The sequence below is a fragment of the Cupressus sempervirens genome, chromosome 9 (assembly GCF_028749045.1).
Source record: "Cupressus sempervirens isolate cs-2001-9-10 chromosome 9, ASM2874904v1, whole genome shotgun sequence".
Classification (NCBI taxonomy): domain Eukaryota; kingdom Viridiplantae; phylum Streptophyta; class Pinopsida; order Cupressales; family Cupressaceae; genus Cupressus; species Cupressus sempervirens.
Window position 1 is genome coordinate 286,673,561 of NC_143126.1, and position 144,179 is coordinate 286,817,739.

Consider the following 144,179-nt stretch of genomic DNA (forward strand, 5'->3'; position numbering starts at 1 on the left):
TTTAGTAAAAGTTCTTACAATAGGATTTCTCCTCTATTGGAGAAAGTTTTATCAACCTTATTTAAACTATTCCCAAGTATTTCCAACCAACTAAAGTTTAATGAATGTTGGGACTCAAATCTTGCATTTTATGCAAAAGTTGCATTATGCAACATTGACAACTTTTTCAGAAAAAGTTGTCAAGTTTCAACAACCTTATAAAACTCTAAGCCCAGACTCCAATTAGGACCTTAGAGAGGTTAAGACAATACTTAAAATTTTATTATTCCTCCTAGACTATTTTACCCCACTCTAACTTAAAACTCGTCCAAAAATGGCTAAGGTGGACGACTACATTTATAACACACCTATTGTCACCTTGTCTTACAAATAGGACTTTATTTTTGACATTGGATTCAAGATTCAATCACTACCTTAAACCTTTGTCTTTGAGTCCACTAGTGTGCTTGTAATGGATGAATTTGAGGGTGCTCTTGCACCATTTTCCATGTAGGAAAGTTTTGTCTGTTCATCTTTGGCACCTCTCTTTTGTGAGTCATGATCTTTAGATTAAAGTACCTTCAAAATTTTCTTTGTAAGCACGTAGCTCTAATACAAATTGTTATAAATATTTACAATAACTAAGATGGGGGTTGAACTAGATACTCAAGGTCCACAAGTATCATTTGAACAATTAAACATCAAAACATTCACTTTTCTGGTTAACCTACTATTGCTTGATCTCTACTATATTAATAAAAAATTACTATCCTAAACATAACATATTTTGTTGAATGTAAACTTTATCAAATGTAAAACATATAAAACATTCAACATAAGTTTGAAACTATGATTTTACATGGAAACCCAATTTAGGAAAAACCACCAACAACATGTCACCACTTTTTCACTCTTTTGAAGTTAGCTCTATTAGGAGCCAACCCTAATAAAGGTTATAATACACACTATTAAATGTTGACCTAGTTAGAGGATTTAATCACCCTATTAGGAGTGGCCTTGTCAGAGGACTTTGATCATTTCATTCAGAATGTCACCTTGCTAAAGGATTTTCATAGACTATTAAGTCCTTCAAATGATTGTTAGGTCAACCTCTATTAAAAGGATTTCAATATAAACTATTTACAATGATTAAAATCAAAATAGTAGGGTTCGATCTATATGATTACAACTCAATTTTTTAGGTCTAGATCATTGTTTGGTTCATGTATTGATTCACTAATAAGTCCCCCCTTGCCATCTCTATCATCTTTGTTCTTTAACTTGCTTTGAAAATCTTCAAGTTGTCATCCCCCTTCACATCAAAACTTAAGCCTTTTGTTCATATTCACTTATCAATATTAGTAGCATATGCAAAAGTAATTCCTTTTACTTTGCTCTCACACTTTCACTTGTGTTCACCCTTATGTGTCTCTATTTCACCTTTCTCTATGTGTATACTCTTAAAGTTCAGCTCAATACCTCATTAAATAGGTAATTCTTTCTTTTCCATTTTCCATGATCATCATAGATCTTAGGGTTTATGATTTGGTTCATAATATTCATTATATCTATCTGCCTTCTTGATCATCCTCTAGAAACTTCTCATCCATCAAATTCAATCATAGGAGTTATACCTAATCCTCTCCAAAATTAATCATCTAATTCATCAATCCTATTGTCAACACCATTTGCATATCACAATAAACCAATTGATTCGGTTGAAAATCATGATTCCTTAAACACATTCAAGATATTGTCACTTAACAATCACTAAGTTTTGACACCTGTTCATCACTTAATCACTTGGTCACTATAGAAATTCTTGGCTCGGCATCAACAAACTTACTTAGTCAATACTGACACTTAGCCAACACTAGATTTTCTCAGCTTGCACTAAAATTCAATTAACACTAGCATTCCTCGACATTCCTTAATGTTGTACTCTATTGCTTGGCTTATCTTTACATTCTTGATATAAACAATCACTTTATCCTATCAAAGTCTAACTAATCAAATTCCCATTATAGCTTCTTTTACATAACTAAAACTTTCCTCTAGGTGGTATTGTTATGAAAAAATCTCTCAAATCCTCTTCATGAATCAAATAAATATGAAATTTTGATCAGATAAAGATATGTCTCACCAATAGATTTGACATCAATGACAAAACAACAATTTTTCCAATTGTAAGTATCCAGGTAGATTTGTGTGTGTCCTCTTTTTGTTTTGCCTTCCACTTCTTATTTTTGTTCTTTCTCTTGTTGGAACTTTTACCCTCTTGACTTTTTGAGCTCTTAGTAAATGCCATCAATACCTTAGACTTTGAAGACTTGAGAATTTCCATGTCTATCAACTTGGTTTTCTCCAACACTAATAAGTGTGCATGATTCTCAAATGTAGGTTTTGTGAAGGCACTTCCCATGGTAGTCATATGATTTTTGTAACTAGAGACAAAGGTTCCATACTCTGGTGATAGCTTATTCATTACATGATGGGTCAACTTATCATCCTTCACGGGATTTCCACATTCCTGTAGTTCTCAACTCATTGACTATGTTGACAAAGACTTGAATGGAGTCAAAGTTCTTATAATCCAAAGAAACAAGTTCATCCTTATTCACCTTCCCATACAAATATTCCAGTCTATCCCATGTTTCCTTAGAGGTGTTCAAGTTTAGAAATTGATAGAGTATCTTGTCATCTACATTGTTCCTAAGGATTCCTAAGGAATTTTTATCAACTTTAGTCTACTCATTTATATCTTTTTCAACTACTTTATCACCCTCAAGTTTCTTATGTGTTCCATCCACATATAGAGCTACTTCATGAAATATTAACACATTCCATATTTTAACCTTCCATGTAGAGTAATTATGTGGAGTTAACATAGGACATTTATAAGAACCCATAATGTGATGAAATGGAGGACGCAAAGGAAAGAGGCACAAAACACCAAGGCATGCCCTCCCTTTTTACTCAATTAAAGAACCCCCCTATAAAAATATGATTTGGAACTTTAAATATAGTGTGTGTACAATAGCCACTTGCTCAATTTGGCCAAAGTGGTCTTCTGAATATGATTATTACAACAGAAAATATGAAAGAAAAAAAGACTCAATATAATTAGGACAAAATATCTAAAGGATTCACAAGGTACAAGTACCTAATAGTTCAAAATGAGACCAATTTTTGAAAGTACTATGTCTATTAATATTTTTTTCCAAACTAATACCAAATCTAGAAAGTAGACAAAAGAAAATGCACTTTCAAAAATAAAGCACTTGAAAATGTGTCTATATGAGCTTGAATGAAACCTCTAAAGTTATAAAAATTAGAATTAGTAATTTTTAGAAAACTTTAGGAATAGAGATCATAACCAACCTACACCAATCTGTGGATTATGAAATTCTACCCGAACAAAAAAAAAAAAAAAAAATATAGCTCGAAAAAAGGAGTCTGGATGCATGAGATATAATTATTTGAAAACCACCTTTGTAATTATTTTCCCTGAATCATCATTGCCGCACCTTCAAAAATAAAATGACTCTAGATTTCACCTTAGATTTCTAGATTGGATGAAACAAGAGCCAATTTATGGGCTATTGGAGCTTATTAATGTGATGCCAACATCTGATTTGCACTAGCAAGATCCAATCATGACCTACAACAAGAAAATACTCTAATGGCTATGTAATGAAACTCCTATGGCTTTGATACCATGTAAGAATATTCCTCAAGCTCTTATACTATGTAATAATTTTCGTAAGGAAAGAATGAAATGCCAAGATCTAGAAGCACAAAAGATAGCACAAGAGAGACAAGAGATGATCAAATGAGAATGGATAATCAGATTCAAAAAATTGGATGAATACATCATAGATGTTCCTTGTAGATAAAGATAATCAAGATGACTATGAGTCAACCAAGAGATAAGTGCAACAACTTAGCACATGTACACCAAGAGTGAATTATCCTCCATTATGTATTAAAGTACATGAAACAATGAGTGGATAAGAATGCAAATGTGTATTTTGTAAAGAGATGTAGTAAACAACATGTGCTAAAATAAAATGAAAACTACTATGTTGTCAACATGACAACTCATATGAATATGAAAAATCTTAGGTGTCTACATGATAACTAATATAATTTGAATTAATGTAAGTAAACTTAAGTAAAGTGTAAATATTAAATACTTATTTACACCAATAGATTTATTATCGAAAAACAAGGATCTAATTCTGAGGGTGATAATTGGACAAACCTAACACAACTATAGATAAGCACAATGGTTACTACTAGTATTACAAAAAGTGGATTATATACATATGAAAAGGATATAGAAAACCACCATGTAATTGTATTGACAAGTAGTATACATCTTCCTTCTCTTGACCTAACTACTCAATCATTGATATCTACTTAGGAAGTATTGAGCACCATGAGTAGGCAAGAAAAGAAAATTATAACAACCATTGAAAAGAAGCACTTGACACTGAAACCAGAAGCATCAACAATAACTAAAGGTAGTACAAGTGAACAAAAAGATAGTGGTGATGCAAGGAGTCAATCAAAGAACTCTAAGAACTCAACAAACACAATGGAAGAGTGAAAGCACTTAAACCCAAGGACCCAGGGCATCCAATCTGATAGCTATCAAAGAAAGAAGACAGCTAAAAGGGAAAAGATGATGATGATGATAGAGATAAAGACAAATATGGAAAGAAAGATCATGGAAAAGGGATTGAGAAAACTAATGACTGAGATAGATCAAAGGAGAGAAAAGAGGATAAACCGATAAGTATTGAACAAGACTCTACAAATATTTGAAAGACTTATGCCAAATGTTAATGTGGATGAAGAGAAACTAGTCCAAAGATACTAATCTCGAAGAAAAACTAGCAAAGGAAGCCACAAGCAAACCAGAAGAGAAAACAAACAAAATTGTGTTGACCAAGCTTACAAATTTAAAAAGGAAATTTGAGAAAGACATTATTGCAATGAAAGAGATTGTAAATAAAAAATTAAGGAAATATACTACTTTGTGTAGTCATGACACATTTACCACTGAGTTAGACAATCAAATTATCAGAGTTCACAATGAGAGACTGAGTCATATCATAAGATTGGACTCATTGGTGACTATTGTATAGCATTCATTGAAACTCAAGGAATTAGTTGCAAAAGAAGGAGATATTATAATAGAATGAGATAAAGTGATTGAAAAAAAATTAGAACTATAAGTAATGCTAAGCTTTCATATTGATGCGATGAAGAAAAGTCTATTAAAAGCACAAAATAGTGTATAGGTACCAGAAGAAATTACAATAAGTTGAAGATGAGAAGATGAGGAATGGTAAACATATCTGAATAGGATAAAGCCATAGGAAATAAGAGTAAAATATGGAATAGAGGATATCAGTATATACAAGTATATACAACTGCAATTTGAGTAACATGAATGGGGGAGTTCATTTTATAAGTTTTTTTGGTTTTTGTCATCAATGCCATAGGGAGAGATTGTTGGGGTCAATTGGCATTCACATGGAGTTGCATGGAGATTGCTAATTAGATATTTTTCATTGATGCCAAAATGTCAAAGGTAAAGTATTACATTGATAAGCATACCTATTATCAATATCACCAAGGACAAGTTACTATCGGCATAGAAGAGTTACTATCAGAATGTATAAGGTATTATCATAGAAGTATATGAGTGATATTACAATAAACTTTCAAAAGAAGTTTTGACATTAGATTAACCCTTAGATCCATGGTCAAGATTATGTTTAGGGTTATCACACAAGAGATAATAAAAGGGACTTAGAGAGAGAGAGGGGGGATCTAATGAGGAGAACAATGAATAAGAGCATCACATTGAAAGGATAGAGGAACAAGTAGATCTGATAAGATTAAGGGAGAAGCAATAAATAGACCAAGGTATCTTGTACAAATACTTAATTAATTTTTACAAGATTTGTAAAGTCTTTCATAGGATAGTTAAGTTTGTGTATGAACTTTTATCAAATCCTCTAACAAGGTGAATTCCTAGATAGGCATGGTTAAATCTCTTAGTCTATTAGTTTTAATAGGCTAATAGTACAATTAACACTATATCAATCACTCCTCAAAGGGTGAGTTTCTAAGAAGGAAACACTATTGTATGGCCTATCGAAAAATCTTTTTGACTTTAGTAAAATAGTTAAGGGTTCCATCCCCATCATATTTTCTCCCTTTGACCAAGGTTTTTCTGCAATACCAAATCTATGTGTTATGTTTATGTTGATTTTTTTTCATGACTTATTATTGACTTTCATGCACATGAACTATTAATGGTTAATGATTATAATATTAGTTATATCAGTAAGTTATCAAATTGATGTTGGAATTGACTATCAATTAAAACAATGTGAAATGAAAAAGTTTCTTAATTACTAATTCAAACCCCTCAAGTACTTAACCTTTCCTACCTATAATTAGCATGAGTTGCACTAGTCATCTTATTATTCTTAAGACTCTTCATAATCTACCTATGTAACTAGCCACTTAGATTCAGCTTGGTTTTCTTTATCATTAGTTAGTGTGCTCCATAAACAACTCATATCAGTACATTGTATTCTTGAATAGACTGGTAAATTCTATGAAAAATCACCCTTGCATAAAGTTGCACCTTCCTATATCTATAATATCATTAAGGGTGAACATCCTACCATGTGAACAATATATAGTCACCTTAGTCACTTCTTCTATTGTGTGCATTTTGGTGGTCAGCTTTTCCATAGTACCATTGAAACCTATTACCCTCTTGATCACTTCTTTTGTGATCTTGTTGGCTTATCCAGCCACATGTACTCACTGTGCACTTGGATGAGCATGAACTTCACCTATTTCTTTTTGAAGAAGTTTGGAATGTCCATTGCAAGACCTAAGTTTTTGGTTTCCATCTCTTTGATATCATCTTTCCCTATTTCTTATGCATGAATATCCTCATACAAACTTCTAACCAATGCATCTCTCATTTTGACTACTTTAGTCATAATATATTAGCCAAAATCTTCTAGAAATGGCATGTTTCTTAGAAGTGAGGATAGTGATCCATTCATATTTTTCTTATCAGCACTCAACATGATCAGTTCATAGATAGGTGGGTCTAGATCCTTTCCATCAGCTAGTTCAACATTGAACAATTCATTGTATTGAGCCATTGCGAGTTGAAGTTGAAATTTTTTATCTTGGTCTATTGTCCTAAGTAAGTCTTAGGGTTTTGAAACAAATAATAGGTCCTTTCACAAATATGATAATAGAATAGCTCTTTGTGGTTAGGGTTTTGTAAGAAAAAACTCTATTGTTCTTAAGATTGCAAAAGTAACTTTTATTTAGTGAACAAGCTATTTATAGACTGAATATAAAAGATAATGTTGGGTTCAAAATGGTAACCTTATCTCTTACCTATCTCTACCTTTATGTAATAAATTCCTTCTACCTATTAGACTAATGGTCATATTTTGATACAACTTTTCTTCCACTTTTGGGTGTTATGCATCCTCCTTTTGAGTCACAGAACATGACTTACTAGTTTAACTAAGGGTACTAGTGCTAGACTTACCTTTCTTGCCTCACCTCTTTTTAAGCTTATCTTTTCTTAACTTTATTGGGATGACTCACCACTTACTGGTGAACATATTCCTTCTCCAATACTTATCTCAGTATTCATTGACCTCTTCTTGATCCATACTTTGCAAAAGTCCTTGTTGACTTGATTGATAACAATGGCCTTTCATTTTCCTTTGTTTCCATTGTTGTGCCTCATAGGTCTCTATCTTTCCAACAAGTTCTTGACTACATGACCTATCTTATGACATCTATAGCATGTCTTTAGCATATTTTTTCATGGTCTCTCTTGTCTCTCCTAATTCATCTACCATTTGTGTTGTGATGCAATGTCCCCATCATTTCCCTAGGAAAAGAAAACTTGTCTCCTTTTCCTAGGAGATGATTGGTGTGACCTAGTACTCAATCTATAATCTCTTTCATTGTGATCATAAATTTCATAGTAGTAGTTGTATTTCTCTTGTCTTTATTTACTCACAAGATTTCTACATTCTTGTGTACTATGTCCATATTGGTAACAACTATACCATAGTTCTCTATTTATGCCATGTCTAATGATTACATTTCACCTATGCCATCATTCATTCAACTTGTATCCTATCTTACCACATTAAAGATAGGTAGGGTTTTTTTATGATATACATTCTTTAGTTCTCCCTTTGATCTTTGCGGTTTTTGAGTCTTTTTCCTTTGAAGACTCTCCTCTTTCAGATGTATGGATTCCTTGGAATCTTGAATTAGTTGAGTATATTATTTCTCCCTGGATGTCCTATTTTCTCTCCATCACTTGAGTGTTCTCACTTGGCATTACAAGTATATCAAATTCTTTCTTGACCATCTTGAGCTCATCCATCAATTTATGAACTTTCTCTTTCATTTTTCTAGCTTCCCTAGTCAAAATGTTCAATTGTTATGTCTTCTCATGATCATACTCCTTTAGTATGTTATTTTCTTATGCTAAGTATTTGTGCTCCTCCTCCATAAGAAATATTTTATTCTCCTTTTCTCTCACCATATTCTCAACATGTTGCCATACTTCCTGATCCAATCTTAGTTCCTTATAGGCTTGATCTCTTATTAGGATGGCACCTCCTTTCTCATCCAAAGCTTCACTTAATCTTACTACATAATTCTCTTGTTCCTTCTTCATGACCTTGATTCTTTTTTATAACTTATTATTCTCAACCATGAGTTCTTCTATACCTTCTTCTAATTCTTCAAAAAAAATTATTCTTCAAGCTTCTCTATTAGCTCTTCGCTTTCTCTCAACTTTCTCATCAATTTTTTTTTCTTAGCTAAAGATTCCCTCAATTTATCTTGCAGATCTTTGATAGTGTATAGTGCTTCTTCTAACTATCTTCTAAGTGATGTCATTGGATATTCTCCTAAGTCATTAGACTCATCACTGTGAGGTTCTAATCTTAGATGCCAATTATTGGTTCCAAGTAGTACTGGGGGAGAGGGGTCAATTATTACACACACTTTTACAAGATCAACTAGTTAGTCTACTCATCCTTATCACACACTTTGTTACTACTTCTTTAATTTTCAAGGAAATGATGATTTCTATGGAATAAAACCATCTAATATTCCACACGAAAGAATACATTAATGACAGTTATTTTTACGTGGAAATGCCCACTGCGAGGGTGAAAACTATGGTAGGAGTAATGTACCCACTAGTATTTCCTTGCAAGAAAAAGGGTACAATGTTTGAGGCTTACATATAATCCTTCTGAGAATGTATCTTGTTAGGAATACCAGTAACATGTTAAGATTATAAAATCCTATTAACACTACCTCGCTAGAGGATTTATATCTCTTTCTAACAGATACCTTGTTAGAGGATTTCAAAGACTTCTTAAAAGTCTTCCCTATTTATGTCTTACAATAGATGCTATGGTTAGAAAGAAAAATAATGTATGTGATCTTACTATTTTGCACACCTTTCCTGATAGATCCTCTGTTGTGTCTTCTCAAAGATGCTCTGATCTTCCTCTACTACTATGACTTGGTTTAGATTCTTTCTATACTCTATCCTTCTTTATCTCATTCTCTTCACACTTATTTCTTTCTATTATCAAGTTCCCTCCTCCGATGTGCTCTCTTGCTTCCATAGTTGTAACAATATCCATGACCCTCCTTATTGAATAGTGATATTTTACACTTTCTCTTTTCCAAAAAAATGTCAAGTGATCCTTAAATCACTCTCTCGTGCTCTAGATCAAAACCCTAAATTTATCATGGTCAAACTACAATTTCAATTTTGAACTACACAATTATCATAGTCATAAGACCCCTATGACTACCTATCCATAGATGTCTCTACTTGTAGACTAGCATGTTCATCTCCAAGTCTATTGTTAGCCCTAGAAACTTGCATGCTTCTGCCATATTTCACTACTCTTATCTGTTGGATGTCACGTCATATGTAGACCTTCTCTCATTTTGTCACATCAATAGTTATTGGGCTGCATTCATTCTACATTTTTGACCTCTTCTTCAATCTACTCTCTTGCCCAATATACCATTCTACCAATAGTTGCATGTGAAACACTTTAAGACTTCTTGTTAACCAAATTCCAATAAATGTCAACACAGTCTTCTAACTTGATGTTTGAGTTCATTACTCATCACTTTCCCAATTGAAATACCTTAGTCTTCTAACAAAAAAGCTTCAACAAAATGTCAAGTGATCCTTAAATCAATCTTTCATGCTCTAGATCAAAACCCTAAAGTTATCGTGGTTAAACTACAATTTCAATTTTGAACTACATAAGTATCATAGTCATAAGACCCTTATGACTACCTATCCATAGATGTCTCTACTTATAGACTAGCATGTTCATCTCCAAGTCTATTGTTAGGCCTAGAACCTTGCATGCTCCTTCCATATTTCACTACTCTTATCTGTTGGATGTCTCATCATATGTAGACCTTCTCTCATTTTGTCACATCAATAGTTATTGGGCTGCATTCATTCTACATTTTTGACCTCTTCTTCAATCTACTCTCTTGCCCAATATACCATTCTACCAATAGTTGCATGTGAAACACTTTAAGACTTCCTGTTAACCAAATTCCAATAAATGTCAACACAGTCTTCTAACTTGATGTTTGAGTTCATTACTCATCACTTTCCCAATTGAAATACCTTAGTCCAACACCCTCTTCATTTTCAACAGACGACATTGTATCCTTGACTACATCCTTATTTAATTGTAGATTCTTATATGATCCCATATTCTCATCCTCTTGCCTTGTGTCTTCTTATTTATCTTCTTGTTGATCTTCTTGTTCATTTTTATCATTTTCCTCTTGCTCTTTTTTTTTATGATCGTCTTTATCTTCTTTATCCTCATCTTTCTTGGTTACTTCATCCTTGTTACTGTCATCAATGGCTTCTTCCATGCTTAGTGCCTCTGTTATAACATTATCAATATCTTCAAGATTTCCAACATCATTCACATTATCATTAAATAAACATTTGATTCCAATTAGGCTCCATATCACAACAATCTCGCACTTGGAGACTTATCAGACCCCACAACAATAACCACTTGGAGACTGATCATAGCACTACTAAACCTATAGCTCCCACTAGAATATCAAACCACCCTAGACTTTGTTGTTCTTTTTTTTTTTTTAGTCTAGAAGACCAACCAAAGTTAAAGAGGAGTTCAGCTTCTCCCTTGTTACTACCTTGGTAAACATATCTATTGGATTATCATCTATATGTATCTTGTCTAGCTTTAACTATCCATCATCCAAAATTGACCAAATAAAATGGTACCGCAATTGTATGTATTTTGTCTTTGAATGCAGAGCTGAATTCTTTACAAGATGAATGGCACTCTAACTATCTGTAAACAAGAAATTATCCTTCTAAGGGTGTCCCAATTCTTCCAAGAAGAATTGAAGCCATATCATCTCCTTGGTTACCTCTATAGTGGATAAAGCATTAACCTTCTGCAATTCAAAAACTCAGCTTGCTACTGCCCCACCAATAGTAAATACATAACTTGTAGTACTTTGTCCTGTATCAATATCCCCTACCAAATCTAAGTCAACATAGCCTTGTAAATCAATATTAGAGCCCCCAAAATGTAGACACTTACTAGATGTTCCTCTCAAATATTTGAGAATCCATTTAACTACATTCCAATGCTCAATTCTTGGATGACTCATATACCTGCTAACAACTCCCACTACATGTGCAATATCTAGCCTTGTACATACCATAGCATACATCAAGCTTCCTACAACTAAAGCATAGGGTACTTTGGACATCTTATCCTCCTCTTCTTGTGTCTTTGGACACATCTCCTTAGTCAACTTCAAATAACTAGGTAAAGGTGTGCTGACAGCTTTAGCATTCTCCATAGAGAAACGTTGCAACACCTTCGCAATATAATCAGCCTAAGATAATGTTAATTTCCTATTCTTCCTATCTCTACAAATCTTCATACTAAGGATTTGTTTTTTTTTTCCCTAATCCTTCATAGAAAATGCATGTGATAAATGTTCCTTCAACCCCTTAATGTGATCCATGTTAGACCCAACTACAAGCATATCATCAACATATAAACATAAAATAATGTAGCTATCATCATCTAACCTCTTAAAATAAACACAATGATCTAAATGACACCTATTATATCCATGCTCATCCATAAAACTATCAAATTTTAGATGCCATTGCTAAGGTGCTTGCTTTAAGCCATATAAACTTTTCTTCAATCTGCAAACTAAGTTCTCCTTACCTTTGACCGCAAATCCCTGTAGTTGTGCCATATATATCTCTTCATCCAAATCACCATGAAGAAAGGTTGTTTTAACATCAAGATGCTTTAAATGTAAATTTCCAATAGCCACAATACTTAAAATAGTGCAAATAGAAGTCATTTTAACAATAGGAGAGAATATCTCATCAAAATCAATGCCCTTGTTCTATGCAAATCCTTTGACCACTAAACTAGCTTTAAATTGTTTCTTACCTCCATCCTCTTCTTTCAACCTATAAACCCATTTATTCTATAAAGACCTTTTACCTATAAGCAACTTGCATAAATCTCAAGTCTTATTTTTTAGCAAAGAGTCCATTTCTTCTTTCATTGTAAACTCCCACTAAATCTTTGTATCCACATGCACAGCTTCATCATAACATGTAGGTTCACTAGCATCACTAAGTAAAATAGAACACAAAGAGGGAAAAAAAATCTTTCTGGAGGTCTACTTAGCCTTGTTAATCATCTAATAGTCATTGATGTGTGTGGTATTTGTTGTTGTGGTTGTTTCAAATCATGAAAAATTGTTGGAACATCATCTTTTGGAGTATCATCAAACACTACATAATCATATTTTTTCTTCTCATGTTGCTGCAATATATCTTTGTACAACACTTTCTCATTGAATATGACATCCTTGCTTCTTAAAATTTTACGATTTTCAAAATCCCAAATCTTATAACCAAATTCATCAATGTCATATCCAAAAAATACACATTTCTTTGACTTAGCTTCTAGCTTGGTTCTATTTTCAGAATCTATATGAGCAAATGCTTCATAGCTGAAGGTTTTGAGAAAAGAATAACTCACCTTCTTACCAGTCCATGCTTCCTCTAGAATACCACAACCCAAAGGAGTAAAGGGACCTCTATTAATAAAATATATAGCAGTATTGATAGCCTTCACCCACATGTTTAAGGGCAAACCAACATGTAACCTCATGCTCCTTGCACACACCATTATAGTCATGTTCATGCATTCAACCACTCCATTTTTCTGTGGAGTCCTTGGAACATTTTTCTATCTATGAATAACATTAGTGGAGTAATAATCTTCAAATTTATGACTAAAATACTCACCACCATTATCAAATCTAAAAAAATTTAATTTCTTACCAGTCTCATTTTCAACTAAGCATTTCCATTTCTTAAAAGTTTGAAATACATTTGATTTCTACCTTAGGAAATAAATCCATACTTTTCTAGTTACATTATCAATAAATGTAACACAATAATGAGAACAACCAAGGGAAGATACTTGAGCTGGTCCCCATACATCTGTATACACAAGCTCTAATCTCTCACTTTTTTTTCCCTTCCCAGTCTTCACAAAGCTCACTCTCTTTTGTTTTCCATACACACAACTTTCACAAAAATCCATTTTAAACCTGATAAAACTTATTTTGAATGAAGTACTTTCATACCTTTCTTACTCATGTGCTCAAGTTTTTTGTGCCATAGCATTTTATTAGAATCTACAGTAATTGTTTCTTCTCCCTACTCAACTATAGGAAATGTTCCTGAACATTCATTTTTCTTTGAAACAATCAAAGTAGAAGGAACAATATGACCTGTACAAAGATATAAGGTGCCTACTTTCACACCTTTCGCTACTATAAGGGAACCTTTTGAAACATTCCAATTTTTATCATTAAAAGTAACTACACAACCCTCATCACCGAGTTACCCTATTGAAATTAAATTCCTACTCTGCCTTGGAACATGTCTTAACTCATGTAGTAGTCAATGATTCCCATTCTGCAACTTAATCTTAAACTTTTCCTTTCCAACAATCTGATAAGGTTCATTATCCCCCAAAATAAACAAACCAAAAATCCCCTTGGACATAATCAATAAAATAACCTCTATGAGGTGTAGCATGAAATGAAGCACCAGAATCTAAAACCTATGAATCATCAACACTTTCTAAAGATAGAAGCAAAGCATCCTCTTTGGATTTGTTACTTACCACATTTTCCTCCTAGTTCCTTTTCGGTTTATCTCCTTCATGTCCAACAATCTTTCTTCTTATACCCTGGTTTACCATAGTACCAACAATCTCTTGGTCCTCTAGATTGAGACCTCTTCCCCTTTGACTTTCCTCTTCATTTCCCATGATTTCTAGAATTGTTTCCTCTCTCAATCGTTCTACCTCTACTTTGTGCATTCAAATCACTTCCTAATGTAGATCCACCTGAGGTTTTCCTATGAGTTTCCTCACTCAAAATAACACCGATCACATCATCAAATTTAGGGTATTAGATCCAAAAATAGAATTACTCATAGTCATTACCAAGCCATTCCAGTTTTTAGACAAAGAACACAAAATCAAGAGAGACCTAATTTCTTCATCAAAATTAATACCCATAAAAGATAACTAATTAATAATAGTATTAAACTCATTTAAATGATCCACAATAGATCCACCTTTTGTTGTCTTCGTATTAAATAAACACTTCATGAGAAATATCTTATTTGAAGCAGAGGGTTTTTCATACAATTTCACTAGGGTTTTCATCAACTCTTCCATTGTATTTTCTTTTGTAATATTAAATGTCACCAATGGTGCCTAGCATAATCAAATGCTTCCAAGAGCCTTTTTGTCTAAAATCTCTCATTCCACATCTGTCACAGTTCCCTATTTCTTGGATTTTCCTTCCAACAGCTTCCATAAATCTTTTTGATAAAGACAGTCATCCATTTGCATCTTCCATAACTAAAAGTTCTACCCATTAAACTTATCCACCTTTAACTTACCCTCATCTACCATTGCTCTCACTCAACCGTGAGACCTTCCTAAAAAGGATCGCTTTAAGAAAAATAGAGATGGTCTGGCTTTAAAAATGATGATAGTCTGAGCTAAAAAAAATTGATGATCGTCTGCCTCTAATGCCACTTGTTAGGATTAACCTCAGAAAAAAATAACAGTTACATGCAAACATAACCAATATCAAAAAATAATAGATTGCACATAAGAGAACACAAGACACCAAGATTTAACATGGTTCACCCAATCCCTGGGCTATTTCTACCAATAGCAAGTCCAATATTATTATTATATAGTGATTACAATCCGCAATCCCTTATAGCTCAATATCATCACAAGAAGCTACAATATCACCATTACATTATGAAATCCCTAACCCTAAGCCTTCTTATACAATCTTTTGATGCTTACACATTTAGAGCTAGAATAAGTTGTCCAATAGTAAAATTAACAATCAAAATATAAGGGCATTTTTGGCTTCGGGGGTGCTGCCCCTAAAAACCCCTATGGGGGCATTGCCTCTTGATCCCACCTTGTACTATGATAGGGAGAGCACTTGGGGTGCTGCCCCTTGACCCCATATTGGGGGTGCTACCCCCAAACCCCCGTAGAAATAATATGGGGAGAAAATAGCATCAAATAAACCTCTAAGTCTAATTAGGCTCCACATCACAACACTCATCTATGACTTCCATCCGTGAGGAGGTCTGAGATAAATGTAGCATTTGAACTTCAAGTGGATACTTTGTTAGTAGAACATGGGATGTTTTTGAACCCTTTTAAACCAATTTCTCAAGCCTTCAAACAGGACTATTGATCCCATGCTTTCTTATAGAAAAAGAGTTATCAATGAATATGGACTCAAGGTAAAGTACTTTAAGAGGAAAACATGAAGTTACAAACTAGGCTTAAGGCAATTATAAGGTATGGGAAACATAATTTCAATTTGTTATCATTTATTAATATGTTTATGATATTAGTATTATTTTAATGTGAGAGGTGGCCTCTATAGTAAAGTAAGGACAAATATATTAAACAATTATTATTGTGGTGAGTTTCTAATATTCTTATTATAAATATTGAATAAGAATGACATCTTAAATATAGTAATAATGTTATTCTAATGAAATAATATTACACTATAATTATTATTGCTAATATCTTCTTTTTCCTAAAAGTTATTTTTATTATTTTAGTATTATAGCAATCTATCTCTTATTTTTTCAATATATTCTATAAAAGAGCTACGTGCCTTGATCTTTTCCTCTCAGTGTTATGGTAGGAAAAGGGAGATTGATATCAAATTTAGAGGGAGTCTAGCATTTCATTAGAGATAATCTTGGAAAGAGAGAAGCAAATAGAGGATTGATTCATGAGTTTTATTTCATGACTATTTGAGCCTATCCTTGTATATATCATGAGCAAGTGACGACTTCTAATGATTTCCACTTGTATCTTTAGAAGTTATTGAAAGTTGAGGATCTTTCAATAACTTAACCTTCTATTGTGATAGACATTTTATGATGTCTGAGATAGATCATAATAGATTGTAAACTTGCATGGTGGATTAAGTTCATTAAATAAACCATGGTCATCTATTATGATGGACATCTTTTCATGTCTAAGCAGGTCATGATAGATGATATTATGCATGGTGAATTAAGTTCCTTAAATAGACCATGGACTTTTATTGTGATGGATATCTTATGATTTTTAGGTAGATCACAATAAAAGATTGCTTGCATGGTGGATTAAGTTCCTTAAAAAAACCATGGTTGTTCATATGAGAATGCATGTACACATACTTTATGAACATTTTTTCTAATGTTATATAAGTACATATTCTTATATTACATTGAGGTAATATATCGTCATGTGTTTATCCTCCTTGGCTAAGAGGGAATTTTGATGTTATAGCTTTGGTCAGATTGACTCTCTCTCTCTCTCTCTCTCTCTCTCTCTCTCTCTCTCTCTCTCTCTCTCTCTCTCTCTCTCTCTCTCTATATATATATATATATATATATATATATATATATTATTTTTATTTTATTTTAATTATTTATTTATTTATTTATTTATTTATTTATTTATTTATTTATTTATTTATTTTTGTTTTTTTGTTTTTTTTGTTTTTTTTTGTTAATAATTTATAATGATAATTAATTTATAATAACCAATATTGATTAATGATTTATAATTTATAATAACCAATTTGTTGTATCATTAATGATGCTACTAGCAATTGGGTAGTGAAGAAAGCTATGTCCATTCTGCCTACCTCTAATAATTTGGCCAAACTAGAAGCCTTGAAAAAAGGTCTGCAGATATGTCATGAGTTAGGATTGACTAGGGTTATCATAGAAGGTGACTCTTAGATCATCCTGAATGAGGTTAGGAAGCGTGTTACCCCCAATTGGGTCCTGAATTCTAAATTAGGCAAAGTTCTAGATCTTCTAGACTAGTTTGTTGATACTCAAATTTGTCATATTTTTAGAGAAGGTAATCAAAAGGCGAACTATTTAGCTAATAAAGGTGCTAACGAGGCTAATTTTTAGGTTTTTAACAATGTATAATGTATATTTTCTCATATTTATTTTATTCCTTTTGGTCCTTTTTTATTCCTTTGTATTTGGTTTATTTTATGTTGTTTTTATTTACTTTATAATCTATCATGATTTTGATCGGTCTTGGTTAGGGGTGATGTCTTTTGTCATTGTTTCTACATGCCTCCTTGTCAGTGTCATGTTTATTGGAATTACTCATTACTTTTATCATTTGATGTAGCGGTTTCATTTATTTCCTTTTATCTATGTGCCTTGGTGTCTTGGTTCACAACATTTAATTAGGGCACTTATATCCCATGATTAGGAATGCTTTTCCATCATTGCTTTAGGTTATGATATACTGGACTTCTCGAGGGTTCCATTGTCTGCCATTTTCATTGAAGTCATTTTCTCTGCCCTCTGTTTAGATTGTGGTCTTTGCTTATGGAGTCATTTTTTTATGTTCTCCATACTTCTAAATCCCACACCATGGCTTTTTGTGGTAACGTTAATCCTGAATGCTGGAGTCAAATTCTTAAACCTATGGACAACATGTCTAGGTTCACGGTTAGCAAAGCAATCGGGGAAGGAGTCTTCCATTACAATTTTACTTGGAGAACTAACAGTGATATAATTGGATCATTTATTGGATGTTTGGTGAAGGCAAGGGTGGATGCTAATGCCATAATTCATCTTTGTTGCAGTGTTTTTGACCCTACGTGGAGGAAGGGGCTTGAGCAAACAATCTATAGTATTGACAGGAAGATGAGAATTCCTCTTCCAGAGAAATACATGGAGCTCCCACCGGGGTTTCCAGAATTAGATATGTCTTTCTATTGCCCTTCCTTAGTGATTTGGGAAAATTTAGCCTTCTACAGAGAATGGCCTAAAATGGAGGCCAGTATCCATTTCCTTCTCCACTAGAGGGGGGCATTGTAATGGAGGAGAATAGAGAATGGCTTCTCAATTACCTAAATGCTTCCAATGCCTACATTCAGCCCGAGGTATCATTTGAGGATTTAGATGCCCTAAAGTTCCACACTCCAAGCGCGGAGAAGACAAGTAGGGCCAAATCTAATTTTAAATTTTTCCCTAATTTTTGAGTAGAGAATCCAAATGAAATATCGGATGTTATAATGGTCTATTGGAAATAGAGATTTTGTAGATTTAGTTGATAATCTATATATATTGGTAATCTCTCAAGGTAGATATGGTTTTAGGGTAGGCCTTTTTCACTAGTATCTAATAACACTGTTATGGTTTGGTATGGAATTGTATAAATTTCTAGATATTTGCAATAAATTTTGAGTTAGGGTTGTTTGGTACTTATATAGTTTTGTGGATAACTCACTAAATTCTCAATTTTGTTATGGGTTAATGTTGATAATAATAATAATCATTATTCGGTTCATATAGACACCTCTGGTATTATTATCTTCAGCTTGTGTGTCTCCAATTTTATGGTTGGTTTATTCATAGTCATTATCTTATATAAAGGATATTTTAGTAATCGAAGTTGGATAAATGATGGTTTTTACTATGGTTTATAGAGTCTTTTAGATACTTTGATATTTCTATTAGATTTTCAAGTAAAAAATATTTAATTTCATAATAATTACTACTTGTATGCTATGTTCCAATTTAGTTGGTAATGACGCCATTTGAATCAAGCTCTCAGTTATTTTCCCCTTAATTTCTCAAGGCTTTGCCTCTGACTTAACGTTTCTTGAGTAGTTATCTTTTGTATCAACATTATGTTGATGTTTTTTGTTTCTTATTGTCTTCGATCTTTTTGCCTATTTGTAGCTATATGTCAAATTTCACATTAGACTTCTATTTTAGGCATTACTTTTTTGGGTTTCTATTTACTATGGTTTGTTTTCGATTAGCATTTTCGGTGGCTATTTTCTTTGTCTATGTTTCTCTTTGATTCTCACCTTTTATTGTTTTAGATCATTTGTTTTGGGCATTATGATATGCTCTGGTTCATTTTTTGTTGTTGGGTTAGCTATTTTGTGTTGGTTTATGATTTTTAGCCTCACTGTAGGTCTAACTCAATTTCAATTCTAATTCTTTTATATTTCATTCAGAGGCTATGTCTATTGGCCTATGTTATTGGATTTAGTAGTGATGTTTAGTTGGTAAGCAACAATCAAACTTTTATCAATATATGGTGATTCAATTATAGAACTGCTATTAGAAATTCACGTCAAAGTGTGTCTCTTGGTCTGCTAGTATTATCTTTGTCTCCTGATTATTCATTTGATTTTCATAATTCTAGTGGTATATATATTTTGGTTAGATTACTTTCATGTTCTTTTGAAGTAGGTTCTGTATTATGAATTTCCAATCACAGTTTGGCTTTCATTAGCTAGTAGTACTATTTCAATGCTCATGATTATGATTGATCTAAAGATCAAGGTCTTTTAGTGACTTCGTATGGTTGTTTTTTATTAGTATCAATGTTAAGGATTTTACTAACCACGTTGATTGTTAAGATTAAAAAGAGGGATGTTTGATTTAACCTAATTGAGAAGAGGATCAATGCAAGGCTTTGCATCTATTTTAAGCAAGTATATCAGCTCCAGACAAGTACACGATTCATATGTAATTTAATATGATGTAATTTATATGGGGTATACCTCTTATTTGATGTAATTAAAATAAGTTTTAATTAAGTATGATAAGATTTGATTGGGGTATGCACCTTTTAAGCTATAATAATAAAGGACATTTGTCCCAAGCTAGACTGGAGGTTTTCTTCTCCATTCTTTCCTACCAGTGCTCACTTGAATAGAGAAAGCTATTATATTTAACTATATTAATTAATAAAATTATCAACGCCTTGGCCATTTACCGATCAAAAAAAAAAAAACATAGAGACATGTCTCTTCATGAGGCATGTCTCTCCTACTCCTATTTATACCTTGGATCTACATTTGAAAAACACATACCAAATAAAATGGTAGTGCTTAGTACATTTGCAGAGGCCTGAGATACTCAATAGGAAGAACTGATGCACATATCATGATGAACATAGAGTCAAGGATTGCACCAAGGAATATATAAATGAAATTTTAATGGGAATGGTAGAGAAAATTGGCACACAAATGAGCCAAACTAATACATAAAATGGAAAAAATACTAATAGATTCCTAAAAGGATTGAGAAGCTTAGATGGTAGGATCTCTACATGGTAATTAAATTTATCAAGAAAATTGTAGCTGCAAATGGGGAAAGTAGTGAGCATAGTGTTGCTTCGGTAAAAGTTTAAAAATAAATCAAAGGCTTCTAAATCATAGGGCACAAGATACTAAGAAGTATGGGCACAATAATTACACCTACTTAAAAAGATAAAAACTAAATTTCACCAAAGCCATACAATGGCTTACAAAACCATATCGCTTACCTCCAATTCTATTTCTTTAACCTAAAGGGGAGTTTTGCATTAGATTCTGTAAACGAATGAGAATGAATCATAGAAATAAACGACCTCAGTATTGTACATATTGTACCAATTTATTTTTCACATAGACAAATTCCTAAAATTCATTCTAATTATTGTTTAGGGAGAAATGGGAGATACTTTAAATAGGGTTGTAGATCTCCCAATTATGGGCCACTAAACCATTCAAATATATATTTGAGGGAAAGAGGGGAATTTCCAAATATGATTCCACTTATGATCCAAATTAAATTACCTAGGACCCAAAGGAAGAAGGGTAATAATACTAAATCCAAATTATAAAGAGGAATACAATACAGGGAAATGTATTTTATGGCCCTTAATAAGATAATGTGAATGTGAAATTGAACTATTTTCTTAGATAATGTAAATATAGATGCTATGTGAACAAAATTATCCCAATTAATATATAAATCTAGGGTAAAGATATGAAAGGAAATAAAATACAAATGACTCACATTGAAATATATAGAGGAATATATTTTTTCGATCTAAAATTCACATATATGAATTGTATCTAAATATTCACCCATAGATCTCAAAATAAAAAGACAAAAGGAAAAAAACCTAGAAATATCCTTAAAATAGAGACTAGAGGACTAGGTCGACTTGGGAAGGCATCCTACACCTAGGTTAACATAGTTTGGCGACCTAAAATTGACTTCTCCAAAAAGATCTTGAAAAGTAGGTTCCAAATCCACAATCCTTTTGCTAATAACTTGCAAATCAGCATAGAAAAGAAAGGATTTTGAGTTGGGGTTTGATGAGGGCTAGCCTTAGTCAAACCTTAGGTTAAGGAATTAACCATAATTGAGAAATGTAAATTTAAATAACATAAAGACAAGATAAATGTTAGAATTCACCTTGCTTGAAACCCTTGTTTGTAAGAATTTTTTATGTAAATGTATTCTAGATCTTAAACTAGGAGTGTAGGGTATCTCCACTCTTAGCAACAGATCTACCATAGTCTCATCATGGTGCCATGGATATAAAAGTGCATCAATGAATAAGATGATGAATGCCTCAATGTAGATCTCCTCCCTTGATGACCAACAATAAGCTAGATCATGAAGAGGAAATGCTCACAAAGGATCCTTCAATGCTAGATAGAAATATTGTTGCTTGAATGCTTGAAAATCTTGAATACTTGAGCTCCTTGGATGCAAAAGATAGAAATGTTGACTTGAGAGCAAGAGCAAGAGTAATTGCTTTAACGGAAGCATACATGCATACACTAAATAACGTTTCCACTATGGCAATGCCCCCAAGAAGAGAAACATGTCAAGGGAAATGAGCACATAAAAAAATGAGAGCACAGAGAGATCTACTAAATTTGGGGTCACTAAGATCATATGATAATATGTAATATTATATCAAGTATGAAAATATAATCATTCCCCAAAGGAGGTCGAACTAGAACACAATGGAGGAAAAGACATAGAAGAGCTAGGAAGAAGAGTCTTTTTGGGCCAATAACATGGAGACCAAAAAGAATCAATGCTACCATATCATAAGAAACCAAGAAGACTATACAAGATCACTAGTACAAGCAATAGCAAGTATTACATAACAGGTAACAACATATAGAAGAAAAGAGATACAAATACAAGAATGTGCATAACAAGATGATTAATTTATCCTCTTGAACTCAATGAAGCAATCAAAAGACAAAACATAAAACACAAACACAAGATGGACGAAAACAAGAACAAAAAGACTACTATAATGAATGAAGTCCACATCAAGAGTTTTGTGTGCCCCCCACCCTCCCCCCATCTCGATCCAAAATGCTAGGGGAAGGATGGTGGTCCAGGAGCACCTATTCATTGGATGTCTCATAGACAAATTCATATTTTACATTGTCTTTAATATGTTTTCAATTTTATGTAAGGATCTAAATACCATTTTGAGTTCATTCAAATAATTTTGTAAGACTTTATACACTATTAAAAGCATAGTGACTTACAGGGTCCTGAAAAAGTTAAGTATGGTAAAACCACTCAAATGTATGAAAATAGAGTAGAATTGGTATAATTTAAGTCTTAAATTCATTTTAACCATATTTTAAATGTTTAGGGAAAGTTTTGATTAAGTAAAAATGAGTTTTGAAAGGACTCGAAACCTTGTACAAAAAGAAAGGAAAGATATAGCAATGAAGGATCTTAATACAATTGTGGATGACCCAACAAACTAGAGGGATACACCATAGTACCCAATAAGAGGGCTAAAAACTAGCCCAGAAAAAACAAAAGATGATCAAGATTTACATTTTAGTCCAATCTTTTGAGAACGTAAAGACATATCAAATGAAGGTTTGGAGGATTTGACTTTTTTTCCTTTAACTAATGTCCATCCATTCTCCACCTTTCTAGTAGTCATCTACCAATCCAAACATAAACCTGAAGAACCATTGTAGACCACAAAATTATCCATAGGAGGGAAAGGGGTAGCACCACTACTAACCCCCAAAGCCCTCACAGAAGAAACATGGGCATCAATATCCATAGCACTAGGAGATATGACAGCTAAACTAGCTCAAGCAAGAATGTTTTGGATAGAGCCAGTGGCTAAAGAAGGGACAACCTAACATTTTGAACCAAAGCTGCCTTAGAGATTGCATCTATATCATCAAAGATAGCATCAGTATTGTCTACCAAAGAAAGATCATTATAAGGTAAGCATTCCACCCCATCTCCTTCCTTGGAAACTTTTTGAACCGAATAATGATTGTCTGAAACCCCCAACGACCAAGAAGGTAATTTCTTCAATCTAACCTTATCAGAGGAACATCGTGCAACAAGATTACCAGTCTTATGACATTTCCTACACCTAAAAGGAATACCCTCATAATCAAGATTCTGGGTCCAAGAACCATTTGGAGAAGCCAAAGTAATTTGTTCTATAAAACCCTTAGAAACATCAACCTCCACAAGAATACGAGCATATGTCATTATATACACATTAGAAGATTCTACATCAAGCATCTACAAATCCCCAATGGCCTCCCCCATGGCCTGCAAGACTAAATCTAGCCAAAAGTGAATGGAAAAATTCGGCAATCTTACCCATAAAGTTATCTTATTAAAGGATTCAGTAGTCAGATCAAATCTTCAATACCAAGGTTTGGCCATCAAGGGAAACTTCTCCTCCCAAGAGAAACAACTCTTACACAAAATGGATGTCCTATCTACAAAATCAGCAAATTTCACAATAAAAAAACCCCTTGCCACAGGGTAAATCTAAACTGTATCAGTTACGATTGGTTCCCAATGTTTGGAAATTCAAGCATGTAATTCTGGAAGAGAGGGCCAAGAACCCCTAAAATGAAAAATAGAAACAGTAGAAGTGTAATCCTTCACATATTTGGAAATCTCATCAAGGGTTTCTAAATCAAGATTAATCATAATGTGTCTACTTACAGAGACAGGCACAACCAATGGATGGGGTCCCCCTCTCCCAACAGAATGACCACCTAGACCTATCTCAAAAGCAACCACATTTGCATAAGAAATCACAAACCTCTCATCAACAACCCAAGATCCAGAGAGGTTCATCTAAGATAGATTAGAAAACCCACCAGGAGATGCAACAGCATGGTCCAAGGTCTTCTCCTAAGCATCACCCCTAGCTGTACCAGACACAACAACAGGTAGATGATGGGCGGGAACTTCAACATTTTGAAACATAGTAGGAGCAGTGGAGGCCTCATAGATGTTATGATTTTTTTAGGGAAAGTTTGAAGTCATTTGGATAATAATTGTAAAAGTTATTCAAAAGTTGCCAATATCATAATGACAACTTTTACAACTTGGTGACAACTTTTTAAAAGTTGGTTTAAAGATGTTAATGGGTAGTTGTAGGTTGGTTGGAGACTTTAATGTCCTTCCAAATTATATATATTTGGTCTTTGAAATACAAAATTGTAAGTTGGGGAAGTTGGAGGAAATATTTGTAATGGAAGAAAACTTATTTTGATGTTGTATATTTCAATTTTTTGGTTATTGTTTCCTACAATTTCTTTGATGTTTTGGTTGACACGAGCTCATTTCGAATGATAAAGATCTGAAATTTATATTTTTAGAAAGATATGAGTTATCTTTTATTTTGTTTTTTTTTTTATTATTTTCATTATGTTTGGAATAATTTATGGTTTTTTTTGTGAAGACTAGTTAGATTCTGTCACAATATGAGCAATTTTGAAGAAATTGCAATAACTTTTATTTATTTTTTTGGATTTGACTATAACTTGGAGAAAATGTTGGTAACTAACTTTTATTGAGTCTCACAAAAAGGATTGGTTTCATTCTTCCATTTATGGAAGTTATTAATGACTAGTTAAGGGTTTTACATTTTGCCCTCATTGAGAAATTGTTCTTAAAAGTTGCAACATTCTTACATTCATTTGAATGACTCGAAAGTATTATAAATGTGAATCCCTACCTAATCATTAAGTGGAATATATATTTTTTAATTTTTGGATTTATTCTAAGCACCCATTCCCCGGTACTTTCTTTGTAATCCAAGCCTAATTAGGCCTATTAGGTTTGTGAATATAGTAAGGGTTAAGGACTGTTGGAGTAGAGTTGGTTCTATAACTTTGAAATTTTGTGGAAGGCCCATAAAACACACTTATGTTGTGCTCCATGCATCAAATGGTGACTCGTGAGAGGAACAATATCCATTTTAATAGGAATCAAATCAATCTCTAAGAAAGCACTCTGAGAGTCACTATGCTCATTACAAGGAGTGATTGTATGCTGCGTAGAAAGCATGTTAGGGAAATCACTATCCATATGAATTAATTCTTCATTACTAATACGTAAATTATCTTCCATATCTAGATTAATAGAATCTAAAATACAAACATAAAAATCATGTTTATTCATATTTTAACTTGCTCCAAAGACTCACGCGTGCTTTGATCAAAGGAAGATAAAGTTTGAGATGAAGATGTAGGTTGAGAAACAAGACAATGAGTTGTAGCCTTAGCTTTAGCTTGACAATTCTTGCAATGTTGATGAGCATGTTGATTTCGAATAGTCTTACAAGATATAGTAGAAAGATTAGGATCAACTACCATAAGTTCTGAAGAATGAACATCAACGAGTTCAGTCGATGTAGAGGAAAGAACAAGTTTAGAAGTAGGAGTAGGCAAGACATGTGCAAGTGAACAACCCTTAGGAAGATTTAGTTCCATGATCTTAGCTACTTTATGTCTTTGATGGTTTCTATAGAGATGATTGTAACGAGTAGGTGGTTTTTCAATACAAGATGGTCAATAAAAATCAATCTCAGCAGAACCTCTAGGACACGATGGTTTATAAAGAGAATGATTAGTAGTAATAATGTTTCCATCATGAGGAAATTTAAGACATTTATGAATAGGAGAAGCTAAGGCTTGCATGGAAGAAAGTCATGGAATACCAAGATTAACTTGAAATTGACCAAAAGTAGGAACAATAAACAAAGTTAGTAAAAATAGCTTTCCTTGATAAAGTAACAGTTAAAGTGATAGAACCTTGAGGATGATAAAGAAAACCCTTACAACTTTGAATCCACACAAAAGTAGTATCATAAGTATCTCTATTCATCCTTTTGTTAAAAAGGTTTTATTCAGTGATAACATTCACAATAGAGGAAGGATCAACCAAAGTACCACGATAAGGAATATGAGCAACTCTAGCAGTGATGTAAAGAGGACCATTATGTGCCTTAAACATATCAAACTGACTAAAGCTAATAATAGGTGTCTATTCAAGTTCAAGTGGAGAATAAATTAGAGGTTGTGGTGCTAACTCAACATAATTAACCACATGATTCACTTCTTGTATCTTGTCATCATAATCAATATGGTGATCGGAAGAAAAAGGTTGATTATTAACATTCGTTGAGTGAGAAGGCAAAGGATTGGTGTAAATTTGCAAATTCTGATTAGGCGGTGCAACAAACTTATTCATGTTATTAACTCGAGCATCAACAGATATAGCCTTAGAACCAATAAGGTCATGAATAGAATTCTTCAAACGATAACACTTTTGAGTATCATGACCTCGTGGATGGTGATATTGACAGAAAGCATTTGAATGAAAAGAATTGGGAAATGGTTTACTAGGATCAATGGGACGAATAGGAGGAAGATCAAGAACATGAGCATGAATCAACTTCATCTTCACCTCGAAAAAAGGCTCAAATCATGGAGTATACTGATGATTAGGACAAAATACAGAGGAAAAAGTAGTTGTACCTCGAGCGGTAGTAGCCACTTGATCCTCAACTGTATTTGTAGACTTGATTTTGATGAAATTGTTAGGTTTAGAGAACGTGTTTGAATTTCTAACAGCATAACTCTTATCACTAGAAATAAGAGCCAATAGAGTAGAGCTCTCAAGTTGAGTCACTTGTACTTGGTTACTAGTGAAGCATTGCGCATAGATTTGAAAAGGAGGTATACTCAATAAGGAGAATCTCATCCCTAATGTCTTTTTGTAAATTAGAAATAAAGATACATCAAATATCATGATCAAGCACATGATTAGAAATCTGAGCATACAAATGTTTAAATCTACTAATAAATTCACTAACTTTCTCTTTAACATTTTTCTTACAATGCATTAAAGTAGTTAAAGAAATTTGAGGACCAATATTATTTTGAAATTGTTGAATGAAAGCATTAGCAAGAATTTGAAAAGAATCAATTGAATAAAGAGGTAGAGAGGAATACCATTGCAAGACTCTATCCCTAAAAGTATGTGGGAACAACTTAGTCATAAGCCTATAGTCGTGAGAAAAATCACAACATATAGTTTTGAAAGTTTTAACATGAATTACAGGATCTCCCTTACCATTATAAGTCTCAAGACAAGGTATCTCAAAATGTTGCTGGATAATAACATGAAGGATGTCTAAGGGGATTAGGAACATCACATGTAGGAATATTGTACTTAGATTGAGTTGATTGAGCAAGTTGTTGTAAAGCAGTGATGGTCTAAACCAATGTACTAATGGTATGCTAGCGGACATAGGCATACTAGATGGATTAGGAAAGTTCCAAGAAGTGGAAGGAATATTTAAAGATGTCAATAGAGGGTGAGAAGGAATGGGTAAAGGATTTGAATAAGTAAGTGGAACCACATTATATGAAGGTAATGAAGAAGGAATGGAAGTAGGAGGAACACTCACAAGAAGTGAAAGGCTAGGAAGACCAAAAATTAAGGAGTGGTCATTTGTCAAATTAGTTGTAAGAGGCGAAGCATATGTAGGTATGTTGGAAAGAGTGGTAGAAATCAGAATAGAAGGTTCAATAGTTGTGGGAGGATAGCCTATCTCTTGAGCACATTTCATCAAAGAATTAGCATGAGTATTAATAAGGTGAGATATAACACTCAAAATAGAAAGATTGTCATCATCATTATTAAAAAGCTTCTTTAAATCTTCAACAATAGCAATGCTATCAAGATTCTAATTTTCTTGGGTAAGCCAAAATTACAGTTTATCAAATTCACTAGTAACCTTATCAACTTGAAAAGGAAGAATTCTTAAAGCATCATTTTCATCATGGGATGTGTGAGAATAATTATGCTCCATTATAGGATTAAGATCATGAGTAAAGATGTGAGTGCCATCATGAGTCCTAGGAAGAAAAGAGGAATCATGATCAAAGGAGCCCATGAGTCTATGGCTTCGCCTAACAAGAATGCTATAGGTTGGACTTCGTGTAATTAAACTCATAAAAGAAGAGATCACAAAAGGAAACCCTAATGAGATCTAACCATGCAAATGTAATAAAGAGCATAAAAGAGAGGGGACTCGTTGAATTCACCAAAATGTTTAAGGGGGAATGGGAGACACCTTAAATAGGGTTGTAGATCTCCCAATTCTTGGCCACTAAGCCATTCAAATATATATGTGAGGGAAAGACGAAATTTTCCAAATATGATTCCACTTATTATCCAAATTAGATTAGCTAGGACCCAAAAGAAGAAGAGTGCTAATACTAAATTTGAATTATAAAGAGGAATATAGTTCAAGGAAATCTATTCTTTGGCCCTTAACAAGATAATTTGAATGTGAAATTGAACTAATTGCTTAGATAATGTAAATCTAGATGCTACGTGAACACAATTAGCCCAATTAAAATATAAATCTAGGGTAAAGATATGAAAGGAAATAAAATATAAATGACTCACCTTGAAATGCATGGAGCAAGATGTATTTTCGCTGCAAAACTCGCAAATCTAAACTATATCTAAATATCCGTCTGGGGATCTCAGAATAAAATGATGAAACAAACAAAAGGAACGAATGAGGCACTAAAAAATGAGATAAGCCCATAAATCTCCCCAAAAATGGAAATTGGAGGACTAGGTCAACTTGGGAAGATGTCCTACAACCAGGATGACATAGTTTAGCGACTTGAAACTGACTTCTCCTTAAAGATCTTGAAAAGTAGCTTCTAGATCCACAATCCTCTCACTGATAACTTGCAAATCAACACATAAAAGAAAGGTTTTGGGGTTGGGGTTTGATGAGGGCTTGCTTTGGTAAAGCCCTATGTTAAGGAATTAACTATAATTAAGAAATATAAATGTAAATGACAGAAAGACGATATAAATGTTAGGATTCACCTTGCTTGAAACCCTTGTTCGTAAGGATTTTGTATGTAAATGTATTGTAGATCTTGAACTAGGAATGTATGGTATCTCCACTCTTTGCAACAAATCTACCATAATCACATCATGGTGCCATGGATATAAAAGTGCATCAATGAAGAAGATGGTGAATGCTTCAATGTAGATCTCCTCCCTTGATGGCCAACAATAAGCTAGACCTTGAAGACAAAATGTTCACAAAGGATCTTTCAATGCTAGATAGAAATCTTCTTGCTTGAATACTTGAACTCTTTGGATGTAAAAGATAGAAATCTTCACTTGAGGGCAAGAGTTTGAGTGCATCAATGAATGAGATGCTTGAGATATGAAAATGAAGCCTCTAAGTCTCCATGTATATGAGTTTCGGGGCGGGAAAACAATACAAGATGACTGGATATTAGAAAAAACTAAGTAAACCCCCGAGGCATTTTGGGCCATGACCCCCAAAACCTCTAGGGACTAGGGTCAACCTACTCTAGAACAAGTCGACCTGAGTTACCTTGGTCCTTGAGATCAAGTTCGAAAAGCCACAAAGAAAAGGGGATGATACCACAAAAAATAAGGTGAAAAGAGGAAGAAGAGGAGGGAAAAGGAGATAGAGCACAAGCATATCCATGGTCTGAAGAGGGCATTATGAAGAGGGAGCCAAAAGGTCTTAAAAGGCAAGTGTGTCCATTTTAAGACAGTGCAATTATATGCAAAATGTGTGGTTATTTGTAGATTGTAACTAAGTTGTAATCCACTGTCGAGCTCTTGTTTGGGTGCTCATCCTATAATCCTTCTATAAATGTCATTTACTCAACTTAAAACTCATGCTCCTCGAGAATTTTGCACCTTCTTTTCTATAAGCAAGGTATCTTCTCTAAGCATGTCGAGGTGATAACTCTCTTTAAACCAATTATGATTGGTAGTTTTATAGCTTCAATGTTGTTCATCAACGAGTTGGAGAGGTGCTACAAGCATTCTCTAAGTAGAGGCCCATTGTCTCCAAGATTTTTTTTTTATAATGTTATGTGTGGAAGCTTCGTCGTAGTTGAATTCATGTTCGTTTCATATTCAAGGGTTGTTTGGCATGTCACATATCTCATGGTACTTATGGTACTAATTTTATTTGTTGGTTTGGAATGTTCTATTGTAAAAGAGTTTAAGTCCTTTCAAATCTTGCTTTTACCAATATCAAATAACATAAATATAATTCATCTTAGTTCAGATAGAAGAGAGGAATCTCCCTCAAACATATTCCCTCAATCATGGAGTATTCTTTTTCCATCAATATTTCTTTCTACCTCTCTATTGTACTATTTTCTCAAAAAATCACACTTATTTACAACCAATGAGTAAACTTCCTTAAAACACATTAACTTGAGCTCAAGTTTAATAGTTATACAATGCCAACAACTCCTTCGTCATGACAAATTTCCAAGATGTGTTCTAGTTAGAAATTAAACTTCATGAATTTAAGTCTATCAAAGCAAGATAAAGGAATGCACAAATTAGGTGGACTATGTTGGTGTTTTAAAACTACTAAGCAACAAAATGCTCAATACCAAAATGATATCACTCACACAATCTAAGGATTAGTCAATTCCTATTAACAATTATTTGTGCAAACCATTTGGACCCAACTTCAACAAAACCAAAGGTGGTTTTCTACTCTTTAGGCTCTGCAAAACTAGGGTGGGTATACCCAAGGATGATTCAAAACTGGGAAACACTGTATGAGAATTATTTTAGTTTCATTCTTATTCTCATCTCAAATCCTCAAATACATGCATAATTCTTAACAATTTGATAAACACATCCCATATAATAGATCTGGCCAAAATTCTTCTATAGCTCTGCACGTGTTCTCAACAATAGTGGCTAATTGAAGCTAAAACATTCCATGCAAACAAGTACTGGCCAACTTTGAAGATCTTTAGCAAATAAAAGTAAAATTGATTATAATTTTGCATTTGAAACCCATTTATGACATATTTCTCTTCCAGCTGAATCAATTTGACCAGTGCCTAATCCATTGGGCTTCAGAGTCTACTACAAATCCTTAGATCTAATTTGTTGCCTTACAACAAATATTATCAGCAATTCTTATCAAAATTCATCATTCAAAAAATCCTTCGTACTACTATAGCAACCTTATCAAATTCATCAAAGCTTTTACTAAATCCATTGAATTAATAGCAGTGGTGAACAGATATACAACCTAACTAGATTGCATTCAATTGCACAAGCCTTTAGTTATACAATATCGAGATGACCAAGTAACTAAAAGGAGACAAAATTCAGAAAGAACTGACATGGGGACAGCTCATAATTTGTATTCATTTTCTTTGAAAATTGTACACATTTGCAGTAAACTCAGAATGACCTTAGGAAAAACACAGAGATCATTCTATATTAATGTATTCTCAAGAACTAACAGAGATAATACATCATAAAACTTGCTCCAAACATTGGACCGAAAATAGACTAAGTATATTACTTAAGCATTAGAAAATTGGACCACCCTCTAGCCCTGGAATCTCACTTATATAATGTGAGATGCAACAAGCTTCAGGCTAAGAGAAAATGACAAGTGTACTTTACAAGAGATAATTACATACACCTATCATAAAATGACAAAAAATTGGGTAACAGAAGATGTCTAGATCAAACATTCCTTTTGGTGGGTCTGCTTCTGTCACATCCTTTATTGTTGTTGATTTGGCTACTATTCTAATCCCTCTTTGTGTGCAACTGCCAAGCTAGCAAACGACGAAGTTTGTCCTGATGATTGCAAGTTAGTCTCCACCTATGGGTTTTCACCATCTTTATCTTGTATGGTGGGAATAACTTCTACTTTTCCCTCTTCTTTGGTTGTATCAGTGTCCTGTGGGCCCGGGCCTGCAACTAAAAGTGACTGATCATTCTTGTCTTCTTCTCCCTGCTGGCCTTGTGTAGTGATGGTGTCAATGATTTGGATCTCATCACCCTGCACCTCATCAGTGTCAGTTTCTACTTCCTCAAACTGTTCATCAAGAGCTATTTCTGCCATCCACTTGTCAAATAGTGTGTCATCTGGCCAATTGAATTGTAAAATATCACTTAGCCTCATTATCAATAGCAACAAATTCTTGTTTTAAAGAATCAAAGAATATTTGAGCCTTCACCATTTCTTTCATTGTGGTAGCCCACCATGCATGCCCTATTTCATTTATAATTCTATTCATTCTTAAACAAAAAATATCATCAAGTTCCTTCGCCCATTCATCTTCGTTTTTCAAATTATTTCTTTTATCTAGGGCACGAGGAAATAGACTGAATTTTTGGCTTTTGTATTTGTTCAAGTAGCCTACTATTATTCTTTGTAAATGAATCATTTTATTGTCAAAATCAGCAAGATCAGAAACAATATCAAAGGTTGTTTCAATTTGATCATAAGAATTCTTTATGACAGAGAAACACAAAAATGTCACAAAAATGTCATTTCTTTCTCCCTTCTCACCCATTTATTCACGATAGGCTTTAAAGCCTCATCATTGGCTTTCAACTCCTCCCAAATACTGATCACCCTGGCCAACTGATCATGAATTAGTGATCATTCAACTTTGTCCCCCAAATATGTGAGAGCTTTTCTTAATTTATCTTCATATTTTGCCTCCAACTCTACATGTAGGGCCCACAGTTTACCCTTTTCTTCTTCAAAATCCTCAACAATGTAGTACTGTGGCCTTTGGGGTGTATCTAGTATTTCTATGAGGGGGGTGGATTTGAAGGGTTCAACTGGGGTGTGAGGGTATTTTATTCTTGGTGTTGCTGACCTACCCATTAGCTTGTTCTCAAGCTCAATTCTCTTCTTTACTTCTTTATTGTAGGCATCCACAACTACCTCATACTTGCTCTGCGGCTCAATCATTTCCTTTTCCTCCCTCTCTGTAGTAGCCAAGGCAAATTGAGAGTAATCTACATTCATGTGAGCTGCATGTACATGTGAGGTATCGCCAACTCTCCTCACAATGATACTCCCTATTAGTCCTGAATCATCAGGCTATGATGGAGCAGCCCTGGATCCTCTTCTCAATGACCACATGACCAGAGCAGCTTGGTCATTACTAAATGCAGTTCCCGAGAACTCTTTTTTATTTGGATCTTGCAATCCCAAATTATTTGACACTGAATTAAAAATCAAGGCATCAGCAATGTCCCAATTGGGCAATAATAAAATATTTGCGGCCTTTACCATCTATCTCCCTTCTTCAAGGGTTATATTCTAGAACTCTTGAATCATTTGTTCCTTTATTTGATTTTGAATGGAGGCTTCATCTATTTCTAGATGCTCTATTTTCATATTCTTACATCATTCCTCAAAAATGTGCATATTTTCCCTCCAAGCAAACTGATGGAAAGCCCTAGACTTTACAAAATTGTCATCAGACAAAAATTGCTAACTGGCTTGTTCCAAAATAGGATCCAATTCCCTTCCCTTGAAATCTACTACAGTCAACTCAAAACTTGGCACAAGAGGCTCCTAGGGGTTCCCTTCATCAATCTCTGCTTGGGTAGCAAAAATTCCCCCTTGTGATCCAATTTGTTCAATTTGCTCATCAGTTAGTTGCTTCTCCTCAATTCTCATGGGGGTCTGGGAAGGTGAGTAACTCTCATCATGTGGTTCCTCTTCCCTTATTATTTTTCTCCTCTTAGGAGAAGGTTCAAGAGTCCTTTCTTCAAAAATAGCACTAGTAGATTCAACTATCTATTTTCCTTTATCCACAATGGGCCTTTGATCTTGAATGATAGTTTATCTTGACCTCCTTTGAACAACTAGTGAGCCTGCCCCTATATTTGGAGTGAAACCCAATCTTCTCATTATTTCTCTTGCCTTATCTGGAAAAGAATCAATGAAATGTTGCTTCTTCTCATTCATCACCTCCATTATTTTAGGGAATGTACTCATAAGCTTATTTATTTTATCTGTAGTAGTTACAGCATTACTAAAAGGGTTGTAATCTTTGTCAAAACAATTAATAAATTTCAAAACTTTTGAATAGACTCTCCATTTTTCTTTCTTTGTTTCTTGCTCCTATAGAGAGTACTCATTCCTTATTACATCTTCAGGGAAATAAAATTCATGCTCAACTGGACGAAACTTGATCCTATGCCTAAGAGCCAAATTAAAGAAACCTTCTACATCACAAAAATGAGGGTGAGATACTTCCATCTTATACTGATCCAAAAATTTATAGAGGAAGACCCACCCTTCCTTAGTTATTTCAAACTGGTGGGCTACTGTGCAAGTGGGAAAATTTGATCTTGTTCCCCTTTCGTGCAAAAAGACTTCTTCTACTCCTCCCAACTGCCACAAGAATTCAGCTACTCCTACCTTTAAGGGCACCTAGTAAGGTAGTACATGGGGTGTTCCCTTGAATCCATAAATTCTTATAACAGTTGAAACTGAATATGGGATGATATCTCCCCAATTATGTGAAACCTTCAGAGTATGGGTTTTATCCATAGGACTAACAAGGTGCATTAGTGCCTTAGGAATCCTGGGATTGTCCCTTAATATGAGGCACCTCAAATTGGAGGCAAAGTGCCTGTCAAATCTAACAAAACTAGCATTTTCTGCTTCCCCAGTCATATTTGCACTCCATAATTGAACTGGCAGTGCTTCCCCCTCTTGTTCTCTGTTCAAAACCATTTCTTTACCAAAGTATGTAGCCCCCTTAAATAGAAACATGTGCATCAACAAGGAGTATTGGCCCCAAACCTTCTCCACCTTGCCCTTAGCAATCCCAACCAATCCACTGTGAATCTCATCGGCCAAGTAAGAAGCAAAATAAAAAATTATTTCCACACCAAAAGAGGAGATTTGAGTAATCATATACATGAAACTCACAGGGATAAAATCTTCTTCACCCTCTCCAAAAACTTTGCACAGGGTCCTGTATATCTCTACTGCCCTGGCATTAAAGCATGCTTTCTTGAAAGGTTCTTTAGAGGATGATGTTATTGCTGGTAGGGTTCCAATTCTGCCAATATGGGCCTTCAGTGCACCTTGTCTAACTATATCCTTCTTTGACATATATTCTTTTTCTAAATCTATCAAATTAATGGGCACATGATACCTAGTGAGAGGTCCTAAATGAAAAACTTCCCTAATCTCTTCTGGACTAATGGTGATTAGAATTTCACCATCTACTCTTCTCACTACCCTAGTGGCTTGATCATAACTCTTCACCACGACCTCAAGGAGATCATAATCCATAAACACACTGGGAACAACTAGCTTTCCCAGGTCGAAATTCCATATATTGGCATGTGGGGCAAACAATTTCCTTTCTGCAAACCATTTCTTGAACAAATTTAAACCATTTTGTAAGGTTTGAGCATCCTGGACCCAATTACGCTTATCATACAACCCATCTGCTATCCTCAACCTAGGGTTTAATGAAGTCAACTTTTTAACTTGCACTGTCTCTACAGTAGACTTAGGAAGCAACTCAAGCAAATCATCATGTACATTTCTATCCAAATAACTTACTTGACTTGAAAACTCCTTCTTCGGAGGCATCTTTGATTATGCTTTACAGAACTGAAATACTTACAGAGATTACAGTAGGATTACTTACTTGAATTCTGTCCTTGTTTTCCTCTATATTTCTGCAATTTTTTTGCAAACAAACTGCTTCACAATCTTGCCGAACTTCAGCACGATTTTCTTCAGTAATTGCTTTTGCTCAAGAAAAGCTCGAAATCTTTGTTCGCGTAAGGTGAAACTGATAAAATCTTATGTATTATACTCTGTTTTTCCTGACATGTGAAGCTTTCATGTCTAATTAATACACAGAGTGGCACCACCTTCTACGTTTAAAACTGCACCGTCGATCTTTAAAAATCCTACAATCATGGGATACGAAGAAAGACAACTTGGCATTCCACTTGACAAGTTGGCCAAGCAATCCAATGAAAACTACCCACATACACAGCTCCTTCCTTGATGGCACTTCCGTTTGGACCCACTGGCAACTGAGGACACATGTCAACAGGTCGCTACCTCGCTATGCATAAAGAACAAGCACCTTGCCAGAGCGAAGCGGCGACAGCCATTGATTCGATCTTTGATCTTGTGGATGATACATTACTGCATTGCTTAGAAGAATAGTGGTGGGCCCTCATTCGCTACCTCGCTATACATATCCTTCGAGCAACCCTTCATGGTGAGATAGTGATAGTCATTGATCTGAGATCAAATCAAAAGTAAAGAAATTGCACCAAGTACCTTGAAAAGTGGTGGGTCCCATACTCACTATGTCGCATAGATTAAACAACTTGCAACTTTCCATAGCAAGATAGCGAGGACTATTGATTCTAGTTTGATCTGACGATCGAGATCCCTTATATGCTTTATGAATGGGGCGTGGGTCTGGGGCACTAATGATGTAGAAAATTCTGCACTACTAGCACCCAACAAGACCTTACATTTAATCCTAGTCACCCTTCCACGTTGCTTGAGGTCCCACCGGTGATTCTTTTAATGGCACCTCGCTACTTCGCTAACGGCGAGATGTCAAATTTTTTCGATAGCGAGGTAGCGAGCTTCGATGACTTTAATAAAACTCAGCGCCGGAAGAATAAAAACCCATCAAATCACCATTGCTCCTACTAACTACTTCTGACAATAGCAGTTATTACTCGTCATGCCACTTGGACAAACTATAGTTATCGAGAAACTTGGAGGCCACCGTGTCTTTGATTTCATGACACCTCGCTACTTCGCTAATGGCAAGATGCTTAGTTTTTTCGATAGCGAGCTTGCGAGGCATCGGAAAGACCTTTATTCTGGTGCCGACTTTCGGCTACTTGTACTGGGTCCCATTTCCTGTTCTAATGGTACTTACAATGTGCACGTGACTGAAAAGTCGGCCAGAAAACAAATCCCTGATCGTTGTTCCTTAATTTTACGGTCTCGTTCTTTTAAAATTCGCGGTGCTTTATAGTGAGATAGCAATAATTGTAGATCTTTACAAATCGGACAGTGAGGAACATGAAGAAAAAGGCTACCTAGGAGCGCGAGAAAAATAAAAAGAAAACAGAATATTCACCCAAGTTCCTTTTTCAAATATTTCGCGCCTGAAATTTTTTAAACGGAATGAGACATAGGGTTTTAACAAAAAAATTCAAAAGCTAACAAATGGATGATTTAGCTAGAAACCCTATTCACCATTAATGGTTTCCAATCCGAATTTTTATACATGGACAAAGGAATTTTATCATATGAAAATTCAGACCAACAGACTATATTTGACTATAAACAAATACCTCTTTAGTATTTTCTTGTTTTCTTCTAATCTCAACTCTAGCTTCCCTCCTAGGCATTCATCTTTATTCTCACTACCATGTTCCTATACATGGTTTTATTGAAGTGTCTACATATACTTTTACTCTTGTTTGTTTCCAAAGTGCATCGTGTTGCTCTTTGTTTCTTGTGATTAATCTTCCTTATAGACTACTCTTAAGTTCCTTTCTAAAACATCCCTTGAATACACAATTTTAGTGTTAGGAATCCAAAATGCATACCTTTTATATTTTCACCATACCCAATAAAAATGTATTTATTAGGCAAATAATATCTAAGGTAAATTTTTCTTTGGTGCATGCACAAATCTGTTGCTACAATATATGCTAAGATGTAAAATGGTTGTTTTACTGATTCATATTTATATGGCATTTTATCCAAAATATGAGAAATATTTATTACTACAAGAAAATTAGCAATATGAGGATTAAAAAAAATTGTTCTAAATTTACGCTATGGCCATTTTTATAGTTTGGTTTCTATCCATTAATTTTTTGTTTCATTCTTTCAACTAGCCCACTCTATTGTTAATAGAAGTGTTTTTCCGTTATACAATTTCAATGCCTCTACACCCAAAACTGTAATTTTTACCCTTGTCGTATTCCTCTCATCATTTAGATGCAAATTGGGAGAACCTAGAATAGGCTTAGTTCAAAAAATTGTGCTCCATCTGATGTGTTGGATTCTTAGATGTGTCCTACTACCATGAAATCTCACATTTCGCATTCCAAATACTACTACTTATGAAAAGTTATTTGAAACAAGGTACCCACTTCTTATAAAAAGACATGAAATAAAGCATCTAAAGCCAATTAATCAAGAATTGTCACCAACCATAGTAAAAATAAAATAGCACTATTCATTTCGTCATTATATTAATGATTCATCAGAGAAATCAATCAATCTTTCTATTTTTTGAAAATCGCATTTTAATTGCTAGAATTGCCTATGGGCTGAGGGAACACTTGAAGGCGCTTGATTTGCTTATGTCACATGGTTGGGATGCAAGTGAACACTATCAAAACCAAAGTGATGATTTTCTCTTTGAAAAGAAATAAGAAGCAACAAAACACTTCTCTTTTTCAATGGGAGTCTTTTAAGGATTGTGGATGAGTAAAAATCTGTTGGAATCGACTTCCACAGCAAACTCAACTAAGCAACATGTAGAGGAAAAAGATTTCAGGGAGGTTGGAAAGCACTATATTCTTTAGAAAATAGATGCAAGAATGCGGAATTATGGAATTGGAAAATCAAAAAGATGCTCTTTGGCTTGTTTGTTACCCCTATGATCCTTTATGGATGTGAAATTTGGGGCATCAATGTGTCAGATCAGAAATGGAGACAAGTAAAAACTATCCAAAAGCATTTATTATATTAGCAGTCTCAAAATAAAAATAACAGTTCCCTATGAGATCTTATTGGCGGAAATAGGAATATTCCCTTTAGAGGTCTCAACAATGGTTCAGTTATTATGCTATTTTAAGAAAACTCGAAGCATGGAAAATCATCATTGGCCTAAATTGATCATAGAGGAAAAACTTGACGGAAGAAAGAACGTGTGGATGAAGCAAAATGTGAAATGGATGGAATGTCTAGTACGCATGAATGTCTAAATAACAATGATGGAATAAAAAAGTTTGTGAAGGAAAAAAATTAGAAGTCTTATATGGTCAAATCAAAATGGGTACAAAAAAGACTATCATATCAAAGGAATTTAACCAATTAGAGACCATGAGGAGAAAGCATACATAGAAGCAAATATCCAATGGAAAGCTAAAATGCTCATAGCGCAACTTTATGAGTTCTCATCACTTAAGATGTGAAACAAGTAGATGGATGATACCAAAGAAAGTGTGGGAAGAGAGAATGTGTTTATTTTGCAACACGAGTGGTGAGAAATAGCAACATGTTCTCAAGGAATGTCTAGCATACAATTCTCAAGGAATGCCTAGCATACAATGACATTCACTCCAGCTAAAGGGATATTCTAAAAGCAGGCAATTTAGGTACTCTTTTTCAGGAAACACAGTTAGACAGGGCAGCAAACTTAGTAATCAACATTCATTGTCAAAGAGAAGTCTCAAAGTAATTTAAAAGGCCTAAAGTTCTTACACCCTACTTCTGGGGGGTGTGTTTTTAACTAGGTGATCCCATAGGCTGCTTTGGCCTCGCAAACATTATTAAAATCTTTTGTGGTCCCATAGATTGCTTTGGCCTTGCAGACATTATTAAAACTTTCCACTCATTCATTCATCCATTTATATGGCCTTTGCCACAATTCCAACATTTTATTTTATATTTTCCCTAAGGCTTATCCTTGATCCTATTTTTTACCCATGTCTTTTGGCCAACACCTTACAAGATATCTTAATAGTAATCATCTGTTCTACCCTAATCTCCTTAAGAGCAGCTCTCATAATTCTCTCCAGCATAGAAGATGTATTTCTATTAGTTATTATAATCAAATTATTCCATGGATCAAGTGAACAAACTAGACTGATGCACTTTTCTGAGTCAACAAAAACTTCCATAGCAACCAGAAACACAACAAAAAGAAAAAAGACCCCACTTATTTCAATCAAGCCTCAACTACTGACTCTTATAACAGAGGAATCACTCAGAAAACCATCGAGTAATTTGAAAGAAAATCTTAAACACATCAGCAACCACGGTCCACAAAGATAACAGCACATAACTAGGAAAATCCTTTCAAGACAAAAGCTAGTAATAAAAGAGATCCAACGATGTATTAATCTATAAAATTTAGAACCCAAAGACAATCATCATCTTATTTCACCTTCCTCAATCTGCAAGCATTCAAGCATCCATCTTTTCTGTTTAGTGACAACTGAAAAGCAAGGCATCTCTGGAGGAATCATCTGTAAATATTCTTATAATCAAAGCCCATACATTCCTAGAGCTTAGGTTAGTGTTTCCACTAATTTGTTCTAATCAGCTCATGGATCAAGTAAAGAAAAACGTAGTGCAACACAGGGACTCGCACCCCCCTCCCAAACCTCAAAGTACACATCCCCAAGACATTCCGCACTGGGTACTTGAGTACCGAAGTACTCCCACCTCTGTTGTTCCGCAAACATGTCATTGCTGGGATGGGTACTTGGATTTCTATTTGGATTTTGATTTTTGAATGTTACTATTGGATATGTAATATGTTACTATGCTGAATGTTCAATAGTTCTCGTTCATGTTGCAATTTTTCTATGTTCAACTATTTTAACTTTGTATATTCTACTGAAACATCATTTCATAACTAGCATTTGAAGTTCTAAATGTATATTATACAACAGCCCTCCATGCCCCCTCCCCTTGCCGTCATCCCCTAGATGTCCCCCTGCCATCCCAAAAATGAGGCCTATTTTCCCCCTCGGAAACTTGTCTCGACGCCCCGCTGTCCCAATATACCCAGTACTGGTGTTACACTGGAAAAAGGTAAATGATGCACTTACTATCTTCTAATTTTACACCAATTGAAACTAAATACAATTATCTCCCTCTTTTGCCTTCCTCAATCTGTAGACATTCGAACTTTGACTTACTGTTGAAACTTGTTGACTCACAATTAGATCAAAATTATTACAGTTATCATTCAGACTCCCATTCCTTATTTTCAATAAATATATCTATCTTTTCAAAAACCTTAAAATTTATTCATATCTAAATACTGGTAAAATGTATCAATTCAGACTAACAGGAAATGGTATAACATGCAAGAAAATGCAAGGACTAGAGAAATATGCGAAAGGGCCACAAAGGGACCAGAAATCTGCTTCTAAACTCAGAAAAACAGAAATAGAACAGAAATTTTGCGGATACGTAAAAGGCTAAAAGCTAAACAGTTCAGAAATTTCTGTCTTTAAAAGAGTGAGACACATGAAACATCAAAATGCTATGGTTCGTTTAGGAAACAAAGGTTGGCCCAGTTATATGTAATAGTCAGGGCAGTGTGTAGCCTGGGCTATGCTTAAAATATATAGAAAGGAGAAATCAAGAAATAGATTCTACAAAGTTTCACTTCTTGGTGCAAACAGAAAACGCATCATTCAAGGCATTATTGAAAAACTAAAATGTCTTACCAATCATGCCATATCAAAAAAATAATTTGATTTCAATTAAGAATAGGTTTATAACACTATACATTTTCCCACAGGCTCCAGCTTGCACTTGCGTTCTCCCAATTCAAAGCTAAAGCCTAAGACCAAAGTTGAGTAATATTATACATGCAAGTAAGACATTATTAAGGCCACACTGATGTGGTAATATAATTTTGTGGCATGTAGATCATACAATTAAATGGCTCATTTACATTCTAATAGAGCACATGGCAGCAAAGGGAAAGCTCAAAGGATCTATCAAAGGTGGTTTAGTCAACACATGCCTCCATTTTCGTTTCTTTGGATTGTATACTTGAATAATTAAAGATGTCCGTGTCCTCCGTGGTTTTCTTACACCTCTTGAATCTAAAAGAGAAAATCCCCTTCTTGGGATTCTGACACCTCCCGAGTCTGATAGAGAAAAGCCAGGAATGACATAGAGTTCCCCATATAATGCAATTAACCCACAAGCTGGTTCTGCAATAACCTTCCGTGGCAGGCAACATTCCTTCTTCCATCTATTTGAAGCAATGTCATACCTGAAAGATGAAGAAGTGAATACAAGATTCAATTGTTATCTGTTTATGACAATAGCTTCCCAGAAAACGAAAAAGTTAGCAAAATTATAATAATTCAATTCAATATGCCTCTGTAAGGAAAAGGAAGACTGAAATGAAAGTTAATCTAAACTGACTTTGGGTTCCTCTACAGGAATCTTCATTGGAGCATAGTGGAAAAAAGTACATTCTAGAACTTGTTTTGGTCCTATATTCGAAATTTAGAACAAAATATTTTAGATACCATCCGTCTAGAGAATAGCATCAATTCAAAACAGCATCAATCACAGATCTCAAATACTTGGTACTGTTGGCCCAGTTTCCTCCATGATTCATGTTTTATGAAGATGTTAAGTTTTAACTTACAGGCCCTCAGTTTAAAAGAGCTTGCATTACACAGCTACCACACTCTTTTAAGTTTTCTAGGCTTGAGAGGCAGCAGATTGAAATTGTATACCATTCATTCATTTGGCATTGTATTTTGTAAACATAGATTAATGTGGGACACCTTCCCAAGTCAGATTGTGAAAGGATCTGTTTCTTCCCATGGTGTGTTGGTTAAGTGGTGGTTGTGGTGTTGTGGCCACCAAGGTTGAAACCCCCATTGGGCAATTGGGATCAAAGGATTGTGCTTCCGCTGCTCCACTGTGCTCATGGGCTTGAGCCTCAACTTTGATAATTGCAGATGAGGTCCACCGTTTGTGATCTGACTGGTTCATTGCACTGGGTCAAAAGTGTTTGACATTGGGCCAGCAGGTGTGCTGTGCCAGCATCACGTCACTGCTTATCTTATAAAGGTTACCAGGCACCCAAAAAAGGCTGTGAAAAGGATGCACATTACTAAGTACATTACTCAGAATTTCCATCAAACTTGTGCTATTAAAATTTTATGGTTCAAGTTATTAGGCACTGCCACAATATTAAGTATAAACTTGTGTCTAATCTAAAAAACATAACTTGGGAAAACATGTCACAGCTTGAGAATTTGTACTATCATAGTTGAGAGCACTCCTTCCACACATGACATGTTCTAATTCAGATTAAAAGGCAGACACATGAAAGGAAGTTGTAACTACTAATTTCCTGCTATGCTGCCACTCATGGATTCTTCAGAAACAAATTGAAAAGAAAAATATGGAAGATGTGGTTCTGCTATACCCTCAGTCTGTTAGGTGTATGGGGTTATCCAGTTCCACTAATGATTGACTTGATCATTCAGAAATTGTAGAATTTTGACCATTTGAGATTATGGTTGTCGCTCTTTACCTAATTATACTATAAATGGGAAGTGGTTGTCAATTTTATTCTCATTGTAAGGTCGTGGGAGGTGTTCATTAAAATATTCAACAAATTGTTACTCATTTCACTTATTTTGCATCTGTTCTAATCTGCTCTTATTTGTGAAGTCTAGTTGTCATTATGTTCATTCTTCACATTTATTTGAGAAGTATTATTGTTATTCTACTCATGTGAATTTAAGTAATTTGATTACAAGCTATGTTTTGCACCATTTCAGTGAATGGGACGGCAGCATACATTTCAGGAACAGCATTTCTAGGGGTGTTTTTTTGAAAGGATGGGAGAGCACACAGTATTACTGTTTCAAGCTTGGGTTATACATGACATATAAAATGAAGTTTGACATATTCATATAATGTATGATATTTTAGATAAAACATTGTTCCACAGGGACACATCCCCCTCCCATAACACCCCACCCCTCAAAAATCTCACACTTTAGGAAAAAGATAATATCCAGAACATGGCACCTTGGGAGGGAGGGTGCTATGTCTGCTTTTTGAAATAGGATTTAATCTTAGAAGACAAAGCAGGCATCCTGGACTTAGAGGCAGGTGCCTGGGACTTAGAGGCAGATACCTGTGGAGGCAGATTTCAAGGCAGATGCCTGTGGAAGCCACCCGGAAGCACCTCCCAGGTTCCACAGGCATATGCTTCTATTATTTGGTTAAAACTTAAGATTTATATCCAGTTTAGGCTTGCAGAGAAGAAAGAATTCAGAATTGCAAAATCTGAAGGTTGATGATTATTGGTTACTCTGCGTATGGAGAACATTGTCTTGTGTTACAGGCAGAATACGTGTCTGAGAGTTCGTGTGGTATCAGATTTAAATCCAGAGATCAATTTCTACTATGTTTGTTAATTTTTCCATACCTGGTGTCTTCCATTACAAATGTTAAGGAGATAATAGATATAAAGATGCCATCCTATCTGATGCTGTTTCCAGTTCAGGAGATCTCTGGTTCTTGACCAAGGATTTTGGCAATATCTATGAATCTGTGATCCTATAACAATGCATTTATTCAATATTCAAGGTTAATGAAAATGCATTTCTTTGCATGCACACACACAGACATATAATACACATCCCCCGAAAAAAATCTGCCCACCCACTTCTCACATCCACAACCGAATTGGTAACTTAGGGTGTAATAATAAACAGTAATAATAAATCTAAACTATAACATAATCAAAATTTAGTGAACTTTAATGAATGGTCAAAAGTGATGAAATGAAAAGTTGCGACTCCCTCAACCATGAGATATAAAGGTGGAAGAAAACTTCATTTGAAAGGGTGTTGAGAAAGGAAGAGAAAAGAGGTGTCTATCAAGAAAGAATTAATGAAAAAGAAATAATGGGTGAGGAAAGAAAAGAAAATAAAGTGACTCCCAAAAGCAAAAGTTGTGAAGGGTTGTGACTCTTTCAAAGAGTGACAACAATGAAAGGTTGAAACTCATTCAAAAGGCAAAAACGATTAAGGGTTTGAAGAGCACAAATATTCTAAGAGGAGAGGTGTGAACTAGTATATTGATGAATTTCAATATTTATTTATTTTTATCGAGGTCATCCATGAAATTTTTTTAGTTTTTGGCTGCCCGATACGGGAACGGGATCATGAGCCAATGGCTGAACCTCTTCGGCTAAGAGTCAAAGACTAAGGGGCATCCATTCTACCAAATTCGCCCGAGGCACAATCCCGACCTGATCCCTGTTCCGATGTTAGGGCCTTACACTCGGCAATACTTGATCCCTAGCGGCTCTTTAAAAACTTTTCAACTTCACCAGTAGACCAAGGGCCCATTGACAAATTTCAATATGATTAATTAATATAATGTCATTTTTAAACTTAATCAACACATGCAAATTTTATCAAATAGGAACACATAACACACGAATATACATGGAAACCTAATGCAAAAATATTAGAATATTTTTAGTATTCTAGGTTCTCACTATATTTAGCTCATCTCTCTATACTTTGCTTACTCTTGTAGAACCCTACTTAATGGTCATTAAGGTTTTTTTAACTTAGTCTATTTGTAGACTACACTGTGATTAGCATCTCTAAACTCTATTTAAGAGTTCATTGTTAATGCAATAATCAATACGTTTATTCCCTAAATTCAGCTTTTTACAATTTCATGGTATCAGAGCAGGTATAAGCTTAACTCCCTTATAGGAGGGCTCAAGATTTGGAAGCTTTTTGTATTTGAAAAAAATTATAATTCTAAAGAAATTTTAGTGAGTTTTTTCAAAAGTTTAAGGGCAGGATTTTTGGGGAAAAAATTTTCTACAGTTCAAGTTAAACATGTCCGAAAAATATATCTTTTTATTTTGCAGTCTGATGCAAAAGCTGTCAAAGGTTTTTCTGCAAAACCAGAAGTTAGCAGTGATTTTTTTAAATTTTTGGCAGAAAGTAGGGTTTTTCTTGTGATTCTAAGTTTGTTGGGCCCACGGTTTAGCGTTTTGTAGCAGCTCTTTTCTGCCAACACGTTTTTGGCAGTCAAAGAAATGAGTCTTCTTTGCCATGTCATCAAACCACGTCATCCAATATTCACTGTTGCATTTTTGGCAATTTTTGGCCTCAGATTTCCAACTATCATAGCACACGATTTCCATTTTCCTAGCCAGCAATTTTTTTTGAGACTTTTAGTGGTCCACTTTTTGGTTTCCAACGACTCTTTTTTTTCCCGGGCAGCCTCCATTTTTTCATTACAACCTTAAATCAAAATTCTTTTTCGGATTTACAACATTTGAGTTTTCTGATATCACACAACTTGGATGGGTTTATAAATTTTATCCCTTCAGAAATTTTGGGAAGGTTTTAATATTCTTCCCTCAAAATTTATCTGATGAGTTTTCATAACTTTTTTCCCTTTAAAAAATTTAGTTGGGTTTTCATAATTTTTTCCCTTAAAAATATTCAATTGGGTTTTATCATTTTTCCACAAAAATGGACTTTTGTATTCTTTGATTTGTATTCTTTACCATGTAACTCTACTTCCATTTGGTTTTTGATTGGTTTTCGCACCTCAAAATCATGTTTTGTTTTGGTTGATTTTTCTCCTCAAAAATCTGGCTTTTGTAATACACAAAGTTTGAATGGAATGTAATTTCAGGGTTTTACCATTTTTCTCCAAATAAATGATGAATTGTAATATTCAACCCATAGGATATTGCAGTTTGTTTTGGGGCATCATACCCATCTACAAAGTTTGGAGGGTTTGCCAATATTTCCTCAAAATTGCACCAGCTGCTCTCGGTGTATATCTGTTTCCAGGGAAGGCCAGTATTATTATCTAGCATTAGATTAGATGATACTCTGATGATATCTGGTCAGCGGTTTTGTCGATGTTGGGAGGGTCAGTGGAAGAGCCTGTCGCAAGCTCTACTCTCACACCAGCAAATCATTCTGAAGAAGGGGGCCACCTCTATTTTTTTTGGCTACAAATTGGTCAATTGACATTTTGCAGATCAAGGAAGGGTCTCAACAGTTGCAGAATGTTGTGTCATAATTGTAACAGCAAGAGATGTATTGTCATTTGTAGGGTAGTTGATAGAATGACCATTAAGAAAGCATATTAGAATATTTTGAGTATCCTAGGTTCTCACTATATTTAGCTTGTTCTTGTCAATGAAACCTAGAGACTCACAGAAGGCAGATTTTAAACACAAACAAGAAGATCATAAATAATATAACAATGACATTGCAAATGATAAACTTCTAACTTGAACAGTGATAAAGTTTACTACTATTAGTATTGTATCAAAGTTTCAAGCTGATTACATATTGAATAGATTGATACAAGAAGTTGATACACAAACGAAAACCAGAAATCTCAATCAAGATCCTTAGCTATGATGCTCTCCACTGGGTACTTGGGCATGTGGGTACGTGTCCTAGGGGTGTGGATACATGTATACATGCAACCTTTTTTTACACATTGTTTTCCCAAAATTATGGTTTTCTGAAGTAAAAGGGCTTCGCTTGATTTTTCCCAAAAATCATGGTTTTCTTTGTCATGGATTTACTACTTCTGAAAACCTTTTTTAAACCATGGACTTTACCTTTTTCCTCAAAATGGTGGTCTATGACAATTTTTTCACAAAATCATAGTTTTTTGTCTTTGACAAAATATTTCCACAATTTTTTTATAAAATCATGATTCTTGTTAAGTGTTTTGTATTGCATCTAGGGTTTCTGGGCGAACATTGTTTCTGCAAATGTACTAAAATTTGTAACGATTTTTTCACAAAATCTTGTGTTCTTAGCTATACATTGAGGGTTCAAGAATGTCCACAAAATCATGGTGCTACTTTGCAAGAGCTTCTTTGGACAACTTTTGGCAAAATCATGGGTTTCAAATCTAGTCATTTTGGTGAGAGTTATCCTATTTCATGAGATTTATAGGTTAACTGGTAAGGGAAAAGGGGCACTTAGAATCTTGACGACCACAAGTGCAGTCTTTCTTGGTTTCTATTTTTGACAAGGAACTTAATTGCCTACCAAGATCCTCATTGACGTGTCTCCATATCGAAGACATCAAAAAATGCCTCAACAAACAAGGTTCTTCTACTTGTCTCCAAAGTCCCTTGACCAAAAATCAATGTCTACCGCAAAAAACTTGTAAAGCATAAGGTGTTATGAAAAAACCTTTGATTCTTATCATCTATCATTACCCTTGCAAAATCATTATTACTTACTTGTGGGCAATGATAATGATAGCCACTATAGTTGTTTGATTGATTTGCTCAATTTCCTTTCTAGGAAGACTCATCAATGGTGTTAACTTATTTTATTGTAGTTTATGAGTTTCTAACAATTATTCTTTTAAAGAGGTCAGTTCAATGATAATAAGAGCTTTTGCATAGCATCAATCCAATTGTTGGCAATAATGAAAGCCACTAACTCTAGCCCTCTCAAATATCTTATATGGACAACCAAAAAAAACCTTGCACTCGCTAAAGAACAAAATTAAATTTCATATTATTATGGATCTCATATCATCCTTTAACATGTCTATTAGCATCAACCTATCAAAATTTTTGGATTTCAATCAGAGTAACATGAGCACTAGTGGCGTAGGGATGTCGAGATGGGGAAAAAGGCTTCAATTTGGGTAGGTGGGGAACGATGGCAAGGGGCAATTGGTGGGGCTTCTCTAAAATAAAGTATACATATAAATGCTAGTCATGAAATGATGTATAATGGTATAAGAACTAATAAATTGTAATACCAAATACTTGAACATAGCAAATTTGCAACATGAATATCAAATATATCATAAAGATGATTCCAATGAGTAGCATGATATCCAAATAAGTACAAAATCATATACATATGTTCATAAATATGCATGTGTGTGTGTGTGTTTGTGTAACTGTGACCTCAGTAGCCAATAAAGCCCCTTTCTATCACAAGTGTTGCAATTGCAACATTGGTTTGTAAAAACCCCGATGGCAAGATGGTGGCACAAAGGCAGTTGTGGGGATGAAACCATCTCAAGCTATCTAGTTTTAGGGGTGAAACCCCTCCCTAGCTAGATTGGTGTGATTTCATTCAGAAATCACTTTTGTTGCAATTCAAGGTTATAATTTTTAGATTTTTATGCATGAAAACATTCAATGTCTTCTAAGTTGTTGGTTTGATCAAGTTTGTGAAGGTTGTGTTACAATTTGGCAAGTTGACTAAGTTTATCTTGAGGGTGACTAAAAAGAATACTACTAGCCATACCATATTACTCATGCAGGGTCGTTCAAATCATCCATACTAGGTTGTTCAATCTTGAATGCAGGTATAAGTCTTTTAGTTATAATTTTCCTTTATATTTGACTGCCTTTATCACATCTTTGTAAGGAATAAATGTCAAGAGGGTTGTACAAGTGTTGAAGGTGTCTTTGAGATGGGACAATTAATGTCCCATATCTACACAATTTCATCAAAGATGGTGCTCAACACTCCCTTGCACATGGTTGCCTATGCATTGAACCCTAAGTTGTATGTGTTAAGTCTTGGTTTACACCCATACTAAATGTTGAGGTGAAGGCAAGTTTAATGAGTGTCATTCAAAAGGTTCATGAGGTTAATGAGATCAGCATTATTGATACTAAGTTGGCATTTTTGTACATGATTGTTGGAGTCAGCCTAAAACGAAAAATACCTTGAGAACCCCATATAAAGGTAGCATATCTAATTGATTTGATAATCATTTCATAAACTATCATTCCAATTCAAGAGCAAATATTCTTCCTCAATAGCATATCTAAGTACAAGAAGCATTGAGTTATAGCAATTTGTCTTTAAGTATGTTTTCAAGATGGATTCTGTTATGATTAATCATGTTATTGCATCACTATTTTGAGGACTTGTCCAAAGTGCATTGGATCACGAATCGAAGGTTCAATCATTTCAATTCAGCATTTCCTTCAAATTTAATCTCTACCCTACCAAGGGTAAGCTCTATTTTCTAATCATCATTGTTGTACTGGAGGATAATACCTACCCAAAGTTTGACTTTGGCAAGCTCCTATATAGCCCAACACATTTTCTCTCTTTTTTGTGTGTAGGATTCAAAACTGACATTTTTGGATTGTAGATTAGTGAAGAACAAATTATATAAAAAATGCAAGCTTTGAAGAAGTGAAACCCATCATTGTCAATTAGCTTCGATGACTAACAATTTTTAGTCAAAAATTTTTGAGGACGATTTGTAGGGCATCTTGATCCAAAATATGACAAACATCTTTAGGTCGGTGGTGCCTATTAACATTGACCAACACTTTCAGGCTCAAATCCTAGACATAGGTTCCCTACTAAATCAAAATACCAAATGTGTCTTTGAAATCCACATTAATTATCTCTAGCTTACTATTTATGCTGATTTTGGTAAATTTCCTAGCATTCTACCAAGTTCTGCATTTTCATACCTAAATCATTGTCCAATCATCAACATTAAAAAGAGACCAATTATTAAAATAATATCTGTTAAATTTCAAACCAGAAATATAGAAGAGATTGCTCAGAACAGATAACAGAAAACTCAAGAAAATTAGGGGCATAATTATCCTGGGAAAAACCTCCTCGAGGGAAAAACCCAACCACACCAAAAAATATCGCTTTATTGAATAATGGAGTCTACAATCTCTTGGGTGGATATTTTGCAACCGACAGTTTTTGGGTAAAATCTAGTTGCAAAATAGGATGACCAGCCACAGCGTGTGAGACAAAGTCTCTCCTACCTTAAAGGGAAGGCTCCCCCTTCTCACCGTTCCTTCGATCAACTCAAGGTAAACAAGAAGTTGAGAGATTTTGTAAAAGGGTGTTACCAATATTCTTTCCTCTTAACTTTCAGGAAAGAATCCACTTACCCGTGTAGCAAGTAATAGGCAGGGTGAAATCCCTAACTACACTTCTATATAAAAGTTGAAAACGGATATCAATAAACCAACACTAACTCACAGGCTAGCTTAAAGTGTACCAATTTGTCAATAAGTCTGGTCGTAATTCCATATGAAAAGCTTTACTAATAGGGCACAAAGACTTCCAAAAGTAAAGATATATTTAACTATTTTGTAAATCAAGATGAGATATAAGTTATAGACAAAGCTTCTAACTATATATCTCAACAATTGCTCCTAGTCAAAGCTTTGGCTCCAATTGCTTCTTAACTCGTTTTATACTCAATTATCAAGAACACAAGATTACATGAACCAAACATAAGATATGCAAATCACAGACAAAGCTTCTAATTCGCACAAGTAACAATCTCACTCAATCAAAGTTAAGTCTCAGTTGCTCCTTTGTATTCACTTTTCTATCAAAATAGTGCTACACAAATAAATTTCCGCTGGCATAATTTCTCCAGAGCTCTCTTGCATACAATAAAAAGATGATTTTTACAATGAGGGGGCACTCCTTTATATAGGCAAAGGAGTTGAGAAAAAGATGGAGGAAAAAGTGGGAGCAACTCAACCAACTTTGACCAAGTCTAACTAGAAGAGAAATTATTGAGTTACATGCACCTCGCATTACATATAATTACATATTTCCATGCAATGCATCCTCTTTGATCTACAAACAAAAATAAAAACAAAATAACAATCTTAAAGATTGTCCTTTAGTGCCTTGAACTTGATGATAACATCACGCACCATAGGAGGATCATAAATCCCCATTGTCTTCGATATTGCCTCTATCCTTATTTTATCTGCATATGCCGATTGCACAACCTTAGAATTTGTCGTCACAGAATCTAGCAAGTGTTTTGTCGAAGATTTATACAGGAAAAATTTGTTCATCGTGTGAGAACCAAAATCTTCAAAATCTAAATCAGCACTGATCTTAATTGTATATTTTGAACTTGCTCTTTCAACTGCAATGAGATTGCCATGTTTGTCAAGAATCTGACATCCCATTTGTTCTAAATCACATGTGATTCTTGTTTCTATCATCTAACAATCTCCAAGAGCTGTCTACAACTTTGTAACCAATTTTCTCAATGTTTCTTCTTTATAACCCATGAGCCCTTAATACCTGAAGAACATTTCACAAGATGGAAGAATGTCACATGAAACCATGGCATCTAAATCAAATTTAGCAATCTTATCCCAGTCATTGAGAATCTCTTTTAAATTATCCGCTTCTTGAGTCAAGGAAGAAATCAAGCCTTGCTCCATTTCATTCATATCTTTCCTACGCTTAAGAATTGTAAATGTTTCTATAATAGCTCGAACTCCTTCATAAATGACTTCTCCTATCGAAGACTTGGCGGCTTTAATCAGCTTTCTTTCCTTGGATGTCTAAGACACAATAACAACACTTTGAGAAGATTGTTGTTGAATGACTTCATTTAGGCGAGCAACCTCCTGTTTGAGTTGATTCTTCTTTTCCCATAATTCATGATTGTTTTTTGATACATTAGCTAATGCATCTTGAGCATCTTGCAAGAAACCCAAATGCTATTTTCTACCTTAGTGAACTTGAAATCAGAACGGATAAGTTCTTCAACAAATTTGTCCACCAGTGGCTCAACGACCTCTACAAATTTGGTTTTCTCCAGATCAAATAAGATCCTTGAAACAACCTTAACTTTCAAAGATTTGGACTTAGTTTTCTTTTCTAGGAAGGTTATCTAGGGTACAACCACTTTCCTTCTCTTCATTGTAATCCTGCTCAACCATGTAGGCAAGCTGAAACTTTCATCTGTGGAAGCAGGTACAGTGGAGACCACTGGCATTGATCCTAATTGTATCTCCATTGTGACTGAACAAGATTCGGTCTGCACAGCTGAATTCATAGCAGCATGATGAGAGGTTCCCGTCATGAATAGCTCAAAACCTGTCAGAGATATATCAAGTTGAGAAACTTGACCCTAAGTGAGAGTTGGAAAATCTTCAAACACACTTCACAAATGTTCATATTGTTCATTTGTTCAAACGGGAGGAGTTGTTGAAGATATAGGAGAAGAGCCAATCTATTGACTTCTGAAACCAAAATGGAAGGTGTGAAAACAGTGGAAAATGAATCGACATCATCATCTATCTCATCCAGAAAAGGTGCTTCATGCATGGATTGTGCATGAGTTTATGCAGGTCTTGGGGGAGATATGATCATAACTTCCCCTTCTGTCTTCCTCATCTTCTTCGTTTGATTCTGTCTCTAATTCCTCCTCTGATTCCTCCTTTGATTCTTGAACTGGTTCAGGGATCTAAGATGATTTAGATCCCTTTCCGCACTTCAACTTGAATTTAAGAGACTTCTTCACATCAGAAGAAGTTTCATCTGTACCTGTAACTTCCAGCTGAGACTTCTTTCCAGGAGGAGCAAAACTTCCACAATCCAAACCCAATTTCGGATTAACTCTTTTTACGCCTTTAATTTTCAGCCACTTGGTGTTTGCTAAAATGAATTGAAATCTATCTAGGATAGATGTAACCTTCCTTCTGCTAACATTGAATGGGAAAAGGGCACCTTTTATCAAAACCTACCTAATCATATTCGGGATCAAGAACATTGCCATCATCTTCGATTTGGAAATTTGATGGGATCTCAAGCATGTTAAGATCAATGATTTGTTGCAAAGTCAATCTGCAGTAATCCATCTTCATTATATCCAATTATGTTCACATGTCAATCCAAACATCCTCGATACGATGAACATGTGTGAAAGCCCTCTCGATTTCAAAGTTCATTTCTCAGTAATCAAAGTCAAATTTGACTTTGAATTTCTTCAAAGTGATCAGCTGCAATTCTACTTCCATATTTTTTGCTTTATGTACAGAATTGATCAAATAATTAGTGATTACCAAGGGTTTGGTGGAAGAAATACCAAAACTAGGCCTATGCAAAGTATGTTGATCAAACTGAACTTCCATGAGTTGTCTGGCTAATTCCATCAGAATAATCTTATCAATAGCATACCTAGGTAAGGTATATGGCTCACCTTTAAAGTATCCAACCCTCAAGTAAAAGTTGGAAATTGGATAAAGATAAAACCATACTGATTTACCTTCTCTCGAGCCTCATCAGATACACTATTGATGGATAAATGTCTATCAAACACACATCGGAAATACCCAAAGAAAGCATCTTGAACTCTTCTGTAATGGAACTTATTATTAGCCAGAGTGATCTGATCATAGTAATCCCAAACTGGAATCTGAAGACAACCTCCATTGGTTGAGAGTCCAAAGAAAGATCCCATGGCAACAGCAATGTAAACAAGGTAGGAATTCATGTAGAAAGGCACTAAAGTTCCTACATTGAGCAACTATTGACAGAGTGCAGTGCTAATCAATTCTCCCTAAAAGATATGCTCTTTATTCTCCATGATCAGGAAGATGAATTTATACATCCATGGTTCAAAATTGATGGAATCTTTAAGACCACAACCCGTGCTAAGAAGAATGATAAGATACACCTGCTTGAAATTAAACCTATGAACGGTCTTTGGCCATCTTGAGAAGTTTCTCTTGGTATCCAACCAATACTGATTTACATACTTCTGATAATGTCCCTTTTTCTCATTCCATGTTTCTGAAGATGACACTTTGGTCAGATCTACACATTTTGCATTATGCGGCACTTTGAAAATTTGCTCGATAACTTTTGGATCAAGACTAATAATAACTATGCCATCAGCATCTTTGATCATCTTTGACTTTGGGCTGAAGTGCTTTGCGCATCCAAGAACAAACTCAGGTTCTATGGCAGCCATGGGAAACGTAGATGCCAAGTGAATATAACTTCTCTTGATATGTTTCATCTCATGAACAACAGGAGCTTCTATTCTCCATAGAAAATTTGTCATGTCCACATGTCCAATCTTCGTGTCTAACACGTCAAGAATGGATGTGACTTGAGATGGAGTTGCATGAGCCAACTCTTTATGAAACTGGTATTTCATTTTGCCCTTAAATTTAAATGGTGAAGGCATCTCTTGCACTTGTGCTGTAACACAAAAATCCCAAAATATAAGCACATCATCAAAGGACCATAAAGGTTAATTCTTGGTCAGCAACAAAGGTTCAAGTATGGATTAGATACTTTGTAGATCCATTGAGATCATCTCAAAAAGAGACATCATGCATATGCAATGGATAAAAATGGAAGGTGGAGTGACATATTATGAAAGTGGAAATGGAAAAACATGAATGTGTGAAGATGGAATGCATGGGAATGCGTGTGAATGAAGCCTCTTGACTTTCAAAAAGTGACTAAGGTTTTCATGATGTTTTTGCATAAAAATGGATTACATGTAATGGTGGACGGAAAGTGGGATGACATGCGGATGCGGATGGAGAATGAACTGCGAAGTGTGGGTAATGAATGAGATGCGAAGTGTGTAATGACACAAGAAGTGGAATAACATGTATTTTCTCATGGAAGTGTAAGTGCATATGGAAAGATGGAAATGGAATGTAGCTTGAGGTGAAATGAACTTTATAGCCGTCTTTGTGGAAAGGTGAAGTCAAAGTACATGGAAAACATGCATATGACATTTTTGACCTTTCAAAAGGTGACTTTAGTCACAGACCGGGTCTTAGACATGCAATTACAAGTAAGACTTTTCATGTAATCATGTTGTGCGATTGGATGCGGAAAGTGAGATGAGTGGAATGGAAATGGAAAATGAAATTACATGTACGTGCAAACGATGAATGAGATGAAATACAAGTAATCGCATTTGACGAATGAGATGCAAGTGTTGTGGCATGAAAAGATGGAAATGGAACGTGATGATATTCTTGCGTGAAATGGAATATGGAGTGAAGTGAAACATGACCAAGTTCTTGGAAAAGAACTTGCAACTTCTCCAAAAAAATAAAGAAAAACCGAAAGCAAGCACAAAAAACACAAAAACAAACTTCAAAAGAAGAACGTACCTTTGACAAATGAGTCAAACATGTCAACAAGCAAAGCACTTCAATATGCAATTTCGAGTTTGGAGTTTGGGAAAAAACCAAAAATGTGAAAATGAACCATTTCATCATTTTTAAAGGAAAAATACACTTTCCATGGCAACAAAATCAACAAGTGTAAATCATCAAGCTAAAACATGCATAAAATCAGCAAGATAAGAGCAAATTAATTAGCAAGAAGGAAAATGTCCACTTACATCATGATTATGTGCCAAAAATGAAGGAGGGAAAAGCTCCAATATTGAAAAATTCTCCACCAAACTTAGATCTTTTCAAACTTTGCAAGAGAAATTCACAAGGGGCAGCAAATGAGGCATTTTTGATGCATAATGCCAAAACCGTGCCCTAGAAATGCTCCCAACTTCAACGTTTTTGGCAAATGCAAGCTTTTGGGCGACATTTTTGGGAAAAAACATGTTTCAAAGCTGTATATTACAAGTCATTTTTTTACCTTTGAGTAGAAAAACGTACCCTTTGGTGTAATGCAAGTGGATGTATATGCCAAAATGACCCCTCTCCAAGCAAAAACGTGATTAAAATCACTCTAAAATGGACATTTTTGGAGAAAAACATGGCTGCAAATCATCATAAAGGGAATATTTTTAGCATGAAATCAAACATCCATAGCATGGAAATGCCAAAAGATGCAAAAACACCTCTCCTTGAGATTTTGCAGTCATTCCATGATCAAATCCAAATATTTGAGTGAAAAACGGGTTCTTGGAGGGCAACCATAAAATGACCTGGTCTGAATATGATAAAAAGGATTGAATCTTGTTTCGAGGTATTTTGTCAAACAGTTGGCATGTAATCCAAGTCTTTAAATTTTGATACTGTTGTAAGAAGTCCAACTCAAGAAAATGCAATAATATGGCTATAGGAATTTGCTAACAAAGTGAAAGATCGGAAAATAACAGTACTGAATTTAATCTATTCTTTGATAACAGCAATTCACATACAATATATTATCTATCATAATTCATGGAGGAGTAATTTCTGAATGTATCCCAACGAACTCAATAATGTTTACATTACTATGCAAGTTTATAAACACAAACAAGTGGTCAATGGAACCTAGTATAAGCGTAGATAGCTGGGAGATTATACTGTTGTCTATGGCCTGCCCTTAATGACTTCAGTTCCGGTACTGCCAATGCCCAGTCACTTCCACGTTCACACTTTCTATTGAAATCAAACTCAGCGTGACATCCCTGGCCCATGACCTCTCTGCAACTGAAGATGTAGTTGTCATGACCAATCCACTGGCTGCTAACCCTGTCATCACCTATGCTTCCTGCAGGCTATGGGTATATGGCCGCTAACTGATAATGTGCCTTGCTGTGGGTGAACTGACTTCCAATACATCCGGTCTATAGAATTCTTGACCCACGTTAACCTCTCCTTCCTCGGCTATGGGATGACTGCCTATCTTGTCTGTCGTCCAAGCACAACACTGCCAAACAATGCCCTCTATGTGCCAAAAACTTTATATAGATTCAACCTCTTGCTCTCCTTCCTGTCATGGAACTCCAACCTAGCAATGCAGGATAAAAGACTATTTTGTCTTTTAGTCAAGTGATTTTGTCATAAAGTCACTTTAAATAATAAAGTACTTTATAAATCAACTTAATAAAGCAATTTGACTTTAACCTTAGAATTTCCCACTTGAATATCTCCTCTACTGAAACCAAAAAAACTTTGTGATTGGCTGACATCCTAAAACAAATGTCGTTAGCCTAACCGGATGGAAAGATAGACCAACTAGGCACCAATAGGTCTAGTGCAGAGAAGGGGACATTACAAACCATATGAAGTTTTTTCAAAAATGGGTTTTGAAGGTTCAAATGCATATGTTTCAATACAAAACGCACCTTTTGGAGGTGACAGCATGTTTTAAAAATCTCATATGAAGCAAAACACACCTTTTCTTCCAAGGCAAAAACACACCTTTTAGGTGCATACACATGTTTTAAAAACATGTTTTTTGCCCAAAAATAGGTTTGGGAAGTGCAATTACATGTCTTTGGTGCATAAGGCACCTTTTTTCTGTAAAGACATGTTTAAGTTACATGCATATACAACTCAAGGTAAAAGCTCACCTTTTTGGTACATATGCATATAACACATGTAGCTCATGTTTTTATGTCATTGCACATTTTAAGGGAGTTTAAATGCAATGGCATCAAAAAGGTCCACTTCTAAGTGATTTTACACTTTTAAGTTGAGTTTTACATGTAATGGCATGAAAAAGGTCCACTTCTAAGTGATTTTACATATTTAAGTGATTTTAACAAGCACGTGTCAATTTAATTTTGATAAAATATTACTTAAGTGGGACATAGATTATATTTATATTATCATATTAACAATATAATGTGTAAATATAATTAAATAAGTAAAATTTACTAGAGCATTTGATTAAATGTCAAAAATTAAATTAAACTATATAGTTAATATAGTCACTTAAGTGAAAAATCAAAAAACAACTCAACTTAAAAATATAACATGAAGTGCACTATAGCTACTTTAAGTGAAAATTTAATTGATAAAAGTATCTTAAAAACATAACATAAAGTGTATTTAAGTTATATTTTTCAAAAAGTGAATGTCAAATTAAAAATATAACATGATATTTTTAATTCGTGCAGTTGCACAAAAAAGGTCCACTTTTTGAGCACTAAATTGGTCATATCTTTTTACTAACAACTCCCACTAAGCCCCAAGTTAGATCAAATCGAAGGGGAAACTGAAAGCAATGATTTGAGCAAAACCAAAGGGCTAAAAACCAAGAAACACACTCAAAAAAAAAAGAAAAGGAAGATGAAGGCCTCAAAAATCAAGCACAGGCTCGACAAATAGAAAAAGAAAAAAAACTTGATGAAAGCCTTCAGTAAAAGAATTTGCTACGTGAATTGGAGTTGATTGATCGATCAACATTAACCAATTGAATAACAAATTCAACTTAGCGAAATGCGAAACTAGTTTGAAAAAGTTTCGTACTGTTACCTGCATTTTGTGGTGACAAAATGCAGGACAACACAATCCTTTCAAGCTAAAACTATACTAACCACTCTTCTGAATCGTGAGTACTTAATCTCAAATACGTAACATATACTAAACAATAATAAATCTAGAATCTGAATGCTTCACCCTGACGACTCCAATATCTATAAACTGATATTATTCACAACAATATTAAAACACCAAAAGCTGCAGCATTGACCCTTGCAATCTGCACACAAAATCCTAGCCAAATAATGCATATCATGAGATACAAAAACCCAAAAAAACAAGATGTCTCTCTAGTTCCAAAACTGGTGACGCTTCATAGATTTGACAGACTCAAATGCCACGTACACCAATAGTTACCGAAGACTTTGATTTCTAAAAGCCATGCAAGAATAAGGCTCTTCAATTCTAAGTGTCGACATACATTAATGGAAGATGCTTTGATACTTGACTACCTTGTCACACAAACTGACGGCTGTAACAAAGAGTGACCTTCCATATGCTGATGCTGAAGACTCTTCATATTCTTCAATGATTGTCACCAAGGGCATGACTCCACATAGATAAGAGTTCAACATTGAAGACTCTTCACAGTCTTAAGCACAAAATGACAGCAGTAACAAAGAGTGACCTTCCATATGCTGATGCTGAACACTCTTCATAGTCTTCAATGATTGTCACCAAGGGCATGACTCTCCACATAGATAAGAGTTCAACATTGAAGACTCTTTGCAGTCTTAATATCAACAATCACAAGGAAAGATTAGAGTTGACAGCAGCTGAGGATAGACATCTACTTTACATAGCAAATATCCCAAACAGGACAATGATGCAACCATCGCAGGTATAGAAGGTAGCTTGAGCAACTACCAATCTCCCAACAATATCTCCTAGGTTAGATTAGTTCTATCTTTAATGGTCAGTTCTAGATATTGTAAAAATCTTGTATAATGGATTCCTGCTATTATTTGTATGTTTCTTTTTACAACATCTCTTTTGTAAACTGAGAACTCTATAAGAACATTTTATTCTTAGGACATGATTGATTTAATTACTTTCCAATTACCTCTTGTAATATGGAATCAAATCATGGTTGTTATCTTTTCTGGAAAAATAGTAATTTCTGTTAGAAAATAGCCATTTTGAATTTTTTCAAATTGTCAGTTTTAAAAATTGTTTTGAAATTATCAGTTTTAAAAATTGTTTTGAAATTATCAGTTTTAAAAATTGAAGTTGATTTTTGTTGTTCGTGGCTGTTTTTAAACCATATTTTGATTGTCTTTGTGCACAAGCAGCGGTCATTTTTTCACATCCATTCCCATGGATTTTGTATTGCATGCTGTTAGAGCCTAGTTTAGGCAATGTCTGTTGTATCTGTAACTTAAAAGCTTGTTTTTTCAACAACCCGGATAAGGATTATTGTGACTTTCTTTGAAATTTTTCTCAGCCGCCATTGACCATTTTTTGTGGTCCATTTGCAACCGACAGCCCGTATGACAAAAAATGTCAAATTCTCTTTGTTTTTGGTAGGTGTCTATATTTCTTAGCATCACACAACCGTTCTAAAAGCATTTTTTGTTTTACTCTGACTGCTTTCTGCTTACCCATGCCCTCGCTTTCTCAGCTCAGTCGACCAATATAGAGGTTGTTTTTTCTTCAAAAAAGTGTCATTCTGCGACAGACCTTGTTTCAGCATGCAGGAGGCAATTTGTAAAACTATCAGCCAATTTTTTGCACGATTTCTTGCTCGCACAACTGGATTCCTTGACCATTTTTCTGTCTATGGTCACTTTAAACCCTTTATTTGAATCTTTGACCATCTCACACATTATTTCTGCTAAAAATAGCTGATTTTGCTCAACCATTGAAGATTCTGATCCGCTAGGGCTTCATTTCTAAAGCTATTTCAAATCTTCTTTCTGCCATTTTTTCAAATGTTTGCAGTCGCCTAGGGTTCCTTTCAAAACCTTTGTTTTCTTCATTTTCATTCACTTTTGGACTACAAATTCTTGATGGATTTATCGAGATCTCAACTGAGTTATCTTCGGATTTTTTTTGGTGCCTCATTTTTTGTGCCAAACAAAACCTTATTTTGTTTACAAATCTTGGTGGGCTTTTTGAAACCTCAACTAGGTTGTCTTCAAATCTTTCTGGGTGTCTCATTTTTTGTGGCTCAATTTAGTGACAGTGGATTCACATCTAAATTTGTGCTTATACTTGCTTAAGTTTGATCAGCATGACAGATTCACAATGCCTGGAAGCAGCATACGATGAATTTTTGAGTACAAATAAATTGTTTTGGGCAAGACTAATCATCCCAAGGAAGCAAGTAAAGGTTAGGATAAATTTGATGAGCAAATTTGAGAAGCTATCATGCTCATCAAACTTTTCATTACTAATGATCAACTCCCGCAAGTTCCTTTCAGTAAAATAGCTACAAAAGTTTGGGGCCATCTAAAAGGTTTGCATGAAACCTAGGATAAGAGTCGTGCATTCTTCCTAAAAAACATGTTCTTGATCATGATGGATGAACAGCTATCCCTGCAAGATCATCTCAATAAATTTATAAAATCAAAGACATTCGTGATCAGCTGGAAGCCATTTGGCGCGAAATGGAAGGAGAAGAAGACATAGTGGTGATCACCCTGAGGAGTCTTCCATCTTCCTACGAGCACTTAGTGGAAACTATCAACAATGCTTCTACTCATTCTAATGTTTCATTTTTTGATCTCTATTTAATGCTTATCCAACAAGATCATTGGAAAAAGTAGTGATACCAACTCATCTTCAAACACCCAAGCCTTCTCAACTAAATCCACAACTAACTATCAATTCTCTCAATCTTCTTAGCAAAATCCCTCTGCATAGTCATTAGAAGGCCCAAAGAAGAAAAATGTTCAGTGCAACTACTGTCATAAGTATGGTCATATAAAGTTGAAGTGTCAAAAATGCTTAGTTGCACAAGCCAAGCAATCTAGTTCACAAACTCAAGCGCATGTTGCGAAGCACACAAAGTAGGGTGAATTTGCCTTTTACACCTTCATGGCTAAAAGACCTACAGATCATGTAAAATCTTTTGTTTGGTATATTGATTCAGGTGCCTCCCACAACTTCAATCATCATCAAAATTGGTTCACAAATTTTTAGCCATTCTCAAATTCAATTATTTCTGGAGAAGAGTACATTGTCGTCAGAAGAGGCAATATATGGATTCAGTCTAGAGGAAGGAGACTAATTTTCCTTAATGCATACCATGTTCCAAGAATGTAACTCAATCTTCTCTCTATCAATCAAACTCTAAGACATTCCCCTCAACTTGATGTGACCTTCAATTCACACCAATGCAATATCATAGATCAGGAGACGCGGACTGTTGTTATTGAAGGTCTTGAGGATCATGATCTATTCAGACTTGTTGACTCTAGTGATTCTAAGAAACTTGTTATGGCAGCCCATCACTCCTCTATTAGTGCTTAAATGTATACTTTCTCAGCTTGTTTGAGAAGATCTTGTCATTAGATTGCCAGAGATTTAGACCCAAAACCTATACAAAGCATGTCAGGCTAGGAAATAGCATCACACACCTTGGAGTCTGTGAAGCATGTCAAATTGGGAAATAGCATCGCACACCATTCTCAAAGGCCGACTCTTGGAGAGCTTCTAAGATATTACAACTAGTACATGTTGATCTTTGAGGACCTATGGCTACTCCTTTTTGTTACTGAGTCTAGGTATTTTTTACTTTTTGTTGATGATTTTAGTCAAAAATGTAGGTATATACTATATTTCCTTTAGGGCCCGTTTGGTTGTAGGCATAGGAATTGGGAATTAGAAGAGAAAATTTGAATGGGAATGGAAATGGGGAATGAGAATAGGAAATTGCAATCCAATTCCATTTATTTCTTGTTTGGTTGCACAAACTTGAATTGAAGATTGAAGGTTCTAACCCCATCAAATTTTATGAATGAAAAGGAAAAAACATAATTTATAGAGGGTTTCGTCTTCTCACATGCTTATTTTTAACAAATTCATGGCATTTGCAAAAAGAATCTAAAGCAAAAAACAGTAAAGCGGGTGAATCCAAATCCCCACATCAAGCGATCAAATCGTGCTACTGCACAATTCGTTGGCCACTATGCGTTGGTCTTCCGTGAGTAGAATCCGAGGAATATATATTTTCATTATCATCAGTTTGAAAATGGCCATGATTTTTCATTGTGGGGAGCTCCAACAAGAAGTTATAATGAAGCGGATCTGAAAACATTTTCAAATAAAAAAAATTCAAAATGGGAATGGGAATAGCAATTCCAATTACAAGTATTTTAGAGAATGGACAAATGCTCATTCTAGGGCAAAATGAGAATATGTATTCCTATTCCCAATTCCAATTTGGCGCACCAAACAGAGAATTAAAAATGAATTCTAATTTTCTATTCCTATTCTAATTGTATTCCAGCAACCAAACGGGCCCTTATAAAAAAAAATCAAAGGTATTTGTTCTATTTCAAAAGTTCAAAGCATTTATAGAAAAAGAGTTTGGTCAACATATTGTTACTTTTAGAACTGACAATGGGGAAGAATTCTATTCCACTACCTCCTCCCATTTTTGTGAACAACATGGCATAAAGCGCCAAATAACATCCTACACCCCTCAACAAAATAGTGTTGTTGAGCATAGAAATCGCATGATTACCAAAATGCCTTGGTCTATGCCTAAACACGAGAGTGTTCCCAAAAAATTCTGGGTTGAAGTAGTCCACATTGTCATCTATCTTTTCAACTGCTCTCCTATAATGGTTGTCAAGAAGCTAACGTCAAGAGAGACTTGATCAAGCCATAAGCCTAGAATTAGCCACCTCAAATCTTTTGGATCCACTGCTTTTGTTTGGATTCTTGATGCTAACCATACAAAGTTAAATACCAAGAGCCAAAAACTAGTGCTCCCCGACTACAACGACAATCACAAAACCTATCGCTTGCTTGCCATCAAGATTGATCATCTCATCTTCAATCAAGATCTGGTCTTTGATAAGGAACAAGTGTCATTATAACTCTCCTCCAATTTTGAATTTAGAGGATCAGTCTCTCCAAGCTCAACAATTTAGTATTTATCTTCCATAAGGTCCATCTGATGGAAGGGTTTCATCTGAGAAGGCTCCAACTATTCTTACTCCTATTGGTTTCTAGGATCACTACAAATGTACTAATAATGCCATTGTATTGATTATGTTCCAATTGCAAATGAAGGCTTATAAATATGACAAGAGAAGACATGTCTCTACAATTAAACATCACTATTTAACATATTAATAAAATAGTAATATAAATAACCTATGTTCCCCGGGGACGCTTACCCGGCCTAAAACCCCCCGTTTCAAGGACGGAGACATCCCGGGGACGGGGGGACGGGTATGGGACATCCCCCAGCCATCCCCAAATTCCCTTTTTTTGCAGGGGATGTCCCCGAAACTTGGGGACGTGGGGGGGACAAAATGGCCGTCCCCAGTACGAAAAGGGGACGTCTAGCCCTCCCTCGATCGTACTGGGTACGGTCGGTCGTCCCCCTTTTTTGCAAGCTCAAAACATTAAAAAAAAAACTTAAAAAAACATTTGCTGTGTCTTTTTTGGTCGGCTAGTGGGCCCCGCTCCTCCAAAAACCCTAAAATGTATATAACTCAACACATTTAAATTGTTTTAAGTTTTCATTTTATGTTGCAGCCGGCTGAAGTTTTCATTTTGCAAGTAGAGGAGGTAATAGTTTTGCTTCCAAAAGCTTGACCAAGGGTTTGATCTTCTATTTTGTCCACCAAGTAAGTATAAAACTCTTTGGTGCTTTCATCTATCATTTTTTTAATAAATTTGTAGCTTGCAAAGTCTGATTTTTTTTTATTTTTTCATTGTTTCAGCTCATATATCTATTCAATTGCATATTTAAACACAATGAGCAGCAGTGAAAGTACAAGTAGTAGTAGCGAAGAAGAAAATGTAAAAGTTGATGTTGTTAATAGTGACACTAGGCAAAAACCCAATCCTAAAGCTGATTTGTTTAAATGCCCTTCCGACATTATGAAGAATTTTGCAAAGGGTCCTTTCAATAGGAAAAAACCTCTTCTCCAATATGTCACACCTAGGCCAAAAGATAAAAAGAATTCGGGAGGGACTAGGGTGTGGGATTGTCATGTTTGTCTTGATGATTTTAGGGGCAGCTATACAAGAGTGAAGTCACATTTTTTAGGTGTTACATGCCAAGGAGTCAAAGCTTGTCCTAACCTAACCGATGAACAAAAATTAGAATGTCAAAGATTGCACTTAGAGGCTGAAATGGAGAGGCAAAATTTGACAGTAACATCGCCATCCATTCCCTCACAATCATCTAGGCATATTTCATCCGCCATTGGTACTAGTGGCAGCCCTAGTGAGTCTAGAGGGAAGAGAAAGATAAGTAGTAGTGAGAAGGGCTCGGTGGAAAGTATGTTTAATGCACAGGCAAAGGAGAAGTGTGAGGCATCCATTGGTAGATTCTTTGTTGCTAATGGTATCCCATATAATGCAGCCCGTTCCACTTATTATAAACAAATGGTGAAAGATATTATGAGCATGAATTCCTCATTTGTGCCCCCCGGTGAGCATAAGCTACAAACCATTATCCTAGATGAAGAGTACTCAAAGGTTGCTTTATTATTTGAGGATATGAGACGCACTTGGGTTAGGACAGGCTGCTCTATTGTGATGGATGGGTGGACCGATGTTAGACATCGGCCACTCATCAATATCATTGTCACATCCCCTGTTGGCTCTTATTTTTTGAGAGCCATAGATTGCTCAGGAAAGAAGAAGGATGCAGATTTTCAATTCACCATTTTGCGAGTTGCCATAGAGGAGATTGGGCCCTCTAATGTTGTACAAGTTATCACAAATTCTGTACCTGTGTGCAAATCAGCAAGCTTGATGATAGAGGGTGCTTATAGGAACATATTTTGGACCCCTTGTTGTGTTCATTCCTTGAACAATGTATTGAAGGACATAGGGAAGATTGAATGGGTGAAGCAAGCAGTGCTAGAAGCTAGAGAAGTGCAAATGTTATTTGCAACCACCACACTTCACTTGCTCTATTCAGGTCCTTCTCTAAGAAGGAGTTCCTCAAACCAGCCGAGACAAGGTATGTCAATTATAATTATAATTTACTTTTAGTTTGTTTTAAGTTTAAGTTATTTAAAAAAATTATTTATAAGTTTACTTACATATGATGCTTTTTGTTTTAAATTTTAATCATTAATGTTTAAGTTTAATTTTTTAATTTTTAATTGTTGCTATAGGTATTGCACATATTTCATCTTGATGGAGAGGATGATTGAGGTGTATGAGGCCCTTCAATTGATGGTGGTGAATCTCATTCTAAGTCCACTGAAAGAAAAGCGGTGACGCAAAGGATCCTTGATGAGAGTTGGTGGTCCACAATGAAGTAAGTTGTTGGTTTTTAAATTTACTATTAGTCTTTTGCTTGCTGATTTTCCTACTAATAATCTTAAAATTCTTAAAATTATAATTCTAATTTTTTTTTTGTTGGCATTTTGATCTTGCAGATACATTTGCTCTGTCATAGCACCCATTGTTGATGTCATTAGATATGCTGATACTGATGCTCCTAGTTTAGGAGAGATCTATGAGACTATTGACAGCATGTTGGGTAAGATGAAGAGAATTGTTGCGGCAAAGGATCCTACATTGGGCTTTTATGAGGAGCATATTAGACCTATTGTGACGCGGAGGTGGAACATAATGAATACCCCGCTTCATATGGCAGCATTTGCTCTAAATCTCAAATGGTATGCACAGTTGGGTGGAAGGGGCCTCCCATGTGATGATCCTGAGGTTTTGGATGGCTTCACAAAAGCAATTGATAAGATGTATTCAGCTCAAGATGCCTCTACTCTTCGTGCACAGTTCCTTGACTTCACCAACCTTCGTGGCCCAAACTTGGGTAAGCCACAAGCAAGGTTGGATAGAGTTGTTTTGGCACAGAGGGATCCTATTGGATGGTGGACTTCGCATGGGAGAGATACACCTGAGTTAAAGATACTTGCCGATCGCCTCCTTTCACAGGTTGCTAGTTCTTCAGCTGCAGAGAGGAACTGGTCCACATATTCATATATCCACTCTATCAAGAGGAATAGACTTACCTCTAAAAGAGCGGAGAAGCTAGTGACAGTGCATCATGCTCTTCGACTTGCCGATCGCCAGACTCCAGAGTATAGGCAGACACCAGCTTTGCGATGGGATGTTGAGCCTGAGGATGTGGCCCAGATAGATGAGGACGACATAGCACCAGGTTTGATTGGGATTCCATTAGATGAGACTACGCTTCCTGTGGAGGATGACAATGAGCAGGATTCTGATTTTGATGCCATGGATTAGTAGAGGCAAAATAGGAGCAGCAGTCTGCTTCATTTTCTATGTTTTTCTTTTTATGTTGAACATGAACATGATTATGATACATTGATTATATGATACTTTTTACTTTATGGCAGCCTATAGCTTTGGGCATATTTTGATTTTGATTTTCAGATTTATGATTTATCATGCTTATCATTATGAGTCTTATGATATTGACAATGGTTAATAACTTAATGTTCATTGTTCAGTGTTCTCTGATATTGTATTGATATGCATTTTGAGAATTGGATTACTAAAATACTGAATAGTAAAATACTAAAATCGGATATTATTTCATAGATGGCATTCAAATGTTGTATGTTATGGTTCTATAATGTTTAAATGACATGCTTTGTGCTTAGTTTCATATGAATGACATATATATTTACAAATTTCAATGTATATACTATATTTTAAAATTTTTCTATATATATAGCCGTCCCTGCCCCCCCCCCCCATCTCCAAAATTGCCAAAAAAATTTGCCGTCCCGAAAACCCATCCCATCGTCCCCCGTCGTCCCCGTACCGGAAACTTGGGGGAACATAGTAAATAACAATATTATTATATTATTATATAACAATATATAATATATATTATATTATTATATAACAATATATAATATATATTATATTACATATATAATATATATAATATTGATAAGATATTTATCTTAAAGATGATTTAACATCAACAAGGTATCTCATGTTAAAATTAATCCGACAAAAGCTAAAACCTTAACAGCTCCTAAATCTCTCCCTACTCCCTTTGTTGCGGGATCACCTAGACATGTAAATACACCGCCCAGTTTTTCTCAAGATTCCTCTAATCTTTTGTTTGATGATGATCACATTGCAACTCCTGCTTCAAATGTTGGCACTTCTCTACGACATAAATGGTGGGCTAAGATGATTGACAATCGTCATGATGATGAGATCATTGAGGGTAAAACTACCTAGAAGAATAGCAAACCTTTTGACTCTATAAATTTTGCTCTCATGACCAACATTCACAATGTGTATGAACTGCAAACATACATAGAGGCAAAATGATACTTGATTGGGAAGACACTACGAACATTGTATTAAGACGTAAAATCCAAACACAATTGGGGGGGTGATGCATTACTTATGAACAAATATAATTAAATCCAAACTTCTAAAACTGAAAACCAACAATTATAGCAATAGTACGCAACAGTAAGAAACCATTGAGCATAGCACAATGATTTGATGACTAGGGAAACCCTTAATCAAAGGGGAAACCTCAGTGGGGATGGTACACAGATAATGTACTAATATATAAGTTCCTTGTGAAAGGAAGTGACGCCATTAGGAGTCAAATACAATTCGATTAGTACAACACTCCTTGCTAAAGGACATGTCCCTATAGGAGACCTTGAACCCTTATTAGAAGGTTCTAACCCTGTAAAAGGCTAAAAAGAACAAGTAGACCCATTGCCTAAATGCTCCAACAAGTGCAAAAGATAATACTTTCAAGATAACATATCCAATGAACATGATCTGGCTGATCTGCAACTTACTTTCCAAAACAGTTCCATTTAAGTCCATTTAATCATTCAAAATCAGCTTTGCTCTGATCTAATAATTCAGCATCATACACCTCACATACATACATCCAAACAAGGAAAACATCTTTCCTTTATACCCTTTCAATATTGAGGAAAACTCGAGGCAATTTATGAGGTAGTTTGGCTTCCTAGGATGCTTTCCGACATCCATATGTCTCAGGCAGGCCCTTCACGCCTCTTTTGTGACAATCAAGGGGTCCTCAAAATAGCCAAAAATCCATTTTCTATAAGCACACTAAGCATAGTGGCATTCGTTGTCATTTTATCCGTCGGTTGAAGATGGATCCGTGAGTTTGCAGTTTGTTCCTAAAACTGATCGAACTGTTGATATTATCACCAAGTCCCTACTTCCAAATAAGTTTGTTAAATTCAAGGAGCTGCTTGGTGTAGTTGATAAGTTGACCGTAAGGGAGGGTATTTAATTATATCTTCTAGGTTAGATTATTTCTATATTTAATGATCACTTCTAGATATTGTATATATCGTGTATAATAGATTCTTTCTATTATTTCTCTGTTTCTTTTTACAAATGTCTCCTTTGTAAACTCTATAAGAATGTTTGTTCTTAGTAAATGATTCATTTATTTATTTACCAATTACTTCTCATAAACTAATCAACCACATGCACCCAAGTCTCCTAAGTGACTGAAGTTGGGCCTAATTGTTTTGGTTGAACAAAAGTGTTTGAATTTGATTCCTAGTTTACATTCTCAATCTAAATACGATTTCCCTATATTTCAATTGGAAGGCTTTCAACTTCAGATTAAGAGAACTCAAGCAGCAAAGAGTCTAAATATGAAGTCTCCAAGTGTAAAGTTTTTCATGGCTTAAAATTTTGGATCTTTTAAAACTTGTGTCCAAAGAGTCCAAACTTTCTTCTCCAATTCTTCATCTTACAAATTTGCCCAAAAGATCCCTACTTTAATAAGGAATTCTTACAAGGGAGGACCCATGAGCAAGGGAATCCAAGGCAAGGAAAGAGTGAGCCTCCCTACTACCCAAAATTTACCTTCAACGATATTTGTTCAAAGGTTAATATCTAGCAGAAATCTCCAACCAGTGTCAGCTAGCAAAGCTTTGTTCACAATGTTGAGTTTTTGTAGCCCATACCCCATGATAATTGAGTAGGGTAAACTTGTCCAAGCCACTAGTTGGATTCTTTTCTTCTCTCAATACCTGTCATGTCCCCTTATGGCTATTGGCTTAATTTCCACTATTCCTTCTTAGTTATTTTGTCAAACATTTGTCATACATTCAATGCTGAAGATTTATCAATTTGCCAATACTTAAAAACTTAGTTATTGGTGGTTTGGTTACTTATTCTAGGCTTACAATGGTTGACAGCTTTCAATGCTTGGCATACATAAAATAATATCAAATAAACCATATGGTAACAAAGTTTCTATAATCATTATTTTCACATAATGTTTAGGAAATGATAAACAAATGTAAATAGCTAACTTTGAATCTATGTTTTGTCGTTTTTATCAATAATATCTAATTAAAAATATATTTTCCTGGCTTTTTGTACAGATTGAGACATAGATTCTCTAGTCACTTGATAGACATGCCAAGTCCATTGATATAAGTAGGTACTAAATAAATCTCAATCAGTGGACTGGTGGAGGAGACACTCCCTTATTCTTCCCTTGTGCGAGGTGAGAGCCATGTTGCACTAAGTTGAACTTTCACAGCTTGCAAAAGAATGTAACGCCAGGCTTAGTATGCTTATTTATCTATATTGCCTCCAATAGTAAGCAAACTCAGATAACTCCATACACTCAACTCCAGCCATGAAAGGGTTCTTCACAATTGAATGGTGCCACTAATATATGGTAAGGATCATAACAACCACAGCAAACCCAAGTCACAGTAACAACAATTGCATAAACAATGTTATGCATTCTAATAGCCAATCGCACTAAAATTTATAACGGTCTGACTATAGTTCTTGATAGAAATAGAAGCCACACGACCTTATGAGATCCTTCATAATTCACGTTTACTCGAGCCTAAACAATACTTTTAGGTTGGGGGTCCCATGGAGGGGGTCTTGCTTAAAAATAGAGCTGAGGGCATAGAGATTTTATGGGAATATTTAAGGCTTAGTGGTCCTATGAATTTTGAAATGCACTTTAACTTAAAAATTTAAGCCCCTGAAATTTAAGGGGGTTGAACTATGTTTTTGACCTCAATGTAGAGGCTCCTATTTTTGTGGAGAAGCTTCCAAAAAATCTTGTGGGAGTTTGCTTTCTTTTTCATGGGACCTCTTCTCCTTCAAAATAGAAGGTTAAACCCTCCCGCGGGGCCCCCACCCTTAGCTTGAGTACTTTTTTGCCCACAGAAGCAAATTAAACATCTATATTATACGACACCCCACAAGTAATAGATTTTTTAATCCTCCCCTGATCCATGTTGTTCATAGTCCATAGTTCCAAGAATCACGGCGATTCATGCGATTCATGCGATTCGGCGATTCGATTCAAGCCAAACGATTTTTTGTGAATCGGTGAATCGAATCAGCGATAAAGGGTTTATGAAATAAGTTACTCACTAAATTTCAAGGGGTTTTTAAATTTTCCGATTCATGGCCGATTCGATTCCGATTCATGGCCGATTCACGATTTGATTCGGCCTTGCCGATTTCGATCCGATTCCAATTCTTGTTACTTTGGTTCATACCCTCCTCTTATTATCTCACCAATGGAATGGTTGCGACTTTCAAATAGCAATATATTATTATATCAATAATACATTGTATTATTATATTAATAATATATATTATATCATTATATTAAGTATAAAGTATTTTATTATATTCATAATAATTGTATTATTATATTAATAATTCTGCGTATTATTATATTATTTTTCTGGTATTTATGTTATTAAATTATTTATTTTTTATATTTTATTATTAATACTTATAATTAAATCTTCCTTTTAAAGTGGGACACAATCAATAGGGTTTTAAACAAGGGACAAGACAATACCTGACCACAAGAACCTTTTTCTAATTTTATCCATCATTTCAAATACTCCACTAGGAATCTTAAGTGTGACATAAAGCTTTAGATTAAGCTTTTGATTAGCTGAAATTTGTTATCCTAGCAAAGGAAACAAAACTTCTAGGTAGTTCTCATTACTTGGAAATTGTCCAAGAGCTTACTCAAATTTCAAATAATTGAGAGTTGTTCCCAAATAAGAAAAGGGGAGAACTTGAATCTAACACTCCAAGTCCAAGATAGTCAAGATTCTACACAACCTAGACGTCGAGACATTGATGAGACAGATGACATTTTCACTGATATCAATGCTCTAACCTAAAACCTTGGCATAATCCACTAGGGGAATCTTGACGGCCTTGGCTTCAAAAATTGAGGCTTCTCTAAAGATATTGTCATCCACAAGTTGATGATGAATGAAGGGACCAATATTAAGAGCAATGCAAAGACCCCTCAAATGCCCACAATCTCTAGGTGCCCTAAGACTTCTTACTAGAGCAATAGCCATTATTATTGAGAGATTTAGAGACATGGTGTCACCTAGTCTTAAACCAATTTTTGTCAAGAAGAAATCAACAAGGGCATCATTGACAACCATTGTGAATCTAGGGGTGGATATACATAGCATTATCAAGTCTCTAAATTTACAGCAAAAACCCAACTTAGCGAGATATTTTTCCAATAGTCTCCAAGAGCCCCTATATTAGCACTTATTCTTATCAATTTTCAAAACAATTCCAACTATTGATAAGTAGGAGATAATTTCCACAGCAAGTCAAACTGTGATATTACTATTAGGATTTAACTGTGTGATTCTCGAGTCAAACTCATTGACCCATGTTTCATGAGTAGTGATTCAACATGAATCCATCTCTCATGAGAATAAATGGAACACTCAGCACTCATTGGATCTAGGTGATGCTCACAAGGGTGAAGCACTGGGACTTCCCAGGAGGTCACCCATCCCAGTATTACTCCAGCCTGAGCGCGCTTAGAGTTTGACTCGAGAATCACACAATTAAATCCTGATAGTAATATCACAATTCCAACTATGTTAGAATTATCTATAAGATGAATAGCTTGATGGATAGCAATTATCTTGTCTGTGATTTCCAAATTGTCTACATTTTTTACATGCTTCCAATTGTTTTCTAGATATTGGGGATGTCTAGGGGGTGTCCCAAACCCATACCATCTTATGACGTCTTAAAAATAGGGAAGTGTCAAAACATCTCGAGGACGTGCTCCTAGGTTGCTTTCAAATGCTGCCAAAAAATCATTTAATCAGCTCAAAATTCATTAAAATTGCCTATAAATGGATCAGATGTTGTCAAAATGTCTTAAGAATGAGAGTTGAAAGGTGAAATTATAAAAAAATGATGTAATTTTGTGTTTCAAACTGTGGGTCTCCACTAACAAGCAAGTTCTACCATATAACTCATGTTTTTGACAAGTTTTCAATTATTGACTTATTAATCTTCTAGAAAAACTTGTCCCGAAATTAACAAAACAAGTTGCTTGGGAAAAGATTTTCCTCATGGAAAATAGCTACTTTACCCTGCATTTTCGGGACAGGGGAATGGGTTTCTAGAACAGATTTGTTTTAGCCATTTTTGGGATGGCCATACAAAATATAGGAAAAATTTCAAATACATAGGGAAATATCAAATATTCATATGATAAGATTGACAAATCTAATATTATTCATCCATTATACATGCAATTTGAGTTGAATTGAGAATTTAAATTCGTTGAAATTCATATATATTATATAACTTAAAAGTCAATAGTTAATTGATTTTACATACAAGTTCTTTATTTCGAAACACAGTTAAATAAAGTTATGCACTTCTTGATCCCTAAGAGGCCCATGCCTAAATAAGGGCAGTTTGGAAGTTTCACACATACAATTGTGTCTCATGAATAAGCCTCTAGGATTTTAGAAGCCAGCTCTTCATTTTTATGGAATTGGAAAGGTGAAAAAAGGGTTCTCAAAATGGAAGCTAAACTATGGGGTGATGTGCCAATGCAAGGCTTTTAGAACACTTCAAAACCTTTCAAACCATCTTTTGCAGTATTTTAAAACTTTTCAAGCTATGGAGATATTAACTTTCTAAAGGAAGACACGATGTACCAAAAACCCTTCATTGTTAGAAAGAAGCTTAGAAGAACAAAACACATGATGTGGCAAGAACATAAAGTGTAATATTCAAATCCTAGTCGTGGATAGCGCCTGTAGGGGTCAGATGAAGGTACATTATTCCCTATATTTACAATAGTTGCCCAATTTGGAATTTGTGTTACAAATGGTACAATTCATCATCTATTTTGGAGAAAAATGAAATAGTCTTTATTTAGTTAATTTCCCAAATCATTTGATTATCTAGCATATCACTCTTAAAAGCAAATAAATTCAAATAGTTTATTAAGTTTTCCTACCTTGAATAAATAAAATTAATACTTTATTTCTTTTTTCTATGCATTTTATAGCATACCTTATCTTTACAACTCATTAATCCACGTGATTTATAGGCCTCACCCCTTCTCAAATTTTCTCAATCAGTGATTTTCCCATTAATTTTCACAATAGAACACCTTAAAACTCATTTTCCTCCTTGCACTTTTGAGCACCAACACTATAGTCAAATTATGCATTTTACATCTTACCTTATCTTTGCACCTCATTAATCAGTGTGAATTATAGGCCTCACCAAATCCTATCATTTAATTTCCACTATTGAACACCTTCACACTCATTTTTCTCCTCGCACTTTTGAGCACCTACACTATAGTCAAATTATTAAGCGTTTTCAATCAAGAGTTAGCAACTATCGAGCATCCATCCTTCATAATATTATGCAATCATAGTTATGTTAGTTTGAAGAACAATGCACATATCAATGCATTCAAGCAATTCTCAAATACGGGAGTCCCTTTAGGTCTTTGTGCTAAAGAGTGGTTTAGCAATTGATTTATGCGCAAATCTTGGGCATCATTTCCTAATTGTGTGAAGTGTAAGTTAAGATCATGCATTGTGTTTATTTCCTTCTTGTGATTCATATTTTCATACATTCAAACTACAAACAAAATCCAAGATGACTAAGGTAAAACTAAGGCCTCAATAAAGTTGAAGAAAGACTAAAGTTGAACAACTACAAATAGAAGCTTCGAACATTACTAGAGACAGTTCACAATGGGATATAGAAGGAAGTTGATTTCAACACGCTTTTAAAAAAATTCTCTTTATTGAATTTTATGTCCAATGAGTGCCTTTTTGGCCCTAGAGGTAGTGAACCAAATGTTTTTTACTCAACTCTTTTATAATCTAGACTTTTGAGATTCTTTGGAAAGCTAAGTTCTATCCTTTCTTTCCGAATGTATATATTTCTGTTTTGTTGGACATGGGAGAGGGGCACAATGGATCCTCTCAATAACAAAACAATGAAACAATAATTTAATTATTCTATTATATTCAATAAATTAATATTATTATCTATAACTAAATATTGTATCTAAATTATATATTTTATAGCATGTTTTTTAATTATAAATTTAAAATAGAATATGATCTAAAAGATATAATTTGAATGTTTACATATCATTTGTCCATAATTACTATATTCAAATATTAATTGTTATTTTGACATGTAGTCAAAATAAAAGAGATTTTTGTAACATGCACCATTACGACCTACAATCTTGTTCACTCTAAATAAGCAATTAATTTTCATAGAAGCATATATATTGTTGCATATTGTCAAGAGCAGTCCTAATTATAAACACAATTGTAACTTAAGAACCATGAAAAGAATGTTTTTTTTCGATCAATTAATGAGCTAATCAAGAATTAGATTACGCATCTAGCAGCATCCTCGAAAACCCCTCCAAATGGTTTCCTGAAATTGAATTTTGATGGTATGACAAGAAGGAATCCCTATTTGGTTCGTGTAGAAGTTCTAATTCAGTCCCTCTCTAGGTAAATTTTATTTTCAAGGGACTCCTCATTTCGGAGGATAGGGACTAACAACAAGCCAAGGTAGAGTTAGTGTGGGAGTGTCTTCAAATGGGGGCCTTGTTGGGCTGTATGAAGTTGATTGTAGAAGCTAATTCACGAGTGATAGTTACAAGCTTATTTAAAAAGTGAGCACAATAGATAAATAATTCTCATTCAAAATAATTTGCATAATTCCTGAAGAATTACTATATATGATTATCCAATTGTTTATTTGTATATATATATATATATATATCGATTGCTGATACAGATATAATATAATGTAGGAAACATATTAACAGATTATATGAATATTTGTACTATATGAGCATTGTGTTTGGCTATGATAAAGGGATTAAGGGAATTGCAAGTAGTAGAGCATGACAAGGTCACCTTCTAAGCACACCACCTCATGGTATATGGCAGGCAAATCCCATGAGGCCAAAGGGGCACTAGGGACTTCTTAAACCTAGAGCTTATGCATCTTCGCCAGTCTTTAGGTTAAATGGGTATTCTCATAAGAAAATCACCAAGGCTCTCAACCAAGCCAAGTCCTTTTATCTCTCGTGTCAGCCCTCAACCCTCCTTGAACCCACCTCCCTTGATTGCCACCCTTCCTTTTGTTGATGGCATCTCCCAAAAGATTGCCAAAAACTTATCTAGATAGATAGATAGCTTCTTTGTTCTATTAATCTTTAGTTATGTGTGTGCTTGTATGTTTTAGTCTCTTCTCAATCATTTGCTTTATTTTTTTGTAGTTTTTTCTTTTTTTTTCCTTTATGTCTTTTTTTGACAAATTTGTTTTTTGTGCCTCCCTTCTCACTCCCTTTTATTGCTTTTTAGTGAGGCTTAGTCTGTATAATTTTATTCTTGCATTCTCTCACCCTGATGATGAATCACAGAGTCTAATCCGAAACGTTAATGCTAATAAAACTTACACAATCGAATCCAGAAATCAAATTACACTTAAACTACATTACCAAGCTCAAAGATGATACTTCAATGTGTCATAAATCAACCCAACACAACTACCAAAAAAGTATAAGGCAATGTGGAATTAAGTTAAGACATTTTGTCAAACAATTACCCTGAATTTGGATGATTAAGATTTTACCACAAATAATAAGTTTCTGTTGTGAATTCAAGAATGGGTCCTTCGATAAAGATCTAATCTATATTCTCAATCTCCCTTAGAAGCGTCCCAAACTGTCAATCATGGTTTTTCTATCCATTCTACAAAACATTCCAAAAAGGAGAATCGTAAAATCACATTCAATGCAAATGACATAAAACATTCAACTTAGGATGGTTTTTTTCTAATCATGTTTTGAATCAGAATATCATAAATATATAACAAATATAGCAAGAACACAAGAACATCGGAGATACCCTAGGAAGACACTTATAATCAAGGGAAAAGCCCAAGCACACCAAAAGATCTATTTTATTTTAAGTTACTTAATTTGTTGGTATAGCTTGTCGGACCAACAGAAGTACGAACCAGTACCTGGTCCCAATCTAGTTAGTTTGCTGGTCAAAGTAAGGTTCAAAATCTTGGGCCCCAGTTCATACCGCCATCACAGACGAATGTACCTAGGCAGACCATGCTGCTACAAGACAAACTTCCGACGGTAAAGTAGGACTTGCAAACGTCACTTCAATGACTTTTTTTTGCAAAATTTATAAAATTTCACATCCTTAACCCTAAAAGGTGGATATGAAAGGCTTATGTTGGCTTCGCATTCTCATTTGTGGTTTCCACAAAGGTTATTTTGACTTAAGTAACAACAAATAAGTGGTTGAGCAAGAGTTTGGATGTGCAAGGAGGAGTGAAAAGATTGGTTTGTGAGCCTTTTTCAAAAGTTTGTCCCTCATTCCTAGGCCTTTGCAATCTTACAATGAACAAAAGAGGTAAGTTCTTGTTCCATTTTCTTTTCATTTTTTGTTAAGCTTTTTATTTTTTTCATTTCACTTTCATTGTCCACAAGATCAAGCCATTTTTTTTCCAAAAAAAAATCATTCTCTTGCTTTCAAGTTTTATATTGAATATGTATACAATTTCTTGCCATAAGAAAAGGAACTAGAATGGTATCTACCTCTTCCTCGGTCGGTAATACCGAACAAAGAATAGAACAATTCAATTCTCCTTTGTGTAAGTATGTGGACATTATAAGACCCCTTCCAAGAGGTGGTGCATTCCATTGGAAATGTCAAGGTTGTGATGTAGAAAGGAATAGTTCATGTTTTCATGTGGTAGGCCATTTGTGTGGATACCCTAGAAGACGAGTTAATACCAACTTCAATAGTATTAAAATATATTCAAGAACGTGAAGAAGCAGAAGAGAGAGAAGACCCTAGGCAAAATACAAGGGATGTCACTAGCAATAAAAGTAAAAAAAACAAAGGCAATGCAACCCCCACAGATGTTGTGATAGAAGACCACCCCTTTTATACTACCTTAGCTGCCCTTGAATTTGAAAATGACACACCCGTTACACACAAAAGAAAGGGACTACTGGAAATTGCAATTCAATATCAGAGTCAGTAAATTGTCAACATTGATGTGGCAAGATGATTGTATGTAAATGGGTTGTCTTTTAATGTTGTTCGCTCTCCATATTGGAAGAAGACATTGTAAAGTGCCAATGAAGCTCCAAGCAGGTACAAGAGCCCCAGTTTTGAGAGAGTACGAACCACCTTGTTAGATCAAGAGGTCAAGTTGATTGATGATCAATTAAAGCCCATTGAGGATTCATGGATCGAGACAAAGATATCAATAATTATAGATGGCTAGAAAGATGCTAGAAATTGTCCCTTGATCAATGTCTTGGCAATGTCCCCTAAAGGGGCAATGTTTTTGAAACTGGTGGATTGTGAGGGGAAAATAAAAGATGGGCTATTTATTGCTAATATTCTCATCTCTACCATTGAAGAAGTGGGTGCTAAAAACGTTGTCCAAGTCATAACAGACAATGCAAAGAATTGTAGAGTTGGTTTATTGGTTGATGAGAGATATCAGCATTTTTTTGGACATCTTATGTGCTCCATTCACTCACACTTATGCCACTAAAAAATGGGAACAAAATTGAGTGGATCGAGGAGGTAGGTATATGAAGAGGCTAAGTACATCCAAATGTTCATCACAAATGCCCACATGACTCAAGGGATATTCCAAATGTTCTCACATTTGGAGTTGCTAAAGGTAAGTGAACTTGAGCTTAAGTTAGTAATTTAATTTTTTTTTAAATAATATCTTCCAATTTCTGATTTTCATTTTTTTATTATATAATGTGTATTCTTTTCTAAAGTATGTAACTAATAGTTGTAATATTTTGCTCTAATTTATGTTACAAGTTGCTAAGACTTGTTTTGCATCAAATTTCATTGTCTTGAGACGACTGTGCAAGCAAAAGTGGCACTTGCCAATATGTTAATCAGCAACAATTGGGCTATATGGAGGCAACACAACAATGAGGGCATCCAAAATAAAGAAAAGGATATTGGATGACTTATGGTGTGAACGTGTGAAATATCTCATTAAGTTCACCAAGCCCATTATTAGCGTGCTTAGGTACACTAACATGGATAGGCCTTGCTTTGGAGAGATCTATGATGGCATAGACTCAATGCTTGAGAAGATCAAGCAAATTGTAAATGAAAAAGAGAAAAAGAGCAAGATCCCCAAGAGACCTTCTTCAAACAACTGCAAGCAATTGTTGTAAGATGAAGGAACAAAATGACCACTCCTCTACAATTGCTTGCCTATGCATTGATGCCCAAATACAATAGCACCCGATATACTAATCTACCAAGAAGCCTACTACCCCATAGAGATTTAGAAGTGCCTAATGTATACAAAACAGCATATGAAAGACTCTTTCCTGATTATGATATATGAGATTTGATTACGGATGAATTCATAGAGTTTGTGAATGCAAGAGGTCTAAGTAATGATACTCTTCGTCATCGGTTTAGGAAGGACGCTTATAGTTGGCCGTACCTCCATAGCCAAAGATTCCAAATATTGCAGCCACTTGCAATCAAAATTATATCACAAGTAAGTTTGATTTTTTAAAATTTAGCTTATGTTCTCTTCATGACTAGCAAATAACTTTTATTTTATAAGATTAATAATTTTATTTTAATTGTTTACCTTGTCTTGTCCTCATAGGTTGCTAGTTCATCTACATTAGAAAGAAATTGGAGCACATAATCTTTCATCCACTTAGTAAAGTGCAATAGGTTGCAATCAAAAAGAGCAGAGAACTTGGTTTTTGTACATTACAACTTGTGTCTCATCTGACACAAGTAATGAATACAAAGAAGGGGAGACGAAGAGGTGGGATGTAAGAATTGGAGGCTTCCACTTCTGACTTGCACTTGATGAATTTGAAGATTTTGACACCAATACTAGCATTGCTGCTACTGATCCCATTGGCCTTAGCTCTATTGCTGAGTCAACTAATACCAAAAAAGAAGAAGAAGATGAAGATGAAGATTAAAATATTAATAAATGTTTAATCCATTAGTTGAATTTGAAACATTGATACTTGAACTTGATGTTGTGATTTAATTTTAATGTTTTGAATCTTTGATGTTGAACTTGAAGTATATGATGGTAAGATCACAATTCGTGATGCTATGATTACAAGTTGGATACACGATACCAACATATATATGGTGCCAAGTCATTATTGGAATTACCAGGGAACAGTAGGTAAGGAAATGAACTGTCACAAAAAGTAATCACAAACTGAGAACTGAAGAAGGTTGAGCAAGGAAGACAGATGACTGCAGAGCTTTGACGGAAGCAACAGAGCAAGTCAAAGGAACTTAAAATGAAGCAAAATGCATGTACCAAGATTAAAGATGATATTTAAATGTTCTCCGAGCATACAGTTATAAATACAGTCAGAAATCGCCTCAAACAAGTTCCTCAAAGAAATTAGGAAAGGTAGAATTTTATTGAAGCATTGTGTCAAAGCCAAAAAGTTCACCTGAAATCAGCCAATTAAAATAGTACTACAAATAAATTGTTGTACTATATTCAAAGATACGTTCTGATCAAATGAAAAACCCAAATCAAGTCTATCTCTATTTTCCCTAAGGAAACTCCCAAAGCCCAAATTTGTAATACACCCTGTAAAATGTTTGTAAAGGATCAATGGGGTCCCCAACCTCTGTAAACCTATCACACAAAACACATTCAAAGATTGCAAGTGGCAGCAATTAGTCAGCACCACTAAAGCTCTGTCAAATGTAGCTCAACCACAGCCATGGCAAATTTTTCAATGTCTCAGTTTGTTGAACTTCTCTGATAGAAAGATGTGAGGAGATTCATGTGGCAGTCGTGCGTTTTTCAAGAGGTATATAGCATATCAGTCATGGCAAATCTTTGCAGCCCCTTCTACTGCTTGATCTTTGAGTTGGATTTCAGTTTGGCATAAATTAAGGGACTGCAAATGGGTGAATTAGAAACAGTTGACAGGACCAAGTTGATAATGATGTAATATGCTGAATTATTAAAATCAACAAGACTTTTTTTTTTACACAGATCTCTAGTTTTGCCTGGGTGCTTCTACACCAAACACTGGGGTAAATGAAACATAGTGAACTCCAGCTGATACAGTACACAATATGTCTTCAAAAGATTAGCCACATCTACCAACCTCAGATCCACACATCCAAGTTGAATCCTCCACCATTCTACATCTCCATGTTCCCAAGTAGTACTCACATTCATTTTCTTATGTCCTTTTGGTCACCCTTGAAGCAATCGCGACCAAACTTTTCTATTGTTCCTTCTCCAATAACTGCAGTTCCAATCTGATGCAGCTAAAATTGGATCAGCCCTCCACTCATATGGATGTCCCTCATAAAATAGACAAGGGTAGAAATATTTAGTTTCCAATCTGGTATAGCTGAAATTGGATCAGCCCGACCCTCATGTGGCTGTCCCTCCTAAAATGGATAGGGGTGGAAAGGTTTGAAGATTGGGAAGATGTTGACCCTGTCAAGCAACTCAATTTCATATGCATTAGCTCAAAACCTTGTGTAGAACATTTTGCAAAGTGCAATTTACTTACACTTCATCTCATTGTATGGTCCCTATGGGAATCTCTCTTTTCTTAAATAAGCCAAAACTAAATCACCCACTTGAAACTCTTGTTCCTTCTATTCATGATAAGCATTGTGCCTATAGATTGTACTCTTTTCTATATTCTCCTCTAGATGATGATGAGTTCCTTGCAGATATTCTTCATAATCATCTTGGTGACCAGTCTTGGATCACATAAACCTACTGTTTGGAAAAGGTTCTTCATGGTACTTCAGTTTACTCAGTTGTTGTACCAATGTAAGCAAACTCAGCCTGTGCAAGTGCTAATTCCCACTGTTTTAGTTTACACCAATCAAACATTTCAGCATGTTACCAGGGCTCCAATTCACAAATTTGACATTGCCTATCTTGTTTCTGGAGCTGGTTGAGTTGACTTAAATCTGTTTTAAGAGTTGATTTATGACTATTTTGATGAAAATTTGCTTGCAAAAAATTGAACTGTCATCTTTGATTATGGTGAATGTAGTTTGCTTCATTTTAAGTTCTGCCGCACTATTTTTTACATCATTCGCATTGAATGTGGTTTAGGCCTCCAATTATCTAGCTGTCATTGAATTGATCCCCAATTCTTGAATGTATCAACCTATCTCTTTCTTTGGAGTGTTAAATAGTGTAGGTTTGGGCAATAGGCTCTCTTGCATGGGATCAGTTCAAGCTTCCCTCATTAAGATTGCAGCATAGATCCTCCTCCTGTGACTTGCCTTAAAAATCAGCTTCTTAAGATTGACTTCTATGAAAAACTTTTGCCATCACCAGCATGGACCCCCCAACTTGGTTGAGCTAATTCCTGAGTTAGAGAAACATTGAAATTCTCTGGATTAGACCTTCCATTTTTGCCAATTTTAAGGCCAAATTAACAGAGGTAAAGGATTCACTTCTGAGCAGAAATTATACAGGTGCAAAGAATGTGATTTTCTGTGAAAGCTCAGATAAGGGATTTGTGGGGGCTAAAGAATATCCAATTCAAAGGTTCACTGACCAGCGCCGAGGTTGTGATACAATGCAGGGAGAGACGGGTGATGAACTCCCACATAGAGGAGCTTGCCTCTTGTTGCCATAATCTGGCCATGTACATAAACGGGCTTATAGTAATATTGAGGGACAACTGCTTGGAGGTGTCAAACTTGTTCACTTTGCCAGATTTAACCAAAAATAGTGTTACTAATGCTAAGAAGCAATTTTCTTAGAGTCCAACAGCCAAGTGGCATCTAGCACAGAGACTAAGAGATCTGGCAAGGAGGTTAGCAGCAGGGATGTCACAACAGGTCCTACAGATCCAGGTCAATATTGTTTTTGAAGATAGTTTGGTTATGGAAGCATTTTTTGGTTGTTTGAATGCATCCCAAGGCGACCTTTTTGAAGATAGTTTGGTTATGGAAGCATTTTTTGGTTGTTTGAATGCATCCCAAGGCGACCAAATGATGTGGAAAGTAGATTTTTGTCTTTAGTAGGGTTGGTTCCAGTTGGAACAACATTTTTTTATTGGTAGCTGGTAGCCTCCACAGCTTTTTCTTAGATTCCAGATAATCCAAAAAAAAAAATTGTTAACATTTATATATTTTAATTTTTAGAGGTAAGGGACCAAATAGAACCCTCAACTTACCGATCAAAAACTAAATGAAAATTTTTTTTAAAATTTTAATTATGAATGTTTTAGCATGTTTCTAATTGCTTATAACTGCACAATCAATAAACTTTTGTATGCACATGAGTCATAATTACTTTTAAAAACTAAGAGATGAAAAAGCAATAACTAACCTGCAAATCTGGAAGCTTTCAAGCATGAAAATACTTGGAGGCTCTCCATTTTTTGTCTCCATGACAGCAACTCTTCCAAGACGCCACCTCTCCCCTTCCTCCCACATTGGCCTCAATTCCCTCCATTTCCTACTGCTGGCACCAAGAATCTCCCCACCTCTGTAATACTCATCAATCGGTAAAACCCCACTGACAGTCTTTGAAGCGCCATACCCTCCCATGACCCAAAAATCATCATCCACAACAAACCCTACACAGCCTGATCGAGCACTGGGCATCTCTTCCTCGAAAAACCACCTGTCCTTCTCAATATCATACCTGATAAAGAGACCACTTAAAAATTTCACATGACTAAGAGCATGATCAAACACAATAATATAATTCAACAAGACGATTTACAGTTTTATAGGACTCTAATCATTAAAAAATATCTCAAAGAACAGATTTCATTTGTATTTTCTTGACATGATACTCAAGGTATACCCAGAGTAATGTCTACCAAACAATTAATTTTTCTATCTTTTGAGTTCAATAAAAGACGTTCCTTTCCTATGGGTAGGAACTACAAATAGGTGTTACCACAACTATTATTTTGCTGAGGTTAGTCCCACGTCAATATGCACAGAATTTAAAAGCAAATGATAGAATCTTTCCTTTTAACACAATTTTCCAGGAAGGCAAATGCAAGTGACAGATAGCGATGGGAAGTTACAATATGGCAGTGCCACTTTCTTTCAGGAAAGTTTTGTGCAAAATGGCAGGTATAAGGAGATAATATATATATATGTATGTGTGTGTGTGTATTTTAATCATCTCCAAGAAATTAACCTACATCTGTTTATCCAAATTCAAAGGCAAACAATGGGGAAGGAAAATGTGCGCAATGTGTAGAGATTGGAGGTTAGAGCATGGCAGTGCCACTTCATTTCAAGAAAATCTTAATTAGGAGTTGAGATATATTTATATATAGTAATCTTCTCTCAAATATAAACTTTTGTACATCCAAACTCTAGAAAGATATGTCAGAGTAGAATGTAAAATATTCTGTTGAGTCATTTTACAGAAGAATGCCACCAGACTTTGTCAACTGCATCGACTGAGTAAATACCAGAACGTCCCTTCCATGGGAGCATTAGGTAGATAATAATACCAGCATTTTTTCTAGAGTCTCTCCAATCCGTCAAGTTCATTATCATTCAGTGTTTGAAGTTAAACAACAACATCTGCGCATTGTCATTTAAGTAAAGTAACTTATTTTTTTACTTTTTGAAAGAAATGCATCATATACAACCTAGGTTGCATAGGTATGTGTACCCATACTCCTGGGATGCGTACCAACATATCCCAGTACCAGGTACACATATACCAAGTACCAGGTACACCAGGTACACATATCAGGGTACTCAGTGGAGTGCATAATTGCAAAGGACCTTGATTAAGATTTCTATTTTTTATTTCACCTTTTTATCAGCTTGTTTATCAAGCTTAATTCATCAGTTTGAAACTTTGATACAATACTGATTAATAATAGACTATATTATTGTTCAATTCAGATGTTTATCAACTATATTATTGTTCAAATCAGAAGTTATGATAAACTTTGATACCCAAATACCCCGTCCCCGTGCAACATTGTATACAACTGTTAATTGTGTTCAAGCGTTAAGTTATAGTGGTTACCAAGACATACCAAATCAAAGTTAGTATCCTTTAAAAAATAAACTTAAGCACCTATTGATTATGTAATGATCCTGCTGTACCTTTCCGCTGATGAAACCCTGCTTCCCCCAGCACTGAACTGAGCATGACGGGACCCTCCACCGGCCACCAGAATTGTGTTCTTGTTATAAACTCCACAGGCAAAACTGCCCCTAGCATTTATCATGCTAGACCGCCGCTCCCAGTGGCAGCGCACCAGGTCATAGCGGTACACTGCCCGAGATGCTACTGGCCGATCCATGGGGAAGCTCCGTGCGTCAAAGAGGGAACCACCAATAATATACAGGTAACTGCCTACTGCTACAGACACGAAATTTGTGAGTCCATACCTGCAGAAAATTATAGAATTATGTTACTCGAGTATAGAATAATGTTTTCTTCTAATTAAAACTCAAAATTCATAAATCTACAGAGGACTTATGACCTCTAATATCTATAATTGAGAAAAAAGACAGAGAAAATTTGTGACAGATATATCATTTATGTTTCAAATGATCTAATATCTGTAATTTAATAAATGAATCAGAAGTCTTTCTTCCAAAATTATTTTTCTCATTTACAGACTTGTTGGTCTGACTTTTTGTGTAGTAGAAGTTTTCTGTTAAATCATAGAAAAGTCAAATGTTTTATTCCTAAGTGTAGCATAGGGTTTTGGATAAATCATCCATAAGAAATAATCATCATGTAAACCCTATATCATCTCTATTCATAAATTGTCGGGCGCGAAATTTTGAATTTTTCAAAAGAGACGAATATGCTGACATATTCCTTTTCCTTTCTGCCCGGGTTACCTTTTCTTCCTATTTGTCCCAACCGTCAGATCCGACTAGATCTACCGTTGTCGTTACCTCGCTATGACAAGTTGCATGCTTGTTAAGTATGGCGAGGTAACGAGTGTTGAGTATTTTTTTTAAGAGGCGGGACCGTAAAGTGAAGATACGGCGATCGGAGATTTGCTTATTAAATGATTTATTGTGCAGGTACACTTTGCAAGTTACCGTCCAAAAAGGATAGGGACCCACTAGAATATCTGACATCAGAGCTGGAATGATGGTTTTTCCGGACGTTCCGCCACCTCGCTATCGGAAAAATCAGGCACTTCGCCGTTAGCGAGTTAGCGAGGCCACGTGAAAATCTAAAGATGATGACATTGCATCTTGCTTATATCATAATTACACCAGGTGGCATGACCAGTCATAAATACCGTTGTCAGAATCAGTTTTAATTAACAAAAGTGATTACTGGGTAACCCTTGCATTTTCCGGCACGGAATCCTTTTAAGTGCCGGAGCTCGCTACCTCGCTATCGGAAAATTCAGGTGCTTCACCGTTAGCGAGTTAGCGAGGCCCCGTAAAATGGTAAAAGATCGGCAAGATCTTTGGTGACGTGGAATGATAAATGACTATAGTAAATTTGGACATGTGCCAACTATGCAGAGATCCGATTCTCATTAATGCCTATCTGACTGAATGTACAAAAAATCCTGAACGTCAGCTTGAAGTGGATCAACGGAGCTCGCTACCTCGCTATGACAAGTTGCATGCTTGTTAAGCCATGCGACATAGCAAATATAAATTAGGAGATCTTGTGTTTCTTCTTCACCTTTGATTTGGTAAGTGATCAACGGCTGTCGTCTCCTCGCTATGAAGAGTTGCAAGGGAGATAATTATAGCGACATAGCGAGTTGGCCCCGCCGCCTTCCCTCTTAAGAAGCCCTGTAGCATATCTTTCGATCATTTCCGGATCAGATCAACGATTGTCGCCGCTTCGCTATGGCAAGGTGCCCGTTCTTTATGCATAACGAAGTAGCGATGTGCTGACACGTGTTCTCAGTCGTCAGTGGGTCCAAATATAAGCGCCATCAAAGAAAGAATTCTGTACGTGGCAAGTTCTCATTGGGTAAAATAACTGACATGGCAAATACAACTCCTAGTTGTTCTCTCTGCACCACATGATCGTAGGATCTTTGAAGATCGACGACGCAATTTTAAATGAAAAATGTAGTGCCACTCTCTGTATTAATTAGACAAGAAAGCTTTGTCCGTAAGGAAAAACAGAGTATAATACAGAGAGATTTCATTAGTTTCATCTCACGCGAGCAAAGATTTGGAGCCATTCTTGTGCAGAAGCCATTACTGAAAGAAAAGCGTGCCAAGGTCTGATAAAAAATTGTCAAGTTGTCTGTTCGCAGAAAATTTGCAGGAATACAGAGGAAAACAGAGACAAAATTCAAGTAAGTAATACTACCATAATCTTCGTAAGTTTTTAAGTTCTAAAAAAATAGCCCAAGATGCCTCCGAAGAAGGGATTTTCAGATGCAATAAACTACTTGGATAGAAATGTCCATGATGATTTGCTTGAGTTGCTTCCTGAGTCTACTGTAGAAACAGTGCAAGTTAAGAGGTTGACCTCACTGAACCCTAGGCTAAGGATAGCTGATGGATTGTATGATAAGGGTAATTGGGTTCAGGATGCTCAAACTTCTCAAACTGGTTTGAGTTTATTTAAAAAATGGTTTGCAGAAAGGAAGTTATATGCCCCTCATGCCAATATATGGAATTTTGATCTTGGAAAGCTTGTTGTCCCCAGTGTGTTTATGGATTTTGACCTGCTTGAAGCTATAGCGAAAAATTATGACCAAGCCACTAAGATAGTGAGAAGAATGGATGGTGAGGCTTTAGTTACCATCAGTCCCGAGGAGATTAGGAAGGTTTTCAGTCTAGGACCTCTCACTATGTATCATGTGCCCATTAATTTGATAGAGTTAGAAAAAGAATATATGTCCAAAAGGGATGTAGTTAGATCAGGTGCACTGAAAGCCCACATAAGCCGGATTGGAGGCCTCCCAACCATAACATCGTCTTCTAAAGAACCATTCAAGAAATCATGCTTTAATGCCAGGGCAGTAGAGATATATAGGACCCTGTGCAAAGTCTTCGGAGAGGGCGAAGAAGATTTTATTCCGGTGAACTTCATGTATATGATCACCCAAATCTCCTCTTTTGGTGTGGAAATAATTTTTGATTTTGCATCTTACTTGGCTAATGAGATTCACCAAGGATTGGTGGGGATTGCAAAGGGCAAGGTGGAAAAGGTTTGGGGTCAGTACTCCCTATTGATGCATATGTTTCTTTTTAAAGGGGCCACTTATTTTGGTAAAGAAATGGTTTTAAATAGGGAACAAGAGGGGAAGGCCAGTCCAATTATGGAGTGCAGACATGACTTGGGAAGCAGAAAATGCTAGCTTTGTTAGATTTGATAGGCACTTTGCCTCCAAACTAAGATGCCTCATATTGAGTGATAATCCCAAAATTCCTAAGGCACTAATGCATCTTGTTAGGCCTATGGACAAACCCCATAGTCTAAAAGTTTCACATAATTGGGGAGATATTATCCCATATTCAGTCTCTACTGTCATTAGGGTCTATGGATTCAAAGGAACACCCCATGTACTACCCTATCAAGTACCTTTAAAGGTAGGGATAGCTGAATTTTTGTGGCAGTTGGGAGGAGTGGAGGAGGCCTTTTTGCACAAAAGGGGAACAGGATCAATTTTTCCTACTTGCACTATAGCCCACCAATTTGTGATAGCTAAAGAAGGGTGGATCTTTCTCCACAAAATTTTGGATCAATATAAGATGGCAGTGTCTCATGCTCGTTTTTGTGATACAGAAGGTTTCTTTAACTCTGCCCTTAGACTTAGAATCAAGCTTCGTCCAGTTCAGCATGAATTCTATTTTCCTGAAGATATAATAAGAAATGAATATTCTCTCCATGAGCAAGAAATAAAGAAAGAAAAATGGAGAGTCTATTCAAAAGTTTTGGAGTTTATTAATTGTTTTGACAAAGATTACAGTCCTCTTAGTAATGCTGCAACCAATGCAGATAAGATAAATAAGCTCATGAGTACTTTCTCTGAGATAATGGAAGTAATGAATGAGAAGAAACAGCATTTTATTGATTCTTTTCCAAACAAAGCCAGAGAGGTTATGAGAAAATTGGGTTTCACTCCCAACATTGGAATGGGTCCACTGGTGGTACGAAAGAAGACAAGATACACTATCGTTCGGCAGCAGATACCTATTGTACACAAAGAAAAACAGGTAGTTGAAACTACCAGTACTGTCCTAGAAGAAAGACCCCCTGAACCTTCTCCCAAAAGAAGAAAAATAATAAGGGAAGAAGAATCCCCTGATGAAGGTTACTCACCTTCTCAAACTCCAATGAGAATTGAGGAAGAGCAGCTCACCAATGAGCAATTTGAACAAATGGGGTCACAAGGAGAAATTTTTGTTACACAAGCAGAAATTGATGAAGGGAACCCCCAGGAACCTCCTGTGCCAAGTTTTGAATTAACTATAGCAGATTTCAGAGGAAGGGAATTGGACCCTGTTTTGGAACAAGCCAGTCAGCATTTTTTGTCTAATAACAGTTTTGTAAGATCTAGGGCTTTCCATCAGTTTGCATGGAGGGTAAACATGCACATTTTTGAGCAAAGGTGTAAGAATATGAAAACAGAACATCCAGAAATGGATGAGGCCTCCATTCAAAATCAAATAAAGGAACAAATGATGCAAGAGTTCCAAAATATAACCCCTGATGAGGGTAGACAGATGGTAAAAAATGCAAATGTTTTATTATTGCCCAATTGGGATATTGCTGATGCATTAATTTTTAATTCTGTATCAAATAATTTAGGACTACAGGATCCAAATAAAGAGGAATTCTTGGGTACAGCATTCAGCAATGATCAAGCTGCCCTTGTTATGTGGTCCCTAAGAAGAGGATCCAGGACTACTTCATCACAGCCTGATGATTCAGGACTAACAGGGAGTATCATTGTAAGGAGAGTTGCTGATACTTCAAATGTACAGGCAGCCCACATGAATGTGGATTATTCTAAATTTGCCTTGGCCACTGCAGAAAGAGAAGAGAAGGAAATGATTGATATGCACAGTAAATATGAAATAGTGGTGGATGCTTATAATCAAGAGGTAAAAAGGAGAATTGAGCTGAAAAACAGGGTATCTCAATTGGAGAAGATACTTGGAAAAAGGAAAGTGGGAGAATCCAGTACACTGAGGATTGCATATCCTCCACAATCATCTGTGGGATTAACCCCTATCATTGAAATACCTGACACCCCTGAAAGACCCCAATTCTATACTGCAGAGGAATTTGAAGCAGAAAAAACCAAATTACATGAGTGGCAGATAGAATTTAGAAATCAGCAGGAAGAAAAATGGAAGCAGGGTGTGACATATTTGAGGGATAAAATACAATGGTCGACTTTTTATGATCAGTTGACAAGGATTGTAACCCTCATGGATGAGTTGAATAAAGAAAAGGATGGACTAGATTCTCTTGCACAGAAATGGAGACAGAGAAATAATGATGTTACAATTATATGTATATCTGCAATCCAAATACCTTATCATCAGGTTGAAAAGATTTTTGATTTATTGAATAAGTTAGAAAATTTTGAAAATGAAAGAGATTCTTTATAGAGAAGATTAATACTCTGTTTTTCAAAATATCTTGCTGAAAAATTCACCCTATTTCCTTGTGCTTTAGAATCTGTTGATACAGTAAAGGAAAAAGAAAAATGGAAAAAGGAAATGGATGAATTATTCGATAACAGAATAATAAACATCATCAGTGAGACTGGCCATTGGTTTTGGGTAAAGACAAACGAGGAGCTGGTAAAAGTACAATTGTATTATACTGCTATGATAAAAGAATTTGATGATTTAGAGGAAAATGCAAATTCTTTAATAAAGATACAAAGAGAAACTCTAAGTTTTGATTGGCTAGATGATGATACTTTTAATGAGTGGAAAAATCAGTTTAGTGAACAGATGTCAGGAGACAATGAGGAAGAAGATGCAAAAGTAATAGTTACCCTTGTAATCAGCAATGATGACATGGAATTTCCCAGGTTAAAGTGAGTTTGCAGGTAACAGAAGATGATACATCACTTACAGACCTCATGGGTATGTACTCCGAAAGTGAAGAATGACTGCAAGGTCAGATCGTGCTCTTGTCTCAACAATTCAGAAGCATAACAGAAAGGGACCCGCCAAGAAATGTTGTTAATCTTTCTGTTATTTTGTTTTTGTCTTTCTTTTGAAAGGACACCTGTCACCTTCTTTAGCCTGAAGCTTGTTGCATCTCACACTATTTAAGTGAGATCCCAAGGCTAAAGAATGGTCCGAATTCTGTTTTTACTAAGTATTGTGCTTAGTCCTGTTTTTGGTCCAAATATTTGGAAAGCAAGTTTGTAGTATACTTTTCTGTCAAAATTTCTGAGAATACATGAATGTAGAAAGAACTGTGCTTCTTTTATGAAGGTCTTTCTGGGTCTATTGTAAAGGATATACCATTTTCAAAGGAAATGAATACAAATTATGAACTGTCCCCATATCAGTTCTTTCTGAATTGTGTCTCCTTTTAAATACTTAGCTACCTTGATGTTGTGTGAGTAAAAGCTTATGCAATTGATTGCAATCTAGTAGGGTTGTACATCCATTTGTTATTGTTGTTAATTCAAGGGATTAAATAAGGACTCTGATGAATGTGATGAGATTACTTAGGTATTGAAAAGGATTTTTGAATGATAAATTCTGATAAGAATTGCTGATAAGAATTTGTTGCAAAGCAATAAATTAGATCTAAGAATTTACTATAGACTCTGAACCCCAATGGATTAGGCACTAATCGAAAGTTATTTCAGCCAAAAGAGAAGTATATTATGACTGGTTTTTTCAAAATACATCATAAAATCAAATTTTACTTTTATTTCCTGTAAGATATTCAAAGTTGGCCAGCACTTGCCTGCATGGAATGTTTTAGCCTCATTTAGCCATTGCTGTTGAAAACATCTACAGATCTATAGAAGATTTCTTGGCCATATCTATTCAAGGGATGTGTTTACCAATTTGGTAAGAGTTATGTATATGTTTGAGGATTTAGAAATGAGAACAAAAATGAAACTAAGAATAATTCTCATATAATTGTTCAATTTTTGAACCATCCCCGGGTATACTCGCCCTGGTTTTTACAGAGCCAAAAGAGTAGAAAACCGTCTGAAGTTTTGTTGAAGTTGGGTCCTAGTACTTTGCATAGGCAAGTGACAATGAGAATTGGCTATTCTTTAGGTTGTGTATGTACTAATATCTAGGTATTAAGCCTTTTGTCGCTTAGTAGTTTTAGCACTGTTTTAACATTTTCAAACACCAACAAGACTAACGCTTCCTTATATCGGAAATCAAAATTCTCAGGGTCTAGCAAGGTTACAGAACAATGATTTCTTTTTGTCATAAAAGGAGACCTAGGCAAGCAATGACATCATTATTTTGTATAGTACAGGGAAAAGAGTTTCACACTAGTCGCATAATTCACTACACGCCTCAACTTCACGCCTTAAAATCATGCGCCTGATGGCATAAGGAAAAAAGTTTCTGTGGTCTGTAACTACGACAATTTCAACAATGTTTCTCAGCAACTACTTCTTCCAGTCCTAATTGAGCTAATTGTGCAATCTTAATATCTGTATTTCCTCATCATAATAATTAATCATGGAGTTTGAAGCAAAACCATAATACAAACAAAGCACGCAGCTTTTTCGAAAACTTTTGACATGTAAAACCCTCAAATTCATAGACTAATTACGAATTCTCCAAGTAAAAAAATTCGGTTCGATGCAAATTCCATGAGAAAGGGCAGGTGATACCTGTAAGGATCACATGGCATGGGCGGAATGAGCCTCCAGGCACCCGTCTGCGGATCGAAAATTTCGCCTGCCGTTAGAGACGGGTCGTCCCTGAATAGGCACAGGAATTCCTCCAGTTTCCCCCATTTGTGGCGCAGATCGAAGAGAAACTGTGAATAGAAAGTAGCTCTCCAGGCCTTGGAGACGGACTTCAAAGGCCCGTGCAGTGGCAGCGGCACGCAGGCTAAACAGAGACAGGCCAGGTCGTTTGGAAGGCCCGGGATTATGGTATATTCGGCAAGATTTTTCTCACAAGAACCCGCCCTTAAAAGCATTGTAAAATCGAGAATACTACTTCTTGTTTTCTAGTAAAATTCTTTTCTTCTGCTTTCAGCTGTTATTGTGCTACAGAATTAAGCTTGATGGCATCATTTGCATGCGGCTTTAGTGCAACACAAGTTACTGGTCATTGAGAGAAGTCGGGGGTTTGATTCCCTGAAAGCTTATCACAGGAAAGACACTTGGAGCCGGTCTGTTGGGTTTTGTCTGACGTTTTATATTATCAGCCATTTCCGACTGCAGTCTCTCTGACTTACGGGGACCCATTTAACTTGCGGAGTGGGTTTTCCGTCCCCTAAAACGATTGTAGTTTCCAAATGAAATAAACAAAAATTAATGATCTCTGTACGACCAACCATAAGGGATCAAAGGACCTTAGCACACTAACAGCAAGGTCCTATGTAGCTGTTAGTATTATTCTCTATTTTATAAGTATTTTGGAGAGTTATGGTCCTATGGAATTGTTAATATTGTTGTTATTGTTAACTATTTTAACTTCATGTTTCCATGTGTTGTTTAAGTGTATTTCTCCATAAATTTAAGTACTTATATGTTACCATGTAAATTTAAATTTATGAGAAAAGGATGAGAAAAGGATCATATAGAATTTTTTCTTATTATTGTGGAGCAGCTATTATTTAGGAATAAAAAAAAAGCTTTGAAGAAAATGGGGGCTTAAAATAAGCAGCCAAGTGTCTTCACAAATCTCTTTCCCCCTTTAATTTGTTAAAAAAAAAAAACTTTATTTATTTTCTCTCTAAAGTTTATGTGAAAAAATAATATTAAAATGTATATTTAAAAAAAGCATACCAATTGCATGGGTTACTAACTCCAAAAATTATTCCTAAAAATTCTTAGTAATGACTACTAGCCAAAATAAGCTAAGTAGCTACATAGCGTCTGTTGAAAATAATTGTTCAATTGTATATTGTCTTTGATGTTACACAAAATGTCAAGTCTTTACTAATCAGTGTCTGTCGAGCTCACTCGGGCGATGAACACAGTTTCTAATATCTATCGAGCATTCCAAAGTAAACCAAGTTTAGAGATAGTATATGTCAAGCTTCACTCAGGCAGCCAAGGAAGTTTGCAAGAAGATGGTGTCTACCGAGCTTCACTCGAGCATCAAAGAAAAGTTGGCATGGAGCCAGTGTTAACCAAGCTCACTCGGTTACCCAAAGAATTTAGTTCAAGATGTAGTGTTAACTGAGTTCACGTGGTTAACAAAGAAGAGAATCTTTTTTGAGTTAGTGTTGACCAAGCTAGGTCGGCTAACGAAGGATTTTCTTGAATCAGCATATTTAGTTTGATGAATTTATTTGTTAAGTCTAACCAACTTAAGGGATGGATATTGAATATTTGTAAGTGTATTTAAGTTGACTTGACAAGGCAAAAGATATAAGGTCAAGTCGTGGGATTGAAGAAGAGAAGCATGGGATTGAAAAGATAAACCAAGGAAGCAAATTGGAAGGATAGCAGAGTATCCTGAGTTGACTGAGCTACAAAGTTTTATTCGATCAAGGAGGATCAAGTATCCAAGCCAGAACAGAGGTCTAAAATCAGTAATATAGTTGCATCAACAATTAGATCATATCATTGTTATTCTCTAATAATTGTAGTAGTGTATCAAATCTCTTAACAGAGTTAACAACTATTTGCGAAATCCTCTAACAAGGTAGCATTTCTAGATTGAAGTGTCTAAAGACCTCTAACAATGTCACACCTAATAGGGTGATTAAATCCTTTAATAGGGTCACACCTAACAGTGTGTTTTGTAACCTTTAACAGGGTTGGCTCCTAATATGGCTCACTTCAAAAGAGTGAAAAATAATAACTAGTTGCAATTGGTGGTTTTTCCCAAATTGGGTTTCCACGTTAAATCTTGGTGTCATATGTGTTCATGTTATTTGTTTTCTATTACTGCAACTAAGTTAATTGTGATTAATAATATTAAACATCTTAAGAAGCATTTATTTCAGTAATTATCGAGTAGCAGTAATTCCTAGTGTTTGACAAGTTATTCAGTGCTAACCAAGTTATAGCAGTATTTTCAGTTTTTGCAGAGTTTGGTTTTGATTTGTATTGACATCTGAGGGATCTAGGATTTATTTTTGTGGTAATTGATTCACCCCTCCCCTCTCAGTTACTCCTTTTATATTTCCAACAATTGGTATTAGAGTTTTTGGTGCTTGCAGAGAAGGTTTCAAGGACCTAACCTAAAGATTGAGATGTCTTACAGAAGGGAGATCCCTAAGCTGAACAAAGATAACTTCAAGGCATGGCAGGAACTAATGAGATTACATTTGCAAACCATTGGAGACTCGGGCCCAAAGTACTTAGACACCCAGTATGTGGCACCTACTAAAACTATGACTATTGAAGAAATTACTAGAAAAGGAGAATCATAATATCATGATGATTGATATTACTTCAACTCTCAACTATGTTGAATTCGATGAAGTTAAAGATTGTGATACTGCTCATGAGATGTGGATCAAGCTAAAAGTCATCTATCAAGGAGATGATAATGTCAAGAGAGTAAAGGAAAAAAGTCTCAGAGGTCAATTTGATCAAATGAGGATGAAAGAAGATGAGAACATTGTAAAATGCAGTGAAAGGATAAAAGCTAGTGTGTGTGCAATCAGAGCCTCAGGAGGAATGATTGAAGATGAGACAGTGGTAAGCAAGATTCTCAGAACACTTCTTCCTATATATGCATTAGAGTGTCAGCAATTCAAGAGATGAGATGCAATCCCAAGAATGATATAACATTGGATGCAGTAGTGGGAAGATTGACAATGTTTGAGTTAGATAACTATGGCAATTGTGTTCCTAACACTAGCAACCTTGAGTCTACATTTCAAGCCAAGCTATCACTCAAGAAGAAAGTTGAAAAATTTAAAAGATAATCTAATAGTGAGGATGAAGATGGTTATGATGAAGATCTTGAAGTCATTGAAGCATTACTTGCAAGAAGATTTCCCACGGGAAAAGGGAAGTACAAAGGTAAAATTCCTTTAATCTTCTTTTCTTGTGAAGAAGTTGGTCACATTGTTGCAAGGTGTCCAAATAGAGAACTTCAAAAACTACAAGGACTACAAGGACAAAGGGAAGAAGTCTTGTTACATTACTAAAAATTCTGAAAGTAGTAAAGAAGAAGATGAAATGGTCAACATTGTTGTTAAGAATGAATTAGATGATGAGAATGATAAAATGGCACTTATCTCACATATTAGTAAGAATGATACATGGATTATTGATAGTGATTGTTCTCACTATATGATTGGTGACAAATCTAAATTTAAGAATTTGGTACACTATGATGGTGGAAGTGTTAGATTTGGCAATGATGAGCCATGTTATGTGAAAGGTAAAGGTTGTATTGCACTAACCAATGACCTCAAATGTGATAATGCTTATTAGGTTGAAAGACTGAAGCATAATCTACTTACTGTGGCTCAATTGAATAACATTGGATTCAAGGTAGAATTCATGCATGGAAAGGCCAATTTGCTAGATGGAAAAGGAAATTTGGTTGGGACTAGCAAGCAAACAAAAGGTAATCTATTCTACCTAGATCTTAATGGAAGTTCATGTTTCATTGCTCAAGTAAAAGAAAGTTGGTTATGGCATAAGAGGTTATGTCATGTGAATTTTAATAACCTGGTAAACATGAGCAAGAACAAAAGGGTTAGAGGCATTCCGAGCCTGAAAAAAACCTAACATGGGTATGTACAAGAATTGTCAAATTGGTAACATGGGCAAGACAAGTTTTAAAAGCAAAAACTATCATTCTAAAGAAGTGTTGGAGCTAGTCCATACAGACCTTTGTGGACCCATTAGCACAGAAAGCTACACAAGAGATAACTACTTTATTTTATTTGTTGATGATTGTTATGTACCTAAAGGATAAATCAGAATCTTTTCAAAAGTTCAAATGGTAACTGGCTAGAGTGGAGAAAGAAATAGGGAAGAAACAAAAATGTTTGAGATTAGACAAAGGAGGAGAATTTATTTATAATGAATTCAATGAATTTTGCAATGAAAGAGGAATCAAAAGACAAGTGTCTACACCTGGCACACATCAACAGAATGACATTGTTGAAAGAAGGGATAGATCAATCATGAATTGTGCAAGGACCCTTATGATAGAAAAGAATGTTGCTATCAAATACTAGAAGGAAGCAATCATCACAACAATTCATACACTGAACTAAGTTCAATTGATGAAGGATTCAAATCAAACACCTTTTGAATTATGGTATGGCTATAAACCTAATGTGTGTTACTTCAAAGTATTTGGCAATAAATGTTATATTATGAATGAGTCTATAAAAGAAAAAATTGATGTCAAAAGTGATGAAGGAATATTTTTGAGATATTCCAATAAGAGTAGAGCATATAAATGTATGAATCTATCTACCCATAAAGTTATAGAAAGTGCACATGTGAAGAGTGATGAGTTTGCATAAAAGAGTGAAGAACAAAGTAGTAAGGAACTTGAAGACTACATAAACTTTGTTTACTATGAGCCTAATACTATTCCTAATGTTCAAGCAAGTGGGAATCAACAACCTTCACCACTTGAGTCCCCAAAATCTCTAGTTCGACCCAAGTTGCAGAAAGTGCAACTCGAGTCATCAAAATGTTAGTATGTGTATATGAGCAATGTTAGTATGCTAATAGAAATCAAATTTAAATAAAGCTTCTACAAACTAAACAAAATTCATAAACTTCAAGATAGACTAAGATGAGCTCTCAATTGAAAATATGAGCCATTAATGGGCTCTCTCAATGAGAAGCTCTCTTGTTGAGTGGCTTTATCTAAATGGATAGGATGTATGCTCAATATGCTTCCAAAGGCTTCAATGGATGATTGTGGATTTTTGGTGTGGATAGATGGCTTTAGTATGGATTTGGCTCTCAAAATAACATTATAACTTTACTTCATGGATTGTCTTATTTTGCAAAGGGGAAGGATCCAATCTATAGGCAAGAGGCTTGAGGGATTGAGGGCTAAGATGCAAGGATGGAAAAAAGCTCATGGAGGGCTTAGATTGCATGAGAGGAGAGCACATGGATTGTGCTTCCTTACAACCAATCAAGGAGTGACACATGTCACATGGTGAGAGGATGGAGGAAAGGGGAAGGATGAGTCAACAAAGGAGGCTCAAGGGATAAAATCTTCATAAAGACCCTTCATAAGTGCTTTGTAAGAACATTTATGACTTTGTGGGCTTTATAAAGTTTTGTGGTTGAAGATATTTGTGAGAGATAACATGAAATTCGAATTTGAGGGTTTAGGGAGGTTTTAAGCTTGCTTAGGGTTGTAAAAATGATTAGAGGAAGGGTTAGAGATGGCTTAGGACTAGGCAAGTGGATGGCAAGTGGATTGCAATTAATGAGGGTGGGTGAAGGAGGAGATATTTGTTAACTTTGCCTTGAGTTAGCAAGTCTTAACCCATGTTTAGGGAATGTGACAAGGTTAGGAAGGGATTAGGATTAGGTTTAAAGGCATCTTCTAGAAGAGTCTAGACTTTGGATGAGGATAAAGACTTTTTAGAAGAATCTAGAACTTCCTAAGATAAGATTTTATGAAATAAATAAAGTTTTATTTATTTCAAGGGTTTGGGTTGAGGAGATATTTATTAAAATATTTTTAATAAACATGAGGATTAATATTTAATCTTGATTAAATATTTTGAGTTGGGATTAGGGGTAGGAAATGATGAGATTAGCCTTTAATCGAAATTAAAGAAGGATTAGAAGATTTTGGAAGAGGTTAGTGGTCTTAAGGAATTTGGCCAAGTTTTGGGCAAAAAATAAATTATTTATTTATTTTGGGATTTTTGGTCAATTTATTAATTAAATAATTAATAAATAAGGAAATAATGTTTGAATAAGATTTAAACATTTTTGGGAGGGATTCCTTAATTAAATATTTTTAATTAAGATAAAGGGATTTAATGGCATAAAAATTAATTAATTAATTAATTAAATAATTAATTAATTAATTAATGATGATGTCATCAGAAATTTTTCAGAAAATAAAAATACTTTATTTTCTAAAGGTTTTTAGGTGTCTACAACTATGAGCCTAATACAATTCCTAATGTTCAAGCAAGTGGGAATTGTTAGAGTAATTATTTGTTCTAACTTATTAATTAAATCACTTTGATTTAATTAATTAAGTTGCCTATTACTCTAGTTTTCTTAAGCTATCTTGTAGGTGCATATAATTAATATTTTATTAATTATATTGTGCAACCCTAGCTTTCTTAGGCTTTAGTTTCCCTTTTCGGGTTTCGTGATTCCTTTATAAGGATTCACCTCTTTGTATTTTATTCATTCACTTATTGGATTATATGAGATATTGCTCTTTGCATGTCCATAAGATGGATCTGGCTTTTTGGCCTCCTTGATTTGTCCTTGCCTCTGTTCTTTGCTTCATCCATGTGAAAGGTTTATGCATGCAAGTGTTCTTGGGAGATTGGTTTTTCACCTATTCTAACATGGTATCAGAGCAAGCTTGCTGCTCGTTGTTCGTGGTTTGTTGAAGCATTTCAGAAGTTGCATTTTTCAGAGGGTTTCAATTTTTAGAGTTATTTTGTATTGAATTTGGAGGGGTCATTTTTTCGATGCATTTTGAGCCCAAATGGACCTCACCGTTGGATTCGTAGCACCCAAAAACCCCTGTTTCCATATAAAATTTGTCCAATTTGGACACAGTTGAAATTTGATGCAAAAATTTGTTACCAGATTTGGGCACGCTTTCCAAAGAAAAGATTTATTTTTTTATTAAAAAAATAAATCATAAAATCAAAAGGCTTTATTAAAAAAAGGCTCATGAGTTTTTATTAAAAAAAAGTTTGCTTTTTTTGCAAAAATTCTTCAAAGTTTTTTGTTTTTTGTTTAAAAAAAACATTTTCAAAATCTTCCAAAAAAGGACGCTGCATCAGCAAAGTATGACAGAGAAGTGACATCAGCAAGGTACTGAAGCAGGTCTGACAGCCGCAGGTGCTGACGTCATCCATCTTTGGGCTGAAATTTGACGGCTTTCAAATCATCATTTCTATAATTTGTTTTGTTTTAAAAGCTGTTTGTGGTTTTTTGGCCATATCTTTGTCATACGGAGGTATTTTTTGATGAATCTTATATCGTCGGAAAGCTCTTTCTGAGCCCGTCATGATGGTGCTAGTTATTTGGACTTTTGATATAGTTTGGTTGCCTATTTTGTTAGTCAAAGCTGGATGTTCTATTTTGCACTCTGGGAGGCGTATCTTGAGCTTCCGATCTCCGATTTTGGACTTCTTTATATCGTTGGAAAGCTCTTTCTATGCTCTTTCCAGTGATGCTGGTTGTTGTTCCAGATTCTATTCCAGGCACATCCTATTCAGTCTTTTGCATTTTAGCATTCTGGTGGATATCCTGTTTGTTTCAGGTCCGGGGATCGATTTTGTTGCTTCAGTTGCTTCGTTTTGGGCTCTACCTTCTGTTGTTTCAGCCTTATGTCTTTTCTGATCATTGTTGATATTCATTGTAAGCATTTTTATGCAACGCACTGAGATAAAGTGCCACTCTTGCGTTTCAGGATCCTTTTCATCATTGTGATTCGTTGTACTCGCACTATTATATAAAGTGCCATGGGGGGGATAGTTGTTTGCCGCTTATAGGCCCTCTTTCTCTAATTCCTCATGCAGTGTCGATGACACGTGCCTTTGTTTGTGTTTGTACCTCACTCTTGATGTGTTTGGCTCCTGTGTTGTAGGAGATTTTTGGCCCATCTTTTCAGTTGCCTGTCACCTCACCTGCCTTAAGGGGAGGTTATATTGATGTTCTATGCTTCTTTGGTTGATGGTTCGTGCCTTCTATTTCCATGGAGGTTCTACAGATCAGCATTTTGACAGAGTTTTGCGGTTCTTCATGCTTCAATGATTCTCTTATGATCTCTTTGTTCCTTCTTCTGGAACATTCTTTGCTATCTCTTTTTGGAGTAGGGTTTTTCCCATGTGGTTTTCTCTATTTCTCCTCTTTATAGAGATTTTGTTGTGATTGGGTACCTGATCTGGCCTTGTTGTCGGGACCCAATTCTCTTTCATAGCTGTGCTAGGTTAGCTTCCTCCCAAGCTTCGCTTAAGGGGGGGTGTTGGAGTAATTATTTGTTCTAACTTATTAATTAAATCACTTTGATTTAATTAATTAAGTTGCCTATTACTCTAGTTTTCTTAAGCTATCTTGTAGGTTCATATAATTAATATTTTATTAATTATATTGTGCAACCCTAGCTTTCTTAGGCTTTAGTTTCCCTTTTCGGGTTTCGTGATTCCTTTATAAGGATTCACCTCTTTGTATTTTATTCATTCACTTATTGGATTATATGAGATATTGCTCTTTGCATGTCCATAAGATGGATCTGGCTTTTTGGCCTCCTTGATTTTTCCTTGCCTTTGTTCTTTGCTTCATCCATGTGACAGGTTTATGCATGCAAGTGTTCTTGGGAGATTGGTTTTTCACCTATTCTAACAAGAATCAACAACCTTCACCACTTGAGTCTCCAAAATCTCTAGTTCGACCCAAGTTGCAGAAAGTGCAACTCGAGTCATCAAAATGACCTGAGTCATCAGAAGGACCCAAATTTCAACAAGAGGAAACCAAGTCGTAGTTTGATGAACCTGAGTCACAGATAGTGGGACCCAAGCATGATTCAGAAGATCATGGTGAATCTAGTGAATTCAGAAAGAAGGAGCCCAAACTTGTTGGATATGTCAGAAGGCATCATGTACCTGAGAAAATCATTAGAGATCAATTAGTTGGTACAATGACAAGAAACGAGTTAAAAGGTACATATTTGCTTACTGAATTTAAACCTAGATCTGTAAAAGATGCATTAGAGAATGAAAGTTGGATTGAAGCTATGAATGAAGAAATTGATCAGATTAAAAGGAATAAGACTTGGAGTCGTGTTCCTAGACCCAAGGATAAGAATGTAATTGGCACAAAATGGGTATTTAGAAATAAATTGAATGAGAATGGAGAAGTTTCCAGAAATAAGGTCAGGCTAGTTTGTAAGGGTTATGCTCAAGAGGAAGGTATTGACTATGGAGAAACTTTTGCTCCTATTGCTAGACTTGAAAGTGTTAGAACACTCTTTGCATATGAAACACACAAAGGATTCAAAGTGTATTAGATGGATGTGAAATCAACATTTTTTAATGGAATCTTAGAAGAGGAGATCTACATTGAGCAACTTGAAGGTTTCATTGATCCTAGCAAAAGGGAAATGGTTGCAGACTACACAAAGTTTTGTCTAGTCTCAAAAAAGCCCCCAGAGCATAGTATGAGAGATTGCACAAGTATCTCATAAAGATTGGTTTTCAAAGAACTAATGATAACAACAACCTATACTTTAAAGAAGGACCAAATAAAAAGATTGTGTTGGTAGAAATCTTTGTGGATAATACATTGTTTATTGGAAAAGGTAATTTATGCAAATCATTTTCTAAGGAAATGAGTAAGGAATTTGAGATGTCAATGTTTGGAGAGATCAAATTCTTTGTTGGCTTGCAGATTCAACATAAGAAGGATGGTATCTATATTACTCAATCAAAATACATCAAGGAGATACTGAAGAAGTTTGGAATGGAGGATTCTAGACCAGTTGAAACACCTATGTCTATTGGACATAAGCTTTCCAAAGATGATGATTCAAAAGTAGATCAGACTACATAGAGATCAATGATTGGAAAACTTCAATATGTAGTGCATAGAAGACCTGATATAGCACTAGCAATTGGAATGGTGGTAGGATTCTCTACTAATCTAAAAGAAAATCATATGATGGCAATCAAAAGAATTATGAGGTATCTAAACGGTATTGAAGATTATGGTTTGTGGTATAAGAAAGGAGGCAACTTTGAATTGAAAGTATTCACTGATGTTGATTGGGTAGGAAGCATTGATGATAGGAAGAGTACTAGTGGTGGAGCATTCTTTCTTGGAAAGAGGCTAGTATCTTGGACAAGAAAGAAGTGAAATTGTATCTCTCAGTCAACAATAGAAGCAGAATATGTTGTTGCAGCATTCAATTGTTCAAATATTGTTTGGTTCAAACAACTGTTGACAAGCACGAAGGAAGAGATCAAAGATCCAATTGTTGTTTTCTATGGTAACACCAGTGCAATTAACATTTATAAGAATCCTATAATGCATACCAAAACCAAGCACATTGCAATTAAGTATCATTCTTAAGAGAATTGGTACAAGATAAGGAAGTAAGATTGGAATATGTGAATACAAAAGAATAAATTGTAGACGTATTCACCAAGCCATTACCTAAGGATGTGTTTTTGTATCTAAGAGGTAAGCTAGGGGTCATTCCCCTATATGAAGCTCACTAATCAGATTTTAGTAATGCATCAACCAAGCATGTTGAAGATCAGTCAAGTTGATGCAATATTGTAAAGGGTAGATTGCATATGAATCAATACATCAGGTACATGGAAGTTCACTAAATGTTATCTTTCGCATAAGATGTCAAAGAGGGAGAATTATGTCATACATCAGAGAGATTTTATAAGAAGAGTTTATTGTGAAATTTATGTTTTTGCATGAGATGTCAAAGTTTGTTGTCAAGTCAAATAAAGAGGGAGAATGAACTTGAGTTGATATCAAAGAGGGAGAGTTTGATATTGCAGTCACTATAATTAGATTAATCAGAAAATCATTCTAGAGGGAGAGATTGATGTCAAAGGGAGCTCACATTGGTAGAGGGAGTTCTCATAGATGAGAATCAGAATAAAACTAAGGATATTATATTTACTTTTATTTTGCTCTAAAAATTTCATTGTATTATGACATGTTGTATTGCCATTAGTGCTAAAGAGGGAAATTGTTGAATATAATTGTTCAATTATATATTGTCTTTGATGTTAGACAAAATGTCAAGTCTTTACCAGTCAGTGTCTGTCAAGCTCACTCGGGCGATGAAGATAGTTTCCAGTGTTTGCTGAGCATTCCAGAGAAAACCAAGTTCAGAGACAATATGTGTTGAGCTTCACTCGGGCACCAAAGGAAGTTTTTAGAAAGATAATGTCTACTAAGCTTCACTCAAGCACCAAAGAAAAGTTGGCATGAAACCAGTGTTAACCAAGCTCACTTGATTACAAAGGAATTCAATTTAGGATATAATGTTAACCGAGTTCACATGATCAACAAAGAAGAAAGTCTTTTCTAAGTTAGCATTGATCAAGCTGAGTCAACTAACGAAGGATTTTCTTGAATCATCATATTTAGTTTGATGAATTTATTTGTTAAGTCTAGCTATCTTAAGGGATGAATATTAAATATTTGTAAGTGTATTCAAGCCGACTCAACAAAGCAAAAGATATAAGTATAAGGTCAAGTTGTGGGATTGAAGAAGAGAGGCATTGGATTGAAAAGATAAATCAAGGAAGTGAATCAAAAGGATAGAAGAGTATCCTGAGTTGACTGAGTTAAAAAGTTTTATTCGATCAAGTAGGATCAAGTATTCAAGCCAGAATAGAGATTTGAAATCAGCAATATAGTTGCATTAGCAATCAGGTCATACCATTATTACTCTCTAATAATTGTAGTAGTGTATCAAATCTCTTCACAGAGTTAGCTTAACAGTTATTTGCCAAATCCTCTAACAAGGTGGTATTTCTAGATTGAAGTGTCTAAAGACCTTTAACAAGGCCACTCCTAACAAGGTAATTAAATCCTTTAATAGGGTCACACCTAACAATTTTTTTTGTAACCTTTAATAGGGTTGACTCCTAACAGGGTTTACTTTAAAAGAGTGAAAAATAGTAACTAGTTGCAATTGGTAATTTTTCCTAAATTGGGTTTCCATGTTAAATCCTGGTGTCATATGTGTTCATGTTATTTGTTTTCTATTACTGCAACTAAGTTAATTGTGGTTAATATCATTAAACGTCTTAAGAAGCATTTATTTCAATAATTGTCAAGTAGCAATAATTCTTAGTGTTTGTTGAGTGATTTAGTGCTAACCGAGTTAGATCGGTATTTTCAGTTTTAGCAAAGTTTGATTTTGATTTGTATTGACATATAAGGGATCTGGGATTTTTTTTTTGTGGTAAATAATTCATCCCTCCCCTCTCAGTTACTCCTTTTATATTTGCAACAGGGCCTTGTTCTAAGGGTGTGGTCCCATAGAGGGGAGCTTCCTAAAAATCTCAGAGACTTTTTAGGATTATTTTAAAGTGGGAGGTCCCATGAATTTTGAAGTGAGTTTATGCTTAAAAGTTCAAGCTCCACAATTCATGGAAGTTGGTGGTCTCATGAATTGTTTTATTTAGCATTGTCAATTTACATGACTAAATAATTTTTCAAAAATATTAATTACAATTACAAAAAATATGTGATTGACAAGTGGTAGACAAAAAGCCTAAAAGGTAGGGGCAATTGTTTTTGAGGAAAAGATTCCAATTAATCGTGTAGCATTTTTCTTTTCACTTCATGCAACCTTCCACTCCATAAAAATAGATCCTAGAGCCCCCCTTTTCTTCATACCTTACACCATGTTCTCATGTTGTTGCTTATTAGTGTTTTTTGCTTAAAATTAAGCAGTTTTATGTTCTCATGAGACATTAGAATTGTTAAAAAAATGATAATATAGAATCTTCTCCTTTTAAAGTGGAGTAGCTATTTTGTAGCTAGTGAAATAAGCTAGGGAAAAATGTGGGGGGTTGAAAATAAGCAGTCACTGCTTATTGAAAAAACTGCCATGTGTCTTCATAAAATTCTTTTCCTCCTTTTTGAACTATCAAAATAATTAGTTTAGATTTTTTATTTTAAAATCAATAAAAATTGTTGCTTAAAAATCAATAGTAAAATAATCAGCTTCATGGGGCCACTACTTAGCTCCACAAATTTCTCCTATAAAAGTTGAGTAGCCACTGCTAGCTAAAATAAGCTAAGCAGTGGCATGAGAACATGGTGTTATTTTCATTCCCTAAATAATAGTTGCTTCATAAAAATAGGAAAAGATTAAATATTATCCTTTTTCCACAATTCTAATTATTCATGGGAACACTCTCACTACTTAATTTAATTAGAAAATGAAAATAAGCAAGTAATAAGAACATGATGTAAGTAATTTTTTAATCTTGTCTACTTCAAATAAATCATGCATATTCTCTACTTTCAAGATGGCATTATAACAAGTGCCACTAGTGGCTAGTACTTTGTCATAAATTTTATTGATTTCTTACTTAATTTGTTTTAAAAATATCCTTAGAAAAACAATTAATTAAATTTAAATATTAATAATTATAAATATTTTCAAGAATAAATAATTTTTTTATTTTAATGTAATAACTATCATACACTTTGTCAAGTATCTTTATTTTTTATTGGTTTTGGTTGATTGTGTTGTCCTTGTTGAAATAAAAAAAGCCAAGATAAATTGAATCTAAAATATAGAATTTTAATAATTATATGTTTGAAAAGTAACAAATAATATGCTTTTGCAATTAGTGAATAAATTTCTAAAATGATCACAATTTTTTTTTAAAGTTTTGAAAATAATCATACTTTTATAAAAATTTAATTCATATTTTTAATTTTTAATAATAAAAAATAATTATTTAAAAATTAATTAGTTTTATTAAATTGTATTATTGAAAGCTTTTTTCATGATGTGTTGAGAATATTTAGTATGCCCTTATGTACTTTCTTTTTTAACTTCCTACTTGAGGAAGTATAAGGGAGACCGTAGTAGTAATAAGATTTTCTCATTTATCTAATAATATTTAATAATTTTTTTAAATATTATATTTAATAACAATATATTAAAAGTCAACTCTAATATGAGCATTGTTTGTAAACATTCTAGATATCAAATAAATATCTCTTGTTTTCTTTTAACAAGTTTTTATTAAATATTATTATTGTCTTTGTATAAAGTCAATACTTTTGTGTTTTAATCAAATTTTAATTTAATAAATCTTAGAAGCATAATAGATTATAACTTTATTCTTAAATTAATCATTTAATCTAGAATATATAAAATTAATTTTAATAATTTTAAATTTTAAAAATATATTTTAGAAATAAAATATTCAAAATAATACTATTCACTTCTTATAGGTTCTCAGTGAGCATTATTAATTTTTTCTGATAAATTCTTGATAATATTTAAACACAACGTGTATTACCAATTGAATATAGATTATTGATTTAGATATATTTGATTCAAATCTCTGTGTTTTTGTTTTTTGTATTGTGATTTATCATATTATTGACAAAAAAATAAAAAAATAAACAAGGATTTTCAAATTTAAAAATAAAAAATTATTACGATAATATATAAAAAAATTTAAAAATTTAAAATAAGGATTTATCAAAATTAAATACATAAGTATTTATACTATTTTTTAATCATATTTAAATAAGAGAATATAAATTTCTACTCAAAATCTACATATTGTTATAAATTGTATTTTAATATTAAGCATGATAGTACATCTATTGTTTATTTTTATAATATTGGAGAACAAAAATGTATGGAGTAAGTCACCCAAATAAGGGCTCCTATAAGACCAATAAAACTAACCAATGAGAGTGAAGAAAAATAATTTCTATAGCATATGAAATTTATAAGTAAATAGCCTAACTTTATAAATATATTAAGTTGTGAAAAAATAGTTATCGCTGATTGGTGCAAATTAATTCTAATTGTGTACATTAGACCAACATACCAACCTAATAGATGGAGAAGTGGTAAAAATTGTAATCTAGGATCAAATACCCAACTACAAAATATGTAACAAAGAAGAAGTTTATTTTTAGTAACAGATAACAACAAACAAATTCTAAACATTTGAAGTTAATAGTTTTCTAAACATGCAAATATATATCACTTAATTGATTGTAGATTATTAATATACCTTAGATTTTGAACATATAAACCTTGTTCTCCAAAATCATTCTTGAATCTTTCTCTAACAATTTTCTACATCACAATAATAACATATTAAAGTACAATGATGTGCATGTATGTCTTCCTACAAAGGTCAAAATATGTCTCCATATTCATATTAAAAAATTGAAATGAGATTATAGAGCATCTCAAATTCCTTAACATGCAAATGGACATTGGTAAAGAATGAAATAATTTTATCAACCTTTTTCTTGGATTATAGTTTCTCTTACACTAATTAAGGTGGTTTGCATTTCAAAAATAGTGTGAGTATTTTAGAAGTTTCTATTGAAAAACATAACTAAAATCTTAGAAGTTTATATCAAAACATAAAATTTTGATAGAAGTTTCTATAAAATCTAAAAATTTAGAATTTTTTTGTTAATAAAGGAAAAATTTCTATTTTGTAAAAAGGGGTCATCTAAGACACATTCATTTGAACGAATGAAAATAGAGATAAATGTAATTTTTAAATTAAAAAATTAAACAAATATAAACATTAACTTTTGTGATAGATTTTTGAATGGAGATTTTGGGCAGGAATGTAGTTGTAGGTATCAGTAATGGAGATTTGGCCTACAACCTGGAAGGAATCCAAGAGGAAGAGGGTGAGGAAAAGGATGATAGTTCAACAGAGTGATCCCAGGAGCTGCAAGAAGGTGTTGACCATCATATTTCTGTTTTTCCTATTTTTGACCATGGGTTTGTTGGGGTCCTACTTGAGCAGTCTAGAGGAGAGGGGCCTTCACATGCAAAAAATTAGGACTTTGAGGCTCTATGTGATTATGGTCATAAGGAACAAGTGGAAGATGTTGGGTGTAGGGTTTGGTCTTCGCTTTTTGGTAAAAGGGAAGTGGGTAAGTCATCTTTCCCCCCTGTTGCTTCAAAATCTTGTTGGGAGAAAGGGGAGCTCCAAATATTTGTGTCAGACCTTATTGTTGACTATTCTATATATTCTATGGATTTTACCCTTGTTGGTAATTTTTTGGGGGCCCGATTGGATATTGATTCCTTAAGGAATATGGTGAAGAGAAAATGGGCCCTACGGGGTCAGGTTGATATTATGACTATGCATAAAGGTACCTTTTCCTTTATCTTCACTTGTAAGGAGGACTTGAACATGGTGCTATGTGGGGATCTGTGATATGTTGAAAGAAGCTCCCTCATGGTTAAGAAATTGGAATGAAACACATACTTGTCTGATGCTTTCTTCCTTACTATGCTTGTATGGGTTAGGCTGTTAGGACTCCCTTTGGAGTTTTGGCATGAAGATATCTTTAAATGGATTGATGGGTCCTTTGGAGATCTCATGGTCATTGATAATATGAGAGCTACTAGATCGAGACTTCTATATGCCAAGATCTGTGTGAAAGTGTCTCAGCTTAAGGATTTACCCCAAAAAGTGGATTTTTTTCTAAATTGGTGAAATGGACATAGGAGGTTGATTTTGAAGATCTTCTAAATACCTATTTCTATTTTAAGAAATTGGGTCATTGGGCCAAGAAATTCCCTAAGAAACAAAAAATGACTAAAAAAGTGGTGCCAAAAAAGAAGAAATATCTAAAATTGGTGTAGAAACCTAATGCTCCACAGGGAGAAGCTACTACCCATGACAAGGATACACAAGGAAATATTAATAAAATGGGGTTCATAAAGGGGGAGTGAATGAAGATAAAGACAATACTACTAGAAGGAAGGAAGCAAATCCTCTTCCCCCCCAAGAATAGTGTAGAAGAAGAGATTAAATAGGACTAGCTAGACCGACTATCCCAATGCCAGGAAGAGAGGCCGGAAGATAATGAAAGGAAGGGTGACTTTGAGGAAGGGGAAATACTTGAGGTAGATTTTGGTCAAGACAAGATCTTGGAAAAACAGGTGGAGGATTCTCTAGAAGAGGGAAATCTACTAATGTTAGAACCTCTCCTTGATGATACTCTTTCAATTGATATGGTTCCTAAGATTAATGCTTACCTTATTCTCAAGCAAGAGGAACAAGAAGCTGCTAAAGGAGAAAAAAGCAGAAGACACGAATAAGGAAGAAAAATGAAAAGGAAGGTTGTTCTTTGAACTTCATCATCTAGAGCTTCTACTAGGAGGAAGAAAATGAAGTTAAACTCTCCTATAGTGAAGGTGAATGTAGGATCTCTAGGAAAAGTGAGAAGAAAGAATCTTAAAAACAAAAGAGAATAAGAGAGTTTGCAGAATACAGCTAATGGGAAGCAAGCTACTATTTTGGAGTTCACTCCTAAGAAGAAATTAATATAATATCATGGAATATAAGGGGGATTAATAGTCTCCATAAGTGGAAAATTTAGTCTTTTAAGAACTATGGTGTGCTGGCTAGCAGCTTTGAAGGTGCCTTGGGGGGTACTTTGATAATGTGGAACCAATCTGTTATATTTGGTCATCTTATTGATTCTAAAAAGAACTTTTTAGCAGTTAGACTTTAGCACTTAAAATGCGAACTAATTGGAATCTAGTTAATATTTATGCCCCTAATAGCAAGAGAGAGAGGAAAAAGTTATGGGATAGATTATCTAATCTTAAAAGTAAAGATTATAATGGTAGCTAGATTATGATGGGGAATTTCAATGTTCCTCTTTATGAGCATGAAAAAATGGGAGGTAATCCCAGTTAGTTGAAAGGAAGAATGGATTTAATTGACTTTATCAATGGGGAAGGATTGATGGATTTGGATCTCAAAGGCATCAGCTTCACTTGGGACAACAAGAGAGTAGGGGAAAATTGCCTTCAATCTAGGTTGGACAAGGTCCTAATTTCCCCTAATTGGGCCTAAGATTTCATTTTCTCTTTATCCTTTATTCCCAATGTTGCCTCTGACCACTATCCTTTGGTTTTTATGGGTGATTCAATTAATGCTAAAAAGAACCACACCTTCATATTTGAGAAAATGTAGGTTCAACATCCAAATTTTTGTAAGGTGTTTAAAGGATGGTGGAATATTAAGGGGGAAGGGACAACTCTCTTCTGAGTAGCCAAAAAACTAAGGTATGTTATATATAAGGTGAAAGAATGGAATAACAGTACGTCTAGGGATATTTTTGAGGAAAATCCCAAACTGAAAATGGAGTTAAAAGTCATTTAAGATAGAATATAGGTGGATAGCTACTCGAAGGAACTTTTACTAGAAGAAAATGAAAAATTGGTCAATTATCATGATATTGTATCTAAGGAAGAATTTTTCTTGAGGCAAGGGTCTAGGGCTATTTGGCTGAAGGAATGAGATAGGAAAACTAAATATTTCCACTTAACTAACATGAAGCATAGAGCTGCTAATCACATCTCTAAGTTAAAGGAGGGGCTAAAAGTTATCACTGATGAAATTGAGATTACTAGTGAATTGCTCTCCTTTTTCTCCTCTCTTCTTTCATCGGATCGAAATATTGATATGGATAGGTAGGGAGAGTTGCTTGAGTTTATTCCCTAGATTATCTCTAAAGAGAAGAATATAATGTTGGCTAACATTCCATCTGAGGATGAAATCCACAAAGTGGTTCTATCTTTTGAAGGGGACAAATTCCCTAGCCCAGATGGTTTTCCCATGTTTTTCTTCTAGTTTTTTTGGAATGTGGTTGGCAAAGATGTTTGTAATGCACTAAAGGAGTTTTTTGGGGCTAAAAGAATGCTCAAGCATATTAACTCTACTTTTTTTATGCATGATTCCTAAGAAGGTGGGTGTAGATTCCCAAGAGCACTTTAGATTGATTAGTCTATGTAATTTGATATATAAAATTATATCTAAAGTTTTGACTTTGAGAATTCTAAAGATTCTCCCTGATCTGATCTTAGAGCAACATAATGAATTTTTTCCAAGGAGGCAAATTTTTAATTCCATTATTGTGGTGCATGAAAACCTTCATTATATGGCCTCCTCTAACCCTCAAGGCTTTGTGATGAAGGTGGATATGTGAAAGTCTATGATAGAGTGGAACAGAGTTTCCTCCTGAGAGTGTTGAAGGCCCTTAGCTTTGGTGAAAGATGCTTACAACTTATAGCCCAATTGGTCACTACAACTTCCTTGCTTGTGTTGGCTAATGGGGCCTCATCTAGGTTTTTAAAACCCTCTAGAGGGCTAAACAAGGTGATCCCATTTCTTTGATTTTGTTTAATCTTATAACTAAATGTTTGGGGAGGCATATTGGAGGTCTTATGAATAAAGGGGATTTCATGGCATATTTCCCTCTTCTCAACTTCTCTCTTGTTCCCATGAACAGTTTGTGGACGATAATATTTTTTGGGGCATGACATATGTTAGGGAGGAAATGATTTTTAAAAGGGAACTTAATCTGTATTCTAATGCTTTGGGTCAACTGGTCAATTGGAGAAGAGCTCTATCTTTTTCCTTAATACCCCCATCCCTAGAAAAAGGAAGACAACAAATATCTCAACTTGTTCTATTGGTGCCTTGTCGGGGATCTATCTTGGTTTGTCCTTGGGTCTTAAACCCCTTGATTCCTTTTGGGAGGGTTTGGTGGAGAAGCTAAACAAGAAATTGGCTGGTTGGAAAGGAAAAATGCTTAGTCAAGCTAGGAAAGTGACTCTTCTCAAGTCTTCTCTTCAAAGCCTTCCAACCTATGCTCTAAGCCTTTTCAAAATTCCATGCAAGTATGCGGAGGCTATTGAAAATGTTAGAGTAATAAAGTATTTTCTTATTAATTAAATCATATTTATTTTAATTATTAAGTCACTTATTATCTTTAGTTTACTTAAGCTAAACTTTGGGCATATAATATTAAATTTTTGTTTATTAATTATTATTCATGCAACCTAGGTTAGTTACCTATTAAGGTTTTGATCTCCTTTATAAGGATGATCTGTCTTTGTAATTATAATGTTCATTCACTTTTGTTAATAGAAATTTCTCTTTTTTCTCATCAAGAATGTCTCATATGTGGATCTAGGAATTCCAACCTCCATAGCTTTTGCTTCTCTCTTTTTGTGGTAGGTGCTTGCATGCAAGTGATTCTTGGGAGATGTGGGGTTGATCTTTATCAACTTCAACATGGTATCAGAGCATCAATTCTTCATGCCCTTGTTTTGTTTTTGAGAGATTTGGCATCAGTTTTTAGATCTATAGTTTTTAGAGTTTTTTTGTATTATATTTGGGGGAACTTGTTTTTTAAAGTTCTTTGAACCCAAATAGACATCACAGTTGAGCTCAGAGCACTTGAAAATCTTCATTTCCATAAAAATAAATATGTCAAGTGTGGACGCTATTGAAAATTGAGGCAATTTTCTTTGGCACCTAGGCCATATTGACCTAGGCACGAAAAATGATGTAGCCATTTTTTGATTTTATTTATAAAAAACATTATTGCAATTTGTTTTGTAATATTAGATTCCTTCATTTTTGGCAAGTTGAATATTGTTTTGGCCTCCATGCCTTTTGGTCTATACTCTGACTATCACGTGTCTTTTTGGATGGTGTGGCTTGTTTTATTTTTGTGTGGAGGGCATTTTATTGGGTGTGGGCCCTATTGAAAATTGGCTATATGTAGTGATGTAATTGTTGTCATTAATGGAAACACATGATGTACATACTTGTAGTAAACCTCAAAAATAAAGGTACTTAGCTTTTAGTACTCTGAAAATTGTCTAAGTATGAAATTGGTTTATAACAATACATTGTTTTATATGTAAAATGTTTTTGATGTCATATTATGACTAGTGAAGTTAGATGGAGACAGTATACATGTTAATGATGATGTATATAACCTCAGACATCAGTATAGACAATACGAAAAAGAGATGTTCATGTTTTACCAATGAAACAAAACAACAAAATTAAAGGAAGGAATTATTTTGTTTACAAAATAATTACTTGACCAAGTAGGACTGACATCCTAGATGTTTACTCTAAGTTGGAAAAGTATATTATGGCCTTAGCTGACGTAGTAGTAGTTTGTGAAAAGACATGGTATTTATGTGAAGGACATTTTGCGAAAAAGAAGTGTGCAATTGTATTGTAATAAGTGATATGTGAACTTTTTGTGAAGTGATATATGCAAAATTTTGAGAACCTGATTTTGTGATCCGAGATTAGTTAAGAAATAAGATACAATACCTATATACTTGAAGACTAATTACTTGTTTGGGAAGTGAGATCTTCTTGTAATTGGAAGTGCATGTTTGGGTAGTGAGCTCTTCTTGCATCTACTGTACTACAACTCCTAAGAGTGTTGAAATCTCCTAATAGGGATTCAAAGTCTCCTAACAAGGACTCTCTATACTGAATTTTCTCATTGACTCCTAACAGGGTCCATCCTCTAAAAAGGAACATATATATCAGTATATTATCTAGTGGGTATCATCCCCACTGGGGTTTTCCCTTGTCCAAGGTTTCCCTAGCTAACAAAATATGGTGTTATGAGCTCTCTTTATGCATGGTTAATAGTACTATTCAACATTATTTGTTTACTTTCTTATGCATGGTTCAAAGTAATTAATAATATCTAGTTGGTGACAAAAAATTTTAGAATACTAATTCACACCCCCCCCTCCCTCCCCAGTATTCCCTATTTCTAACAATTGGTATTAGAGCTCAGTTACTTAGAAAAGGCTAAAAAACTTGAGTAAGATCCCTGTGGATATGGAAACAATTGATTAAGAACCTTGAAGAGGCACATGAACAAATTGATCTCCAAACTGAAGAAAGAGATAAGTTGAAAGATAGATATGAAGACTCCAAAGTATACATTGGACAATTGAAGGACAAGATTGAACATCTCAAATTGAAGCCTAAATCTACTAAATTTGAAATCAATGATGATATTATTCAAAACTAAAAACAAAGTACAAGATCTTGAAGCATGAATTGAAGATTACCAATTTAAAGTTGAGTTTGAGGAATGATCCTAGTAAGATTGAATCTGATTTGAAGATTCAAAATTCAAATATTAGAGCAAGTCTAGAGAAGAAGACATCTGAATTTGAAATATTAAAAGGTCATGAAGAACTTCATAAGTACAACACTATTGTGAAAAGTGAACTAACTCAATGCAAGCAACAACTTGAAACGCTTAACACTAGCAAAGAGAAGCTTAATGACTCTATGTCAATACAAAGACCTACCTATGATAAAACTGGTCTTGGTTATCTATTTAACATATCTGAAAAGAAACCTAAAAGTAAATCAGATGCGAAAGAGAAAGATAAATCTGATGATAAGATTGAATCCAGACAATCTTTTGATAAATCCAAAGAAGTTGGACAAGAGAAGGAAATTGTGAAATTGGATGAACCTAAGCAATTGGAATCTCCTAAGGAAACTAGGTAGGAATTTAGAGGTAAATGTTTTTCATGTAATGAAATAGGTCATATGAAAAGAGATTATACAAATAAATTATTTAGTCATGTTACGAAATTTTATTGTCATAATTATCATGGTATTGGTCATAACACAATTAATTGTAAGAAACCTAAATATGATAATGATAGAAGAAATAGTAGAATGTATGGAAACACTAACCCTGTAGATAGAAGAAGATCTAATGAAAGGACATATGAAGAAAGGAAGCAAATCATGTGTTATAAGTGTAACAACTTTGGAGACATAGCTTGGAATTGTCAAGCACCTATTGATCAACAAAATCCTAGAAGTAGGACCCTAATGTCAGTAATGCAACAACTTTGGACATACAACAAAATACTACAAAATGGACAAAAGCAATAATAGAGGAAACTTTGGAAATGATAGAAGGAATCGTGGAAGAAACTTTGGAAATAGAAGCAACAATGGGAGAAACTTCAGAAATGATAGAAGGAATGATGAGAGTAACTACGGAACTAAGAAAGACAATGAAGAAAAAACAAATGTAGTTAGTGAACTTTGAGAAGAACTCAATGAGGCATTCATAAAGGGATTAGATATTTCAGAAGAAAAGTTAGATGATGTTGAGACAAGAAAATTGAAGTCAGCAATCAAGTTTGATTCAACCAAGCTGAATTAAGCTTGTTCACAGCACCAAAATTAGAAACTTCATTTAGAGATCGAGCTACTCATAGAGATGTTGAGAGAAGATGTATTATAATATTTTTAGACAAAAATTAAACTCACTTGCAATTTGGAGCTTACTGGAACAAGTTACGAAGGAAATAAGTGTTACGGTTATAATAGAGAAAGTTTACTCTACAATAGAAGATGAAATCTATATTTGTACACAAAAATTTGTGAAGCAAAGTTTTGTGGAGCATTTTCATGATGAAAGGAAGCTATGGTGAACCTTAGATATCATTCAAAGATCAGATGGTTGATCTTGAGCAGATATTTGATTTTAGAGCAAAATAAACAACTTTTTGAATTGAGTGAAGTACATAATTAATGCAAGTTCTAGATGAGTAAAAGGAGTATGAAATTGATTATTTCTACATTACTCATCTCAGAAGCTAAGAGCACCTAGAAGCAATTTGAAAAAAGTGATTTCAAGCTAAACCCTACTTTGAAAAAGGTATTTTTATCATTCTCTGCATAGAAATTCTTCGATAAATTTATTTTCGGTGTAATCATGGATATGTTAGTTGTTCAAAATGTTGAGAATATTGAGAGACTGAAATTAAAGGTTATTCTTGTGAAACCCCTAGAGGAAAACCCTAATTTAGCCTTATCAATCACTCTGAACAATGTAGTGTTATTGGAAAATGTAGGAAGCTATCAGTGTAGTCAGTTTGAAACCATTGGAAGTGAGTTTATGAATAGAGATATGGAAATTATTTTCAATCATGGTATGACTATTAAGCCTAGACATGAGCAGTTGAAAGACTTAAACTTAGTCAGATATCATTTCTAACACGAATTTGGTATTGAAGAATGGACACAAATCATATTAAGCAAAATTCATAACATAAAGATTTGGGTGGGAGATAATATAGTTGACATCTTTGCCAACCTTATTCATGAGGTCATTGGTCTTAGCAAACAAGGCAGTGTACCTATTGGTGAGAAACTAGTTAAGAAGAAGGTTGAAAATTATATTAAGGTTGTTTACAATGGTGATCAACACCATTAGACAACATGATGTAAGATTCTTGAGCAGAATCATTGCATACTCTATTTGTGCAATTTTTAAGAGTGATGAGTGTAGACACCTAAATCTGATTACACCACTAGGTAACCTTATTTAGTCATCTCCTATGACATTATTGATTAAATATTTATTATTTAATTAATTAATTGTCATCCCCTAGTTAATTAATTAATTTAATTAACTATAGTCCAATTGATAAAATCAAATGATAACCCAAAATCAATTTATCGGTTAAATCCCTATTCCTCTATTAAATTAAATAAATTCCCAAATCTATTTAATTTAATCCCACATCCTTTATTTATTAAATAAATCATTTAATAAATTATCCAAACCCCTAAAACCATCCCTAAACCCTATCTTTATCCCTAATCCAACCCATCCACACATACTAACCTCATTTAGCCTCCTAACTAACCCATCCCATCAAAGCAAAGCCAATTGCCCCCTAAACCCCTTTCTAAACTAATTCTAATCCCCATCCTAAACATGTGCACAACTTTAAGCAAGGGTTAAGACTTGCTAACCCAAGCCAAAGTCAATGAGTCTCCCTTGTCCTCTTCCATCCCTATCTAGGAGCATTAATGGCTCTTACATGCCATTAAATGCCTCTTACATCCCTCTTCCACACTCTTCCTCCCTCATTACTCCATTTGGCCAACCATTTTGCCCATCCCCTCACACTCATCCGCCTTGTGACAAGTGTCACTCACTTATTGGTTACAAACAAGCACAATCCATGTGCTCCCCTTTCAAAGCATCCTAGCCCTCCCTCACCATTCTTACATCCTTGCATCCTAACCCTCCATCTCTCTACCCCTTGGCCTATAAATAAAGCCCTTCCCTCTCACAATCCATCATCAACTTTTATGCAAACTTATAATGCCCTACTAACCATTGTATCACCTAATCTAGTTAGTGTAAAAGGAATACTAGTACTAACAAGAGCATTCACACAACTAAACAAGCTAACACTTAAGATAGGACCAAAGAAGACACCGTGGAGGAAAGTAGACTAAGAATGGTAAACTCCTCAAGTGCTTCCCACAATGATGAAGTTGTGTCCCTAATGAGAGGGGATGTATACTCATGTTGTGCTCAAGCTTCAAGTGGATGAATGATTACCAAATGTGTGTATTGATGGGGGTTTCAACAATGGAGGCATGGAGGGATTTCAACATTATGATGGTATTTTGGTAGTTTTTAGGCTCTTAAAATAGCATTATAACTTTGCATGAAAAGTGGATGATCTTTGTGAAGGGATAGGGTTTCATTTATAGGCCAAGGGGTAGTAAAATGGATGGTCAAGATGCAAGGATAAAAGGATGTGAGGGAGGGTTAAGATGCATTCAAAGGGGAGCACATGGATTGTGCTTGTTTAGAGCCAATAGGGAAGTGACACTTGTCACAAGGAGGATGAGTGTGAGAGGATAGAATAAGGGTTGGTCAAGGGAGTAATGAGGGAGTTTGAGTATGTAAGAGGGGTGCAAGAGTCATAAAAGGGGATGTAAGAGTCATAAAGAGGAATTTAAGAGTCATAAATGTTGGAGGGTGAGGGTGAGGATGAGTTTTTTTACTTTAGCTTAGGTTAGTAAGTCTTAACCCTTGCTTAAAGTTGTGCACATGTTTAGGAGGGGGATTAGGCTTAGTTTAGAAAGGGGATTAGGGGGCAAGTGGCCTAGCTTTGATGGGATGGGTTAGTTAGGTGGCTAAGTGACGTTAGTATGGGTGAATGGGTTGGATTAGGGGTAAAGGTTGGGTTTAGGGACATTTTAGGGGTTTATATATTTTATTAGATGATTTATTTAATAAAATGGGGATATGGGATTAAATTAAATAGATTTTATAATTTATTTAATTTAATAGAGGAAAAGGGTTTTAATTGATAAAATTATTTTTGAGTTATCATTTGATTTTATCAATTGGACTATAGTTAATTTAATTAATTAATCAACTAGGGGATGATGATTAATTAATTCAATAATAAATATTTAATCAATAATGTCCTAGGAGATAACTAAATACGATTACCTAGTGATGTAATCAAATTTAGGTGTCTACATTTTGCCCCTCTTTGACATAGTGTTAGAACAACATTATTTCAAAGAAGCTCGAATATAAACGACATGAAGAGAATGGCTTGCATGATGCCTCCTCAAGAATGGATTGCATGATGCCTCCTCAAGAAGGTGGTGGGGAGAGAAGGCAAGGCCTGATAGCTTCTTGAAAAACAAGAATCTAGGGCAAGTGGGAGGATAGAGAGTGGTGAAGAGAGAGGGGGGGTAAGGAAGCTCATAATCTCACTATGGGAGCATGATACAGATGAAAACCTTGTGCGCAAGGATAAGTGATGGTTAAGAATATGGGTTAAGGGGGAGGGGGGAGGGTGATTGGTTGTTTGAAATTAAGCCTAGGGAAGTGATTTGGAAGATGGTAAGATTAAGGAGAGTATGATTCTAGGATTATGATTAGGGATGACTAAAATTATGATGGATGTAGAAGCTAGAATTATGATTGATTTAGGAGCTATGATTATGATTGATGTAGGAGCTATGAATATGATTGATGCATGAGTGATGATTATGATTAATGCATGATTGGATACCATGGGAATCATAGATTGGCTGGATCATGATGGTAGGATTGATTGGATGGGATGCTTGGATAGGATGGATGTTTTGATAGGATGGGATGCTTGGATAGGATGGGATGTGTTGATAGCATAGGATGCTTTGATAGGATGTGAGGTTTGGAGAGGATGGGATATTTTGATAGGATGGGATGCTTGGATAGGATAGAAGTGTTAAGGAATCCATTGAAGCTTGAGTGTGGGGGTGTTCCAAAGGGGAGCACCACCATATTGTTGAGAACTTATTTTGATATAGGAATATTGGGGATATGCCAAGGTTACTAAGAACATCAAGGCCTTTGTACCAATATAATATGGGACTGACGTGAAATAAATACACAAGGATTGCCCTAGCATCACACATGAATCCCGAAAGAATCAGAGTGTAAATGATAATGGGTAACCCACAAACAAAGGATATTTCCCAAGTGTACCATGTAACCACAAGTGATCACATATTTATAATATGCAAGGGTCATATCTAACTAAGTCACAAGTAGAAAAGAAGATAAAAAAGACCTGATCAAGACCTTGCCCTTGAATTGTCCCATTCACAACACACCATGATATAAAAGATTATGGTGACCTTGAGGAGGGAACAACCCAAATTACTTGGAAGAGATACTTTAAGAACCAAACTTGAAATCCCAAAAAGAAAATAAATTGAAAGAAAATGTAAATCCATAAAAAAGTTAACCTTTTTTCAAAGAGATCCATAGGACTAGATATTGATAGACCAAGATTAGACAAGAGGAAGGATGCATCCTACAAGGATCTATTAGTAATACCAAGGACTAGGATGAGCTGGGCAATTAGAACTCTTTAGGACAACATTTTGATGACAAGGGATCTTGTACGAGGATTCACTAATGCATCTAACTAAGAGAACTGCAAGTTGTGATCAAGCATAAACTGACACAAAGAGATGAGAGATATACAATGGGACCAAGCTAAGGACTAACACACAAGGAATATATAGCTGAGAGATCCGAGGATTTACAAGGGATTATTGGACAAAAGCTCAACATGATAGGATAGTAGCAGAAAAGATAAAGATGAGAAGATAACAGATAAAAAGATTGGGATGAGGAGATAGAGAGAATGTGTAGGATGAGAAGATAAAGGGGATGAAAAGCTTGGGATGGGAAGATTGTGGATAAAAAGTTCAAGAGGAGGTGATAGTTGATAAAAGCTTAGGATAGGGAGACAATGGATAAAAAGCATAGGATGAGAGATAACAGAATGAAAAGCTCATGACGAGGAGATAGAGGTGATGAAAAGCTCAAGATGAGAAGATAGTGGAAGAAAAGCTCAAGATGAGGAGATAAAGGGGATGAAAAGCTCAAGATGAGAAGATGGTTTGTGAAAATCTTAAGATAGTGGGAGTAAAAAGCTCAGGATGAGGAGATAGTGGATAAAAAGCTCAGGATGAGGAGATAGCAGAATGAAAAGCTTAGGATGAGAAGATAGAGGGGATGAAAAGCTCAAGATGAGAAGATAGTGGAAGAAAAGCTGAAGATGAGGAGATAAGGGGGACGAAAAGCTCAAGATGAGAAGATAGTTTGTGAAAAGCTTAAGATAGTGGGAGTAAAAAGTTCAGGATGAGGAGATAGTGGAGAAGAAGCTCAGGATGAGGAGAGATACCTAAAGATAGGGAGTGGGAAGGATGGATGCAATGATGATGAGTGGGATGTGACCAAGGCTTGCAACAATGTTTTGTAGAAGATTAAGAATGTGATTGGATGTGCAATGGAAGGGTGCAGTTGATGGTAGATTTCTAGGAGCATGAGGATATGAATGATTAACATTGGGATATATGGGGATAGCTTAGACCTAGATACCAATGAAAAGGGATGTACCAAGTAATGGAAAGATGGGTAGATGGTGGGAAGTACAAGGATAGAAGAAAAGGGTATGACTGCTAGAAGGTTGGATAGAGGAAAATGAAAAGATAACGAGTGGGAGATGAATGGTTTAGGGGATGATAAGAGAAAAAAAAAAGGGCTAGAATGGGGGGATGGAAAGATGGACATAGCACAGTCTCCAAAGAATATAGTGCCCCCAATTATATTTTATTCAAGAGGAGGTTTTATAAGGGGTGGGATAGGATGGAAGATTTGGTCAACAAGAGGACGAGGGAGATAGATGGAAGCGAGGAGGATTTTTTTATGAGGAGTGTGATAGGATAGAGGGTTGGAGGATAGAAGGACAATGAGGTAGAGGGAAGCTAGGATAGGAAAGATGAATGAACAGGGAAGATAGGGGATAATAATATTTAGTGGATGAGGACGAGGGAGGGCTTATATGGATGAAAGGATGGGTGGATAAAGAATAAGTGGATACAAAATTTGAGGGTAAATGGATGACGAAAAGCATGTATTTGGTGATGGACTTTATTAGGATCAAGATCCGAAGGAGGATGACAAGTGAAATGGATAAGATGGGTATGGTGGGTGATGGAAATGCCCCCAAGTGTGCAAAGCATTTGGATGGAGGGATTACACATGACTCTTGTTTGCCAAGTTTCCATCATGGTACTTATCCATGGCACTTGAATTGCCAAGTTTTCACCAGTGGATGATTCATTTATTTGACTTTTTTGATGCATTTTTACTCATAGATGTTGGTAGGATGGGGAGAAAAAGATTGGATTAAAGGGGTGGTATGGTGGGTGAGAGTTGGCAAATAAGGGCTGGGAAGACATAAGAATTGTGGGTAAATGGATGAGGAAAATGGAAAGATCATCATTGGCACACACCTTGAGAGGTGATGAAGTAGCGGGAAAGATCATGTTAAACGAGGTTAAGGAGAAAATGAAGGAAGATAAATAAAAGGACTAATAGTAAAGTTGGAAGATGGAGGATTGGAAATCTAGGATAAGAAGCACAGGTACTAAGAGTGGGTTGGGGGGATGAAGGATGTATATATGGAGATTTGGATAGAGTATGAATGGATGAGGCATTTTGAGTAGCATGAATGGATGCCAATTGAGATTTTTCTTTGAGATGCATTTCTTTTATCAACATTCTTTTGGGTATCCACATGATGTTTGAATTTTGTAGCTTGGGCCTTTTGTGGCCTCTTGCCTTTTTTTTTTTGAGTGGGATTAACTGTTTCTCTTTTGGAACATGTATTTTAGAAGGGACATGTCAAAACTTGGATTTTTGTGGATTTGTGGATTTATGCTTTTATTAGCCATGGTATGGGAACAAGAGCGTGGGAGATATGGAGGGATTATGGATGGAGTGATAGAGGTTGAAGGTTGGAAGGGATTCAAGGACGAGTGCCTTTGATGATCTAGCTGGTGGATTTGAGGAGATGGAATGATGGATTGGAATACAGGATATGGAGGCATATAATTTCCCAAAATGGATGGAGGGAATGAAGGATATGGGCCTAAAACAGATGGAAATGAGGAAGGAGTAGGTCCCAAAATAGATGGAAGAGATAAAGGATTCATGTTCGGTATATAAGGACCCAAAATGGATGGAAAGGGTGGGGGATTTGGATAAGGGATATATGGACCCAAAATGGAGGGTTGGAAATAAGTAATAGGATAAGGGCCCAAAATAGATGGAGAACAAGATGGATGGGAACTTTGGGGTGAAGATGGAAGGACTTGAGACCATATGGGAATAGAAGGGATACCACATATAGAGATACACTTTTAGTTCTTTCTTCAATATGATGTTCATTATTCAGAACACAAGATGTGAGTCCATTACTAGATGAAGGAGTTGAAGCTTTGGATATGATGGTTAGACCCTCTTCTATGGATCTATTATCATGGATTATGGGATTTGTATGATCATGAAGCTACGGGGATAAAAGAATAGGATCTTGATTGGGATGGGTTGATAGAAATGGATCTTGAGATGGAGTAGGTATGATGGTAGGATTGAGATATGGAGGGATGGTAAAAGTGGATCATGTAGGGGAATAAGTGGGATGGAGGGATTGTTTTTTGTGTTGTGGGATATTTCAACGTGCTTTTGGAGAAGATCTTGACAAGAATGGATGGGAGTGGATGATATGATAGGAGAAGTATGGATGTTTTCGTTAAGTGAGGTAGTTGGATGGGGAGGAGGTTCTGTAATAGGGATGGGTTGATGGGGGATGGACTTGTGAGGTTTAGTACATGGGATTTAGGTAATGCTAGGAGGACAAGATGTAGATGGGATTTGGAGGGATTCGATGGATGGGAAGTAGGACATGGAAGGGGTTTGATAAGTAGGGTGAATGAGATAGGGATGGTAGCGATAGGACGATGTAAGAGGAGAGATGGGTGTGGGAGATGGATTTGCTTTGGGTTTTCTTGTAAATTCTTTGGAGACGTGTGTGTTGGACTAAGAAGAGTAAGGGGATTAAGGTGATGCATTGCATAAATAGGATTGGTTGGAGGATTTGGAAAGTGGTGTGGAGGATATTGGGATGGTGGATTTGGACTAGGGATGTAGCTACTAGAATTTTTCTGGAATGGTAGAGACTAAGAAAGGAAGGTGGAGGAAGATGGGTATATGATTGATGTATAAGAGGAATATGTGGCCACAATATAGGAAGGAGGTGAGGATGACCATAATAATAGATTTCCCTTGTCAAAGGCATGGTAAGGAGTGCTAGTGGGTATGCATGGAGGAATGATGGAGTAGTTGGGAGGAATGTTTGGATTTTGGAGGATGTTGGTAGCAATATCTGTAAGGCTTTCAATATACCCGTCATAGTCAACTAGATCTTCATCATTAGTGGAATAGGATGGAGTGAAGGTGGGATGACCAGACTCATCGTAATAGGATTGTGACATCATGATTTGATGATGAAGGATGAATACGAAAATGCAGATTAGGATAAGTAGGGAAGCTTAGATTTGGATTTGGATTAAGCTCATGATAGGAGGAAAGTCTAACTCCAAAAGATATGGAAATGGGGTGGGGAATGACTAAGAAGACTTAGCTATCTTAGGATAAGGAAGACTTGATGGAAGACTAGAATGAGGTAAGAAAGGATGTGATTAGGATGACAATATTTTTGGAAGTTTGGATGAATATTTGATGAGGTAGTGACTACGCTAAGTATGCCTTTCATTTGGATTGAATGATTTACCAAGGTATAAAGTGGAACAAACTAGACTTAGGGTTGTTGCAAATGGACTTGCTAACAACCATTTCAAAGGATAGACAAGTGATCTCTTTAGCAAAAAGATTTGATTTTTTTTTTAAACATGGGGAGGGTTTTGAACACTCAAGCACGTCAAACACACCAATAGCCTTATAAGATGTTTTACAAGGATATACAAGCTTAGCTATGGGTGTCTTTGATATACACAAGGTACATGAGGCCCAAATCTGTAGATGAAAGAAAACAATGTCACGCAGCTGAGAGGAGACGGTAACCCAAATCTCCACCTTCACTTCCCAAAGGTATTAAATTCTTTGGGGCTTAGCCAAGAGTGATAAGATTATGCTTCCAAGAGAGGTGTCTTTCAATTCACCTCCCAATATTTATACTTTGCTAGAATGCTAGAGTTGAGGTCATCCCAAGGGGTGATGAAATCCCCAAATAGGCCTCGTAAAAAGTGTAAAACAAGACCAGATAAGTGATCTTGGGTTTAAAAGACACTTGTTCATTCCAATTGATGATTTAGATTTTGTAATCTATGATTGAAAACACACGTGTTTATGGCATAAATGTTCATTCCAACTTGACAACGTCATCAACATAATAAAGATAGAGAGTTCATCAACATAAGTAAATTGAGCATCGTTAGCATGAGAAATTCAATAAGGAGCACGTTAACGAGTCAATTTATTTATGCATTCAAGATTGAGTGATTTATTTTTAAGCCTCAAAGTTGAAGTGTGAGGGATATCAATGATTATTTGATCCTTGGCATTCAAGATTGTGTTTGTTGTTTTACGTATGCATTCCAATGAAAAACTTGATTTTAGTCCATGGCATTCAAGATTTATTTGACCGAAATTCATTCAATGAGAGATATATTTAAACATGCAAGTTCATTCTAAGAAAAACTTGCAAAAAACATGGTTAGGTTTTCAAGATGCTCCAACCTGCAATGCTACAAAAAATCAATTTGATTAGTCACCAAAAAATCCCCAAAAGCAAAGCTTAACTATGGATTTTTTTAAAAAACTTCTTTTGTTCATTTTTATAGGCGTAAAAATGCTTAGAATTACCCCTATCCTACATAACCACCAAAAGTCAAAATTTGATTTATACTCTCTCTCTCTCTCTCTCTCTCTCTCTCTCTCTCTCTCTCTCTCTCTCTCTCTCTCTCTCTCTCTCTCTCTCTCTCTCTCTCTCTCTCTCTCTCTCTCTCTCTCTCTCTCTCTCTCTCTCTTATAAAAATAAAATAGCGATCCTGTGAGGTAAAATAACAATCTTGCAGGTTTGAACATTGGTTCCACAGGTAGGTGATAGCATTCTCGTGGGTATAGGATAGCGATCCTGTGATGCAAGAATGTAGGTGAGGGTCAACAAGATTGCAGCATAGAGAACTAGTGAAAAAGTGTAGGAAAAAAATGGGCCACAGGTTAAAAAGTGATAGAGCAATCCTGTGAAACAACAATCCTGCAGGTTCTTGGGGGAGCGTTCCCATGGATAGATGAGTCAATAGGTTTGCCTGAGGAAGGAAAAATTGGGGTTTAGGGGTTGACCAATCAGGTAACAACATTCTCACAAGTTTTTTCAGTGATCTCACTAGTAAAAACTGGCATTCCCACAAGGATAGGGTATGCGGGGACGTGGGGGCTATATTTTGTGACATGTGGTGATGAGGGTTTGAGGTAAATAGTGATCTTGCTTCTGCGGGTTCGCGTTCCTACTGGTGTATGGCTTCAATCTCGTGGTCACAAGATCACGTTCCTATGGTGGCGAGATCATGAACAATATGTGTTTGGAAGTATTTTAAAATGAAAATCAATTAAATGGCTGGAAGCACGATTTTCAATGAGAGACATGTGTACCTACAAAAATATTAGCAAACCACCTGTGCACACAAAAAATCACAAAACGTCAATTTTGGTTAGTCTAACATATAGCAAATAACAACATGATTATAATGACCCGAATGCGGGGTCCCACTAGGCATGCCAAAATGTATCACCTAATCTAGTTAGTGTAAAAGGAATACTACTACTAACAAGAGAATTTATACAACTAAACAAGTTAACACTTAAAATAGGACCAAAGAAACACCATGGAGGAAAGTAGACCAAGAATGGTAAATTCCTCAAGTGCTTCCCATGATGATGAAGCTATGTCCCTGATGAGAGGGGATGTATGTTCATGTTGTGCTCAAGCTTCAAGTGGATGGGTGATTACCAAATGTGTGTATGGATGAGGGTTTCAACAATGGAGGCATAGAGGGATTTCAACATTATGATGGTATTTTGGTAGTTTTTAGGCTCTCAAAATAGCATTATAACTTTGCATGAAAAGTGGATGATCTTTATGAAGGAAGATGGGTTGATTTATAGGCCAAGGGGTAGTGAAATGGATGGTCAAGATGCAAGGATGGTGAGGGAGCGTTAAGATGCATTCAAAGGGGAGCACATAGATTGTGCTTGTTTAGAGCCAATAGGGAAGTGACACTTGTCACAAGGAGGATGAGTGTGAGAGGATAGGATAAGGGTTGGTCAAGGGAGTAATGAGGGAGGTTGAGCATGTGAGGGGGATGTAAGAGTCATAAAGGGGAATGTAAGAGTCAAATGTTGGAGGGGAGGGTGAGGATGAGTTTGTTGACTTTAGCTTAGGTTAGCAAGTCTTAACACTTTCTTAAAGTTGTGCACATGTTTAGGAGGGGGATTAGGCTTAGTTTAGAAAGGGGATTAGGGGGCAAGTGGCCTAGCTTTGATGGGATGGGTTAGTTAGGTGGCCAAGTGAGGTTAGTATGGGTGAATGGGTTGGATTAGGGGTAAAGGTTCGTTTTAGGGATGTTTTAGGGGTTTAGATATTTTATTAAATGATTTATTTAATAAAATGGGGATATGAGATTAAATTAAATAGATTTTAGAATTTATTTAATTTAATAGAGAAAAAGGGTTTTAATTGATAAATTGATTTTGGGTTATCATTTGATTTTATCAATTGGACTATAGTTAATTAAATTAATTAATCAACTAGGGGATGATGATTAATTAATTAAATAATAAATATTTAATCAATAATGTCCTAGGAGATAAATAAATACAATTACCTAGTGATGTAATTAGATTTAGGTGTCTACAACCACTACATCACAACCATTTTACACTATCACCATGCTGAAATACATCCACACCTCCATTGTTAAAACCCTCACCCATCTGCACACTTGGTAAAAACACCTACCCATTGGAAGCTTGAGCACAACATGAGCTTAAATCCCCTATCCATCAAGGACATATCTACATCATCATAGGTTACACCCAAGGAGCTTACCATTCTTGGTTTGCCTTCCTTTTTGGTGATAACCTCATCCTATAATAAGTGTTAATTGCTTTAGTTTTGTATATGCTTTCATTAATAGTTAGTATTCAATCCTACACTACTAAATTAGGTGATACATTTTGGCACACCTGGTGGGACCCCACATTTGGGTCACTATAATCACACTTTTGCTTGAAAATGTTTGATTAACCAAATTGATGTTTTGTGTTTTTTTGTGTACGCACGTGGTCTTCTGACATATTTGCAAGAACCATAGCCTCTTATTAGGATGTGCATTCTCGACCATAAAAGAAAATTCCATCTTAAACAAGATTTCAACAAACTTTATTCACAATCCCGCAACCATAAAATCGCAAACCCACAACCGCAAGATTTCAGTTCAAAACTAGTGAGAATGTGAACCCGCAAGGGTAGGATTGCTCTCTATCTCAAACCCCACCACCAAGTGCCATTAAAAATACCCTCATCATTCTCGCTGACCTTATTCTTGCGAGAATGTTAATTTTCACCAATAGGATTACTGTGAAATACCTATGAGAATGCTTAACTTATTTAGTCAACCATTAAGCCCCACTTTTTCCCCGCTCCATCGAAGCCACAGAAACATCCATCAGCAGGAATGCTTCATTATAAACCCATGGGATTTTTGTGTTACTTTATTCCCATGACCCACTTTTCTATGCTTTTCACTAGTTCTCTACACCTCAATCATGTGACCTTTTAATTGCATTCCCACGCTGAGGGATCACAGATTAAAACCCACGAGTTTTCTAGATTGACCAATAAGTGGAAATCATTTGATTTTTTCTGCTGTAGGTATTTATTGGAGCAGAATGCTAACATATTTTTTGCAGGTTTTCTTACAATGCTTGCTAGAAAATTTGTGTTTAAGTACTCAAAATAAATAATTCTTGCTTTTTCATGGAATGCATGTCCAAATCTTAGAATGTCTTTCATTCAAATGTCTGAATGGTTTAATTAAAAAAATCCACTCTTGAATGCCATGTATTAAAAAATGAACCAATGTAATAAACACTTCATTTCAAGTGCAAACAAACATTATGCGAAAACACCTCCATTTTAGGGCTTAAAATAAATCCATCAAATCTTGAATGCCTAAAGGATAAACTTGTTCTTATTCTCTCCTTTTAAAAGCTTTCTCGATTGATTTACTTTTGTTGACACAATTTGCTTTGTTGACCATCGCTATGAAGTTGGAAATGAACAATTGAATGCTAAGATCATGTGTGTCTTCAAAAAACTAGTTTGTTAGGATACACTAAATCGTCCAAATAGAAATGAATCAAGTGCCTCACATGTTTTGAGATTGTGCCCTCTAGCACATCTTGGTCTTCTCTATTTTCTGCAACTTAAGACCTTAAAGTACATAATGCATGTACCAAAATTTTTCAGCAAGATCATCCACAACAACCTAGGAGTGCTTCTAGCAAGTTCATCCACCTCTAGGAAGTGCATCCCCTTTGGTGAGAAGCTTAAATCGGTAAAAATTTGGCTAGTATATAAATGAGGGGAAAGGTAAACTTTCTCACTCTATCACCCAAGTTTGGGCGGTGTGTTTATGGGGGTAGCTTGAGGTGGGAAAAATTTCCCACGATTTCAGCATGTCCAAAATAGATCCTTAAGTGGATCACATACATAACAACCATTTGGCAAGACTCCATAGACCTATTTACAACCCTATTTTAGTCATTGTGATTTTATCCATGGTATGTTAATTCACGGTGCAAGGGAAACAACATCCCCCAAGATTACTCACCATTGTGCTCTCCTGGTAGAGGCATAAGGCCACTTGGGTTTCAACTCAAAGGTTCATTATTCTTGCAAAAGGGGAACTTCTATTTGCCATGCCTTGAAAATTCTTTGATGTGTATCATTTGTTAATTGACTCTTGTATTAACTCACCTCTTCGATTAGAGGGACATATTGCACTAGAATCAAGAGACATTAAGTTGTGGGCCATTGAATAACATATTGCAACCAAAATTTGACCTTAGGGATAAAAAGTGTGTTTTGAATTGTTTTATTTGTGCTCAAGACATGTGAAAAACATTTGTAAAAACATATGCTATTCCTATGGTTACTATCAAATCCTTTTGCTAAAGAGATGACTTGTTGTCTTTCTCAAAGTTGCTTTGTCCTTTGAGAAATTGTTTGCTCATAATCCATCATGTCAGAAAGATCCTATCCTAGTTATTTCAAAAACAATTGTTAGCAAGTCCATTCATAACAACTCTAGTCTCGTTGGTTTGACTTTATCTTTTTCAAAACTATCCTAGTTATCTCAAATACAACTATTAGCATAATCTAGTTTGCAAACAAACTTTTTTTTCTCCTTGGTCCAAATTTGTCTTTTTCAAAATATCCTTGTTACCTATCCTACTTGGCTACAAAACTTTCTTTGTAAAGCTTCCAAACAAAACATTTATCTTCAAAGTAGGCCATCCTTACCTTTGTTTAAAACAATTGTTAGCAAGTTTATTTGCAACAATCCTAAGCTTAGTTTGCCCCACTTTACTACTTACATCCTAAAAGAAACAACCAAACCACCTTGCCCCTTTTACATAAACACACTATTCTCTTGAAACCTAGTTACTCCTCAACTATCTTACATTTTTAAACTAAGGTTAAAAGGTATACTTAGCATAGTCATTGCCTATAAAAACCCATAGTTATGATCAAATCTCCTAGAGTTATCTCATGTCAGGCACAACCAAGACCAAGTTCAAAAAGGCTAAACTTTCACAAATACTAGTTTATAAGGAAATAGAAGTAGAACACAAGAAGTATACCCCTAATGCAAGGATCACTAAACTAGACCAAGTCAAGACAAATGGCACAAACATTGCACTAAAAACTGAGTGGGATTACAAAATTCAAAACCCAACTCTTCGACGAGGTGTCAACCATAGCCTTATCAACAACACTAGTGTTACTCTGATTAGGTCCTTCTTTTTCCACACACACTTATGCACTTATCTCCTCATAGGCTTAGTCTTTCACATAATTCCACCATCCCATTTAAGCATTTAAATAGAATCATATCCTCCCCTTTTTCATCAACCTTAGGTTTTTAGGATTCGTCCAAAAAAGTATCATTAAGCCCTAGTATCCTCCACTATTTACTCATCACTTAGAAATCATTTAGCATCACCTCATTAAGCTTTGTTTCCCAAAAGGAATCTCCACCCATCTCAACATCATAGTAATGCTTAAACTAAGCATTTTTTAGGATAAGATGTCACTTGTGTCCCACATCACCTTAAGCAAAAGGTCGGGCTACACACTTGATCCCCATTTGTCTTCCAAAAGGTCACATGGCTACCTTAGGGCTTGATATCACCACCACATTCTCAAAGTTCACACTTAAGGGAAACACAATCTCCTTCACTTAGTACCATATCATTTAGGCTTCCTAGGTATCACTAAAGAACATTTCCACACACTCTCCTTTGCATCTTAGGGAAATTCCTCCATCCTAGTCGCACACTAGACAAATCATCTTTTCACATACACTTATCATCATCCTTTTGCATTCCATCCTTAGGAAAGTCAGCATTTTATGCTACCTACCACACACTTCAGTAAGAATAAATGGAAAGGGAAGGACATAGATCCTAGTCTTAGTAGTAGCATAGCTCAGGCTCAGCCATACCCCACAGTTTCCATGACACCACTAGATCCACCACCATAAAATCTTAAATAAATAGGTTCTTCAATAGACATTGATGCTTTCATGAACCAACCTAGACATGCAACCATTGTTAATGCCATCATAGATCGAAATAGGGAGACCATCATGGAAAAATTCTTAAGAGATAATGTTGGCACCTTTGATTTTGGATGACCAATATCACCTCCAAACATTAAAAATCCTAAACATCCCCTATTTGGATGATTGCCACCATCTGTAGGGTCATATGCCCCTCATGATCCTTTCTTTTCACCAAGCAACAGGCACCAAAAAACACAAGCAGAACCAACAAACCCAAATATCCCCTCAACCTAGGTCACTACTCCCATTCCCCAAAACACCCAACCCATCCTCATTCAATCCTTATTACATACCACATCCTAACTGACCACAAGTGTATCATTAGCATCTACTTCCACCACCCATATCCCCACTTCGCAATATACCTCTTTTTCACTTGGCAACACTGCATTTTCCCTTCCATCTCAAAGCACATCCAATCCACTTAGTAGTGCCATAAACATCCAACCTACATCCCAATACACTATCAAAATGCCTCCACTAGTGTCAAATACTTCATCTTCCATCCCACCCAACATCACTATCAATCCATTTGTCGCTAGCCAAGGTACTTTGGCCTCATTTCCTTTAGGACCTTGGAGTTTTGGTATGACACAAGGGCCTGCCACTAGTATCCCCTTCAACATTGCATCCATGTCTATCCCTCTGTCATATTCATCCCTCCCTCCTCAAGTCTATTCCTTACCACCCATTACCAACTATTATTCTATGTCACCCTTAGGCAATAGCCAAATCACCCTTCCTTCACAATACCTGGCTGTGAACACTCTTCTTCACATCAATTACCTAGCACCTATTAATACTTAGTTACTTTCTCAAATAGGAATGCAACCAACATATATTAGGCAAGATACACATTCCCAAAGCATGGCCTAGGCATTGCCAATGCTACCATCTTTTCAGCTGCAATCATCACACCAATAGTATGCCCAAGTATCCCCACATAATTATCTAGTAGGGCAACCAACTCATACATACATCCCTCACCAATACTCTACCCAACAAAAGCAAAATATGTCCAAACTACATTCCACCAACCCACAACATCCATCCCAACAGTAGTGCAACCTATTTTTCAGCCACCACCATATGGTGGTCAAGGTTTTCCATACCAACCTTCGACATTTGCTACATATCTCTCATCAGGGGCACCTACACCAAGGGTACCTGTTACCCTGCCTATAAACTCTGAATGAGAAGAGATGAAAAATTCTCTTAAGGCCCTCAAACATGGGACAAACTCCAAAGCTTTCAAATTCAAAAATATGTCTGTATCCATTTGACAACCATCACGATGACACCTTTTCTTAAACATTTTGAGATCCCCAAGTTTGATAAATTTAGACAAAAATGCAAACTAGTCACACACGTTAAAGAATTCTATATGCATTGCCAAGAAGTGGCCTATAATAATGTGTTCCTTTTGTGACTTTTTCTGAAAAGCTTAGGGGGCCTTGCCCTCAAATGGTTCTGTCATATCCCCTAGGGTACCATTAAGACCTTTACTGATCTTTCTAAAGCCTTTGTGGCTCAATATGCTCATCTAGTTGAGACTGAATTATATGTATTAGACCTAGTTCATACGAAGCAAAAAGGAGGAGAAAGCCTTGCAAAATACTTACAACGTTGGTAGAATCTCACAACTAGGATCTCATGTACCATCCTCAAATGTCACCTTGTCAAAATGTTCATTAACAATGCACATCCTAGTCTTGTCCATCACATGGTTATGAACTATTTACAAATGTATAAAGACATTAAGGGAAAATGAATGGGACTCAAGCAAGGGCTCATCAAATATGGTGCCATCAAAATTTATAAGGAAAACACCCAGAATTGAGGCCCAAGCAATGAAAAACCATGGTATTGGAATAAAAATAAGAACATAGTTATTGATAGCGTCACTAACACCCAACATGTTCATGTCATCAGGGCAGCAACAAACATTCCCACCACATTTTTTCAACAACAACCTTACCAACAACAACCACCAATCTATTAGCAACCACCTATGCAAAACAATCCAGACAATGTCCAAATACCAAGCCATCAAAATTAGACTAATGCCATCACACTTTTGGCCAGACCTAAACCACATGTTTAGAGGCAACCTCATGTATACACCACATTAGGGGAGCCCCTTGATATAATCTTTGAGAAACTAGCAAAAGACAATCTTATTCGACATCCACAAACACAACCCTTGGAACCTAATCAGTCTAGAGCATCCTGGTATAAGGATAATGAGTTTTGCAAATTCCATTGTATCAAAGGGCATACCACCCTCAAGTGCATGCAACTCAAGGACTATGTCCAAGACCTTATTGATTAGAAAGAAATCACAATGGGGGTACAAGCCTCACCAAATGCAATATTATTGATATACCAATATGATTTTTGTCCCCATAACACAAACATAGGTAAAGCACCTACAAACACTCTTGTTAATAACAAACCCAACAATGCTCAAAAAAACCAAAAAGATAATCGAGATAAGTCTCAAAACTACACCTTAGCATACTTAGACTATGGAAACCTTATTGGATGCATATCACATGTTGAGCCTTCTATCAATGTTATAAACATCAAAGGCCTAGATGCCCAATGTGCAGTGCTACTTGATGGGCTCAACTCAATATAGCTAGCCTATCTATATCTACACCATTGAGACCACCTTCATCAAGATCACCCCCATTAGGACCACAATATAATATCTTGGAATACCTTGGAAATACACCAACCTAGATTTCCATTCTAGATCTTTTATGAATAAGCCCACTTTATCAAGAGATCCTCGACAGTACTCTCCATGAGTCACGCGTCCACACTAACATAAATGCCACTAAGTTCCACAACTTGGTCAGCTACCTTTTTGCATCATGTGCTCTTTCCTTCAAAACCTCCAACATCTAAGTAGTTGAACCTAATCATATACTTCCACTTTGCATAGCTATTATGGTTTCTGAATTTGTGGTCAAATGGGTCATGATAGATAATGAATTGGCTTTAAATCTATGTACTTTAAAATTCATCAAACAAGAAGGATATACTAAGGTGGATATCCTTAATGAGGGCATTACCATCAAAGCATATGATAACTTGGAGCACACCACTGAAGGAACCATCTTGCTACCTCTTAGAGTCGGCCTGACCACTCAAGAAATAGTTTGTCATGTAGTTGATCTTAACCTTCCATACAACATCCTCCTTGGCTGATCATGGATTCATGCCATGAAGGCCGTTCCATCCACTTATCATCAGTGCATCAATTTTTTGCATAATGGCATTAAGGTAACAATCCATGGAGATCCTAAACCCTTTGCTTATTGCAATGCGATCGAAGCTTCATACACCAACCATTGTCCTAAAATTGAAATTGGCCACACCACAACCAGTTCCCTTGGCACATTCCATGATCTAGATACCATTTTAGCCTCCACCCTTTCTATGGTTAAGATCAACTACCAAGGTTTTGGCAAATACAGTCTCACAGATGCTTTTCCTATCAACACTTTATGACTTGATCCACATACTCATGGGCTCCCAACACATTGGGGGCCAAAGCTAGATATGACCCCTTAGTTCAGACAACTAGACCCTACCACATTCATTACCAAGGGTATCCTCAATGGTGAAGAAACCACTCTAGACATTAGCACATGTCTATATAAAGAGCCACCTCTAAAAAGTGAAGAACTTCTTGATCACCTCAAACAAAAATACCCATGGTCACATCACCTTGCTACTGAGCAATGAGATCATCAAGGAGGAGGTTTAGGTTGTCTAGAGTTAGGCATTAAGTAGCCTATAGAATTATACCAAGAAAGGAAAAAGAAAGGCCTAGACTATGGACTCCCTGTAACTGGGGGCACCACGAAAGAAGGCCATGCCTTCACAAACATTCAAAATAGTCCTGTTGAGGTCGAAGACATTTCCAAGGAGGTAGAAAAGAAAGCCTACGACAATATCTTCCTTGACAAAATTATCCTAGGAGCTTGTATGCTCTGTCAATTACCCCTAAACCTTATCAACTTGCCACTCACTCACCCCAAACTCATTGATTGGGACCAACGAAGCATTGTCCATGTTGACAAATTTTCTATAGAGCACATGCTCCTTAGATTCATGGGGACAAAAACACCACATAAATGACCACCACCACTATCAACATATGTCTACAAACTGGATCCAATAGGTTACTTTGGGGAGGAAAAAATCTCCAGTCACAAAATTGAACCAAAAAATGAAACAAAAGCACAAAAGCAAAACAAAACCATCCTTTGGCAAAAACTTATCTAGTGCACCATTAAATGATTCAAAAAATGAAAAGAAAATAAAGGATGCATCTGATAATGAAAACCTCTTGGAGGCACCCAAGGATGGAGATTTCATCCTTCCCCCATAGGATTACAGGCCTACCATTTCATAAGTCTTGACAGAGGAAACTAGACCAATTGATATTAGTCTGACCAAGGGTACCACAAATCACATATATCGCGACATCTTTACCACCCAAATAGGCAAAAATTCTTATCGAAGTCCTCTCAGAAAATGTTGGTCGCTTTGCATGGTCCTATCAAGACATGCTAGGTTTGGACCCCAAGTTAGTAGTACACCATTTGGCCATGGATCTAAAGGCTAAACCGGTCAAGCAAAAGCTCTGTAAGATGCATCCCAAAGTTGTTCTACTGGTTAAAGCAGAGTTAGAAAAATTGCTATAGGCAAAGATCATTTACTTGATTGACTATTCAGAATGGATCTCCAACATGATACCTGTCACAAAACTTTTTGGTGATATTAGGATTTGCGCATACTTCAAAGATCTCAACATGGCTTGCCCAAAGGATGATTTCCTATTACCAAACATAGATATGATTGTTGATCTCACTACAGGTCATGATCTCTTATCACTCATGGATGGTTTCTTCAGATACAATAAGATTTAGATAGTAGAGGCAGACCAACATAAGACAACATTTACCACCCCTTGGGGGACATTTTGTTATAACATGATGTCATTTGGGTTAAAGAATGTTGTGACAACATATTAGCATGCCATGATAGTCATCTTCCATGACCTATTCCACAAAACTCTTGAGGATTACATGGATGATATTTTAGTCAAATTTCTTAATGCCCTTGATCACTTATCTCATCTTGAGGAAGTGTTTGATTGATTGGCTAAATATCACCTCATGCTCAACCCTAAGAAGTGTGTTTTCAACATTACCTTGAGAAAGATCCTGGGATTCATTGTATCATGGTGTGGTATTGAGATTGATCCTAATAAGGTCAAGGCCATCATGGATATGGATCCTCCTTAGACACTTAGGCAACTTCACTCTCTTTAGGGGAAACTACAATCAGTCAGACGATTCATCTCCCAGCTCACTAATAAGTGCCAACCGTTTACGCATTTACTCAAAAAGGAGTAGAATTTTAGGTGAGACCCCATTTGCCAATGCAACTTTGAACTGATCAAGCAATACTTGGCTAATCCACCTATCTTGGTTCTCTCAGTTGCAAGACGCCTGCTCATATTATACATCACAACTACCCCAATGACATTAGGTGCTCTTCTAACACAACTTGATGATATAGGCAGGGAAAGGGCTATTTTCTACATCAACCATACTCTAGTTGGATATGAGCTCAATTACACACCAATGGAGAAGGTTTTCTTGGCCTTGGTATTTGCTACTCAGATTTTGTGTCATTATATGTTAAGCCACACTTTGCAACTAATATCCAAAATTGATCCATTAAAGTATATGTTGTCATGCACAATGATCATAGGGCATCTCGCTAAATGGGTCATGCTTCTTAGTGAATTTGACATCTAATATATTGATAGAAAGGTTATCAAAGGCCATGCTATAATAGATCACTTGGTAGATGCACCTTTGATTGCAGATCACCCTCTCATTATGGAATTCCCAGAAGAACACCTCTACTTAATAGATGAACAACCATCCTAGAAGTTATACTTTGATGGATCTTACACTTCCCATGGCTCTAGAGCTAGTATACTCTTGGTCAAACCTCAGGGAGATTACATTCCTAAATCTTTTAAACTATAGTTCCAGTGTACCAACAACATCTCAAAGTATGAGGCCCTTATTGCAGGGCTTAAAATAATAGTTGAATAGAATATCATAGAGCTACATGTCTTTAGAGATTCACAACTTATTATCAAGTAGGTTCTAGATGAGTATTAGAGCAAGTATGACAAGCTGTAACCCTACAAAGAGTTGGTAAACCAGTTGAAGGAACATTTTACTCAGATTCAGTTCATACAAATATCTAGATTGCAGAATATGGTTGTAGATGCCATGGCCACTATTGGCTCACTTTTGGAGATCCCAAAGGAGGCTACATAGTATAAATTCCTAGTTGAGTAGCTATATGAACTTGCATATGAGAATAATGAATCAACATAGGTATGCATCTTGGTTGGTCCCCAATCCCCATGGTACCATGAAATTCATGCTTACTCTAGAGCATGATGCATGTGACTTTTTGAATTTGTGTCTACCGTGCCAACAACATGCTAATCTAACCCAGGCCCTAGCTCAAGATCTACAACCTATTGTGCTACCATGGCCATTTGCACGTTGGGGGTTTGACCTAGTTGGGGTTATAACACCTCTCTCTTTAGAAGGACACAAGTGGATAATCATCGCCACTGATTATTTCACTAAGTGGGTAGAAGTAGTCCCCCTTGTCACTACCATAGGAGTTTAGGTGTCCAACTTTATCCTCTATCATATCATATGCCACTTTAGCATCCTAGCTACCATTTTTACTGACCATGGAGGTAATTTTGGAAATCTCAATATGGAGGAATTGTGCATTTTCGTTCATATCCATCACCATTTTTCTAGCCCATACTCCCCACAAGGTAATGTTTAGGTGGAGGAAACTAATAAAACCCTACTTAAAATCCTAAAGAAAGTTGTCAATGATTTCAGTCGTGATTGGAATTTACAAATCAAACCCGCCCTATGGGCCTACTGCACCTCATTTCATACATCCATAGGCACAACCCCATACTCCCTAGTTTATGGTGCTGAAATAGTATTACATATTGAGGTTGAACTCCCATCCCTACACATTTCATTATAGAGCCACATATCAAATGAGGATTATAGAGTGGCTAGACTTACCCAGCTCGATTTACTTGATGCAAAAAGATGACAAGCCTATGACCACCTCATGGTCTACTAGAATCGCCTCAAGTGCAACTTCAACAACAAGGTCCATCCACACCAATTTCAAGAAGGAGACATGGTCCTCAAAGAATGTATGAAGGTCCAAGCTAACTAAGAAAAGAAAGGCAAGTTCAAGCCCACATGGCTTGGTCCTTATGTGGTTGCAACATCTTTTAGCTCATGGGCCTACTAGCTCTCCACACTTGAGGGTGAAGTCCTAAATGATCCCACCAACATCATTCACCTCAATAAATTCTATGCCTAAAAAAAATAAAAAATTCTCAGTATATCCTACCCCCTTAAGGGAAGAAAATGAGAAAAGAAAGAAAAAAAACAAATTAGGTAAAGAAAAATAAGCATCCAATGGTGAAAACTTGGCAATTCAAGTGCCTTGGATAGGTACCCTGGTGAAAACCTAGCAATTAGGTGCCAGGTGTACTTAGCCTATTCATTATCTATCAATGACATGCATCTCCCCCATCACCCCTTCACACTCCATTACTCATCTTCCCCTTTTTCCAAGGTGTTCCCAAGAGTTTCATCTTCGTACTCCAAATACCTCATGACATTCCTTTTCAACATCCATTGGCTTGGAAAGCCTACCTAGATCCTGTATTCTACTATAGTTCATGTATCTATCCCATCCTTGTACCTTGCCACATGTATTATATCAGGTGTAACTTATCCTTTGTACCATGTCCATGTATCATATCCTTGTAACAACAATAGTATGCTATGTATCATATCCTTGTAATAATAACAGTATGCTAATTATCATATCATTGTAACCATAACAATATTCTATGTATCATATCCTTATAACAATAGTAGTATTCTATGTATCATATCCTTGTAACAAAAATAGTACTTTATGTATCATACCCATGTAACAATAACCATGTTGCCTCAATACTATCTCCTCATCTTGAGCTTTTTCCTTCATACATACACCTGCTACTGTATTATATCATATGTTCTTGAGTCATCCACACATTGTATAGTTATGTTTATACAATTTTCAGTCCTATAGTGGAACCCCACATTACTAACCAGTTGTCTGTAGGAAGGTATAGTTACCAATTTTGTCATCATCCTAAACATACTGTCACTAATTCCTTACAAGATGCATCCTTCCTCACACCCAACATTGGCCTGTTAGTACCTAGTTATCCCAATCTCTTTGGCAAAAGGTTAATTTATCATGGATTTATTCTTCCTTCTGATATTGGGTTCTTTGTGTATTTTATTTGAAATGGTTCATTTCCATATGATTTAGTTGTGCCCTCCTCACAGTCGCCATTGTCTTCTATACCATGGTGTGCTTTGATTGGGACAACTCAAAAGCATGGTTTTGACCAAGGTCTTTTTCTACTTGTGAGTTAATAAGATATCACCCTTCATATTCCAAACATGTTTTTATTTATGATCACATGATGCATTTGGGAAATATCATTTGCTTTTGGATCACCCACCATCATTTCCACACTAATTCCTTCAGGACTTATGTGTGATGCTATGGAAATCCTTGCGTGCTTGCTCAAGTTAGTCCTATGTAATATTGGGGAAAAGGCCTTGACATTCCTAGTAACCTTGGCATGTCCCTAATATTCCTATATCAAATAAAGTGCTCACACTACATGGTGGTACTTTCATACAAAGTACCCCACCCTCAAGCTTCCAGTGTATCCCCTCACTCTTGCCATTTGGTCCCATACACAAAACTCCCTGTTCATACCACCCTCACACACATCTGTACTATCCCTCTCCTACACATCCTCTTCCTACATCTCACCCCCCCTCTATATCCCCACTCCCTCAAAAGATCTTCTTTCCCCTATTCTCCCCTTTCCCTATCATCCCAATCTCCTACCCAAACCCCATCCCCCTACATCTTCTACACACCTTGTGTTTAAATGTTGTGCATTTTGTTCCTCCCTCCTACCCAAGGTCATGATCAATCAGTGATATGTTGCACATCCTCCCACACCCTGTTGATATTTCCTTATCACTCTACTTACCTCTCATCTCATAATCACTCATCTTTCCTAGCTTCCCCTAAATCCCCTCTCCTATTTCCTTTTTTCTCCTCCCTTACCTCGGCTATATTCTTTCTTTACATCACCCATCTTTTTCACTTGTTTTCACCCTTTGAATCCTTTCATCACCAGAATCCCTCAATTAAATTTCCTTATCCTCGAACATTGAGTTCATGCTCATAATCATACTCTTACACATCATAATCCATAGGCTAAGGTTTTACTAGCATCAAATGCATTCTCTATCATGTTTCACCATCCTAGGTTTAAATTCATCTATCCTATATCTTATCATCATAGCTAGAGTTCTTTTCAAATCATTTTCCATCATCATACTCTTAAAAATCAGTTTCTCATATTATTTTTTTATCATCATCGATCAAGTTTGTTTATCATATTCCAGCTTCATAGTTTTTAAAATTTTATTTTACCTTCATAGATTATTTCTACTTGTCGTATCCACCATCATAGTGTTACATTTATTTATCATGTTGTATCATCATAAATTGTGTTCCTTTACCCTTATCATAGTTTGGATTTATCTTATCATATTTCTCCATCATAGATTAAATTCATTCATCACATGTTAGGTATATTGTACATGTTTCATCATCATAATCTTTAGTCCACTTATCATATGTTCCCATCATAGCTTTGAGTTCATTTATCCCATTTTATCATCATAGTTAGTGTTCATTTTAATTATGCTCCATCATCATAAAACTCAGGTTCATTTTATCATAGTTTGTGTTCATTTATCATAAGTCATTATCATAGTTTATGTTTGTTTTATCATCTTTTATCATAGTTTAAAGTTTCTTTGTAGCTTAATCATCATCATAAGTTTGTGTCCATCTTTATCCCATCTTTTTTATCATACATTCATATTTCATCTCTTAGGTCATGTTTTTATTATTACTATACACATTTCTTTCCATTTATCTTTTTCAAAAGTCCAAACACATTGCATCCATCCCCATTTTTTAGGTTCATTTTTACTTATTTTCTTAGTTATCATAAACACAATTTTTCAAAATCTCATCATAAAGCACATCATATCCTGTATCAAAAATATATCAGCACTGTCAACACAAAATCTCATCATAAAGCACATCACATCCTGCATCACAAATATATCAACACTATCAAAACAAACTCATCATAAACATCATATCCTGCATCACAACCTGTCAGCAACATCATGTCTCTCATAAAACATCACATCCTACATACAGACACATCAGTCTCTCATCTACATCTAAACATATATAAACGTCCACATCATAAACAAAAGCATGACATCATAAGTCCATACATCCATATACCACCCCAAAGAATGATCCAATCTATATATATATCCCTCATCCAAAAAGAATAATTAATAAATCACCCCCCTGCAAAAATACCAAAGTCCATCATAGTCTAGATATCTAGTATCCATATCATACAAATACATTAGGTCTATAATCACAACAATACATCCCATGGTACATTTAGAAATAATGTGTCAAAACTAGCATATCACTAATCTCCCTCCTCTATCGTCTCCTCATCATGGGACTCATCAATATCCCGCTTTGCCCCTAGCACTACTACTGGTGGAGGTGGTAGCCTCATCTATCCTCCTCTCATACCTAAGCCCTCTGCCTCATCCCTCCTCCTACTCATCCCCCTGTCTCACCTCTGGCTCTACCCTATCCTATGGCTCTGCCCTATGTACCGAGACCCACCTATCCTCTATGAGTCCCCAGTGCTCCAACCACTCTCTCCCCCTCCCTACATGCCTATATGGGTCCTAGTTGTCCCTGATCATGTCGACCATCTGTAATGCTCAATCTAATCCATTAGAATTGCTACATGA

General features: G+C 35.4%; 2 protein-coding genes across 2 annotated transcripts; one reads left to right on the forward strand and one right to left on the reverse strand.

The window, feature by feature from the left end:
- Positions 1 to 42,240: 42,240 nt before the first annotated feature.
- On the reverse strand, positions 42,241 to 94,444 carry LOC149538553 (Galactose oxidase/kelch repeat superfamily protein). Its single transcript, XM_089799860.1, has 4 exons — positions 93,881 to 94,444; positions 86,190 to 86,477; positions 84,430 to 84,747; positions 42,241 to 42,786 (listed from the first exon to the last, which is right to left on the reverse strand). The coding sequence occupies exons 1-4, from the start codon at positions 94,192 to 94,194 to the stop codon at positions 42,456 to 42,458; spliced, it is 1,251 nt and encodes a 416-aa protein (XP_089655986.1). The 5' UTR covers positions 94,195 to 94,444; the 3' UTR covers positions 42,241 to 42,455.
- LOC149538554 (uncharacterized) lies at positions 66,962 to 67,947 on the forward strand. Its single transcript, XM_089800207.1, has 2 exons — positions 66,962 to 66,994; positions 67,116 to 67,947. The coding sequence occupies exons 1-2, from the start codon at positions 66,990 to 66,992 to the stop codon at positions 67,945 to 67,947; spliced, it is 837 nt and encodes a 278-aa protein (XP_089656333.1). The 5' UTR covers positions 66,962 to 66,989.
- Positions 94,445 to 144,179: the final 49,735 nt, after the last annotated feature.

What these genes read in the sequence shown, in the direction of transcription:
- LOC149538553 (XM_089799860.1), bottom strand. Translation starts at nt 94,194, where the DNA reads ATGCTTTTAAGGGCGGGTTCTTGTGAGAAAAATCTTGCCGAATATACC. An exon ending in ATGCCATGTGATCCTTACAG is followed by an intron (nt 86,478 to 93,880) that starts GTATCACCTGCC and finishes AATTTTCTGCAG; the next exon opens with GTATGGACTCACAAATTTCG. An exon ending in AGGGTTTCATCAGCGGAAAG is followed by an intron (nt 84,748 to 86,189) that starts GTACAGCAGGAT and finishes TCTCTTTATCAG; the next exon opens with GTATGATATTGAGAAGGACA.